The sequence below is a fragment of the Eptatretus burgeri genome, chromosome 14, assembly GCF_056783735.1.
Source record: "Eptatretus burgeri isolate ZD-2024b chromosome 14, Ebu_testis_v1, whole genome shotgun sequence".
Classification (NCBI taxonomy): Eukaryota; Metazoa; Chordata; class Myxini; order Myxiniformes; family Myxinidae; genus Eptatretus; species Eptatretus burgeri.
In genome coordinates this window covers 64,560,234-64,675,459 of record NC_140974.1, presented here as the reverse complement: position 1 = coordinate 64,675,459, position 115,226 = coordinate 64,560,234, and the positions used below count along the sequence as shown (strand labels likewise).

The 115,226-nt window shown below is 45.7% G+C and overlaps 1 protein-coding gene across 2 annotated transcripts; it reads left to right on the top strand.

Moving 5' to 3' along the window:
- Nucleotides 1–8,131: 8,131 nt before the first annotated feature.
- Nucleotides 8,132–100,600, top strand: LOC147013429 (branched-chain-amino-acid aminotransferase, mitochondrial-like). Of its 2 annotated transcripts, XM_085855256.1 has the most exons (11): nucleotides 8,134–8,406; nucleotides 38,841–38,897; nucleotides 58,023–58,220; nucleotides 68,000–68,110; nucleotides 69,621–69,740; nucleotides 77,272–77,435; nucleotides 77,536–77,678; nucleotides 95,499–95,584; nucleotides 98,977–99,117; nucleotides 99,231–99,305; nucleotides 99,943–100,600. In XM_085855256.1, the coding sequence occupies exons 1-11, from the start codon at nucleotides 8,338–8,340 to the stop codon at nucleotides 99,979–99,981; spliced, it is 1,203 nt and encodes a 400-aa protein (XP_085711382.1). In that variant the 5' UTR covers nucleotides 8,134–8,337; the 3' UTR covers nucleotides 99,982–100,600. The 2 variants fall into 2 exon arrangements, with proteins under 2 accessions (XP_085711383.1, XP_085711382.1); XM_085855257.1 differs by lacking the exon at nucleotides 38,841–38,897 and having other exon boundaries at nucleotides 8,132–8,406.
- The last annotated feature ends 14,626 nt before the right edge of the window (nucleotides 100,601–115,226 follow it).

Sequence of the window (115,226 nt, the reverse complement as noted above, 5' to 3'; positions counted from 1 at the left end):
CTCCTTTTTGATAGGGTAAAGCGTGCAAAAGAACGTAACCCAGCAATGGCAAGAAAAGAGTTTGACCAATACACATCGGTAAATGCCTCTGTTGTGAAGATGGTGGTTCTTCTTCAGTCGGTAGCTGTATTTGTATTTGGGGTGACGGAGGGGTTGTTGAATGATGATGCACCACTCAAACCTTCAGATGAGATGTGATATGTTCTTGGTTCTTGGTATATTCATTATTACTCCTCGTGCTATTGGAAGAGTATTATTGGAAGAGGAAAGTGGGAGGAAGATGACATATAAATTGCTTTGTGACAGGGGTGAGGATGGCAAAGGCATTGAGGGGGAAAGGGAGGGTGGGTGGGTGCCCTGGTGTTTAATGGTTAGGGTGGTGGTCCTGGGCCCCTTGGGTCCTGAGTGGGCTGCTGAATTAATACCAGGTGGGGTTGAATCAGCCTGTCATCCTTCCGAGGTTGGCAAAATGACTACCAGCTTGTTGGAATGATTGAGCCATTTGAGTATCCTGTGTCGGAGTGGCGAACTGTCCAGGATTGTGCCCAACAGCTCAGGAGACTGCTTAGGCAGCACCAACACTCTGCAGAGTATGGTCCCAATGGATGGGGTGGGTGGTGATTCAGGATGGTGGCAGGAGGCTAGTGACAGAGAGGGGGGCAGTATTGAAGGTGTGGGAACGATATTTCAAAGAGCTGTTGAACCAGGAAGGAAGCAGCAGTGAGCTGGAGCTACCATATTTTGTAGAGGGGAAAGTGGAGTTGGTGGAGATCACAGAGGAGGAAGTGCGGATGGCATTGAAGAGAATGAAGAAGGGAAGAGCGCCAGGCATTGATGAGGTGTGTACAGAAATGATAATTGCAGGGGAAGAAGTCTGAGTCAGTTCAACGAAGAGGCTGTTGAATATATTGTTATGGTCCAGGGTTCGGAGCTCACCACGAGGGGAAGTCCTCAGGTTCCTTCCAAACACCCCATCCTGAGGCCACCAGCCGTGGATAACTCTGCCGTCTGGCGGGTTGCTAAGCAACCAGGAATGTCAATTAACCTTGTCAACTCTAACATGGTTATCCATTGAACTCCGTTTACCTGAGGAGGTGACTAAATTTACCGGGTTTTGTGCCCTCAGTGCATACTCGGGTTACTGCCTCACGATACACTCAGTGTATGCTGGCTAACGAGCAAATCAGGTGGGGTACAACTTCCCATCTAACTATGCTTGCACACTGTCGGACCAATGAAGGAAAGGACAACCAAGACAGATTTTAAATAACAACCAACAACTATTTATTTACTCACATACAAGCAAGCAATCATTTAAAAGCGAGTATTTACAGGCAAAAGGCACAGAAGAGTAGATTTAACCCAAACATGTATTCTTATACAATCTTATTTACACAAAAGAAACGTGGCCATCTTTCACTCCGGGGAGAAAAAGAAGACAAGAATAACTGAGAAGAAAAGTACAAAGGACGACCGACCGGCTGCGGAGTTGAAGGTAAGACTGATGGGGTGAAGGAGAAGTTATTGAATTGATCGGGGGGGGGGGGGATAAGCCGATGGGGTGAAGGAGGGATTGTTAAATTGAGGTTTGGTGAAGGGGATTATTGGTGGACTGAGAAAAGCAGAGGGGGGAACTGTTGGAACATACTGATGGGGGTATTGAAAGGACGATTGAAAGTAGCAGAGGGTTTGCAATGGACTGATGGGGTACTGAAAGTAGAGGGGGGGGGGAGAGAAGACATCATGCTAGGGAAACACAAACTGACCTCAACACATACACCCCCCCACCCCCTAGACCCTGAGACAAGGATCAAAGATCTACCTACACATAGACAATTGCAATAACTCATCCTCGGGTCACCTATGTGTCCATATACACTCTCCCCCTGGGGTACGTTTCCAAAACCGTCACAATATAATATGTATGAGAGAGGGTTCAATTTCGGAGGAGTGGAAGGCAGTTCGGTAATTGTGCCGATATGTAAGGAGAAGGGCGATGCTCAAGATCCGGGGAAGTACATGGGCATTACACTCCCAAGTCATGTCATAAAGGTGCTGGAGAGGATTCTGGATAGGAGGATAAGGAAGAGTGTGGAGATGGAGATCGGAGAAGAGCAGCAGGGGTTTAGAAAGGGTAGGGGATGACGGATGGGATGTTCGCTCTGACAGCTGGTGGAGAAGAGGTTGCAGATGCAAAGTGAGATGGCATTGTGATTTATGGACCTGGAGAAGGCCGACGACACTGTCCCGAGAGAGGTGGTGATGGTGACACTTAGATGGATAGGAGTGCCGGAAGCAAAAGTTAGGTTGGTGGAAGGGATGTACAAGGGAACGAAGGGAAGAGTTTTGGTTGGTCCTGGAATGTCTGAGGAGTTCGGCATGAATTGAGGCAGGGAAGCATTCTCAGCCCACTAATATTTATCATGGTGATGGAGCTGGTAAGCGGGAAGGTGAGCTTGAAGGGTCATATGGGGAGGATGCTGCATGCTGACAATCTGGCTGTTGTGGTGGAGAGTGGGCAGGAGATGTAGGAAGTACTGGGGGAGTGAAAGGAGGCATTTTGGAAGCATGAGCTGAAGATGCGTATGGAGAAGACTGAGGTCGTGAGGTGATGTGGGTCGGGCAGCAGAGAAAAGAAATGAATATCAGGTTAAAGGCGAAGGAGATCAGGCAGGGAAATAGGTTTGAGTATCTGGGAGGAACAGTGACCAGAGATGGTAAGTCCAATGCAGAGGTGCAGATGAGGATTCAGGTGGGTGTGAATGCATGGAGGAGGGTGGAGGGAGTAATAGGAGATTGGGATAATACTCTGTGCAGAGCTTTGGTGCTGCTTAAACAGTCTCCTTGGCTAATGGGCACAATCCTGGATGGGTCGCCACTCCGACACAGTATACGAGCACTCGTTTTGCCGACCTCGGAAGGATGACAGGCTGAGTTAACCCCACCTGGTATTAATGACAGGCCGAGTTAACCCCACCGAGCTGAGCGGTATTTGAACTCAGGATCCTCGGATCCAAAGCCCACTGCCATAACCATTAAGCCAACACCAGGCATGGAAGGAGTAATGGCAGACAGAAAGATATCAAGAAAATGGAAGGGGAAGGTTCTGACGTCATGTGTAACGCGGCCCACCTTTATGGCCTGGGGATGATGGCACTGACAGAGAGACAACACCAGAAGGCTGCGGGTTTGCGAGAACAACTGGGTCAGGAGGGTTGCGGGAATGAAGAGGGTGGAGAGAATGAGGATAGATGAACTGAGAGAGGAGATTGGTGTGCAGATGAGTTTGACGGGGAGATTGGTGAAATGCCGGCTGAGATGGGCTGGACACTTGGTGCGGATGGGGGAAGACAGAATGGCAAAGAGAGTGGATAGATTGAGGGAGCAAGGTAGACCATGGAATAAAAGAGGTAGACCATGGTTGAGAGGGGAGGATTGTGTGAGGAGGGATATCTGTGAGGTAGGTGTGGTTGGAGAGTGGAGAGAGTTGGCTGAGGACAGAGGGAGGTGGAGAAGTATTGTTACGGATTTGGAAGCCATTTACATACAAACAGACAGCAGTCCCCGTAGCTTAGTTATTTCGATAAGTATGTGTTTATAGTTAGAATCCCTCCTTCTGTCTAATGGGATTTTCGTGTGTGCGCTACGAGTTATTTTTTATTTAGGTTTTTATACAACAACAACAACGACACCACCCTCACTCATCCGGGTAGCCATTGCCCACGTGTTTTGGCTGAAGGCATGGGCGGAGCCTCCATTGCCTCAGATCCGACTCCGCCCCAGAAAGGTGGGAGTTGCCCCGCATACCATGGGCCTGTCCAATGAGGGACGGCCAGCGGATCGTGCGATGGGACCGTCCAATCAGGAGGCGAGTGGCGAGGAAAGAAACCGCTCCCACCTCAAGAGAGTAGAGGAGTGATTGTGGTGATTGGCTGGGTCTGCGGTCGTGATTTGAGCGGTCTGCGGTCCTTTGCGGTGGCTCACCGTGGTGGTGGTGACCGAAGAGCAGTGATCGTGGCGACTGCTGAGCGTCTGCGGTCATGGTGGCTTGGTCTCGGTCGTCGTCTGCGGGCCTTTGCGGTGGATTCTCGTGGTGGTGGCGGCCGAGCTGCCGGGGTCATGGGCCGTGGACTTCGGGTCATGGGTTCGAGTCCCACCGTGGTGGTTCGGAGTCGGTGTGACCGCACGAGGCGGGAAGGTACTCCGGCCCGGCTCTACCGAATAAAGATCCACGGGGTCCAGTTTCGTGTGTGTGTGTGTGTGTGTGTGTGTGTGTGTGTGTGTGTGTGTGTGTGTGTGTGTGTGTGTGTGTGTGTGTGTGTGTCTGTGGGCCCCGTCTAAGTAGAATCGTTAAGTGCCTTGTTAATTGTACTTTACATTTCTTTATTCGTGATAACTCTGCTCTGTGTCTCCCACCCGATTAATGTAAAATAAAACCCCTGTTAAATGTACCAGCTCGGTTTCTGTGCTTTCTCCCATTGGCCTAGCAAGGTGAGTATTGAGAAATAGAAAAGCCGTTCGTGCCGTAAATTGTTCATTTGGTCCGGTGCAGCTTTGGTAACTTCTGCTCGGTTACGCCGGATCCGAGTCGGTGATAGCGACTCAATTCGGACAAAGTCGGCCGAGGGTGTGGTTTCCCCGGTAGTTGGATGGTGTGCGTACTTAGGTAAATTGGAATGAGACAAGTGGACCCTACCTCACGCCGTCGAAATATTGGTGACCACGGTCCTCAAAGTGACCTGTGACCTTTCGGAGTTGTCCGAGAGTCACGACCTAAATTCCGGGTGTTCGGTGGGAGACGACTCCACTGCTCCACCCTCGTGGTCGTTTATCACCACCGAACCCCGGCCCACAACAGTATCATGGTCAAGGCAGAGCAGAAGCTTGGTGCCATTGGACCTCATATCAACCCATTATAAAGGAAAGAGGAGGAGAAGAAGAAGAAAAAAGTGCGTGAAGCAAAAGGTGGGGTTAAGCAATTGGTTGAGTTAGGTAGTCGATCTAGTCGAAAAAAAAAATCTCAATTTTTTTTTTCAGATTTTGTTTTCTACCCTTATTATCAGTATTTAAAATGGCGATTTCGATGAAACTTGGCTGGTAGGTTCGTTCATACCATGACCTGGTTGTGTACAAATGAGAACCGTTGCTATGGACACCACCGTTGCCTAGCAACGGGTCTGAAATTTTTGAAAAATCATAAACAATTAATTTTTTCGAAAATCAAAAATCGGGCCACGAGCGACTGTGGGCAGTACATTCAACCATATTGTCAAAAATTTCCAGCCGGATCCTATGAAAACTGTTGGAGAAGATAGACTTTGAATGAACCCTGGTCGAAAACAATAAAAAAACGAAGTTCGTTATATCTCAGAGAGTATGAGTCAGATATACGTGAAACTGGTATGGTAGGTTCATAGTATGTCCGAGTTATGTGTGAGAAAGAACCGTTGCTATGGACCCCTCCGTTGCCTAGCAACGGCCGAAAAACCTCTAAATGTGGGGGTATTTTAACGAAAAAACAATCTGCAGCATTAACCCTTGAAGCTAGAATCATGAATTTCATTGTGCTTAATCCTCAGGTCATCCCCCATCGAACGGGCCCATCGCGTCAGGTTCTATAGGGTAGTCGACTACCCATGTCCGCCGACCGGCTTGTTTCTCTGTCTGTCTGTCCAGAAACGTCAGTTTATGATGGAGTGACAACTTAATGTCAATTGAACGTTATATTTTGAACATGAATCAGAAAACAAAACCTGTAGTTTGATGGAACATTGGCTTCAAATTCTTTCCGATCGCGCGCACGCAGAACCAAAATCGAATCGACTTGTTCGTGTCATCTGCAAAAAGTCATCCACCAAGTTTTGTCATAATCCGTCCACAACTTTCTGACATAAAATGCTTTGTCATCTACAAAAAGTCATTCACCAAGTTTTGTCATAATCCGTTCCCAACCTTCTGACATTAAAATGCTTTCCAGTATCTATCATTTTTTGCCCAATCTCTTAATGGTGAAGAATCACTTTTAAAAAAAAACCCAATTTATCGTATCGGGATTCGGATCTTCTCCCAAAATCGAATCAACTCGTCCTTATCACCAGTGCTGGATAAACCATTAGGCAGACAAGGCACGTGCCTTAGGGCCAGCCAAAAATTCGGGCCAAAAATTCGGGCCAAAAATTATTTTCACTTGAAATATTTGTCTTTTTTTTTGTATTAAATATTTTGTTCTTGAATCAGTTCATCTTTTGTCTGGGGTCCATTTCCATGAGCCCAAGATCTAATTTAAATTTTTCAGGCCATTCTCTAAAATTTCAAAATGTGCCTTTAGGGCCAGCCGCGGCTTAATCCGGCACTGCTTATCACACACGTCCAACCTGTCCACCAAGTTTCATCCAAATCCATCCACAACTTTTTTACATTTCGTGCTCAGTGCTCACAGATGGGGGTGGGGGGGGGGGGGAAAAACCGAACCCAGCCCTCCAGAAATGTGAGACTACTATGCCGTCAGATAAATCTCACCTTTCACCCATATCGTCAGGGGGGCTACGTGACACCATGGAAAATGAACAAATTGGCAACAGTGCATGTGATGGTTGACTGCTGGGGGGTGTTGGGAGATTTGTGGAGGGGGTGTTGGGAGATTTGTGGGGGGGGGTGTTGGGAGATTTGTGGGGGGGTGTTGGGAGATTTGTGGGGGGGGGGTATTGGGAGATTTGTGGGGGGTGTTGGGAGATTTGTGGGGGGTGTTGGGAGATTTTGGGGGGGGGGGTGTTGGGAGATTTGTGGGGGGTGTTGGGAGATTTGTGGGGGGTGTTGGAAGATTTGTGGGGGGTGTTGGGAGATTTGTGAGGGGGTGTTGGGAGATTTGTGAGGGGGTGTTGGGAGATTTGTGGGGGGGGGTGTTGGGAGATTTGTGGGGGGTGTTGGGAGATTTGTGGGGGGTGTTGGGAGATTTGTGGGGGGGTTGGGAGATTTGTGGGGGGTGTTGGGAGATTTGTGGGGGGTTTGGGAGATTTGTGGGGGGGTGTTGGGAGATTTGTGGGGGAGGGTGTTGGGAGATTTGTGGGGGGGTGTTGGGAGATTTGTGGGGGGGGGGTGTTGGGAGATTTGTGGGGGGGGGTGTTGGGAGATTTGTGGGGGGTGTTGGGAGATTTGTGGGGGGTGTTGGGAGATTTGTGGGGGGGGGTTGGGAGATTTGTGGGGGGTGTTGGGAGATTTGTGGGGGGTTTGGGAGATTTGTGGGGGGTGTTGGGAGATTTGTGGGGGAGGGTGTTGGGAGATTTGTGGGGGGTGTTGGGAGATTTGTGGGGGGGGGTGTTGGGAGATTTGTGGGGGGTGTTGGGAGATTTGTGGGGGGTGTTGGGAGATTTGTGGGGGGGTTGGGAGATTTGTGGGGGGTGTTGGGAGATTTGTCGGGGGTTGGGAGATTTGTGGGGGGTGTTGGGAGATTTGTGGGGGAGGGTGTTGGGACATTTGTGGGGGGGGTGTTGGGAGATTTGTGGAGGGGGGTGTTGGGAGATTTGTGGGGGGGGGTGAGTGTAGGGAAATCCCTGATAAGAGTACACAATGGTGGGTACATCATAGTCCATGGTTGCCGGCGGTAACCCCTTCTCTGAGTAAAGGATACCGAGCTTATACCAGGAGACGGGACATGCAGTTCAACCTCAACCTGAAGGACCGGCGCACACCGATGCTTCGCCAACCTGCAGAACACCAGGATGGCAGGTTATAGGTGGACCGAGATTCGAACCCAGGGATGCTAACTTCGAGGCGAGTGTACATACCTTAAGGCTTAAACCCTGTCAGCCCACCTCAGTACCCGTGAGATTTTTTTTGGCGGAAACGATCGCCGGACTGAGTAAAATACACAACAGGGTAATTAATGTCGCACAAATTGGAACTAAATCGATATCGCTTTTCCACATGAACGGCGATGAGGTCTTATTCTCAAATTCTGATATCGTCGAGTTGGCTCCGCACTCGATTGACGTCACGTTTTGCAAATGTGTTGGAAAGCGTTACCATGGGAACGGCCGAGCCTCCCTCACGCCCCGTCGTCTCTCGCCTTCCATTGGAGAATGGGAGAATAAAAAATGCAAGTTAAAATAACGTACTTTTTCCGCATTCAGGTTTTATAAGACGCAGCGATACAAATTGGAAAAGATCACAACGATGCCTGCGTCGAAGTTCCTTGTGTGGAAACCCTGCTGGCGAAGCACTGACTGTCCCCATGTGTTCTGAACGACCTCAAACGTCAGAGGAATTTAAGTGTGTCAATGCGCATGCGCAACCGGCTTTCTCTGGCGGGAAGTGGCGAGTTGCAAGCAGCGTGAGGTGATGGCGACAAGATTTTTCTCCACGCAGGTCGTTTTTGGCGTCAGGGTGGCTGCAGTCAAATTCCCGCCGGTATGTTTTACTCATTGATCGAGTGTTTATAAAAAGGGGGAATATTTCCCATTGAAAGTTTTCCCATATTATTGATATTGGTGCTTTGACACGTGTGTCGTCATTGTGACGTACATCTATGTGATTGTTCGTTAAAAAGTGGTTTGTTCTTTCCTCCCCCAAAAATCTCCCTGCCCCCCCCTCCACCCCCCAATAAATAAACGACAAAAAGAGAAAAAGTTAGAAGCTATTTTGTAATTCGAAATCATAAAAAATAATTCAAATGAATAAATAAAACGATATATACGTATATACAGTATGTAAGTGTTGGCTGACAGGATATCCATATGTCCCGACTCGGGTATAATGTGTCATCCTGATGTTTCACAGGCAGAACGTGATTCATCAATGTGTGTGCCGTCCCTCAGATGGACGTTAAACGAACATCCCGTCTGTCAGCATTAGTTGGTGGACGTTAAAGATCCCATGGTGTCTTTCGTGAAAATGAAGCGAACTATCGCCGGCACCCTGCACAAATTCCTGCCGTGACTTCTGCTGGGAAGGCAATAGCAAAAAACCCAAAACAAAACAAAACAAAAAATCAGTGTAATCCTTGCCATGATGATCTACTCCTACTCCTACCTGTCTCTGTCTCTCTATCACCCCCCACTCCTCTTACGCCCACCCTCCCCCCAATCCTCTTACGCCCACCCTCCCCCCACTCCTCTTACGCCCACCCTCCCCCCACTCCTCTTACTCCCACCCTCCCCCCCCCCAAACTCCTCTTACTCCCACCCTCCCCCCAAACTCCTCTTACTCCCACCCTCCCCCTCCACTCTTCTTACTCCCACCCTCCCCCTCCACTCTTCTTACTCCCACCCTCCCCCCACTCCTCTTACTCCCACTCCTATAACTGCGACTCCTCTTCCCCCCCCACTCCTCTTACTCTCACCCTCCCCCCACTCCTCTTACTCCCACCCTCCCCCACTCCTCTTACTCTCACCCTCCCCCCACTCCTCTTACTCCCACCCTCCCCCCCACTCCTTTTACTCCCACCCTCCCCCAAACTCCTCTTACTCCCACCCTCCCCCCACTCTTCTTACTCCCACCCTCCCCCCCCACTCCTCTTACTCCCACCCTCCCCCCACTCCTCTTACTCCCACCCTCCCCCACTCCTCTTACTCTCACCCTCCCCTCCACTCTTCTTACTCCCACCCTCCCCCCCACTCCTCTTACTCCCACTCCTCTAACTGCCACTCCTCTTCCCCCCACTCCTCTTACTCCCACCCTCCCCCAAACACTCCTTTTACTTCCACCCTCCCCCCACTCCTCTTCCTCCCATCCTCCCCCCAGTTATTCCCACCCTACACCCCTTATTTCCACCCTACCCCCCCCCCCCATTCCTCTGACTCCTCTGACTCACACCCTCCCTCCTCCCCACTCCTCCTACTCCCACCCTACCCTCCCCACTCCTCTTACTCCCACCCTACCCTCCCCACTCCTCTTATTCCTCTTACTCCCACCCTCCCCTCCTCCCCACTCCTCTTACTCCCACCCTACCCTCCCCACTCCTCTTACTCCCACCCTACCCTCCCCACTCCTCTTACTCCCACCCTACCCTCCCCACTCCTCTTACTCCCACCCTACCCTCCCCACTCCTCTTATTCCCACCCTACCCTCCCCACTCCTCTTATTCCTCTTACTCCCACCCTACCCACCCCCCACTCTTCTTACTCCCACTCCTCTCCCCCCCCCTGCCACGCTTCTTACTCTCACCTTCCTCCACTTCTCCACACCACCTCTCCTCCCTACCCCATCCTCTCCCCCATGGTGAATTTAATTCTACTAGAAGCACCTGCTCCCTATGTGAGGCGTCAAGGGAGTCATTTTATTATATTTATGCCTATTTTACTCCAAGGGGTCCCAGGATTACACACCCAAACTAGAGGGGGAGCACTCGGGAGAGTGCAAAACCTCCGCCGCCAATACTGCTGGGTCACTCAAGTGAACCTTATATCTTATTCATTAAATATGATGTCAACAGTGCTGACAGTTGTTCTTTTCTCCAACATTTTTTTTTGGAGGGGGGGGGTTGGAAATCACTTAAAACATGTAGAAATGCAAAAAAAAAAAATTTCTCGAAATTTTTTTTTGGGGGGGGGGGGTTGGAAATCACTGAAAACATGTAGAAATGCAAAAAAAAAAATTTTTCTCTAACAAATTTTTTTGGGGGGGGGTAACATTTTTTTTGGGGGGGGGTTGGAAATCACTTAACACATGTAGAAATGCAAAAAAAAAATTTCTCTAACAATTTTTTTTTGGGGGAAGGGGACCAAGTCCAAAATCTAATGGCATGATCCTTGGACCATACCTCACCCCCCCCCCCCCCACCAAGTTTCGTCGAAATCCGTCGATGAGTTTTTCCGAAATACTTTTCACAAACAAACAAACAAACAGAAAGGGGTGAAAACAGTAACCTCCGATCTTCGATGGCAGAGGTTAAAAATGGCTGCGATTGGTTCAGCCGTTTTTGCGGTACCTGGGAACAGACAGACGGACGGACGATGAATTACCGCAAGATAATCTGATCGATTGAATTCATGTGGTGTTGATGTCATGCAAACTTGATGGGCCACGCGGCTTCTTGCATCAAAGTTGCTTGTTTGTGTATCCTTTGGTCCACATCCAATTGTCAGGACATGCACCATGATTGGTCTATGGAATGGGTGTGGTTATACCCACCTGTTTCAGTTTTTTTGTTAAGAATATTTCTTCCAATAAATATTTAAAGGAAAGAATGTTTGCCTTCTCCACACTTATAACAAAATCCCATGAACTTGCCATAAAACCAGATTAAGAAACCCGTTTTGACATTTAAATTCACTGTTTCATAATTTAATAGTTTAAAATTTGTTTTTTAGTGAGTCTTATTATCTTGTAGGAAAGTATATCGGTACAACGGAAGGAGAATGTACTCGAATTGGTAGTTGGACGACCGAGCATGTTGCGTTGTACGAGGGGCAGTCAATAAGTAACCTTAAAATGGTGATATAAATTCGAGAATGTAACGTGTGTAGTTGTGGACGACGTATGTTATATTTATGGGTAAGAGTCATGTTTTTTTTTTTCTGTTTTAGATCTAGCAATATTGACTATTGAGCGCATGATGTCAGTAGAGCAGTTCCAAGAAGGCGGCTCCCTGAGAAGCATACACCAAGGAGGAGCAACGTTCTGTCATCCGTTTCTTGGGAAGTGAGGGTGTGAATCTCAGTGAACTCCATGGCAGAATGAAAATCCAATATGGTGATGCATCTTTATTGCTGCAGCAGGTGTATGACTGGGACAGGAAGTTTAAAAGTGGAGTGTCCAGTGTGGCAGACGCTGCTCGCTCAGGCCGGCCTCACACAGCCGACACACCAGAAATGGTTGCAGTAGTTGAGCGCGTGCTAAGGGGAAACCATCACATTACGCTGGATGACGTGATCTCCAAATTGAACATTAGCCATGGTTCAGCACACCATATCATTCACAACGTGCTGGGGTTCCACAAAGTGTCTGCAAGGTGGGTGCCAAGATAACTCGCACCCAAATAAGATAAGAACTCTACCTTTAAACTTCCTGTCCCAGTCGTACACCCGCTGCAGCGATTAACATGTGTCACCATATTGCATTTTCATTCTGCGATGGATTCATACCCTCACTTCCCAAGAAACGGATGACAGAACGTTGCTCCTCCCTGGTGCATGCTTCTATGGGAGCCGTCATCTTGGAACTGCTCTACTGACGTCATACGCTCAATGTTGCTAGATCTAAAACAGAAAAAAATATGACTCTTACCCATAGATATAACATATGTCGTCCACAACTACACGCATTACATTCTCAACTTTATATCGCCATTTTAAGGTTACTTATTGACTGCCCCTCGTACATTGTTCATGTAAATACTTTTGAGCCTTTTGGGGTAGTAGTTACAGCTCTAATGAACAAGGGAGATAGGTTAGCCTGTTTGGTAATATCATCTGAGAAGTTTGCTCACAATACTGATCCCGTGATTGTTCAAATTCCATATAATGTGTCCATTTGTCCGTTGTCTTCTAATGTCATTGTAAGATCATGTGAAAAATAATCATCGATGATATTCTTGTCCTCTGTGATACGGAATATATGTAGAAACTCTTCCATGAGCTTTCGATGCAGAATACAACAACTACTTATTTAGCGGCCCCAATTATCCCACGTGGGGTTGAGAGTGGGAAAGTGTTTGAGCCCAATCCGGCTGATTTGGCCAGATGTTTGATTAACGTGACTTGGGCAGGAATTCGACATTTGTTTTGGGGTGCCAGTTATAACTCTCTTACTCTTCACGAACGACACGGTGGGATCTTTAATACCCATCAACGAATTGTTTTAAAAGTACTTTTTTGGGACGTCCGGCTTAATGTCCATCCGAGGGATAATGTGCTTTGTCATGTAATGCCCTGCCGGCAAAGCACCCATTCATTCGGTTTATTGTCAGGTGGGAAATCGAACCCAGACCAGATAGCTCAAAGGTAAATGCATAATCTCAGCACTAACCCAAATCTGATCACCTGGGACCAGGTTGGTCAGGTCATTTGGTTAAGATTCGATTGAGATGTGCCATTTACGTGAGTACTGTGTTGGTCTCTTCGAATTACACCGTTACACATTACAGATAACATCATTCATTTGAATGCATGTTTGGTGATAACATCATTCATTTGAATGCATGTTTGGTGATAACATCATTCATTTTAATTCACATGTACAGTCACATAATCACAGTACATGTCAAGGCTTGGTGTTGGCTTAGTGGCTGACTTGGGTTCCTAGGGTCCCGAGTTCGATTCCCGTTTGCCGCTGAATTAATACCAGGTGGGGTTGGCTCAGCCTGTCATCCTTCCGAGGTCAGCAAAATGAGTACCAGTTTACTGGTAATCGGGACACTGCATCAGTGGCATAGCTGCGTCCCTAACCAATGATGCAACCAGCAGCCAGAAGGCTGCACTCGAAAGAGGGAGCGAGTACATGTTAATCAATAGTTGTCTTAAATTGCGTGATTTGTTCAGTATATAATCAGTTGTTCATTTGTTCAGTTCAGTATATACAAAGTATAATCAAGATAATTTAAAAATAAATACAAAACAAAAGTACCAGAACAGCATTTAACAAGAACGGCACTCGGTGGAGCACGGATACCTCCTCCATGCTGAACAGTTTACATTTTGTATCCCACTGATGGGCCGGATCTGGATCCGGACCTGAACCAAAATCGAATCAGGTTGTTCTTGTCACCTAACCAACTCATCCACCATGCTTTGTCATAGCTTGTCCACATTTTTTTGAGATATCGTGCTTTATATCGTTTTTGGGTCGCATCTCTTAATGGTGAAGAATCACTTAAAAATTGTAGTTTCCAGATTCTGATTCGGATCTTCACCAAAATCGAATCGATTTGTTCGTGTTGCACACTCAACCTGTCGAAATTTTGTCCGAATCCGTCCATAACTTTTTGATATGTAGTTCTATGCATTGGTTTTAGCCCTATCACTTAAGAAATTCCAGTATCCGAATCTTCACCAAAATCAAATCATTTTGTCCTTGTCACACACCCAATCACTCCACCAAATTTTGTCTGAACGCATCCACAACTTTTTGAGATATCCTGTTCACAGACAGAAACAAACGAACAAACAAACAGACGGACAGACAGGGGTGAAAACATAACCTCCACCCACCTGAGGTGGCTGAGGAAACAAATTACTGACCTACAAACCCCAATTCTCCGGATCCATGTCACTGGAACAAACCCTTTTAAAAAAAGTTTCTTTATTTTCCATTCACCCCTAACTTGTCACTGCAGTAAAGTGTCACGTAGACGTTACACTGTAACGCACCTCATTTCCCCAACACGCACCATTTTATTCAAAGTTGCAATTAAGATGCGTCCGGGTGAACGAGTAACGGTTACACGTTCACCCGTACGCATCTTAATTGCAACTTTGGGGGAAACAATCATCACAGGGGTCCTGAAAAAAACGATTGAACAAACTGACATTTCCTCTGTTTTTATTTTATAACATTTTATTACAAAGCCAACGTTATAACATTTCACAAGAAAAGGCAGAAGACTCGGGTCATCAATTATGGACCCGATAGAATCCAACCGTGAAACACTCGCTTTCCGATGTCAAACATCCCGTAGTTTCTTTTGGAAAAAGTACATTTCCTTTTTTGTACATTTCTTTATCGATACAATTATTCATTTTGTCTTTCGCAACTGCATTCTCGACACACTCCAGTCCTATAGAGAGTGGAGAGTATCACAGTTGTAAAGTTTTGATTACGTGACAGATTGACTCGGCACAACCTTTATAATGACTCGTGCTATCCTCTGAACCATAAATCGACAAAGTGATGGAATCCATAATTTCATGAGATCCATAAGTGTATGGTTTTGCACCAGGATGCTGATAATTAATTTGGCCTCTACCCTAGACACTCAACATCTGACATGTTCTTACTGATGCAAAACTGAGCAGAGGCTCTGGCCTGCATTATGAAGTCGTCACCATTTTATTATTTATTTTACCTCCGCCAACCAAGGACAACGGAGGTTGTGTTTGCACCACTGTGTGTCTGTCTGTCTGTCTGTCTGTCTGTCTGTGAACAGACTATCTCAAAAAGTTACGGTCTGATTTGTATGAGATTTGAACAGGTTGGGTGTTTGACAAGGACAAATTGATGAGATTTTGGTGAAGATTTGGATCTGGATCCGGGACCTAGAATTTTAATATGATTCTTCACCATTGAGTGATACGGCCAAAAACTATATATTGTTGCGGGCCGGGTATCGGTTGCGAGCACAACCGCTAGGTGGAGCAGTAGGATCGACTCTACCGAACACCCGGAATCTAGATCGTCACCCTCGGATAACTCCGAGGGTACGGGTCCCTTCCTGGACCGTAAATAGTCAATAAATTAACCACGTGGTACAGGGTTATTTGCCAAACTTCAAAATACCGAGAGGCCCACATGGTGAACTACCGAGTATTCATACCCTCGACGGAACGCGAACGGGACGAGTCGTTTCAGTGCTCGACCCGTGCGTAACCCGAGCGGATGGTTACCGAGGTCCCGTCGGTCCAAATGCACACAACTACGGCAACAACGGCCTTCTTTAATTCCCCAACACGCACCGACCGTGTTAAACCAATGAAGAAAACACAGAAATGAGCTGATACATTTAACAGGGGATTTATTTACAATAGGGAAAGGGGTGACACAGAGCAGAATTAACACCGAATATAGTCATGCAATGTACAAAGAGCAAGCACTTAACAATTTATACTTCCAGACGGGCCCACAGACAGACAGACACACACCCAAAAGAAACGAAAGGGACCTGCCCGCCTCGTGCGGTCTTCGACGAGACGAGCGAACCAGATCGGTGTCGAGATGCGACCAGCACAGCGTCGACGAGGTGCGACCCTCGTTCCAGCAGACCAGACACGCTCGAGCTGACAGAGAACCAGACTCCAGCGACAGGACGAGATGAGAGCAGACGCCGGCGACAGGACGAGATCAATATCCCCCATTCGTCCCAAAAATCCCCAACCTTTCTCTCCAGGAGGGAGGGCCTCTTTCCCTGACCAGTCGCCTCTTGATTGGCCGGAACCATCGCGCGATTCCCTGGCCGCCCTCCATTGGACAGACGCACGATAGGCTGGGCAACTCCCACCCTTCTGGGCGGAGTCCCGAGCGGAGGCGTTTGTGGCTCCGCCCACCTCCTCACCTCTGGCCACGTGCTTAATGGTGATCGTGTTGAGCCGGAAACGGGGAGGGTGAGACGCCCGCTCCTTGCCGATTGGCTAAGGAGGGACGCCATGCCTACGTTAGACTCCGCCCACGCGCGCACTTTCTGGCGAGTGCGCGAAGAATGCCGCGAGCAGAGTGTTGTTGCTGTGAGAGCGAAGATGGTGTGGATGTAAAAATCCTAACTATAAAAATAACTTGGCGCATGTATGTAATTCCCATTAGACACAGGTAGGGGGCCCTAACTAGAAGCATACACTTATCAAAATAACTAAGCGATGGGGACGGCTGTCTGTCTGTGTGCACAAGGCTTCCAGATTCGTAACATTATTATAGCACGATATCTCAAAAATTAATGACAGATTCAGACAAAACTCGGTGGATATGTTAGGAAGGTGACGAGAATGAATCTATTCCATTTTAGTGAAGTTCCACTTCCAGCCTGTCAGTTGGATACAAAAGGTAAACTGTTCAGCCTGGCAGAAGTATGCGCTCTACCGATTGCTGTTCTACTTTTTCTATGAGGTATCGAGACTCATAGAGTGAGATGGAGTATAAAGAAGATTTCTGGAGTGAGTTAGATGAAGTGGTGGAGAGTGTATCCAAGGATGAAAGAGTGGTGATTGGAGCAGATTTCAATGGGCATGTTGGGGAAGGGAATAAAGAGGATGAGGAGGTGATGGGTAGGTACGGTCTCAACAAGAGAAATGTGGAAGGGCAAATGGTGGTAGAGTTTGCAAAAAGAATGGAAATGGCAGTGGTAAATACGTATTTCAAGAAGAAGGAGGAACACAAGGTGACATGCAAGAGTGGAGGAAAGTGCACACAGGTGGATTACATCTTGAGCAGGAGATGCAACCTGAAAGAGATTAGAGACTTAAGGTGGTGGCAGGGGAGAGTGCAGCTTGACAGCATCAATTGGTGGTCTATAGGATGATTTTGGAGGTGAGGTTGAGGAAGAGAGTGAGGGCTGAACCAAGGACCAGATGGTGGAAGCTGAAGGAGGAAGACTGTTGCGTGGAATTTAGGGAGGAGGCGAGACAGGTGTTGTATGGTGGTAAAGATGGGTGGGATGATTGGGCAACTTCAGCAGAAGTGGTGAGGGAGATAGCTAGGAAGGCACTTGGTGTGACATCTGAACAGAGGAAGGAAGATAAGGAGACTTGGTGGTGGAACGAGGAAGTACAGGAAAGTATAAGGAAGAAGGGGTTGGCGAAAAAGAAGTGGGATAGTCAGAGAGATGAAGAAAGTAGGCAGGAGTACAAGGAGTGGCGGCGAAAGGCAAAGAGAGAGGTGGCAAAGGCTAAGAAAAAGGCATAAGACGAGTTGTATGAGAAGTTGGATACAAAGGAAGGAGAAAACGATTTATACCGATTGGCAAGACAGAGGGACCGAGCTGGGAAGGATGTGCTGCAGGTTAGGGTGATAAAGGACGCAAGTGGGAATGTGCTGACGAGCGAGGAGAGTGTGTTGAGAAGGTGGATGGAGTACTTTGATGAGCTGATGAATGAATGAATGAATGAAGAGAGAGAGAGAGAGAGAGAGAGAGAGAGAGAGAGAGAGAGAGAGATATATATATATATATATATATATATATATATATATATATATATATATATATATATATATATATATATATATATATATATATATATATATATATATATATATATATGGAAGAGGTGGAGATTGTGAATCAGGAAGTGGGGTGGATCAGTGAGGATGAAGAGTGGAAAGGCGGTTGGCCCAGATGGTATACCAGTGGAGGCATGGAAGTGCTTCGGAGAGATGGCAGTGGGGTTGTTAACCAGATTGTTTAATAAAATCTTGGATGTGAGATAATAGTGATGTGAATAAAAGTGAGAGAATGCCGGAGGAGTGAAGATTAAGTGTGCTGGTTCCGATTTTCAATAACAAGGGTGATGTGCAGAGCTGTGGAAATTACAGAGGGATAAAGTTGTTAAGCCACACCATGAAGTTGTGGGAAAGAGTAGTGGAAGCTAGGTTGAGAGGAGAGGTGACGATTTGTGAGCATCAATATGGGTTTATGCCAGGAAAGAGCACCACTAATGCGATGTTTGTTTTGAGAATGTTGATGGAGAAGTATAGGGAAGGCCAGAAGGAGTTACATTGTGTGTTTGTGGATTTAGAGAAAGCTTATGATAGGGTGCCAAGAGAGGAGTTGTGGCATTGTATGAGGAAGTCGGGAGTGGTGGAGAAGTATGTGAGGATCGTGCAGGATATGTATGAGGACAGTGTGACAGCGGTGAGGTGTGTGGTAGGAATGACTGACCAGTTTAAGGTTAAAGTGGGATTGCACCAAGGATCAACTCTGAGCCCTTTCCTGTTTGCAATTGTGATGGACAGGTTGACGGACGAGATCAGACTGGAGTCTCCATGGACTATGATGTTCGTGGATGACATCATGATCTGTAGAGAGAGTAGAGACCTCATGATCTCATGCAGGCTGAGGTGAGCCTCGAGAGGTGGAGGTACGCACTGGAGAGAAGGGGAATGATAGTCAGTAGGAGTAAGATGGAGTACATGTGCGTAAATGAGAGGGAGGGTGGTGGTATGGTGTGGTTGCAAGGAGTTCAGGTGGGGAAGGTGGATGGGTTTAAATACTTGGGATCAACTGTCAATAGTAACGGAGAGTGTGGTAGAGAAGTGAAAAAGATAGTGCAGGCAGGATGGAGTGGGTGGAGAAGATTTGCAGGAGTGATTTGTGACAGAAGGGTAGCTGCAAGAGTGAAGGGGAAAGTATATAAGACGGTAGTGAGACCAGCTATGTTGTATGGTTTGGAGGTGGTGGCGCTAACAAAAAGACAGGAAGCGGAGCTGGAGGTGGCAGAGTTAAAGATGCTGCGATTCTCGTTGGGAGTGATGAGGATGGACAGGATAAGGAATGAGTATATTAGAGGGACAGCGCAGGTAGGATGGTTTGGAGACAAAGTGAGAGGCGAGATTGAGATGGTTTGGTCATGTGCACAGGAGGGAAGCGGAGTATATCGGGAGAAGGATGCTGAGGATGGAGCCGCCAGGCAGGAGGAGAAGAGGAAGGCCAAAGAAGAGGTTCATGGATGCGGTGAGGGCGGACATGCGGGTGGTTGGAGTGTCAATGGAAGATGTGGAGGATAGAGCGAAATGGAGATGGTTGATCCGCTGTGGCGACTCCTAACGGGAGCAGCTGGAAGAAGAAGAAGAAGAAGAAGAAGAAGAAGAAGAAGAAGAAGAAGAGTATCGAGACTCATAGAGGAGCGAGAATACAGAACACATCAGAATGTAAAAGAACAGTACAAAAGGGGGAGGGGGGAGTGAGTTAGAGGGGACACCAACAGCATGGTAGAGTGACAAAATAGGGGGAGACTTGGACACATGAGGGAGAATGAGAGCACGGGATGAATTCTCAATCTTGTAAGTGGAAGCAAAAACTGGAAACCAGGAAAGAAGTGGGCTTGGGGAGAGTTAATGGGTATAGAAATGATCATGGTTGTCGACTTTGGTGAAGAGAATTTTGAAAAAATGTCCCAAACTGCTGTTTATGGACAAACATCGAGGAAATGAACGAACAGGGAGGATGGGAGGAAACTGTATCAAGCAATTAAAATGGTTTGAGGTTAATTCGGAAAGGTTAATTAGACTAATCAATATCATTGGTCAGAATTGGGGATGACAAGAGATGGCAGTGCACTGATTGCTGGAAATCCCAGTCGAAAGAGAGCTTCTGGAAGGTGGTTCCACATACAGAAGAAGCGAGGAACAACATAGTTGAGGTGTGCAGTTAACCTGGATTTTGGAAGTTTAACTGGAAGAACGTGTGCATCCTGCAGTTGCTGGGGAGGGGTGGAGGACTGAGGGAGCAAAGTGAATAATCCTGGGGAATATACAGTGAAACACAGAGAGACCACCAACCTGCCCTGCATTGTGACGACAACAGAGCTTGTGCTTTGGCCTCATTACGGGAGATTGCAATAATGTTCAGAGCTTCAGGTTTCACAGAATCCAGGAGATGTGTGTTGCTGGAGCACCAGCCCATAGTGGAGAGCAGTACTCCACAGCTAATATAGATTGTTCATTCTTAGATGATACTGTGACGTCCACGGGACTTGAACAGTCACGCCAACGTAGAATGAGCCGAAACGATGGAGGCGATTTATTTGTTTATAACCCAAACATGGCGGTTCTAATCGCTCTACCGCAAACGGGACGAGGAAGGTGGCACGAGTCACTTTTCACTGAGTTGATGATGTTTATTCTTTTTTATTATTACCAGAAATAACAAGACTCGGCAAGAATAGGGATCCGGGGCGATTCGACGGGATGGTGTGGGATCGGGCGTGGGGAAAAACACAGACAATTCCAATGAATATACAGTTAGCAATCCCTCTAAGGCGCCAAGCGCGCACACACACACACACACACACACACACACACACACACACACACACACACACACACACACACACACACACACACACACACACACACACACACAACGTAGCTATTTCTGGTGGTCAGGCTGGACCGTGGTGTGGACGCAACTGTCCCTGGATCGGCGTCGGACGAGCCGGCCTTGCTCTCGCCAGGGGGGGCAGGAGAAACCGCGGTGCTGCCGACCTCCTGGTCCTGGCCCAAGTCCGCCCACAGCCGCCAGGGAACCAGCTCCGGCGCCAAGCCGCGAGCAGGAGAGGGAGGCAGGTCCGCCCGCCGCCCGACCCCGCACTCCGAGTCAGCGGACCTCAGAGCCAACCGAGGCGAGGCACGAGGCTCGGCAAGGCTCCCAGACACGATCAAGAGCACGATCGACTCAGCACAGCAACCAGGACGCTCTCTGCCGCCACAGCTTCCACACCAAAAAAACGTGATCGTTCTGGTTGTAATCTTCTTCTTCTTCCTTTTCGACCCCGAACAGAACCTTTTTATCCTTCGTCCTCGTCACTCCCAATCGAGCCGTTTATTGGCCCACCGCCATCGCCTTCCGCCAATCGTGATCACGGGGCGGAGCCATCCGCTGCACTGTCCTGTGACGTCATGGCCAGTCTTCAGAGAATACCAAAAGGGGTTTACGCAGACACCCTTACCCTATCCCGTGTCCCTATCTAATTACGTGACATTTATCATTTCGCCCTTGAAGAAATGAACATTTACTAGACAACTTATCACCACTGAATTGCTACTTATTACATCGAGATCCTGGTAAACTCGAACAGCATGGCATACCTAATTAAACATCCTAATTACCCTTTGAATGCATACCCCCCCCTCAAACGTAACACTGCCCCCTCCTCTGGTACCGCAGCTCCTGCAAGGTATATCACAGGCGCTACCGTACCAGCCTTAACACTTACTGACTCACACCTAATTAACCTAACGAAATAAAGTAGAAGGGGCAATGGGCAGCGAGTCGCAGCTAACTTACCTATCCTGCTTAATGTACTACCCCCTTATGGCCTTATCCTCGCCTAAACAATCATTCGTTTTTTTTTTTTTTTTGTTTTTTTATCACATGAGAGCACTGAGCGAAGTTGCACTCCATCTTCTAGATCATCGCTCTTGCCCAGCACTCTTCCAGTGATCTGGGGAGGGGAAACAAAAGGTTCCACAAAAACACAACACTCATACTTTACATTCCCACTCTAAGCCTTAACGACACTATTCACAGGATATTTACACTTGACCGCCTCCCCCAGTGGATGCTAATAGACCCAGCGTTACCTGGGGAGCCAATTTTCAAATTTGCTTGCCCCAAAATTATGCGGACATCATGCCCTTGCTGCACCTGTCAAGTTGTGCTGGATCAGGTGGGACTCACACATCTTCACAACACTCACACCATGGTCATCATCACATTTCTAGGTCATGGTCCTCATTTTAATCATGCAGGCTGAATCCCGTCATGGCCGTGGGGTGGGTTACCACAAGATGATGGGGGCATCTCAGGTGCAACCATGCCCACAGGTAAGCTTTAGTCTAACCCGGACGCTTCTCCGCCCCGCTCCCTTTGATTCCCTCCCCCCTGGTAGCCATCAGCTCTAATCCCGTACAACACACTGGAAGAGGTCTCACTGGCTCCTCTGGCCTTCCTGGGTCGCCAAGGTCCTACCCACCTTGGTCGCCCAACCAGACCCTCTCCCAGTTGCCTCCAGACACTGTCACCATTAGCCACCAGGTGGTGAATCTCCTTGAAGGGGGTCGCAATTCACGCTCACCGTGAGCTTCAGCAATCCCTGTGGACAAGCACATCATCCCCACCCACAAAACCCACATGACTCCCCCACCCCATTGGCCTTACATGTGACACCTGCATTTCAAACACTTCACCGACCATGACCTTCCCTGTTACCACACCATGCCCAATAAAAAAATCAATGTGTGCACCATACATTTCACTTCTTCACTTAAAACAACTCACACAGCACTTCTCACCCGATCCACGCACCAGCCATTGGACAGCCACTCGTGCCCGCTTTGTTTCCAATTACCCACTGTCCCGATTGTCACTCTAAAACCCAGCAGAACTTACAAACCCATGCCAATTTTCCCACAATTCATTTTTTTTTTCCACTAAAGAAGGCACTTCGCCATAATCTCACCAGCCGTGCATGGCCCTATATGCTCAGCCCAATCTAGTTTTCCCGACCCCCGACAGTGATCTCCAGACCCGACCTATGAAAGGGCATCTCGGATAGACCTGGCGGTTCAGCAGGAGGATTCATCCTCTCCGGGCTTGAAAGTCTATTGGAGGGTCTCTCCATCGCCGGGTACCGGCAATATCGTTGCATGTGTCCTCTTCGCCCGCACCGGAAACAACTCCCCATAAAAGGCCCCCGTGAGTATCAGTGTAATGTCTCTTCCGGTTCCGGACCCCCTCGGCCATAATCGAATTGCTCTATTGGCTGGGCTGGACCCCGCCGCTTTGGCGCACTAACTACCGGATTACCCTTTATCAAACTTGACAGTTTCTGGCAAATTTCCTGAAACATTTGGGTAATGCCAATTTCTCCCAGCCCCCCTCCCTGATCCTGGATCTCCGCCTGTCGGATCATCACCCATGGCCTCTCTGGAACCCGACCCGGCCGACTCCACGAGGCCAGCCTGGCCGCGCACTCGGCCGCTCGGTGAACGGTGGGTGGATCCTGTAACTACACTAGCGCTCGGACCTCAGGGTCAGGAAGAGCAGCTAAAAATTTCTCTAGTGCCAGTCTGTCCCATGCCTCCACTGTAAGGTCCCGATACGCGATCCTGACTGATTGGTAAATGTCCTGTGCCAGCTCCTGCACTGTCTCACCCGGCTTTAATCTGCGGTGCTGGAGCTGGGCCCGCACCAGATCACAGTTTGCCGTGAACCCAAACCGACGGCTCAACCCCTCGCAAATGTGAGAGCTGGTCAACATCCCCTCCGCGATCACGTTTAACACGTCTGCGGCTGGTCCCCGCAACGTTGCCACCAAATTCCCTGTACGTTCCCGCTCATTCAACCCATTTAGTCGGGAAATGCACTCAAATTGCGTCAGAAAAGCTTCAACGCTCCCTGACCCGTCGAAATTTACCAGGGGGATCACTTTTACGGTGGCCCGCTTCTCAGTTTCTCCCTTGTCCGAATCCAGCCCAGGGATCAAACACCCTTGTGGCTGCGTATCCAATTTCGGAGCCCACTGTGGCCAAAGATGTTTTGTGGTGAGGGTCTCATGGGTCAATTTTGCCTCCTGTTCCAAACGTTGAATGGACCGATTCACCTCTTCCCGCAGGATCTTCTGGGCCCGCACAACCTCCTCCAAGGCTCCGTCGCGAGTTTGTAGCTGCTCCTCAACCAACCCGGACACTCCACTTACAAAAGACGGCTCTACCAGGCCTTTATCCAAGACTTCATCTTGGCTCATAATTTTATCTTGTTCGTCCAAACGAGCCTCCAATCCTTTTACCTCCTCCGCCAAATTCATCCCTTGCTTCCTCAGCTCTCCCCACTCTTCAACTTGCAGCTGCATACGAGCATCCACACAGGCACGATGACGTTCCAGGCTTTCATCCACTTTATCAACCCGAATGTTCGTTGCATCAATTTTATCTACCAATTTTTTCCGTATATTTTCCCCCTCCAATGTAATTTCTACCTTTGTTTCCTCCAATCTATCCTCGAATTTACTTTGTATTTCTCCCAATTTAACATCCACACACTCCTGCATCTCAGTTTTCATTTTCTCCATCTTTTCCCCCAATTCATCCCTCATTAAATCAATCCGTGCACCCAACTGTACCCCCATTACCCCCAATTGATCTGTCATTTCTGCCCTCTGTGCCGTCATTTCTGCCCTCTGTGTCACGAATTGATTTTCCATTTGTGCTGCCATTTGTGCCCCGAATTGATTTGCCATTTGTACCATCATGTCCCTTATTAAACGTTCCAACAGTGTCTGGATCGTCATCGCACCGGTTTCCGGCACTGCCGGCCCCGTTACGGGCAATGAAGCACGGTCCACGCTCGGAATGGGGGAGGTTCCAACCCTCCCCCCATCTCTCCCCTCTTCCCCAGACTCGCTGCCAGACACGTGGCCTTCCTCCTCAAACATCTGCACATCCGCCATGGTGCAGAAGTCCTGTTTGCCGCCAATTAATTTAAATTTGAAAAATCCCGCCAAAATTTTCCCGCATTCGCGCGCTTTTCTGTAATAATTTTATATTCCAATTCGTGGCGAGATTTTAATCTTGGTATATTCTCCCGATACCAAATATAATTTCAAGGGGTTCGAACATCCAACACCCTGACACCAATGTGACGTCCACGGGACTTGAACAGTCCCGCCAACGTAGAATGAGCCGAAACGATGGAGGCGATTTATTTGTTTATAACCCAAACATGGCGGTTCTAATCGCTCTACCGCAAACGGGACGAGGAAGGTGGCACGAGTCACTTTTCACTGAGTTGATGATGTTTATTCTTTTTTATTATTACCAGAAATAACAAGACTCGACAAGAAGAGGGATCCGGGGCGATTCGACGGGATGGTGTGGGATCGGGCGTGGGGAAAAACACAGACAATTCCAATGAATATACAGTTCTCAATCCCTCTAAGGCGCCAAGCGCACACACGCGCGCGCACACACACACACACACACACACACACACACACACACACACACACACACACACACACACACACACAAAACGTAGCTATTTCTGGTGGTCAGGCTGGACCGTGGTGTGGACGCAACTGTCCCTGGATCGGCGTCGGACGAGCCAGCCTTGCTCTCGCCAGGGGGGGGGGCAGGAGAAACCGCGGTGCTGCCGACCTAGTCCTGGCCCAAGTCCGCCCACAGCCACCAGGGAACCAGCTCCGGCGCCAAGCCGCGAGCAGGAGAGGGAGGCAGGTCCGCCCACCGCCCGACCCCGCACTCCGAGTCAGCGGACCCCAGAGCCAACCGAGGCGAGGCACGAGGCTCAGCAAGGCTCCCAGACACGATCGACTCAGCACAGCAACCAGGATGCTCTCTGCCACCACAGCTTCCACACCAAAAAAACACGATCGTTCTGGTTGTAATCTTCTTCTTCTTCCTTTTCGACCCCGAACAGAACCTTTTTATCCTTCGTCCTCGTCACTCCCAATCGAGCCGTTTATTTGCCCACCGCCATCGCCTTCCGCCAATCGTGATCACGGGGCGGAGCCATCCGCTGCACTGTCCTGTGACGTCACGGCCAGTCTTCAGAGAATACCAAAAGGGGTTTACGCAGACACCCTTACCCTATCCCGTGTCCCTATCTAATTACGTGACATTTATCATTTCCCCCTTGAAGAAATGAACATTTACTAGACAACTTATCACCACTGAATTGCTACTTATTACATCGAGATCCTGGTAAACTCGAACAGCATGGCGTATCCTAATTAAACATCCTAATTACCCTTTGAATGCATACCCCCCCCCTCAAACGTAACAATACATTAATCTGTACTAGTCAAACCCACGCTCCGCACGAAGTTTCTAAAGTGAGGGTTTGTTAGGACGTCAATATATCTAGTGTTCACAATGTGACTTATAGAATTTGTTTATGTACAATGTTTCTTGTTACATTTTTTTTGTGTCAAATGCACCTTCTGAGGAAGTCAGCATATGCAGAAGAGGGTTTTACATTGCAGACGCTGTTTTCTTGGAGTGGCATTACACCTCTCAGTGGTGACGGTCTGTCGACGACAGACGTAGTGATGTCAGCGAATGACCGATGATGCCATGACCTCATTACGCCTCTCAGCGGTGACGTCACATGTCGCCATGCAAACGAATGTAAAAATTAGAAAATTGCCAAAAATTCCTAAATCTGTCCGTCTGGTGTGATCTCACATAGCCTATGCTGTACATTAGACCACAGAGAACCCGCATGCCGAAAGCGGCGACAATCCGTCCGGCAGTTTCGGAGGAAATACGTCCACAAAATATGGCGTAGTGTATTAATATAATAATACCCCAGGAAGGCTTTATTGTTCTTGTTCATATTTGAAAAGTAATTATTTGATTCATGCATGCGCTCTTTTTGAACCATTGATTACATAAAAACAAAAGTTTAGATCTCAATGGGTTCTTCAAGCTTTTTTTGACTTTAAATCTTCCATAAAATGCATCGAAAGAAGTGCTACATCTATTTCTCCAGTTTAAAATTATGCACAAGGAATTTCTAATGTGTTGTATTAAAATGATTATAAATAGATATCTGCGATCACAAGGCAATCGTCAAGCACAAAGGTAAGCCTCCCACGGCACCTGTAATACAATGATGGCCATATTATTTTCAGACCGCGATATGACTTTGACATTCAACATTTAGGGGTAGTGTAAATTAAGAAAATGTGTCCCCATCTACAGTCTATCCAAAAAAACTCAACATCATGAAAATCGGAGGGAAATTATTCATGTTGTGATTAAAAAGGTGTTTTTGTTCATTAGATTACAAGCCCCAAAAAGTAGGTCAAGGACACAAATCAAATAGCAAGTGCACGACTTCAGTGCAGGTACACTTATGATGCAAAAACATCGGGAGAATATATATAAACAAAAAACAAACGGAGAGAAGGAGAGAAGATTCTGTACAGTGGTTGTATTTAAAACTGGTGACTGTGGGTCGCTAATGCAAGCTGCTGGATAGTTAAAATAAATAAACAAACAAATAGATAAATAAATAAGCTAAATGTTGGTGCACAGGCCAATCAGAAATTATCTGGGCTTTTCATTTTAATTTTAACCTGTTTCTAAGATTAATTTCTTGAAGCCAAAATGATGAGTGAAGAGCCAAATAAGTCCAAGAAGAGGGCAAAAACCTGCAATTTCAAGGGGAAAATTAATTTCCTTTTTCAAACACTGTCGGACCCCGCTATTCGCAGACAACGCTATTCGCGGACCCCACATATTCACAGGTCATAAAGTGTGACCTGCTTCTACATTCACATATTCACAGGGTTTTTTTTTCCTTTTATTAATGTTATTTAATTATTTTTTCCACACTTCAGGATTGGTCGGTCTCATATCCACCTGGGAAATTGGAAATAAGCCACCATCACAACATTTGGTGCAAAAACAGATCCCATGAACTCCAGATCAATTAGCTTGCTGTACTTCCAATCATCAGCAAGGTCATGGAATCCATCATTACAGTTGACATAAAATTATTCCTTTTCTTCAACATCCTCATTTCAGATTCAGACCTGGTCACTCTACTTTGGACTTGCTGTTTCTACTCTCCCAATAATGGATGGAGGCCTTCAATATTAGACATGAGATTTGGGCCGTCTCGCTGGACATATCTTGAGCTTTCAACGCAATCTGGCATCCGACCTTGCTATCCAAACTGCTTGCCAATGGAATCCAAGGTCAACCCCACTCTCGTATTATTGACTTCCTCCACTCTCATAATCAGCGTGTGGCTCTCAACCATACTATCCCCTTTCATCTCCCTTTGATGTCCTCTCAATGTAACCCTGTCAAGGCTGGGGTACCCCAAGGCAGTGTTCTCAGCCCCATATTACTCCTAATCTTCATCGATGATCTCACTGACGACTCTGGAAAATCCTCTTTATCTCTTTGCTGATGACTCCACTCTCTGCCGTGACATCTTTCATCCTGCTGACAGACAGGCAGCATCCTCTTCCTTCTCCTCAGACCATGACAAAATCACAAACTGGTCAAACACAATTTTGCTTATGTATCCATATTGTCCACCCTTTGCGTTCTTCCTTACCCATCATTACCTGCATCCCTTGTTTGTCCATCTCTGTCTACTGTCTTCCTCCACCTTGCTGTTGGTGTTTCTCATTTCTCCTGTTGTTCCCTTCGTTATGCTGTGTTCTGTGTAAACACTCTTCCATGAGCCGAGACCATGTTAAAAAAAATAAACCGATGCCCCGACATTCGCGGCATTTTTCAGGAACGTATGCCCTGCGAATAGCGGGGACTGATAGTATCAAAGAAAAGAGCATCTGTCTCATTTGCCACCAAAGTGTAGCCTTCAGTAAAAGAGGTAATCACAAGACAATGCATGCAAAATTTCAAGAAAATTTTCCTTTAAATGGCATGATTCGGCCAAATAAAGTTTGGGAGTTAAAGGGAATTTTGAAAGCTCAACAGTCATTCTTTTGGAAACCTGTGGCTAAAGGCAAAGCTAGCACAGAGGCATCTTTTCACATTAGCCATCTGCTGGCGAAACACAAGAAACCATTCACTGATGGTGAAGTTGTCAAGGAGGCTATGACGGTTGCTACTGGCACCTTGTTCAAAGACTTGAAAAACAAAGATGAAATTACAACAGCCATCAAGGGCATGCCACTTGGTGCTTCAACAGTAGCCAGAAGGGTGGAATCGTTGTGTGAGGACGTGTCTCAGAAAATACACCAAGACTTATCAGACTGAATGTTTCTCACTGCAGTTTGATGAATCGGTAGACATGATGGATATGGCCCAGCTGATTGTTTTGGTTCACGTGGCATTCAAAGACTCAACAACAAAGGAGGACTTTCTCACATCTTTTGCCACTTAGAGAGGACAAGAGGCAAGGATGTCGACAACGAATTCAAAAGGTATGTGATTGAGAAAAATATTCTGATCAAGAAACTGGTTTCAATCACAACCGATGGTGCACCAGCAATGCTGGCTGTCAATGCAGGCTTTATTGCACTTTGCATAATTTACTGCTGAAGTCCCTTCCTTTGTCAGTTAACACTGTGCTATCCACCAAGCACTAGCGAGAAAGGTTATTGACTTTTCTCATGTAATGACAGTTGTCAAGATCGTCAACTACGATTCATGCCAGAGCTCTGCAACACCGCTCGTTCAAATCGTTACTTGATGACCTTTGCCACCTATGGTGAGCAAATTCTTAATGAAAATGTGAGGTGATTAGGTCAAGGAAAAGTCCACCAGAGATTTCTAGATCTGATCCCTGAAATTTTCACCTTTCTCAAATCAAGAAACGAGTGCACAGTGAGCTGTTAGATAATGTGTGGTTGCTCGACTTGGGGTTTCTTTCAGACATAATGGCAAAATTAAACGAGCTGAATTGCGAACTGCAGGGGAGGGAGGGACAGAGACGCGTCACGCATTATCAGTGCAGTGAAACGCATTCAAGTTGAAATTGGACCTGTGCTCCCTCCGGTTAGAAAACAACGTGATGGAGCATTTCCCAAATCTGGAGAAAATCCGGCAAAATGTCAGAGAGGGTTCCATCCCTCAAAAAATATTCTGTGACCACCTGGACAGATTGCAAAAGGAATTCAACAGACGGCATCAGGAGGTAGACAAGATGGAACAAATCGTCGTTTGTCTCAAATCATTTTCTTCAAGTAGACATTGGCGAACTGACGGCAAACTTTCATCAGGTGTTTGAACAAATAAGTGGACTTGACATGGAGATAATCACCATGCAAAATGACAGCTGAAATCTAGGTCAAGGGACAAAGACTTTTGGGGACTTGTAAACAGAGAGAAGTACCCTCTTCTGACATCCTGCACACTCAAGGTAAAGGCTGACTTTGGTTCCACATACCTCTATGAGATGGCTTTTTTCCAGATGAAAATCATCAAGTCCAAGTATCACACTAATCTCACAGATGCCCATCAAATGGGCTGTACGAGGTTGGACATCTCAAACTACGACCCAAACTTCAAATCACTCACAAATAGTGTGCGAGCACAGGTGTCACACCAAGAATAGGTAAGTATTTTGCATAGCGTACATTTTTTGCGGTTTTAATAAAGTATAATTTTTGAGGTCGATCTTGTGTTGCATTTAGATTCTAAAAGTGATCTTGTGTTTAAAACGGTTGGAGACCTCTGCTTTAGGATATCCAGAGGGCAATTTCATTCCACTTGGACAAACATTAGTTGAGTTGTGGTATAAAAAAAATTCTCATTAGGTGATGACCTTAAAAATTAGGTCAGGATCAAAAAAATGTTAGTCCCACATACTTTTTATTCCCATTATTGATGTAAAATTTCATTCCGAAAGTCCCAGCCGGATCCGAGATACAGCTCAGACATTGAGAGGAAAAAAATAAGAATAAAAAAATCTAAATGGTGGTTTAGTACTTCTAGTGGTTTGATAAACTCTGAGGAACTATTAGAAATTGGGGGTACTAATTGTAGAAACAAACCCGACAAGAGCTATAACCAGGGGTTCACATAACTGGTGCGCAGGTCCTCATGTGTGGTTAAAAAAAACTAAATGCATGTTTCAACGATGTTCCAAAAGCTTAAAAGCGTACGAGCACAACAGAGGCTTTTGGTGGAAGGTTTTCTCAGCTAGTGTAGGTAAGATTCTTCTGTGATAAATACTGTTCTGTGATTTCAAAATTTAATTGAACAAAATTAAGTTTATAAATGATAACATTATAATTTGTTTCTTATAACTTATAAGATTAAAAAAAAAAGATCTAAGGAGAACACAATGAGCGAAGAGGAAGAAGAGGAGGTTTTCTCAGCTCGTGTCGGTGAGATTGTTCCGTTATAATTCTGATTATTGATACACTGATTTAAAAATTAAGTTTAGAAATGATAACATAATTTGTTATATTGTAGATTTATAACTCGTGAGATTAAAAAAAATAGATCTAAGGAGAACACACGAGCAGGGAGGAAGAAGAGAAGGTTCAGGAGCGTCCAGAACGAAAAAAAAAAAAAAAAAAAAACTGCGGCTTGCAAGTGTCTCGTCTGGAGCGGACGTTCTGAAAGAGCGCGTACAGAGGAGTAAGATTCATCCAAAGCTAAGAGGTGCGTTAAAAATCGGAGTGGCGCTTGGGAAAGCAGACGAGCACGCTCAAAGCTGACTTTTTTTTTTCGTGAGTACCAAACCATTTCTGTTGGTACTCATTGGAGAACCAGATTTAAAAAATTGTGTGAAACCCTGGTTATAATCCTTCCCCTATACTATAGATGGATAAGGGAAGCGTTACAGCTGTTGGTTTCACAATCGACACAAAGGTTTCAATATAAAGGTTTCACAATCCCCACGGGGCTGCACTCAGTGCAAGTCGTTATCGCGTGATCCTGTACGACCTCAAACTAAGAAATAAGGCCATTTTGGCCCATCGTTGATGTGTTGCTGGGTAAATTTTTGCTACAGCTCCAAACATCAATAATTAACTTCCGCCATCGAAGATGGACGGAGGTTACTGTTTTCACCCCTGTCTGTTTGTTTGTTTGTTTGTTTGTTTGTTTGTGAACAGTATTACGGAAAAACTCCTCGACGGATTTTGACGAAACTTGGTGGGGGATTAGGTATGGTCCAAGGAAAATGCCATTAGATTTTGGACTTGGTCCAAAGTCCAATATGGCCGCTATGGTGGCCATTTTGAAAAAATATTTGATTTTTTTTGTTGTTTGCATTTCTGCATGTTTTAAGTGATTTCCAACCCCCAAAAAAATTGTTAAAGAAAATAAACCAAAATTTTGCAACTTTTTTTTTTTTTTTTGCATTTCTACATGTTATAAATGATTTCCAACAAAAAACATGCCAAAATTATAATTGCGGCTGATTTTGGAACTTCAGGTGGATATACCCACGTAAAATCAATTTCTGTCTCAAGGAATCTAGTTATGACCAATTAATTGAGTATGTAAAAGGGAAAGTTGCAAACTATAACTATGTGAGCACTGTTGACGTCAAATTGAATGAATAGGATATAAAGTTCACTTGAGTGACCTAGCAGTATTGGCGGCGGAGGTTTTGCACTCTACCGAGTGCTCCCCCTCTAGTTCTTCATGTTTTTGCGAAAGTCTAAATAACCCAATTTTATCGAATGACCCAACTTGTATAAAAGTTGGCAATTCTCTGTATCTTGTACATCTGATTTTATAGAATAAAACTAGAAGGGCACTTGGTAAAGCGCATACCTCCGCCACGTAATGCCTGATCCACGAGAACATATCAGGGGCGTTCCATGTCAAGTGTACACATTTTTCAGTGAAATTTTGACACATCGTCTCAGATTTCACTTTTTTTGTGCAAGTGTTTGTATCCACGGTAAAATATTGTGTCAATTTTCAGACCTGGGGGCCCATTGGGACCCATTTTAGGGCCGCCCAAATTTGGGCACCCCCAGTTGACACACAATCTTCCAGTGGCCATATCACAGGTTGTAGTGGTGCAATTTGAATGATCTTGGTATAAAAATGCTCGTAAAAGCGAGATCTTTCGAATCGCGTAAAGTAAATCACTCCGAAACAGTAATTCAAAAAGTTATAGTTTGGGGCGCCCTTTGACCTTGGGCCCCCGCCCCCCAGCCAAACCGATGATCCCGATTTTTTTTTTTTTTTCGTGTGAGAATACCCCTTCATATACTCCAACACCTGAGCATAAATGAAAATGGGATCTCAATGGGTTCAAGTGTGATGATGGTTTTATTGTTCGGAGTCCACATATCACTAATTCTTGATTCGACATTGGGCGACGTTTGCCGTCATCGTTCCAATGACGTCACCTGCTGGCAGGCGACTTTATGTCTGAAATTGACAATCATCATCTCTGGACTATTATATATATATATATATATATATATATATATATATATATATATATATATATATATATATATATATATATATATATATATATATATATATACAGTGCTCCCTCACCTATCGCGGTTAATGCTTTGCAGACCCACCCGCGATAGGTGAAAATCCGTGAAGTAGAAACCACATATTTATTTAAGTATATTTAAACACATTTTAAACCATTATACAGCATCCACACACTCTTATTAAACTTCTCCACACACATTTAATCAGTTATTTTTTTTAAAAATTAAAAAAAATTTCATCGGAAATGCGACTTCATGGGGCTGCAAAGCCTAAGACCAAAAATAATTTAAAAAATACTATATTGTACTATAAAACATAAATAAACCATCAGAGATGGGGAATCCCCCGCCATTGAAAAATAATTGAAATCAGATAAGCGTTTTTCCATTTATTACAAAAAAACTTTTTTCAAGATGGCCGCCCCAGTCGGCCATCTTTGATCCGGCCACGCCCAAAATCAATAGGGTTCTTCCTTTTCAGGTGGTACATGTGTGACTCAAATTTCAAATCGATATGGCGAAAAAACATTTTTTTCAAGATGGCCGCCCCAGTCGGCCATCTTGGATCTGGCTGCACCCAAAATCAATAGGGTTCTTCCTTTTCAGGTGGTACATGTGTGACCCAAATTTCAAATCGATATGGCAAACAGTTTATGAGTTATCGCACTCACAGCTATAAATGTTAACGCCATAAATGTTGACGCCCAGCCAGCCAGCCGGATGACCGTCCCAGTTGGCCATCTTGGATCCGGCCACGCCCAAAATAAATAGGGATCTTCCTTTTCAGGTGGTACATGTGTGACCCAAATTTCAAATCGATATGCCGAAAAAACATTTTTTTTCAAGATGGCCGCTCCAGTCGGCCATCTTGGATCTGGCCACGCCCAAAATCAATAGGATTCTTCCTTTTCAGGTGGTACATGTGTGACACAAATTTCAAATCGATATGGCGAACAGTTTATGAGTTATCGCACTCACAGCTATAAATGTTGACGCCCAGCCAGCCAGCCAGACGACCGCCCCAGTCGGCCATCTTGGATCCGGCCACACCCAAAATAAATAGGGATCTTCCTTTTCAAGTGGTACATGTGTGACCCAAATATCAAATCGATATGGCGAAAAGTTTGAGTTATCGCACTCACAGCTATAAATGTTGACGCCCAGCCAGCCAGCCGGACGGACAGCCGAACGGACGACCCGGGTGATAACAATATCCCCCTTCCGCCACGCGGCGGGGGATAAAAAAAACGTATTATGGGTAATGACCTATGAAGATATGATGATGATGATGATAGCTGTGCAGTACTGATGACTATGAAGATGATGATGATGAGATGAATACTGCACAGCCAAGAAGAGCATTACTCTTCTACTGGAGGCGCCTCTTCATTTGAAAACCCGTGATGTAGTGAAGCCGCGAAAAGTGAACCGCGATATAGAGCGAGGGAGCACTATATATATATATATATATATATATATATATATATATATATATATATATATATATATATATATATATATATATATATATATATATATATATATATATATATATATATATATTGCATCATTTGCGAAAAATTATTCTGCCTATTGTGTCTATTGATTTTTTTAAGTGTACATTTTTTGTATAACCATCATCGAATTAAGTTAGAAATGGGCTAATCTCAGTTTTTGCATATTTTGCAGTAAGCATGGCGACTGAAGATCGAAAGGAATTCCGAAAATGCTGTTGCGATCCGTTCAGCTGCCATAAAACGAAACAACGAAAAGATCTTCGCAATGTGTCAAATGCTTTGTTGATGAAATTTTCTTCAAAGGTGAAAAAAGATGACAGACTTTGTACTTCGTGCAGAAAAAAACTTTCTCAGTTGTCACCAGAGTGTATTGAAGAATCATCTTCGACCAGTTCGAAATTATCATCAGAAGGTACTATCGAAGGCATTGCAGAATCTATTTCGACAGATGAGGACGATGAGGTTTTTAAGCGAGAAGCAGAAGTTGACCTATTAAACCAGTCGTTATCGATGATAGGCGAAATCCCATTAGACAAACGAAAGGCGGAAAGGAACCCAGGGTACGTTCCTGAAAAGTGAAGTAAAGTGGAAGATTCTGTGCGAAAGAAATTAGAACTAGTTGCTGGACCAAGCACTGCGGAGAAAACACAAAATACAGCGTCAAAATGTGATGAAAACTGCATGCCAGAGGTGATCAAAAGCCTGAAAAAAAATACGTTGTTTCGAGCCGTTCAGAGCAAATACGTATACTGACAATATTTGCTAGGAATATGAGCATCAGAGGGATGATGAGTGAATTCAGTTGCTCCCAAAGAATGGCTGTGCAAGCCAAAAATTTAGAGAAAGAAAATGGTATGCTATCGTCTCCAAATCCCAAACAGGGTAAAATATTGCCTGACGAAGTGAAATCCGCCGTAACCGAATTTTACCGAAGTGATGAAGTCAGCCGAATAATGCCGGGAAAAAAGGACTGTGTGGTGGTCAGGAATGAACATGGAAAAGACAAAATTCAAAAGCAACTGGTACTAAACAATCTCAAGGAATTGTTTCAGAAATTCAAAGAGAAGAACCCTGGCTTGAAAGTTGGATTCGCGAAGTTCGCCATGCTCCGTCCCTCGGAGTGTGTCCTGGCCGGTTCAGGCGGTACACACAGTGTATGTGTCTGTACGATACATCAAAATGTGAAACTCATGATGTTTGGTTCCAAAATGCCACAGATAGCCGAACTTCCTAGCTATCATCATGTGATAGCACGCATTGTTTGTAACGCAGCACAACTGGCATGTTATTTCAGAACTTGTGAAAGTTGCCCATCAATTGAAGACTTCAAAACCGAGCTACTGAGTGCTTATGAACTAGAGGATATTGATGAAATTCAGTTTAAACGGTGGACATCCACTGACAGATCTGAACTGAGCTCGATGGTCCTGCCTTTGGAAGAATTCGTTAATCAATTCTGTGAACGTGCAGTGAAATTAGTGAGACGACTTCATTGCCAAGGCCCAATCTCAGTTTCTGAAAAATAAGAAAGACAAAATCGGTGAAGGAGAATTTGTCATTATTGGAGACTTCTCAGAGAACTATTCGTTTGTCGTACAGGATGCGGCCCAAGGATTCCATTGGAACTGCTCTCAAGCGACAATTCACCCCTGGGTTTACTATTTCAAATCGGACGATGGCAAATTAAACCACGATTCGTTCACGATTATATCAGAATGCAATACTCACGACGTCTCAGTCCACCTCTTCCAAAGAATGCTCATTGAACACTTGAAATCTAGCTTTGGAAATGTAAAGAAACTTTACTATCTCTCAGACGGTTGCGCTGGCCAATATAACAATTGCAAAGCCTTCATAAACCTATGTCGTCACAAATCGGAGTATTGTATTGACGCAGAATAGCATTTTTTTGCCACAAGTCATGGCGAGGGCCCTTCAGATGGCGTGGGAGGTACAGTCAAATGAGAAGCAACACGTGAGAGCCTGTGTAGATCTTACAACAGTTAAATTATTTCTCCAAAATATCTTTTCGCCTTTGCCGAAAATGGTTTGAATGAAATGAAGTTCGGTTACGGGATCCACGAGGCGTATAACGAGGAAGAACGAAATCTGGAAGAAAAGATAAAAACGGCCAAAACCATAGCTGGAACTCAAAAACTTCATGCTTTCATCGCTATTTCTGAAACTGCTCTTCAAGTACGTGAATTCGGCCTTAGCGAGGAACACCGTATCGAGTCAGCTATTTCACAATCTACACCAACTTTTAACGGGAAACTCTCAGGTTATGTCACAGTGCACTATGATGGAAAATTGTGGCTTGCCTGCATCATCGAAGCCTTTCAGGACACTCATGAAGTGAAAGTGAATTTTCTTCATCCAAACGGGCCCGCAAATAGTTTATTTTTTCCTGACATTGAAGATCACTGCATTTTAGACATTTCTGATATACTTCTTTCTGTAGAACCAAAAACTGCTACAGGTAGAACCTACACAATCAGTAAAAAAGAAACACAGCTGTCAAATAAAACATTGGTTGGCAAAAAATCTTGACTATAATATGCTGGGAAAAACTCTCATACTAGTATCGCTTCCAGTTCCTGCATGTGCATGTGGAAAATTTATGTACAATATACTGATATAGTGTATTGGAAATCTTGTGTTCAAATATTGTGCTCTGTATTGTGGCGTATTGTGTGTCCAGCACCCGAGTCGCAGAACAATAAAACCATCATCACACTTGAACCCATTGAGATCCCATTTTCATTTATGCTGAGGTGTTGGAGTATATTAAGGGGTATTCTCACACAAAAAATCGGGACCATCGGTTTGGCTGGGGAGCGGGGGCCCAAGGTCAAAGGGCACCCCAAACTATAACTTTTTGAATTACTGTTTCGAGTTATTTTACTTTACGCGATTCGAAAGATCTCGCTTTTACGAGCAATTTGATACCAAGATCATCCAAATCGGACCACTACAACCTGTGATATGGCCTCTCAAAGATTATGGGGCAGCCGGGGGCACCAAATTTGGGGGGGGGGGGCCCTAAATGGGCCCCGATGGGCCCACAGGTCTAAAAGTTGGTAATTTGAGTTTTTTCACCCAAGTGAATAAATGACCAACATATGGGGAGAAAATGAGGTGTTGTGTTGGGAGGGTGTGTACACGTGACATGGAATGCCCCATCAGCCCCAATACATTTTTGAAATATCATGCTGTAAAGTACTATATCGTATTTGGCCCGATCTCTCAATGGTGAATAATCACTTTAAAAATTAAATAATTCTTTTATCCAGATCCGGATCTTCACCAAAATCTAATCAGTTAGTCCTTGACGCACACCCAACCTGTCCACCAAATTTCATCCGGATACGTCCACAACTTTTTCAGATAGCCTGCATACAAACAGACAGACAAATAGGGGTGAAACCATAACCTCCTTCACCAGCTAACTCTGGTGGTGGAGGTAAAAATGGCTGGGCCTATCTGGAAAGAAGATTTGCAATTTTTGTCTGTACATGTAGGAAAGTGCAAGCGTTTGTTCCCTGATCATTTCACTGCTCCCTGCCTAGGGGAGGGCGTATTGACACCATGTTTTGTTCCCGGAGGGAGCGGGTATTTCTGGGTTGATAAATGTGTGGATACTGATCTTGTACACCAGATGTGCAGCAAACGACTAAAATTGAAAAAGCAATTCAACAATCTTCACACTTTTAATCAATATTTTAATTAAACTATTGATCATACACTACTCGTGAGGAACATTAGCTGAGATTTTCAATTTTTTTCGGACTATTTTTGACTGTTCTAGTGAGAGTTTATTTAAAGGAAAACGATATTATTATTCAAGATGACATGTAATAAGAACAAGTGGAAGAAACATTTTATGATCATTTCATGGGGTTTATGATCATTTCATTCTTTAGAACTCCCAGCTTTCTATCCCTCCCCACCCCCCCCACCTCCCCCATTTTACATACCTGAATTGAGGTACCAGGGCAGTGTTTCAAATGTAATGTCCTCAGATTGTGTTGCTGTGTATCAACAGGCACGAAGTGCATCTCCTCTCGGCCATGGAATTCGGCACTGCAGCTCAATGTTCAAGGTGTGTGTTACCTGGCATTTATAATAAATCAAAACTACATCGATTTAAGAGATGTAGGATCGAGACCAAGTCAAGAAAAGGGAAACCATTGTCGAAGAATAAGTTACAGATTTGGTTGTAGAAATACTGAAATCTGAGAGTGTGATTATATTTGCAAAAAAAATTTCCAAGTCTAAATGCTTACCTTTTGTGTAACTCCAGCTTCAATGATTCAGGTCAGGTATGGGAGCATGTGCCAGAACAGCGCGTCGCTGCGTCCACTTTCCGCCGGTACTCCAGGGGCCTCCGTCTGGCCATCCCCCAGGCAGATGCCAGGCCCATCCCCATCTCCTTGAGATGATGGTCAACCTGCTGCAACCATGAGGCACGTGGTCGGCCCACTGGCCTCCTCCACTCATGAGACTCCCTCGCTGAGAGAATCTGGTGAGCAGGATCAGCGTCAGGAAAACGAGCCACATGTCCATACAGCCGCAGCTGACGCTCACGGACTATGCAGGTAACAAATCTCATCCGAGTCTCTCTCAGCAACCGCTCGTTGGACACAAAATCCGACCAGCGATAGCCAAGGATTCTCCGAAGAGACCTGGTACCAAAGGAATTAAGTCTCCGTCTCAGATCCTTGGTCAAAGTCCAAGTCTCGCACCCATAGAGCAAGACTGGAAGTACCAAGGACCTGAAGACTCGGACTTTCGTCCTCCCGCACAGGTACCGGCAGCGCCACACCCCATGATCCAGTGAATCCATGACTCCCCAGGCCCGACCCAGACGTCTATTGACCTCCGGCTCACAACCTGCGGAGACATGAATATCACTGCCAAGGTAAGTGAATCTATCCACGACCTCAACATCCTCACCACAAACAGACACAGACAGGACAGCAGCATCCAAGATGTCACCGAAAGCCTGGATCTTTGTTTTGACCCAAGAAATCCGTAATCCCAACGGCTCCGACTCCTCATTCAGCACCTCGAGGGCCCCCAAGAGGATGTCTAAAGTCTCCGCAAAGATGACTGCATCATCTGCAAAATCAAGGTCCGAGATCTTGACATTGCCAAACGATGCACCGCAACTTGATCTCTCCGACATCCTCCCAAAAATCCAGTCCATACAAGTGTTGAAAAGTGTGGGGGCAAGTACACATCCCTGACGAACTCCAGTAACAACTGGAAATAAGTCAGAGGCGGTACCACCACACTTCACAGCACTCTCAGTACCAGAGTAGAGTTCAGACATCAGATCGATCAGTTTCGGTGGCACCCCACGAAGACCAAGAATCCTCCAGAGGACATCCCGATTCACTGAATCGAACGCTTTACAGAGATCAACATAGGCTGCAAGCAGCCCCTGCCGAAACTCTCGTCTGCGTTCAGTGAGGACACGAAGAGCAAGGATACGGTCAATCGTTGACCTCTTTGGTGTAAAGCCTGACTGCTCTGGACGCTGGTGCTCAAGCAGATGGTGGCGAACCCTATCAAGAATTATCCGAGCAAAGACCTTGCCCGGCACTGAGAGCAGCGTCACCCCTCGGTAGTTGTTGCAGTCTTGGCGATCACCCTTCCCTTTCCAGAGAGGGACAACAAGGCCCCTCTTCCAGTCAGTTGGGATGATGCCTGTGTTCCAGGCAGAGCACAAAACTGCATGCAACGACGCGAGTGCAGCATTTCCACCAGCCTTGAGAAGTTCAGCATGGATGCCACAGATCCCTGGAGCTTTGCCCCGTTTCAACTGGTTCACCGCAGCCCGTGTTTCCACAAGCGATGGTGGACCACAGTTGATTCGATGGTCAGCAACAGGGATTGTAACACCCTTGACGTCCAACTCGACAGCTGGGGGATCAGCCTGGTACAACCGCTCAAAGTAACCGGCCCAGCGGGCCTTCACTTCAGACTCCTCTGTCAAGAGCCTACCACTCTCTGCTCGAACTGCAGTGCTCCGAGGGATGGGCTTGGATGAACGTAATGCGCGAATTCCCTTGTAAGCGGGACGAGAATCACCTGTCCACAGGTGATGCTCTACCCCCTCACAGATTCCTCGCACATAGGCCTCCTTGTCCACCCTCAGTGCACGTACAGTTTTACGCCTCAGCTCCCTGAACAGCTCAGCTCTGCCATTCAGCCTGGCCCTGCGACTCTGGTCAATGGTATCCAGTGTCCCTTGAGAGACAAAATTCTTCTTTGCCCTGCGGTGAACTCCAAGGCATCCACCGGCAACATCAAGGACGGTGGTCTTGAAGGTGCTCCACAACTCTTCAGGACCCCCCAAAGCACCCAGACCCCCAAGTGTCCACTCAGCCTGTTCGCAAACTCCTCAGCTACTCTCTCATCCCTGAGCTTGGCAACATCCAGCCTAGGCTGGGATGGTACCATTCTCCAGGATTTAAGGTGCAGCTTTAGAGTTGCTACAACAAGCCTGTGGTCAGTATTGAGGAACTGAGCACTCCGGTAGACCCTGCAGTTCTGGATCATCCTCCAACGACCGTCAATGAGGACATGGTCAATCTCCTTTGCCACACCGCCAGCGTTGGAATACCAAGTCCAGCGATGAGCTTGCGGGCGCTGAAACCATGAACCAGCCACCCTAAGTCCATGACTTCTTGCAAAGTCAAGGAACTTAGTGCTATTCTGGTTCATAGTTCCTGACCCATGGGGACCAACACACACCTCATAACCATCCCTATCAGTTCCAGTCGATGCATTGAAATCCCCCAAGACTAGAAGTGTATCTCGTCTGGGGCACTGATCAACCACAGACTCGAGTGTGGCGTAGAATGCATCCTTCACGGTAAGATCACTCGCCTCAGTCGGAGCATAAATAGAGACCAGGGAAATGACACCTAAGGAGTGACGAATCCTTAATCTCATAATACGCTCGTTGACCGGTGTTACCTCAATTATCATTGGGGTCAGCTTATTGGACACAGCTACAGCAACTCCTTGGGTATGGTAACCATCAGAGCGACCAGACCAATAGTAGGTGTAACCACCCACCATTATCTCGCCGCAATCCGGTCTCCGAACCTCAGAGAGAGCTGCAATCCCGATGTCCAAACGCTTGAGCTCAGATGATAACAGAGACAGGTGATCATCCTCTCTTAGGGATAGGACATTCCAGGCACCCACCCGAAGGGACCGCCTCAGGTTAACCCAAGGAGACCGCCGTCTGGTGGACGACACCTCAGCACCACTCCGACACACTCTCCCGCAATCTGACCCAGGGATGTTACCCCGTGGTTTCCCTCCTATCAAAGATTGGGGGTCCCGAAGGCTTTGCCCCAATCCCATCATCCGGTGAGCTGCCCTGCGAAGGGAAGCTGCACAGGAGGTACTCCCACGGAGTGGGTTTTCAGATTTTTTTGCGTTTTTGCGTTTTGCGGAATGAAGCGTTTTACGGTGGCTGGAGTGCAAATCCTGCCACCAACCTCCTAATAAGAAGTAACCCAACTGCAGGAGGACGTCCGCAGACACAGTTGGGCGATTCAGCTGCTCTTCATTGATGATTCAGACACAATGATTCAGCTGCTCTTCATTGTCTTTAAAGTCAGGGTTCAGAACTTAACTATTGCTGTGAAACGAGGGCTGTACACCTTGCACTTTAAAAATGCACCTGTGTGTGGCAAAGCTCCCTTTTTATGGGCTATGTAAATTGAACCGGCTTTAATGATCCATTACCAGTTTGGCACATCATGTCCTAAATCTCCAGCCAGCACTTGGCCATACACAATACATATGAGGACAAGTGTGGAGATAAGCTGACATGGCAATACATCACTTTGGGCTTCCCTTTAAAACAAACTGAGTTACTAAGTTGGACAGCGAAACAATTGTTTCAGAGAATGCGAGTCCTGGCAACTGTTTTTGCTCTCCTGCATTTGCTTTTAAATGAAGTACAGTGGTTGCTTTTCTTTCGTATCCTTACGTACTTGGTTCATACTTGTAATGAAAAGTGGATTTGTTGTTGAAAGAATTGTGTCCATTTGAGGGAAATCAATGTTGACATGTGTATATATGTTTATGGTTAGTTTATAGTCAAATCCTTTTTGTTCTTTTTTTTGTTAAAGCTCCTATCCACTCTTTTCTCCCGTTATTATTCTTTTATTATTTAATCCTTTTGTTAAATTCAACTTTATATATTTTCATAATATATATATATATATATATATATATATATATATATAAAAAATATATATTGTTTTTACTAAACACTGGTCCAACACGGGGGTTAGGTTCCTGGAAAATGGCACCTTCGGTAAAACTGTATTGCGCAAGCTTGAGACTTTATGTGGATAGGGGAACGAGCACAATACTTGATGTATGGGTTTTTTTTTGTTAATGAAAACCTCGGATGGAACACTTATACATGTACGTAAATTTGTCGGGTGAGGGGGGGGGGAATTGGTTGAGGCAGGGGGTTCATCATTGCCATTGGGCGTGTTGCAGCACGAAAGGTTTGCATTTAGGCGTCAGATGCATTTCCACAAAAAAGTGCAAGACAAGACTTAAACCAACTTTAACATCTCTGAAAGATCGGTGGTCTCGGTCTTCTTCCACCTCCTTTTTGGTCTTGCACCCTCTGCCCTCTCCATGCATTGTCCCTGCTCCAGGTATCTGCAGTATGCACACGGTCCACCAGCATCCCCCTCCTCGTGAAACTCCCAAAATCCAGGATCACTGCTCAACTCCACTCATCTGTTCCTCTTTCTTTTCTCACCTGTCGAATCAACTTCCACCTACACTTCAATCTCATTCTTCCCTCCAAGTCTTCAAGACAGCTGTTCACCACAATCTCAAATCATTCCCCATCCAAAACCAAAATATTTTCTACCCGTTAAAGCAGGATGCTGGATAATTGAACTCCACCTTCTCCTAACCCTCCTCCATACTTTCTTTGCTTCTGTATCCGACCTTGTCCACCGCTTGCGTTCTCCCCTACCCCCCTTCGTTGCTCGCATCTCTTGTTTGTCCGTCTCCATTTATTTTCTCCCTCCGCCCTGCTGTTGGCATTCCCCCCTTCTTCTTCTGCTGTTCCGTTTGTTATGTTGTGTCCTGATCCATTCTGTGTTCTCGCTTTCTGCTCCTTGGAAATGTACATCCTCTTACCAATTTTGTTGTAGAAAAAGCTCCGTTTTGTCAGTGTTGAACTTCTGTTCAGGGGAATATCATTTTCTGTTATTAACTCCAGGAAGTCTGGCTTTAACAAATGGTGCATATCGTGAACCCGTTCACATGATACACATGGCTCACCGACACTGCACTCATCCCATCCCGCAACTTGTCTAAAATCATGATTTTCTCTGCCAATGTCAAACCCTTTTGGGATTTCTTCACTCCACTATTTCATAAAAGTGGAAGAATGGGTAGCTCCTCCATTGCGACAATGCACCTTGCCACACGTTGCTCTGTATCCAACAATTTTTGGCGGCAAAAAACATTCCTGTTGTCCCGCATCCGCCCTATTTGCCCAACTTGCACCGTGCGACTTCTGGCTGTTCCCCAAATTGAAACAAACTATGAAAGGGAAGCGATTTGACACGATCGAAGCCATCAACTCCAACATGACAGACCTGAAGGCGATTAAGAAAGAGGACTTCTAGAAATATTTCCGACAGTGGCAGGAATTTGTGGAATAAGTGTGTGCATGCGGAAGTGGAGTACTTCAAAGGGGATTAATAATGTAAGCGTTTAATGTTCAATAAAATTATTTTATTCCAACATTCACCAAACTTTTTGGTGTGTGTGTGTGTGTTTAATGATTTTTTTTCTGTTAAACTTTCTTTTACAATGTAATTCCTGTGAAATTTGACATGCTTTTGCTATTCCTGCAATGGAATAAGATTTCATATTCGTCCTTGTTATAATTATTATTAATTTTAAAATCATTTTGCAGACCATAACTTGAATGAGAAGCATCTGATGATGTCTGTCCTCTGTCCTCTGTCCTCTTGTCCTCTGTCTCCTCTCTCGACTTTAACTCTAATCCTACTGTTGTGGGCCGGGGGTCGGTGGCGAGAACGACCGCTAGGTGGGGAAGTTTACGCTGTCTCCCACCGGTCTCCCCGGAATTATAGGCCGTCACTAAAGATAACTCCGAAGCCGGCCGGTCGATTAATCAACTGTGTAACGCCAATATCTCGACTGCGTGGCATAGGATTAATTGTCTATATCCCAATATACCTAAATAACCACGCAGTCTTGGCTACCGGGAATTCACACCCTCGGCACTTCTCTCTCGAACCGGGTCAATCTACCGACTGTGGTAGAGCTCCGACTACCAACTCCGGTTCGGCTGCAGCCGAGCGGAAACTGCCAAAGCCGTGCCGGCTAGGATTAACGGATTATCGGGGACGAAACCCCATCTGAACTCAGACCCAGACCATGCTGGACCAAATAAAGAAAGGACGGAAACGAGCTGGGAACATTTCTAACAATTTATTTACAATAAAATCAAAAGACAGAAGAGGCGAGACTTATCGTGAATATGCAATGCAGTATTTACAATGATGAAATGAACACTTAAACAATTCTACTTATCGATGGGCCCACACGCAGTCACACACACAAAAAGAAAAGAAACCCCGAAGTTTTTATTGGACGCTCCAGCCGATGAGAGAGACGAGCTGGGGGTCAGAGTTCGGATGGGCACCTGTGGGTCGTCGAAGGTCCCAGCCACACATGTGGAACTCGTGGCTCGTGGCAGCAGCCTCGTGGAGCAATCGGAGTTCCGGGGCGGAGATCAGGGTCGCGGATGGGACCCACCAAGGCTCCACGAACAGGCTGGTTCACTCACTCTCCAGCCCAACCACCGTCAACCAACTTGTCACCACTCAAGTACTCGAGATCTCCCAGTGCCAACGCCACCGACAACAACAAACGAGTTTACTCGGGGAAATATTGTTACGAATCTGGAAGCCTTGTGCACACAGACAGACAGCAGTCCCAAAGCTGAGTTATTTCGATAAGTGTGTGTTTATAGTTAGGGCCCCCTACCCGTGTCTAATGGGAATTACATGTGTGCGCTGCGAATTACTTTTTTAGTCAGGGTTTTTGCAATACAAATCGAGCCTCCAGCCAACCGAAACCATTACTCCTTCACTTCGCACATCGTGCCGTTACACACGCGTATCCAGCCACGTACGTGGGTGGAGATTTCCATTGCCTCAGACCGGGACTCTGCCCAGGAAGGCAGGGGCGTGCCCCTTGTCCAATCAGGCCACAGAGTTCGACTTTCCCACGACACGCCGGCCAATGAGGGTGGAGGCTGCCTCAGAGGGTGATTTTCCCATGACACGCCGGCCAATGAGGGTGGAGGCCACCACAGAGAGCGATTTTCCCATGACACGCCGGCCAATGAGGGTGGAGGCCACCTCAGAGGGCGATTTTCCCATGACACGCCGGCCAATGAGGGTGGAGGCTGCCTCAGAGGTCGATTTCCTGACCCCGGACAAGAAGGAAATATAAAGGAATGCCAGGCTGGGAGGTTGGTTGGTTGATCGTCTTGGTTGTCACCTGGTTGTCGTCTTGGGGTCGTGGTGGTCACCATCATCGTGTTGCGGGTTCGAGTCCCGCCGAGATGGATCATCGTCGCCTCTGATCTTCTCCTTGGCCGTGGTCGATTGGTGCGTGGCCGGTTGGAGAGCGCGGTGCTTGGAGCGGCGTCGTGTTGTGGGTTCGAGTCCCGTCGAGCCGGATCGTCGAATACCACACGAGGTGGACAGGTCCAAGCGCAGGCTCTGGTCTCCAGCTCCCTTTCTTCGAGCTGGAAGACTTCAATAAAGACCATTGGGGTCCATTTCTGTGTGTGTGTCTGTGTGTGGGCCCATCTTTGAGTAGCAACTGGATAAGTGCTTTTGCTTGTACATTGACTGCATTTCTTGTAGTCGGATAACTCTGCTCCTTGTGTGTTCCCTTTCCCCCCATTATAAATAAATCCCCTGTTAAATGTTTTAGCTCGTTTCTATGTTTTCTTCATTGGTTTAACACGGTGCGTGTTGTGGAATTAAAAAAGGCCGTTGTTGCCGTAGTTGTGTGCATTTGGACCGATGAGACCTCGGTAACCATCCGCTCGAGTTACGCAAGGGTCGAGCAATGAAACGACTCATCCCGTTCAAGCTCCTTCGAGGGTGTGAATACTCGGTAGTTCGCCACGTGGGCCTCTAGGTATTTTGAAGTTTGGCAAATAACCCTGTGCCCACGTGGTTGATTTATTGACGATTCACGGTCCTGTAAGGCAGTGGTTCTCAACCTTTTGGAGCCGCGACCCCCCCCAAAAAATTTAAGTTGGGGTTCGCGACCCCCCTCCCGACTCACACTTGAAACACACTGCAGTGACTTCACAGAGCGCATAAAAAAATCCACAGTGCCTGGAGCACATTGGTCAACGCCTAGGTCTTAGTTTTTCAAACCCGGGGGTGGGACCCCATGTGGGATCACCGAGCAAATTTCATGGGGTCGCGGGCGTCCGCTTGCAGCGAAAAAAAATTGTCTATTTTCGATCGGTGTTCGCTTTTACGGGATGTAATATAAACGATTCGTTCAAAATATGGGAACCGGCGCAACATGACGCTTGGAATGGGATCCAGCCGATGCGCGGGCTCGCTGAAGGGCGGTTCATTTTGGCGGGAAATTAGTGGTTTTATCCACGGCCTCTCAGACTCAGACTCTGACTCTATCATTAACGTCTATTCACGTCTCCACATACGACTCGAGACCTTATTTGTGATGGCAGCACCGGCCACCAGCAAATCTCGAGAACGTTGTTTCCAGGATAAATTTCTGGACCTTGGATTTTACTACGTGGTGGATAAAAGTGGGGCACAGAGGCCTCAGTGTGTGATTTGTTTTGAAGTGCTTTCTACGGAGTCTATGAAACAAAATAAGTTGCAGAGGCATTGGACTACAAAACATGCGCCTTATCAGGATAAGGAGAGAGCGTTCTTTGAGAGGAAACTTCTTGCACTCAAGAATACGCGTCTTGACAGAGAGGGTACATGCCATCAGACCAATTCTCGGGCATTAGAGGCCTCGTATCGAGTGTCGCTCCATGTTGCGAAGACTAAAAAGCCTCAATCCATTGTGGAAGAACTTGTGCTGCCATGTGCAAAGGACATGGTATATCTGATGGTTGGGGAAGAAGCGGCGAAGAAACTGGCAGTTATACCCCTCTCTGACAACACCATCAAACACAGAATTGAAGATACGAGTCTGGACGTAATGGCTCAGGTCGTACAGAAGATCAAGGAATCACCGTGGCACGCCATACAGTTGGACGAGTCCACTGATATCGCATTGTACGAGCAACTCATCATCTGGGTCCGCTTCATCAAGGCTGATAACTTTGTCGATGAGCCTCTGCTCATCAAACCATTGGAGGCCACCACCAAAGGCGAGGACATTTTTGGGAAATTAGAGCAGTTTTATCATTACCATGATCTGGACTTCGGAAAGTTGCTCGGTACTACAACAGATGGCGTGCCAGCAATGTTAGGAGTGCGTTCTGGATTCAAGGCTAAATTGCTTGAGGTGCCTCTTCAGACCTCCATGGTACACTGCATGATTCACCGAGAAGCGCTCGCCTCTCATACTTTGCCAGAAACCTTGCAGAGCGTGCTCTCAGAAGTCGTAAAAATGGTGAATTACATCAAATCGAGCGCCCTCAACACTAGGTTATTCAGGCTATTCTGCCAGGAGATGGACGCCGACCATAAGAATTACTATTCTACACTCAAGTCAGATGGTTATCTCAAGGAAACCTTCTGCGCGTTTACGAGCTCAAAGATGAACTGAAGGGGTTCCTACGCACACAAGGGAAAACGGCATGGGTAGCGTTGCTTGAGTCGGACTCTTGGCTGTCAGAACTGTGCTATCTCGTTGTCATCTTTGAACGTCTCAATGTCCTCAACCACTCCCTCCAAGGCAAAGACGCCAACCTCGTGATTTTTCACAACAAAATGAGCGGATTTCTGGCGACTCTAAAATTACTGGCAGACAAAGCAGCTGTTAAGTGCTTCAGCCTTCCCCCCCACCCCCCCCCCCCCGTCTGGTGGAGCATCTAACGACCTGTCAGTATGATGATACTGAGCTCAGCAGTCTTTCTGGGGAGATAGCACGTCACCTTCCGTCGCTCATTGAACAGTTCGAGCACTATTTCCCTGAGCTGGATGTGCAGTCCTTTTCTGTGGTTCGGGACCCTTTCACGGCTCCACTGGACTCGATTGCTGATGAAGATGATACAGCACAGGAAGAGCTTGTACAGCTCGAGCAGGATTCAGGAGTGCAGGCTCTTGCGTGGACGAATTCGTTGGCGACATTCTGGTGCAAAATGCTGCCATCGTACCCGACCCTGTCACGGCGTGCCATTAAGGTTCTCATGCCATATCCTTCATCATACTTTTGTGAGCAGTCTTTCTCCACCATGGTGGTGATTAAAACAAAGTACAGAAATCGCTTAGAAATGGAGCATGATATGATCCTGGCATTGTCATCTACTTCTCCAAGAATAGAGAAGTTGGTTTCTGAAAAACAGGCTCATCCTTCTCACTGATATATCTAAACTAGCGATACCCATGCACATGCATGGGATAGCAGTACAACATGGCTGGTAGCAGACGACAGACCGTACACGGGGAATGACAAAAATACGCATTGTGCAAAATGCAAGTGGTATTATGGAACGCCAAGACTTCCTAAACATTGTCGGCATGTCCACTAAGTGCCACATCATTTCATAGGGATCGTGTGACGGCGAGCCGAGTTTTAGTGTGCAAGCTTGGTATTATAATAGAGATGTCATTCGGACTAAACTTCTGAAACATTCAACTGTACTATTTGGATACTGTTGGCTATTCTCCGTTAACTCGTCGATGAAAACATGACGATGGTGAATAAAGTAAACAGTAAATGTTCTTGTGTCATATGAAATCTTATCTTGTATATTATGAATTGGGTTTTGAATCTTTTGGGTCGCGCGATGTCGAGAGGTTCTGAAATTGGGTCGCCACTAAAAAAAGTTTGAAAACCACTGGCCTAGGTACTGCCAGTTGTTAAAACTAAACAGAACTAAACTAAACTGGCATCACAAATTAATAATTTACACTCTGATGTATAATACAGTAAAAACAGCCAGCCACATTCATAAAAAAGGCTTCTGTAATTGCAAAGAGCGGTATGTAGCCTATTTATGCATGGGACACAGACTGGAAGATTGAGCGACCCTCTTTTGCAGACAGAGGTTACTATCACATGACAGCTACCAGACATACACAAACCTTGCATTACTAACCAAAAATATACAAAAAACAAAACAACAAAACAAAAACTACCAAAACTACCACTTCCAAAACTAGCTTTCAGACCCCTTCTTGTCCCCTGCATGGCACCAGCTCCATCTGTACACACAGAGATGCAATTTTCCCAACTTAGCCCCTCCTCGCGCATTTTACTGTCCAGTTTGTTAAAAATGTCACGACCAGTGCAAGTTCCTTCAAGTGTCGAGCAAAACAACATATCCTCGTACATTTTCCCCTCGTAGCTGTATATTGCAAAAACAAGTAACTGTGCATCACTGGAAACATTCGTTGTTTCGTCAATTTGGAGGGAAAATCTTCCACTTTTCTTCACTCGTTCAATGAGCTGCTCTTTAATGTCGTTGGCCATTTCACCAATGCGCCTCGCCATTGTGTTATTAGATAGTGGAATAGTCTCAAGTGTGCTAGCTATTTTTTTCACCATGCATAGCTCTGGTCATTGCAATCGCTGTTGGGCGGATCAGGCTCTCTGCAATAGTATGGGGCTTTTTGGATTGAGCAACCAGGTATGCCACTTCATATGAAGCCAACAGGGCTTTGACAGGGATTGTAGAGTGCTCACATACAGTCGTCTTTTGGCTCTGTAGTTCTCCCTCCTTACGACGAAAAAAATCTAATGGTTTGTCAATGTAGGATGGGTGTTTGGTTTGTAAATGTCTCTTCAATTTCACTGGTTTCAAGCTTTTGTGAGCAAGCACTTCTGAACACAGAACACACTGTGGATATTCCACTTCATTTTTGGCTAGGCATGTGAATCCGTACTGCAGAAAGTCAGTCTGATATTTCCGACGCTTGTTGGAGGCCAAATCTGCCGCCGGCACCTTACGTTTTTCAGTTGAACTTGTAACAGTTGGCCCACCTTCACATGTGTCGTCTTGGTCCGCATCTTGAGCTGGCAGACGTTTTTTAACAAGCCACCGATCCATATTCAGCCACCCTGCAGTAGGTAGTTAGCGCTAACATTGACTTTCAGCACCCGCCACTATGCTGCACACGCGCTCTCGCTCTCTCTCTCTCTCTCTCTCTCTCACACACACACACACACACACACACACACACACACACACACACACACACACACACACACACACACACACACACACACACACACACACACACACACACACACACACACTTGCTGCTAACACACTAATTTCACTTGCTGCTCAAATCTGTTTCATAATCACTACATTATAACATTGATATGGGACATTTAATTGAAAAATCATTTTCAAAAAATATTTATGAATTTCTTTATTATATATTTGTTTGTTTATTTGTTTTGACAACCTTCCCGCGACCACCGAAAACAATCTCGCAACCCCCAGGTTGAGAACCATAGCTGTAAGGGACCCGTACTTTCGGAGTTATCCGAGGGTAACGATCTGAATTCCGGGTGTTCGGTGGAGTCGACTCTGCAGCTCCATCTAGCGGTCGCGCTCGTCGCCGATATCTGGCCTACAACAATATATCTCCTCCCACACGGGGAGGGGCCTTGGCAAGAATCATCTCGCTGTCCGTCCCTCATTGGCCTACGGCCGCACCCTACCGGGGCGGAGCCGTGGGCCCTGTTCGGAGACCCCATATTCTCCATGTGGCCTCGCTCGCGCAGAGCAAGAGTAACAGGGTCAACACTGAAAAAGCCATACAAGAATTACGAACCGAGGACTGGAACCTCGAGGCCCTCTCTCGGCAAGTCAAGGTACGAGCAGCCAACGGGTGGTGATAGCGCGTGATGGGCAGGTTGGGTCATGCAGATGGGATGGTTGTTGGTTGTTAGATGGCTTGTTGGAGGGATCGTTTGATGGAAAACCTAACTAAAAGAAGTCGCAACGCACGTTTTTGATTCTCCCACTAGACTAAAGGAAAGGGAACCTGTCTCACATGTACTTAACGAGATAACTGACTTTTGGGACCTGTATGTTGAATGCAAATGGTTTCCAGATCCGTAACACTACCAACAGGACTCTTTTTGTAACCCAGGCTGACATTTTAATTGGATTCACTATATATGCTAGATATCCCTTATTGTCGGGTTTTGTGTGTGTGTGTGTGTGTGTGTGTGTGTGTGTGTGTGTGTGTGTGTGTGTGTGTGTGTGTGTGTGTGTCTGCAACTCGAGGCTCCACAGCACAAACCAGCAAACCGATAATTGGATTCGCTATATATGCTAGATATCCCTTATTGTCGGGTTTTCTGTGTGTGTGTGTGTGTGTGTGTGTGTGTGTGTGTGTGTGTGTGTGTGTGTGTGTGTGTGTGTGTGTGTGTGTGTCTGCTACGCGAGGCCACACAGCACAAACCAGCGAACCAATTTCGATGAAACTTTGCCAACATGTGCAGTATTTGTTGGGAATGTGCGCGTTTGAATTTCGTTGCCGAGCAACCACCCGTTGCTGTGCAGCGACCGCGTACAGTATTTTCAATACTTGTCCTTCAGTTTTGAATGTAGAGAAGCGAGACTTTGGAATTAAATACTTCGAGATATTTAGAAAATTTTACTCGAGCAGATTTTTGATTGAGGTTTTACTTTTCAAATGGTAGTCCTTCAAAAATCGGGTGTCTATTCACCGTCATTTTTTTATGAGGGGCTTTGGAAAGTGGGCGGAGCTTAGGGAAAGTGGACGTGGTTGATGAAAAGTGGGAGTGGCGTAGGAAAGTCGGCGTGGCTTATGGGAAGTGGGTGTGGCTTATGAAAAATATTGTGTGGCTTAGGAGGTGTGGTCAAACAAGAGCATTGAGAGAAGTTTATCGGGTTTTCCGTGTGTGTGTGTGTGTGTGTGTGTGTGTGTGTGTGTGTGTGTGTGTGTGTGTGTGTGTGTGTGTGTGTGTGTCTGCAACGCGAGTCTCCACAGCACAAACCAGCAAACCGATAATTTATTTATTTACCGAAAACGATTCCCCACCCACACACCACCTCCAATTATTTATTTATTTACCGCAAAGGATTCCCCACCCACACACCACCTCCAATTATTTATTTATTTACCGAAAATGATTCCTCGATCCACACACCACCTTTAATCATTTATTTATTTACCGAAAACAATTCCCCACCCACACACCACCTCCAAGTATTTATTTATTTACCAAAAACGATTCCACAATCCACACACCACCTTTAATTATTTATTTATTTCCCGAAAACGATTCCACCACCTCCAATTATTTATTTATTTACCGTAAATGATTCCACAATCCACACACCACCTTTAATTATTTATTTATTTCCCGAAAACGATTCCACCACCTCCAATTATTTATTTATTGACCGTAAACGATTCTCCACCCACACACCACCTCCAATTATTTATTTATTTACCGAAAACGATTCCATGACCCACACACCACCTTATTTATTTATTTAGTTACCGTAAACAATTCCACGACCCACAGACCACCTTTAATTATTTATTTACCAAAACGATTCCCCACCCACACACCACCTTTTAATTATTTATTTATTTTCCGTAAACTATTCCACGACCCACACACCACCTTTAATTATTTATTTATTTACCGAAAACGATTCCACGACCCACACACTACCTCCAATTATTGGATTCGCTATATATGCTAGATATCCCTTATTGTCGGGTTTTTCCTCTGTTGGATTAGCAATATATGCTAGATATCCCTGTGTGTGTGTGTGTGTGTGTGTGTGTGTGTGTGTGTGTGTGTGTGTGTGTGTGTGTGTGTGTGTCTGCAACGCGAAGCTCCACAGCACGAACCAGCGAACCGATTTCGATGAAACTTTGCCAACATGTGCAATATGTGCTGGGAATGTGCGCGTTTGAATTTCGTTGCCTAGCAACCACCCGTTGCTGTGCAGCGGCCGAAAAACCGCGTACAGTATTTTCAATACTTGTCCTTCGGTTTTGAATGTAGAGAAACGAGACTTCGGAATTAAACACTTCGAGATATTTAGAAGATTTTACTCGAGCCGATTTTTGATTTAGGTTTTATTTTTCAAATGGTAGTCCTTCAAAAATAAGGTGTCTATTTACCGTCATTTTTTATGAGTGCCAGTTGGCAAAATACGCAATAGGAAAAATCTTGCCAGGCAGAGGAACAATTGTATGTGAACCAATACGTCTTGGCAATGAATCTTCGTCGGTAGATCGGTCAGAATGAAAAGCATCGTATCCAGTGCTTCGATCCTAGCGAATCCCTCATCGCCTACCGGCTTGTGTGTTTTTTTCTCTATCATCTCATAATATAATGGGCGTAAGCCTGGAACTTCGAACACACTTTTCTCCAAACATATTCTGTTCATACTTCCGAAATCTTCAAATTATGTATTCCATGTATTTACGCAGGTGATAGCGGATTCAAAAAATCGAATGTCATAATCATAATATCAATATAATCATAATCCTCTTGGTAAATGTGTATCGTGTAGCACCACCTCCAGGTGGGGGAGGGTATTACAAGTCTCCACCATTTACAGTTCAGTATTCCTGTCCCCACATATTCTAGTGCAGTGAGGTGTTTTGAATTATAGGCGGTAGGTATGTTTTTGCGTCATCATCAGAAGATAATTAATCATAATCATCATAATATAATGGGCGTAAGCCTGGAACTTCAAACACACTTTTCTCCGAACATGTTCTGTTCATACTTCCGAAATCTTCACATTATGCGTTCCATGTATTTATGCAGGTGATAGCGGATTCAAAAAATCGAATATAGATAGATTTTCAAAGAGGGAATCGATGACAGCACAATCAGCAGCGTTCGGCCGCAAGCCGAAGGCCGGATCCCAGACGACGTGCTTTACTTAACCAAGTACATGAGTTCAGGACGTTTGTTCAACTCAGCATTTACGACTTTTATCCTGCCACGGTGTTAATCTGTTGATGGAGGTAATATAGAAACGATGAATATGTCAAATCATTCATCTTACTCATCCGGCACTATGTGTCAAGGCCAACAATCTAAAACGACCGGTCTCAAACGCTACCATGGGCACCCAGACACGCCACCAATATGAACTCAGCTGTTGAATGTGGCGCAAAACATCCAAAGAAACTACCGTAACTGAGGATTGTGATCCGTCCTGTCCCCCATACCCATCGTTGACGTGTATCTGCAAGTTCGTTTCACAATGCATTTCATGTTTTATTACTTAGCCAAAAAATGTTTTTTTTGACAAGTACGTTGATTGCCTCTGTTTGTTTGTGTGTGTTTGTTTGTCTGTCCGCTCGTTCTAAAATTTTCAGAGATTAATGTCAGGGACCCTGCGACGGTCCAGCATTGGAGTTTTGTAAAATTTGGTCAACCAAACTCATCACACATAATCATCACTAAACTCGTCACACAAGTCAACCAAATAGGTCCAACATCGGCCAAAAGGCCAATTTGAGCCAAATTTTCTAAAATCCTCAAATTTCATCCGATTGACTTGAAATTTGAACAGGATTTGCAAATCAGGTCAGTGAATTCAACGACTTTACTTTTGAGGTTATCATAGGTCAAAAGGTTAACATAGGCCAAATTTTTTAATTGTTCCTAAAATTGTCAATTTTCATCTGATTGACTTGAAATGTGAAGATCATTTGCACATCAGGTCGCTGAACTCAACCACATATAAATTTTGAGATCAACATTGGCCAAAAGGCCGAATTGGGCCAAATTTTCTAAAATCCTCAATTTTCATCTGATTGACTTAAAATTTGAAGACCATTTGCATATGAGATCACTGAACTCAATCACATATTAATTTTGAGGTCAACATAAGCCAAAAGGTCAACACAGGCCAAATTTATAAAATCCTCAATTTTAATCCAATTAACTTGAAATTTGAAGAGCATTTGCATATCAGGTCAAATAATTCAACCACCAACTAATTTTAAGTAAACATTGGCCAATCGGCCAATTTGGACCAATTTTTTTTTTTAATCCTCATTTTTCATCCGACTGACTTGAAATTTGAAGAACATTTTCACGTCAGGTCGTTGAATTCAAACACCTATTAATTTTGAGGTAAACAAGGCCTAAAAGGTAATAAAAGACCAATTTGGGCCAAATTTTCTAAAATATTCAATTTACATCTGATTGACTTGAAATTTGAAGAGCATTTTCATGTCAGGTCACTGAATTCAACTTCCAATTAATTTTAAGGTCAAAAGGTCAGCACAGGCCTAATTTCTAAAATTGATAGATAGGGCCAAATACTAAATATATCACTATATCTCAAAAAGTTGTGGATGAGTTGAATAGGTGACAAGAACAAGCGGATTGGATTTTAGTTCTAATCCAGCACATCAGTGGGATACTAAACGTAAACTGTTCCACTTGACAGAGGTACTGTATGTGCTTTTCCGAATGCCGTTCTACTTTGTGCTGTTTTGCCAAGTTGTCACTCTAGGAGTGATTTTTTTTTCATTAGTTTGTTTCCCCTATGTGCTGTTAATATATATATATATATATATATATATATATATATATATATATATATATATATATATATATATATATATATATATATATATATATATGATGTTTTAAGATCCCACCTTGCTGCACTGAGTTACAAGCGAATCCTTTCTGGGGTCCAAAAAGACCCCAGTTGTTTCTGTTCTTTTTTTTGCATATGTGATTACTTCACATGGTATTTGTATCGAGAAAGTCCTCGAAAATTTTTTATGCTAATGTTTGTTTACTTTATCACTAAAACATCCAATCAAAATGTTTCCTCATTGATGTGAAATTGTAGCAGATTGAATGAAATTTAGTGCTTCTGAGTTAGGGTCATAAAAGTCCCCAGTTGGAAGGTTAATTTTATATTTTATATTTATTTTTCCCTTTTTAAAAAAAAAAAAGATGTTACTTGACTTTATAAATAAAACACCATGTTTCGTCATTGATGTGAAACTCTGGCAGATTGAATGAAATTGAATGGTTTTAAGTTGGAGTCCGAAAAGACCCCATTTGGTGTAAGATTAGGTTGTAAACTATGTTGGCAGGGTTAATTTTTTGTGTGACCTTTAATTGAGATCAAACGTAACAGTGGGTTGACATCTCACGTGGGAAGAGTCATATCCATTGAAGCATTTGTGTCAAATAATTTCTTCTTCTTCTTCATATTTTTCTTATTATTATTATCTATCTATAATTCCAGCAATCTCTGTGTGTCTGTCTGTCTGTATGTGTGTGTGTGTCTGCGACCGCCGTTTCTCGACAACCCCTGGTCCGATCTAATTGAAACTTGCCAGGAATATCGCTGAGGACCCGAGGATGCCTTTTAAAGGTTTGATATTAATCGGACAAGCGGATCCCAAGTTACGGCCATTTATTTATCAACCAATGACAGGACACTGTGCTATGACGTCACTATTGACGTCACAATTAAAAAAAATTTGCACGCACGGCCACGCACATACGGGCACGCACCTATAGGCCCGCATTAGTCTATCTATAATTCCAGCAATCTCTGTGTGTCTGTCTGTATGTGTGTCTGCGACCGCCGTTTCTCGACAACCCCTGGTCTGATCTAATTGAAACTTGCCAGGAATATCGCTGGGGACCCGAGGATGTGCCTTTTTAAGGTTTGATGTTAATCAGACAAGCGGATCCCAAGTTACGGCCATTTATTTATCAACCAATGACAGGACACGGTGCTACGACGTCACTATTGACGTCACAAAGAATTTTTTTTTTTGCACGTACGGCCACGCACGTACGGGCACGCACATATGGGCCCGCACGTACGGCCATGTACTAATTAATAACAATAATAATAATATCATCATTATATTATAATCTTTTCTTCGGGAGGGCTGCTGACTGTGGCTTGTGCAATAAACTATTCTACATTTCCATCCCACAGGCTAATGACCTGCAAGTGACGATGACCACCTCACCACGAACCCCTCTTCCTCCAGATAAGTTGGTGTTTGGAAAGACCTTTACAGACCATATGCTGTCAGTCTCTTTCTCAGAAGAGAGATGGGGAAAGCCATCCATTTCTCCGTTACGCAACCTCTCGTTACACCCAGCCGTCCCAGCTCTCAACTACTCCATGCAGGTTACTGTTTCTCGATTCCCATGCACGTTCTCTCAGCGAATGTATTGAACAGTGTTTTATTCCATACTTCTCTCTGCTGTGGCGGAAACTGCATTTGAGGTGTTTTAAATAAAATTTTGGCATTTTGCACTCGTTTTGAGATTAAATTTTGGCACTCGTTTTGAGATTAAAAAAAAATTGTTCATTGCTGTTGCTTTAAAAATTATTTATTTAAATTCAATGAATCAAATTGTTTAATCAACCACTTTAGTTTTTAACTAGTTTATTATTCATCATTTCATGCGCTTGGAAACTTAAAGGGAAGTGGGTGCAAATTTTGAATAAAGTGTTCCGTTTTTAAGTTTACCAGCTGAATTGCATTTCCTGCTCCTGGCGTTCTGGACTTGGCTTCCTTTTTATTCCTGCCATGAGGTTTGAATTAAAATTTATGACATGGGGAATGCAGTATGTTTAATGCATTGGCTGCCAAATGAAGGCAGGGCATTTGTTGCTTTTGGGGGTTTTTTTTCTCAAATCCCTCAGGTTTGCATAGGCAAAGCCGAGATCTTGGTGAAGGAAAAACATCACCGAGTAAGATTTGAGAATGAGAAAGTGCTTGGCTGAAGGAATTGAAGAAAGGTCCCATTTGATACCAAAACCTGTCACTTGCATTCGCCTGAGCAAGCAGAAATAACTAATCCAAAATTCTACAATCTAAGTTGCAAATGATTGTCGTCATGGGTGAATGGAAAATTACCACGGAATAAGATGTGGATCTCTTACATGCTGAGCAGCAATGGCATAATTGTTGTTAGCAACAAATCATCTACTTATGGAACCCAAAAAAGAGAATACAACATTTTCATTGAGCTGTACACCACATGTGATCCCATATGTATATATATATATATATATATATATATATATATATATATATATATATATATATATATATATATATATATATATATATAAATATATATATATAATCCTCTTACAATCCTGGTTAACTTGAACCCCCACCCCTTCGAGTGGAAACGCCTCATTGGCTGAAACTGCAGCTCAAAAAAAGCACAACTTGATTTTCTAAGTTTTGCTTCCAAAAGTGTGTGTGTGTGTGTGTGTGTGTGTGTGTGTGTGTGTGTGTGTGTGTGTGTGTGTAAATAAATAAAGATCCACCCACATCTCTCACCTGTGAATGTAGAGAATAGCCAAATCAACTCTCACCTAATAGACTACACCCAGGTGACTCGGATTATATAAATGATTGACCCCTCCCATACTTTGGCTGGAGGAGTGTGGGAGGGGTCAATTTTTATATATATATATCTGAGTTTGGGTCTGTCTGTCTGTCGGTCAGAAGCGCCACTCATTCTACAGGCCATGCCCTCCAGACGTCCAGAAATTACCACCAACTTTTTCTCTCCATGTAGCTCAGATTGTTTTAAAGGCCTCATGTACATTTGAAGACTGAACAACGCATCTTCCATCCTTACATGAAGATACCATCTTGAGGGAAAAAAGTAACATTTTGGTTACAACTTAAATGAGGTAATACATGTTTTGTCCGCAGTGACAGCTCTCCAATATACACCGCCCAATGAAGGTACTGTTACGTTTGAGGGGGGGGGTATGCATTCAAAGGGTAATTAGGATGTTTAATTAGGTATGCCATGCTGTTCGAGTTTACCAGGATCTCGATGTAATAAGTAGCAATTCAGTGGTGATAAGTTGTCTAGTAAATGTTCATTTCTTCAAGGGGGAAATGATAATTGTCACGTAATTAGATAGGGACACGGGATAGGGTAAGGGTGTCTGCGTAAACCCCTTTTAGTAGTCCCTGGAGGCTGGCCGTGACGTCACAGGACAGGGCTGCGGATGGCTCCGCCCCGTGATCACGATTGTCGGAAGGCGACGGCGGTGGGCCAATAAAACGGCTCGATTGGAAGTGACGAGGACGGGAGGATAAAAAGGTTCTGTTCGGGGTCAAAAAGGAAGAGGAAGAAGATCGGGACAAAAAGATCGTGGTTTTTTTGGTGTGGAGGCTGTTGCGCGGAGAGCGTGCTTGTTGTGCTGATTCGATCGTGTTCTTCATCGTGTCTTGGAGCCTTGCTGAGCCTCGTGCCTCACCTTGGTTGGCTCTGGGGTTCTGCTGACTCGGAGTACGGGGTCGAACGGCGGGTGGACCTGCCTCCCTCTCCTGCTCGCAACTTGGCGCCAGAACTGGTTCCCTGGCGGCTGTGAACGGACTTGGGTCAAGACCAGGAGGTCGACAGCACCACGGTTTCTCCTGCCCCCCTGACGAGAGCAAGGCCAGCTCGTCCGACGCCGATCCAGGGACAGTTGCGTCCACACCACGGTCCAGCCTGACCACCAGAAATAGCTACGTTTTGTGTGTGTGTGTGTGTGCTTGGCGCCTTAGAGGGTCTGAGATCTGTATATTCATTGGAATTGTCTGTGTTTTCCCCACGCCCGATTCCACACCATCCCGTCGAATCACCCCGGATCCCTCTTCTTGCCGAGTCTTGTTATTTCTGGTAATAATAAAAACAAATAAACATCATCAACTCAGTGAAAAGTGACTCGTGCCACCTTCCTCGTCCTGTTTGCGGTAGAGCGATTAGAACCGCCATGTTTGGGTTCTAAATAAATAAGCCGCCTCCATCGTTTCGGCTCATTCTACGTTGGCGGGACTGTTCAAGTCCCGTGGACGTCACATTGGTGTCAGGGTGTTGGATGTTCAAACCTCTCTAAATTATATTTGGTATCGGGAGAATATACCAAGATTAAAATCTCGCCACGAATTGGAATATAAAATTACTACAGGAAAGCGCGCGAGCGCGGGAAATTTTTGGCGGGATTTTTCAAATTTAAATTAATTGGCGGCAAACGGGACTTCTGCACCATGGTGGATGTGCAGATGTTTGAGGAGGAAGGCCACGTGTCTGGCAGCGAGTCGGGGGAAGAAGGGAGAGACGGGGGTAGGGTTGGAACCTCCCCCATTCCGAGCGTGGACCGTGCTTCATTGCCCGTAACGGGGCCGGCAGCGCCGGAAACCGGTGCGATGACGATCCAGACACTGTTGGAACGTTTAATAGGGGACATGACTGTACAAATGGCAAATCAATTCGTGACACAGAGGGCAGAAATGACAGATCAATTGGGGGTAATGGGGGTACAGTTGGGTGCACGGATTGATTTAATGAGGGATGAATTGGGGGAAAAGATGGAGAAAATGAAAACTGAGATGCAGGAGTGTGTGGATGTTAAATTGGGGGAAATACAAAGTAAATTCGAGGATAGATTGGAGGAAACAAAGGTAGAAATTACATTGGAGGGGGAAAATATACGGAAAAAATTGGTAGATAAAATTGATGCAACGAACATTCGGATTGATAAAGTGGATGAAAGCCTGGAACGTCATCGTGCCTGTGTGGATGCTCGTATGCAGCTGCAAGTTGAAGAGTGGGGAGAGTTGAGGAAGCAAGGGATGAATTTGGCTGAGGAGGTAAAAGGATTGGAGGCTCGTTTGGACGAACAAGATAAAATTATGAGCCAAGATGAAGTCTTGGATAAAGGCCTGGTAGAGCCGTCTTTTGTAAGTAGAGTGTCCGGGTTGGTTGAGGAGCAGCTACAAACTCGCGACGGAGCCTTGGAGGAGGTTGTGCGGGCCCAGAAGATCCTGCGGGAAGAGGTGAATCGGTCCATTCAACGTTTGGAACAGGAGGCAAAATTGACCCATGAGACCCTCACCACAAAACATCTTTGGCCACAGTGGGCTCCGAAATTGGATACGCAGCCACAAGGGTGTTTGATCCCTGGGCTGGATTCGGACAAGGGAGAAACTGAGAAGCGGGCCACCGTAAAAGTGATCCCCCTGGTAAATTTCGACGGGCCAGGGAGCGTTGAAGCTTTTCTGACGCAATTTGAGTGTATTTCCCGACTAAACGGGTGGAATGAGCGGGAACGTACAGGGAATCTGGTGGCAACGTTGCGGGGACCAGCCGCAGATGTGTTAAACGTGATCGCGGAGGGGATGTTGACCAGCTCCCACATTTGCGAGGCGTTGAGCCGTCGGTTTGGGTTCGCGGCAAACTGTGATCTGGTGCGGGCCCAGCTCCAGCACCGCAGATTAAAGCCGGGTGAGACAGTGCAGGAGCTGGCACAGGACATTTACCAATCAGTCAGGATCGTGTATCGGGACCTTACAGTGGAGGCATGGGACAGACTGGCACTAGAGAAATTTTTAGCTGCTCTTCCTGACCCTGAGGTCCGAGCGCTAGTGGAGTTACAGGATCACCCACCGTTCACCGAGCGGCCGAGTGCGCGGCCAGGCTGGCCTCGTGGAGTCGGCCGGGTCGGGTTCCAGAGAGGCCATCGGTGACGATCCGACAGGCGGAGATCCAGGATCAGGGAGGGGGGCTGGAAGAGATATTGGCATTACCCAAATGTTTCAGGAAATTTGCCAGAAACTGTTAAGTTTGATAAGGGGTAATTCGGTAGTTGGTGCGCCAAAGCGGCGGGGTCCAGCCCAGCCAATAGAGCAATTCGATTATGGCCGAGGGGGTCCGGAACCGGAAGAGACATTTCACCGATACTCACGGGGCCTTTTATGGGGAGTTGTTTCCGGTGCGGGCGAAGAGGACACGTGCAACGATATTGCCGGTACCCGGCGATGGAGGGACCCTCCAATAGACTTTTAGACTCGGAGAGGGTGAATCCTCCTGCTGAACCGCCAGGTCTATCCGAGATGCCCTTTCATAGGTCGGGTCTGGAGATCACTGTCGGGGGTCGGGGAGACTAGATTGGGCTGAGCATATACGGCCATGCTCGGCTGCTGAGATTGTGGCGAAGTGCCCTCCTTTGGTGGAAAAAAATGAATTGTGGGAAAATTGGCATGGGTTTGTAAGTCCTGCTGGGTTTTAGAGTGACAATCGGGACAGTGGGTAATTGGTAACAAAGCGGGCACAAGTGGCTGTCCAATGGCTGGTGCGTGGATCGGGTGAGAAGTGCTGTGTGAGTTGTTTTGAGTTAAGAAGTGAAATGTATGGTGTACACATTGATTTTTTATTGGACATGGTGTGGTAACAGGGAAGGTCATGGTCGGTGAAGTGTTAGAAATGCAGGTGTCACATGTAAGGCCGATGGGGTGGGGGAGTCATGTGGGTTTTGTGGGTGGGGATGATGTGCTTGTCCTCAGGGATTGCTGAAGCTCACGGTGAGCGGGAATTGCGACCCCCTTCAAGGAGATTCACCCCTGGTGGCTAATGGTGACAGTGTCTGGAGGCAACTGGGAGAGGGTCTGGTTGGGCGACCAAGGCGGGTAGGACCTTGGCGACCCAGGAAGGCCAGAGGAGCCAGTGAGACCCCTTCCAGTGTGTTGTACGGGATTAGAGCTGATGGCTACCGGGGGGGGGGGGTGGGAATCAAAGGGAGCGGGGCGGAGAAACGTCCGGGTGGACTAAAGCTTACCTGTGGGCATGGTTGCACCTGAGATGCCCCCATCATCTTGTGGTAACCCACCCCACGGCCACGACGGGATTCAGCCTGCATGAGTAAAATGAGGACCATGACCTAGAAATGTGATGATGACCATGGTGTGAGTGTTGTGAAGATGTATGAGTCCCACTCGATCCCGCACAACTTGACATGTGCAGCAAGGGCATGATGTCCGCATAATTTTGGGGCAAGCAAATTTGAAAATTGGCTCCCCAGGTAACGCTGGGTCTATTAGCATCTACTGGGGGAGGCGGTCAAGTGTAAATATCCTGTGAATAGTGTCGTTAAGGCTTAGAGTAGGAATGTAAAGTATAAGTGTTGTGTTTTTGTGGAACCTTTTGTTTCCCCTCCCCAGATCACTGGAAGAGTGTTGGGCAAGAGCGATGATCCAGAAGATGGAGTGCAACTTCGCTCAGTGCTCTCATGTGATAAAATAAAATAAAAAATAAAAAACGAATGATTGTTTAGGCGAGGATAAGGCCATAACGGGGTAGTACATTAAGCAGGATAGGTAAGTTAGCTGCGACTCGCTGCCCATTGCCCCTCCTACTTTATTTCGTTAGGTTAATTAGGTGTGAGTCAGTAAGTGTTAAGGCTGGTACGGTAGGGCCTGTGATATACCTTGCAGGAGCTGCGGTACCAGAGGAGGGGGCAGTGTTACGTTTGAGGGGGGGGGTATGCATTCAAAGGGTAATTAGGATGTTTAATTAGGTATGCCATGCTGTTCGAGTTTACCAGGATCTCGATGTAATAAGTAGCAATTCAGTGGTGATAAGTTGTCTGGTAAATGTTCATTTCTTCAAGGGGGAAATGATAATTGTCACGTAATTAGATAGGGACACGGGATAGGGTAAGGGTGTCTGCGTAAACCCCTTTTAGTAGTCCCTGGAGGCTGGCCGTGACGTCACAGGACAGGGCTGCGGATGGCTCCGCCCCATGATCACGATTGGCGGAAGGCGACGGCGGTGGGCCAATAAAACGGCTCGATTGGAAGTGACGAGGATGGGAGGATAAAAAGGTTCTGTTCAGGGTCAAAAAGGAAGAGGAAGAAGATCGGGACAAAAAGATCGTGTTTTTTTTGGTGTGGAGGCTGTTGCGCGGAGAGCGTGCTTGTTGTTGTGCTGATTCGATCGTGTTCTTCATCGTGTCTTGGAGCCTTGCTGAGCCTCGTGCCTCACCTTGGTTGGCTCTGGGGTTCTGCTGACTCGGAGTACGGGGTCGAACGGCGGGCGGACCTGCCTCCCTCTCCTGCTCGCAACTTGACGCCAGAACTGGTTCCCTGGTGGCTGTGAGCGGACTTGGGCCAAGACCAGGAGGTCGACAGCACCACGGTTTCTCCTGCCCCCCTGACGAGAGCAAGGCCAGCTCGTCCGACGCCGATCCAGGGACAGTTGCGTCCACATCACAGTTCAGCCTGACCACAAGAAATAGCTACGTTTTGTGTGTGTGTGTGTGTGTGTGTGTGTGTGTGTGTGTGTGTGTGTGTGTGTGTGTGTGTGTGTGTGTGTGTGTGTGTGTGTGTGTGTGTGTGTGTGTATGTGTGTGTGTGTATATGTGTGTGTGTGTGTGTGTGTGTGTGTGTGTGCTTGGTGCCTTAGAGGGTCTGAGATCTGTATATTCATTGGAATTGTCTGTGTTTTTCCCCACGCCCGATCCCACACCATCCCGTCGAATCTCCCCGGATCCTTTTTCTTGCCGAGTCTTGTTATTTCTGGTTAATAGTAAAAACAAATAAACATCATCAACTCGGTGAAAAGTGACTCGTGCCACCTTCCTCGTCCTGTTTGCGGTAGAGCGATTAGAACCGCCATGTTTGGGTTATAAATAAATAAACCGCCTCCATCGTTTCGGCTCATTCTACGTTGGCGGACGTCACAGTACGTTCATTCTCATATTATGCAGAGGAAAGAAAATAGTGATATTTCATTAAAAAATAAAAATAAATAAAACTTTATGGGATGTCAAACGCAGTTGGTCTGTCTGCGAGACAGTGATGTGTCGCTTATATTTATAATTCGGTGTTTGCGAACCAGAATTTACAATGACTGTTGCAAGCAAAATATCCTGTGTTTGCTTCCTTGCAAAGTATGATAAAAGAAGTCCAGACACACGACATAATCACACAGCGATGTCTACAATAACAGGAATGCACTAATTATAATTGGTATGGAGCCTTTTTTTATAACATCCTAAAACTCATGGAAAAATGATATGACAGAGGACAGAAGGTTCATTTTCTGTTTACTTTGAGAAGGAGAAGAAGAAGAAGAAGAAGAAGAAGAAGAAGAGGAGTAGGAAATATCCTGAAACATGGCAGTTTCATGCGAGGTGTCTTACTGTCACCTAATCCAATATACAAAGTTGAGTTTGTGTCTGTGGGTGGATGTGTGAGACTGAACAATGTACATTTTCATTACAACGAAAATACTCATGATTGATTTTTTTAAATTCCCTTTTGTTGGTGTTATGTATGTACTGTATGCTGATAAGATGTCCAGTGGTGTGTTCAGTTACCAAGCAGCTAGGAGCGCTTGCCAAGCCAGCCATTCCTGATCAATGGCTTCTAATAGAGTGCTTGATTGAGTGCTTAAGCCACTTGGCAAGCTCTCTACAATTAAGTGGCAACTTAACACACCCCAGATTCATGATATGGTGATGATGATAAACATCTATATACCGTATCAATGAATTCACCCCTCAAGGGATGGGGTGGGAGAAGACAGGGGAAGGGGTGGGGTGGGAAGAGGGACCCGACGTTGCCCGGCAAGGCAACGCCATGTACCCTTGCCAGTATTATATATATATACATTGATGAGCCAAAACATTATGACCACCTGCCTAATATGCTGTTGGTTCTCTGTGTGCCACCAAAACTGCACCGATCCGCCGAGGCATGGACTCCACAAGACCCCTGAAGGTGTCCTGTTGTATGTGGCAACAAAACATTAGCAGCAGATCCTTCAAGTTCTGTAAGTTACGAGGTGGAGCCGCCGTGGATTGGACTTGTCGGTCTAGCACATCCCACAGATGCTCAATCGGATTGAGATCTGGAGAATTTGGAGGCCAGGGCAACACCGTGAACACTTCATCATGTTCCTCAAACCATTCCCGAACAATGTGTGCAGTGTAGCAGGGCGCATTATCCTGCTGAAAGAGGCCAATGCCATCAGGGAATAACATTGCCATGAAGGGGTGTACCTGGTCTGCAACGATGTTTAGGTAGGTGACGCGTGTCAAACTGACGTCCACATGAATGGCCGGACCCAGGGTTTCCCAGCAGAACATTGCTCAGAGCATCACACTCCCTCCACTGGCTTGTCGTCTTCCTACAGTGCATCCTGGTGCCATCACTTCCCCAGGTAAACGATGCACACGCACACGGCCATCCACGTGATCTAAAAGAAAACGGGACTCATCGGACCATGCGACCTTCTTCCACTGCTCCAAGGTCCAGTTCCGACGCTCGCGTGCCCATTGGAGGCACTTTCGACGGTGGACAGGGGTCATCATGGGCACTATGACCGGTCTGCGGCTGCACAGCCCCATACGTGGCAGGGTGCGATGTACTGTGGATTGTGACACATTCCTCCCGTGACCACCATTAAAATTTTCTGTGACTTGTGCCACAGTAGACCTGTCGGTTCGGACCAGACGGGATAGTCTTCGTTGCCCTTGCGCATCGATGAGCCTTGGGCACCAAACACCCTGTCGCCGGTTTGTGGTTTGTCCCTCCTCGGACCACTGTCGGTAGGTACTCACCACTGCTGACTGGAAGCACCCCACAAGCCTTGTCGTTTCAGAGATGCTCTGACTCAGTCATCTGGCCATAATAATTTGGCCCTTGTCAAAGTCGCTCAGGTCTTTACTCCTGTCTATTTCTCCTGCATCCAACAAATAAACTTCAAGAACTAACTGTTCACTTGCTGCCTAATATATCCCATCCCTTGACAGGTGCCATTGTCACAAGATAATCAATGTTATTCACTTCACCTCTCAGTGGTCATAATGTTTTGGCTCATCAGTGTATATACGTGTGTGTATGTATAATATATATATATATATATATATATATATATATATACATACACACACACACACACACACACACACACACACACACACACACACACACACACACACACACACACACACACACACACACACACGTAAATAATCTTGGCCGTGAACCGAGAAATCCACAGATTATTGAATTTACTTTATGGGTGGTGGCCCGGCAGAGATCTGCCTCGTATTGATTTTCTTCTCACTCACTTCTCTTCTCCCTCTTTCTTTTTCTGCAGCTCTTTGAGGGAATGAAAGCTTTCTATGGGGAAGATGGAAATATCCGTATGTTTCGCCCACAGCTAAACATGTCACGCATGAGACGCACTGCCATGCGTGCCTGTCTCCCGGTAAGTGAGTCAAGCTAAGTTACCCTGCCTACTTGGTTGGTTTTTATCAACTTTACTCCACAAATTGAATGCCCATCTTAACTAAGAGTACCCAGTCTTGAGTACAGTACTGTGGGTTCAATGCCCATCTTTGGTGTTCACTACCTCCTTTGCCTTCACACCTCACTACCTCCTTTAGTCCGGGTTCCACCCATTGGTTGGACAGTTTTCCTGACTCCACCCACAATTTCTATACTACGGCTGCCATTTTATTGCTAACTGCAAGGTGAAATCAAAGACTCGTTAATGTTGTCAAATTCACAATTGCCTTGCCCTTCCTATAAGTTTTTCCTTCGGTGTAAAATGAACAAAGCAACAGTTAAAAGGATTTTGAGCTGAAAGGCATCACGGGCCTTGTGAAGATAGGCGTCAACGATCAAGGCAGCGTTCTGCTGTTTATATACCACCCAAATAACTGGCATTCTCTCGCGTAGAGATTTTACTGCAGAGGTTATGAAGGTCCTTGCTATTATTTCCGACTATTTTCTCTTACAATTGCGAGTTGGACAGGTGACAATGACTGGTTTCTGTAAAGTCGGTGATAGCATAATTGGGGAGCAGAAAGCGTTGAATATTCCACTTTTTTGATGTAGGAATTCCCGTTTGCTTTTATGAGCGGGAGGAGGGGGTTGGACAGGGAGGGTAAACATGGAGCAGATTTGGAACGGGGAGGTTGAGGATTTGGGTGTGGGGGGGGGGTTGAGAATTTTGTTTGGGATGTGGACTAAGGATTTGCAGGGAGAGGATTGATGCGCTCAGGTCGCAAGGGGAAGGGGAAGAGGACTTTGGGTTGGGGGGGGGGAGGGATGGGAGAGCAACGATGGGACAGAGTTGGGAGGGGGAAGTTGTCACTCCTCGGGGGGAGGGGTGGGGGAGGTGTCACAATTACCCTATGGCTATGTGCTGGTAATGTTTAAATTTAAATCAAGATTGTAGTAAACCAAATGTAGCACAAAAAGGTTCTATTTTTTAACAACGTGGACCACTTCAATCCCTTTGGACATCCAAACAAAACAATCCAAAGCTTCCACATTAACTTAATATTTGTATCCAATGGGCTGTCTGTTCCTATCAGATGCTCAAAATTCCTTCCTCCTCAAATGCCACAGATGGTCAACATATGGTCAGAGAGCTGAACGTATGATACGCTGAGGTCCCTCCCGCACAGTAACGTTTTTGTGCCACCCTTGAACCCTATGACTGCTGGACATTTTCACTGAAATTAATAGGATAAGTTCCAATATCACAGAGGTTTCAAGAATGGCAAGCCTGTGTTTTTACTGTCCGATGTCCGATATACTGTCCGATTTTACTGCCTTATACATACATTGCAATTCATTCCATGGTGTGTTTTTTTAAGTACGTACTGCATCACAAAGACTCAGCCTTTGGAAAATAATTTAGCTTGCTTTCATAGAGGTTATGCTTTCCCGAAGATCAATGCATGTGATTGGCTTGTTCTTCTCCCTAGGATTTTTCTGAGGTGGAGCTGCTGGAGTGTGTGAGACGGCTTGTGGAGCTCGAGAAAAAATGGGTGCCTAAATCGAATATCAGCAGCCTGTACATCCGTCCTGTGTACATCGGTACCGAGGTGCAATTCCGGTGTTTATCACTTCGACTGGAATTGTTATAAGCATTTGCTCAATTAGATTTTTAAAAGTCTGTCTTAGGCTTAAGGTGTGATTTTTCCCCACCCTTACAAAGTGATTATTCCTTTTATTTTTGTTTTCGTGCAGTGTTCACATAATAGGGGAGAAGTGAAAGCGAAAATAATACCCTGGTTTATGTCATTTCGCAAATATGTCGCCACGTTATTATACCACTACTCAATATTTGCAGTCTCAACTCACACTTGCGTCGTTTTAAAAGTCATACCTTTGATTCTCGAACGTTTTCAGAACTTACAAGACTAATAAAGACGCCAGAATACATCGCTAAAGTACCAAACCAGGAGATCACAAAATCGCCAAAATTAAACTAATGTACTTTGCTTTGCACATAAAGAAATGAATTGCAGTCTACTTTGGCCAAGAGGCATTGTAAAATTGTTACTTTAGGAGTTATTCATCCAAGCGAGGCTGGTGAATGTGCCCTTGATGTTGCCAGGTTTAGTCTTGCCCAGAAAGAGATGCGAGACTATTGCAGTGTGTGCGTGCATGCATGTGTGTATGGCTATATATTTCGCTTTAAAAATGCTTTTCTCTGCAACCGTTTGTCTGATTGATGCAAAACTTTAAACAAAGGAGGGACTCCCCATGGAGAATATTTTGTTGCTAACTCTGATGTTGTAAGTCACACAGTATGGCAGCCACATTAGATTAAAGGGAAAATTTTGGACATAATTTTCTCTGAAACTGCTCAACAATAAAAATTGAAACTTGTCATATGTCATGAACTCCCCATGGGTTATATAGGATGATAATGATGACCGGTGAAGTGGTGATCCAGCCATAATTGGTTGACTTGAAAGCCTTATCCGAAAAATCTGAAGCTTCATATATCTGATCTATGACCCGATGTGAGTGAAGAATGAAAATTTAAGATGTTCATAACCTATCCCAAGAAACTATGTGACATGATACGGGTAAATGGGCTATAATTGCAATGGGCCGTAATAGTAGCTTGTTCAGGATTAACGTGCGAGGCGAGACTATGTGCTCTAGGAGTGCCGTTCTGGTTAACTTTTCCTTCGATTGATATATACGCCCACATTCATTGAAGGAGGAAGAAGAAGAAGAAGAAGAACACTTAATGCCAACTTCAACCGCTTCCGGAAGAAGTTTATTTTTAGCTCACCTGGAACATAGTTCTGGGGAGCTTATGGGATGGCGCGTCCGTCCGTCCATCCATTTGTCCGTCCACAAATAACAAATACTTGCAACTTCTTCTCTGAAATTACAAATACAATTTCGATGAACTTTACCATAATCTTTATCACCCTGCATGTACCAAAGTTTGTTCATAGCATTTATAAATATTTTTTAAATGGGCCACAAGGGAGTCTACAGGGGTTGCCCCCCAGAATATGTATTTGCTTTCTTCTTCGAAACCACACACACATACAGTTTCGATGAAACTTGTCCACAACCTTCATCACCCGTGATGTACCAATGTTTGTTCACGCTGTTTAAAAATTAAAAAAAAATCGGGGTCGAAGGGGATTTGCGGGGAACGCGAGAGGGGTTGCCCCCCCCCCCCAAAAAAAAATAGGTATTTGCTATAACATAAGTTCCGTCAGGTACATTTTGCTGATGCCATCTCACATTGACTTACTCCTCAGTATCATTATTCTACCAGGTCAGCACCCAGGGGTATTGTTATTCAAATATGACTGGTAATTGTTTTTTAATTGATTTATATGTAAGTACTTGAATATCACTGTCATCAATCAACCAAAGGGAAATACGGTAATCCCTTGCTTTATGGAAGGGTTACGTTCTGCAAATTCCTTCTTTTGGTGAATTCCGTAAATCCAAACCAATTTTCCCATATACTCCCATTACATAAGTGGAGATAGGTTTCTACAGAACAAAATATTAACTCTTGGACATAAATACATTTAATAAGGCAACAAATTTTACTGCAATACTCTTTATATTACTTGAAACTCTTAATTATTACTGTAATACTGTGGATGTGTATTGTAATGGAGATCAAATAATAATACAAGTGATGTGTAACCGCGATAACTCACTTCTATGCCGCTATAACTTTTAGCACTTCGAGTTGTTAGGGTTAGGGAGTGAAATCCAAACTGCGGAAGTTCCCTCCGGGAGCGAGCAGAAGGGGATGTGAGTGGGGTGGGAATGGTGAGTAGGGGTGGTGGGGGTGCTCTACATAAACCATCCATACATCAGTTTATAGCTAGGACACCCATGCATCTGATAACATTTAAGAGTGTGATAAAGCAAAACTTTGGTGTTGGCAAACTTTGATCCTGGTGTTGGCGCAGTGGTTAGAGCAGTGGCTTGGGATCCAAAAGGTCCTGAGTTCAAGCCCCGTTGGGCCACTGAATTAATACACCAGGGGGTTGACTCAGCCTGTCATCCTTCTGAGGTCGGCGAAATGAGTACCAGTATACTGGGCCGGTGTATACCCCGGTTAAAATAGGTGTACTATATCCCGGTGTCGTAAGAGACGACCAGGGTTGCGTCAGGAAGGGCATCCGGCGTAAAACATGTGCCAAATCACGATGCGGATGATACGGATGATCCGCTGTGGCGACCCCTAACTGGAGCAGCCGAAAGAAGAAGAAGAAGATAAAGCGAAACTTTAAAACTATTTACTTTGTGGATCATAACGTTTATTTAGTTGATTATTAATTGTAGAGAGAATTGTTAATACTTTAAAATTTTTCTCAGATGGTGACATAATTTGTTGAAGCATGAGTTCTCATCGTCAAATATTATATCAAATGTTGAAAATTCACACCGTAATACGAATATAGTACATATGTACATCTCGCCTCCAAAGGTTTACATACAGTACTAACTTGTTGTAGAATATGACCTGAGGGCACATATAATAAGCAAGTTGACTGAAAGTGCAACGAAGCTTTTGCGCTCAGGTCGTGTGGTGCATATCAAACTTATTAAGAGGGAGGGGGGAAAAAAACTTGTTTTTAGACTCAAATTTCCGTTGTAGTGAATTTTGCTTTCCGTTGTATGAATTTTAGTCACTACTTCTTCGTTTCCATGACAGCAAATTTCCGTAAGGGGAATTTCCATAACGTGGGGGATTGCTGTTTAAGTATAATACGTGACTTGGCGACGTTATGAACGCATTCCCCGCCTGTTTCATTAATTCTTATGAGAAAACTTATTTGATTTTCATCATTTTGATGTTCGTCACACATTTCAGGAACATATCCATGACATAAACCAGAGTCTGACAGTAGTTTGGTTTAGGTTTTGAAGATAAAGGCATAAAACTTGTTCGCGATGAGCATTACGAATTAGAGTTGACATTTGGGTCCGCTTGTCTGTCTGTCTGTCTGTCTGTTTCTTTGTTTGTCCGCACAGAACTTTCTTGTTTTTCTCCGCAAACGCTTGTCGGATTGAGACGAAATATTCACCATTGGTGCGACTACTCATGCAGAATGTTTAAATGATAATTATGACGTCGTAGGTCACGTGGTGTGGTAGCCAAATTGGAAAAACGGAAAAACTTTGGACCTCTGTATCTCTGAAACCGCTTCATGGAAAAATTGAAACTTGGCACATGTGAAGTATTCCCCATGGGAATCAAGTGTGACCATTTTTTTGACGATGTCGTCGGTGGCTTCGTTATGATGTCATCATCTTCTTCTTGCGTATGGCAGCTTAGTTGCCGGGTCGCTATCATTTTGGTGGGGCGAGACTATGCAGCTGATGCTATGCCACTGTACCAGTACACTGGTACTCATTTCACCAACCTCAAAAGAATGACAGCCTGAGTCAATCCCACCTGGTATTAATGCAACAGCAAAGTAATATTTGAACTCAGGACCCTAGGATCCCAAGCCCACCACCATAACCATTAACCCAACACCAGGCTTTTGTTATGACGTCATAATTGCATATGTCAAACACTTTATCTGATCAGTATGAAAATTAAGGGTCATCTCGGGCTAAATTGTATGGGGGTGAAAAAAATTGATGACATCATCGGTCACCTGTTTTGGCAACCATATTGTTCTTAACATGAAAACCTTCAAAAATCTTCTCTGAAACAGCTGAACAGATAGAGGTGAAACTTCACCCCATGTTCCCCAAGTCTTGGGGATACCAGGGTGTTCACAAATAATTAATAGATGATATGGTCTGGCAGCCATATTGGATTGAACAAAAATCTTTTAAAAAATCATTTCTTTTGAACCGCCTCGTCAATTGACGTGAAACGTCAGCTATGATCTAGAAGTCATTGGGAATATATGTTTTAAATTTCAACCTGATCGGACGCATGGTCTGGCAACCAGAATTATTTAATATTTTGAATCTGGGTTCAGGGATTTAAATCGAACTTGGTTCAAGTATGTATAATCTAAAATATAAAACACAATGTGTGTTTGTTTGTATGATGTTTGTTCCCCTTCAAAAGGACGATTCAAAAGGGGTTTTAAAGGCCAATCTTTTAACACGACTCTGTTCACTGCAGTCTATTTTTTTCCAGGATTAAAAAAAACTCAAAAAAACATTTTCCGTTGAAGAGTAATTAAGTCTTTTCTTTTGGAAATGTAGACGGTGACTTGCAACCGGGCCTCAATGGGTGATGTGTAATGTGCGCAGAGTAAAACGAGTGTTCATTTACATACGTACTATGTCTCATAAATAAAGAAGATATAAGCACATCTGAATCTAGGCCGAGGCTTCAGGCTTTGGTACACTCACGAGACTGTACCCTCAAAATGAAAGTTTCCAGAAGATAAAGAAAATAGAGTAACATTTATTCATGCAGTGTTTTAAAATAATGCTTTTTCTTGCTACAGAACATCATATCTTCCAGTCTGAATATTTTGAATAAAAAGATTCCAACCCGTCATTTTGACGGGCTTTTATACTAGTGATGTAATAATGTGGATGGAGGCATAACTGGCAACATCGCAACGTCGAAGAGTACCCTTCTAGTTTTTGCTTGTGTTAATGGCTATAAGGTTAAGGGTGCTTATACGTACTGCTCTCGTTAAAATGAATTTGATGATGAAAATGCCTGTAAAGAGGATTTATCAAGTCCGAGCAACTGAGTACAGCATTTTCCACTTAGATAATTATTATCAGCATATCCTCACCTGACTATTAATTCTTTGTTCAGTTTCCTCTTAATAATTCACTTATTGGTTTAGCCAGTCATCCTCTGTGTACTACAACCTGACTGTCTATTCCTTTCTTTGCTTTATTTAAAACTAGCAAAAACAACCCATCGCTTCACTGACAGGAATATTAAGAGAGGGGAGCGAGGAGAGGAAGGGTGGGAGGAAGATGTGACTCGAACTGCGGCTGCCACCCTGTTTACCGGCTCTAGAACTGGATCTCACACACTGCCCGGAGTGCCAAAGAATGCACGAACTGGAAACACGAACACCCCTCCAGTGGCCAGACCCACCACCAAGCCCAACCCCACAGTCCAAACCCCGAAACCCGGCTCAGGCCAAGAGACTTTTGAGCCCATCACACCTGAGCTGCAATGCTTGTAAATGCCTGGAGATGCCAGTGTTTCGTGCCTTTATTTAATTTCAGCCCACATTTTACAATCAAAATGTGATAAGCCCCAGAATCTCTCAACCTGAGGAGGAATCGAACCCAAAAGCAGCTCCAACCACCAAAAAAGTGCCCATCCACCAAACTCGCATACTCCCTGACAATCTGGGCTCAAAACACAACACAAACATCACTGCACAACATAACATAACCACCTCCAAATCACAACATAACCACCTCCAAATCACAACATATCCACCTGTGGGAACTTATCACATCCACCCATTTTTTATCATTCATGAAAGTTGGAAAAGAGGGGTGAGGGGGGAGAGAGAGGAAGGAGGGGTGGGGGAGCGAAGAGAAACAGAGATGGAGGGAAGGATGGGATGGAAAGTTGATTCACAGCAAGTTCCACAGTTGTTCTTAAACACACGATACTCCAATCTCACAGAGTGAACATGAGGTGTCAGGAATGAATGATGAATGAATGAATTTCCACCTGCTGTTCCTTCATCTGTCATTACATTCCTTGTAGCATCTGCAATGAGCTTGGGTTTTGGAAACAACTCTCCCTTAATAACCACTAAGGTACTCCATCGGAGTGTGCGTCTCCGGGCATCTCAGGGCGGTGCTCAGCATGACCAATCCGAGGTGAAGGTTACATTTTAAACTTTTGTCAGATTTAATTAAGACATCGGAACACGCATTTATATATGTACTTCATTTACATTGTCACCTAACATTGTCTTGAATGTCAATTTGTAATTTTATTTTCAAAAACGACAACAGCTGTGATTAAAAACAGTCATTTACACTGCCGTCTACTGTTTCGCCATGGCTTAAAAACATCGGTTTGGTCCATCCATCCCTTCTATCCATCCATTCCTTCCCTCAATCCCATCCATCCATTCCTTCCATCCACCCTTCCCTCCATCCATCCGTTGATAAGGAACGGCAGGCTTGGCACCGCACCACACCACGTGGCACAACACAGGCAGGTGGTCGATCGACGTATTTTTGATTGTGTGCATCAGACAGATAGTGCAGAGTGACACTGCAGGTACTTTTGCTGTGTATCACAGTGCTTGCAAACGAACATCCAAGCAGCTTGTGGGGCGCTTGCCAAGTGTCTTAAGCACTCAAGTGAGCACTCCAGCGAAACAGTTGATAAGGAACGGCAGGCTTGGCAAGCGATTAGCGATCGCCAATCGGTCATATTAAACACCTCCTGGAGATGCCCAGAATGTCAAACCATGTCAGAATTGGACAAATAAACACCTTTTTTTCTTTTTTTTAGCAGTCATAACTGCTTCCAAGGTCATTTCGGCAGTTTAAATTTTCAAACTTGGCTCAGGGTAAGAGATTCGAGAGGTTATCGCATGTGTGGACATGAAATAAAGCCATGAATACTGGAATATGGGCATTCAGAAGCATTGCAATGTAACCAGAGATTTGTAGGTATGAGAATGAGGCATTCGATGATATGAGTAAGGAAAGTGGAAAAACAAAACTGTTGTTAAGAAACCGTTGCGACCTGTTCCACGTCAAGGCATTGTTGAGCAGGCCAAAACAAATGGCGAACTAAGACCCCAATGAGGTGACCGAGGGTGTGCCTGATAAAGGATATAATTAAAAAGGCCATTAATTATTTTCAAAATTAGTGTTTAAATTAACCTAAGCACCCAATTTTCATTTATGCACTACTTTGGAGTTCCCTTAGTCTGCTTTCAAAGTTTCAGGCTGATAGGTTTTGGAGTTATGGAGGAGAGACACTGACACGCATGCACGCACACACACATGAGTATAGACCGGGCCTTAGAGGATTAAAAATTTAAAAGAATTCTATATCACGACAAGCAAGCATTTTCGTTAAGATGAATGGATCAAGGAAGGTCTACTGTTCCAAAACATAATCTTAAACCTTATCCCTTTATCCTTTCACCCAAGACCAGCCTTGGTGTGGCCCCTACCAGCCGAGCCCTGCTGTACGTCATCCTAAGCCCTGTCGGACCATATTTTCCTCAAGGGGGCTTTCAGCCAGTTTCCCTTCTTGCTGACCCCAAATTTGTACGTTCCTGGCATGGTGGTGTCGGAGACTTCAAAATGGGAGGGTAAGAAATGTCTGTTTAAATTTCCTTTTCTATACATATTCCTCATTTTGTATCCTGTAGTAATCAGGTCTATTCAAGTTTATCTTCTTTCCATTTTCAGAAATTACAATCCAACCATCTTAGTCCAAAATGAGGCACAGCGCAAGGGATGCCAGCAGGTCCTGTGGCTGCATGGTCCTCGACAAAATCTCACTGAGGCTGGAACGATGAACATCTTTATCTACTGGACAAATGCCAGTGGTGGTGGGCTATGCACAGCTTGTTTAAAATAATCTCTTGTCTGACAAATTATTTTTCTTCTGATCATCCTTTCTTCTTTTGTTTTTTTTCTCAATGATCCATTTTTTCTTATTCCTTTAAAAAAAAAGAATCAATATATACGAGTATGACAATACCAAAGCATGCCGGCTGCCAGGTTTGTATGGCCTTCTCAGAGATGTGCTTTGTTCGGTCATTTCTGTAGACTCGCTGGCTTCCTTGCAGCTTGCTCTTTTGTATTGGAGTACTGCTTATTTTTAGCTCACCTGGAACGTAGTTCTGGGTAGCTTATGGGATGGCGTGTCGTCCGTCCATCCATCCACCCATAAACACTTGCTACTTATTCTCTGAAACCACACACATGATTTTGATGAAACTTGACTACAACCTTCATCACCTGGTATGCACCAAAGTTTTTTCATGGCATTAAAAATAGATAAATAAATCGGCCCTGAAGGGGTCTACTAGAGGGGGTGAGTGGGGGGGGGAGGTTGCCCCCCAAAATAGGTATTTGCTGTAACATTGGTTCATTGGTACATTTTGCTGATTCCCTCCCACATTGACTTCCTCCTCATTGTCATTATTTTACCAGGTGAGCACCCAGGAGCATTGCCCCATTTTTCCAACCTTGATTTGTGTATGTATCCAAAATTAATCCCTTAGAGCAGGAGAACACCGTCACAGAGGTAGGTACACCAGGCAATGCCTCATTGGAAGATAGGGTGTTAGCTTTGACATTATTGTGCATGGTTGGCAATTTTACTTACTTTTTGTGGAAATGTTCAGGTCAGGCCAGAAAAGAAATGTTATTGTCAGGTCAGGTTAAATTAGATCTGTGACTTGCTACAGGTAGCTTGTAAACATGTACTAACCTGTTCCATGGTTGGGTTTTTGATGACTAAATCATCTCCTCCACCAAGTTTCCTCGTGAAGATGGATATGGACACCCAGCAGGATTAAAAACAAAACCTGTCAAAGGGTGGGGGAGCTCTTTATGAGCCAACAGCCATCCATATCTAGTGCCCAACTGTGTCTGCGGACGTCCTCCTGCAGTTGCGTTACTTTTTTAGGAGGTTGGTGGCAGGATGTGCACTCCTGCCACCATAAACACTTCATTCCGCAAAACCCACAAATGCAAAGAAAACTGAAAACCCACTCCGTGAGAACACCTTCTGTGCTGCTGCTCTTCGCAGGGCAGCTCACCAGATGACGAGATTGGGGCAAAGCCTTCGGGACCCCCATTCCTTGATGATGAGAGGAAAAGCACGGGATAAATTTCCTGGGTCAGATTGCGGTGGTGGGTGGCGGAGTGGTGCTGAAGTGTTGTCCACCAGATGGCGGTCTCCTCGGGTTAACCTGAGGCAGTCCCTTCGGGTGGGAACTTGGAATGTCCTATCCTGAAGAGAGGATGATCACCTGTCTGCTATTCCCTGAGCTCAAACATTTGAACATTGGTATTGCAGACTTTCTGAGGTTCAGAGACCGGATAGTGGCGAGATCATGGCAGGTGGTTGCATCTACTATTGCTGTGATCACTCTGATGGTTATCACACCCAAGGAGTTGCTGTAGCTGTGTCCAATAAGCTGACTCCAATGATAATTGAGGTAACACCAGTCAACGAGTGCATTATGATGTGAAGGATTTGTCACTCCTTGGGTGTCATTTCCCTGGTCTCTGTATATGCTCCGACTGAGGCGAGTGATCTCACCGTAAAGGACGCATTCTCTGCCGCACTCGAGTCTGTGGTTGATCAATGCCTTAGGCGAGATACTCTTCTCGTCTTGGGGGATTTCAATGCATCGACTGGAATTGATAGGGATGGTTATGAGACATGTATTGGTTTCCATGGGTCTGGAACTGTGAACCAGAATAGCACTAAATTTCTTGACTTTGCAAGAAGTTGTGGACTTGTATTGGGGTGGCTGGTTCATGATTTCAACACCCACAGGCTCATCGCTGGACTTCGTATTCCAATGCTGGTGATGTGGCAAAGGATATTGACCATGTGCTCCTTGATGGTCGCTGGAGGATGATCCAGAACTGCAGAGTCTACAGGCATGCTCAGTTCCTCAATACCGACCACAGGCTTGTTGTAGCAACTCTGAAATTGTATCTTAAATCTGGGAGAATGGTACCATCTCAGCCAAGGTTGGATGTTGGCAAGCTCAAGGATGAGAGGGTAGCTGAGGAATTTGGGAACAGGCTGAGTGGGGATTTTAGGGGTCTGGGTGCTTTGGGAAATCCTGAAGAGTTGTGGAGTGCCTTGAAGACTACCATCCTTGATGTTGCCGTTGGATGTCTTGGAACTCACCGCAGGGTGAAGAAGATTTTTGTCTCTCAAGGGACACTGGATACCATTGACGAGAAGCGCAGGGCCAGGCTTAATAGCAGAGCTCAGCTGCTCAGGGAGTTGAGGCATAAATTTATGTGCGCTGAGAGTGGACAAGGAGGCCAGTTTGCGAGGAATCTGAGGGGGTAGAGTATCACCTGTGGTCAAGTGATTCTCATCTTGCTTTCAGGGGAATTCGCGCATTGCGTTCCTCCAAGCCCATCCCTCAGTGTACTGCAGTTAGAGCAGAGGGTGTTGGGCTCTTGACAGAGAGTCTGAAGTGAAGGCCCGCTGGGCCAGTTACTTTGAGCTGCTGTACCATGCTGATCTCCCAGCTCTCGAGTTGGATGTCAGGGGTGTTACTCTCCCTATTGCTGACCCTCCAATCAACTGTGATCCACTTTTGTTTGTGGAAACATAGGCTGTGGTGAACTAGTTTTAATGGGTAAAGCTCCTGGATTCTGTGGAATCTATGCTGAACCTCTCAAGGCTGATGGAAATGCTGTACTCGTGTCGTTGCATGCTCTGTGCTCTGCCTGGAACACGGGCATCATCCTGTGTTCTGTGCTCTGCCTGGAACACGGGCATCATCCCAACTGACTGGAAGAGGGGCCTTGTTGTCCCTCTCTGGAAAGGGAAGGGTGATTGCCAGGACTGCAACAACTACTGAGGGGTGACACTGCTCTCAGTGCCGGGCAAGATCTTTGCTCTAATAATTTTTGATTTGGTTCACCACCATCTTCTTGCGCACCAGCAGAGCAGTCAGGCTTTACATCAAATAAGTCATCGATTGACCATATCCTTGCTCTTCGGGTCCGTCCTCACTGAATGCAGACGAGAGTTTTGGCAAGAGCTGCTTGCAACCTATGCTGATCTCTGCAAAGCATTCGATTCAGTGAATCGGGATGTCCTCTGGAGGATTCTTAGTCTTCATGGGGTGCCACCAAAACTGATCAATCTGATGTCTGAACTATACTCTGGTACTGAGAGTGCTGTGAGATGTGGTGATACCATCTCTGACTTATTTACAGTTGTTACTGTTACTGTACTGCCCCCCACACTTTTCAGCACTTGTATGGACTGGATTCTGGGGAGGATGTCAGAGAGATCAAGCTGTGGTGCATTATTTGGGAATGTCAAGATCTCTGACCTTGATTTCGCAGACGATGTAGTCATCTTTGCGGAGACTTTGGATATCCTTTTGGGGGCCCTCAAGGTGCTGAATGAGGAGTCGGAGCCGCTGGGATTACGGGTTTCTTGGGTCAAAAATAAGATCCAGGCTTTCATTGACATCTTGGATGCTGCTATCTTTTCTGTACCCACTTGTGGTGAGGATGTTGATGTCGTGGAGATTTAATTACCTTGGCAGTGATATTCATGTCTCTGCTGGCTGTGAGCCAGAGGTCAAAAGACATCTGGCTTGGGCCTGGGAAATCATGAATTCACTGGATCATGGAGTGTGGAGCTGCCAGTATCTGTGCGGGAGGACGAAAGTCCGAGTCTTCAGGTCCTTGGTGCTTCCAGTCTGGCTCTATGGATGTGAGACTTGGACTCTGACCAGGAATCTAAGATGGAGACCTGATTCCTTTCGTTCCAGGTCTCTTCAGAAAGTCCTCGGCGATCGCTGGTCGGACTTTGTGTCCAATGAGCGATTGTTGTGAGAGACTCAAATGAGATTTGTTAGCTGTATAGTCTGTGAGCATCAGCTGCAGCTGTATGGACATTTAGCTCGTTTTCCTGACGCTGATCCTGCTCACCATATTCTCTCAGCGAGTGAGCCTCGTGAGTGGAGAAGGTCAATGGGCCGACCACGTGCCTCGTGGTTGCAGCAGGTTGATTGGCATCTCAAGGAGATGGGGATGGGCCAGGCATCTGTCTGGGGGATGGCCAGATGGATGCCCCTGGAGTACTGACGGAAAGTGGACACAGCGGCGCACTGTTCCGGTGCATGCTCCCATACCTGACCTGACCTGTTGAACAAAAAACGTTTTTCTGTCACTTGAGTCAAATTTGTGTTTGTACATATGTGAAAACTGCGCTAGAAACTGATCGGATTACTGTAGAAGTGGAAATTTTGTAAATGAGTGACATGAAAATGTGAGTGTGAGATGTCACCCTTGGCCACGGAAGACTTGGGGTAAACAGGAGACATGAGAGTGGATGGATTGATGACTATGCAAAAAGGCCATGGAAAACAGGTTGCAAGAATCTGGGCCACGCCTCAGAGGAATCTCTCAGGGTTATCCAGCTGCAGTCACTCTTCACCAGCGGTGCCCTCCGTTGTTGTGTGGCTTGCCTTTCCGGTGGCGACACCATTACTCTGTCGTCTCTCACTTGCTGGATCTTTTGTCAGTGCCTGTATAGTGACAGTTGGCCCGAGACGTTACCACAGGTCGTGAAGTGGAGGTTCTCTGTCTTGCGAACTTCCTGCAGTTTATGTTCTGCTGCTGTGGACATATTTTGTGGATTTCTTCCCTGCCAGTATCTGTGCGGGAGGACGAAAGTCTGAGTCTTCAGGTCCTTGGTGCTTCCAGTCTGGCTCTATGGATGTGAGACTTGGACTCTGACCAGGAATCTGAAATGGAGACCTGATTCCTTTCGTTCGAGGTCTCTTCAGAAAGTCCTCGGCGATTGCTGGTCGGACTTTGTGTCCAATGAGCGATTGTTGTGAGAGACTCAAATGAGATTTGTTACCTGTATAGTCTATGAGCATCAGTTGCGGCTGTATGGACATGTAGCTCGTTTTCCTGATGCTGATCCTGCTGACGCTGGTTTTCCTGATGCTGATCAAGGTGACATTCGAGGATTGTGATGTTGGATTAAAAGATCTTAGATTTTCCTCAATAACTGCTTAACATTAATTGTCTGGTGACTGGTAACCTCATGCACTGTTACCCGTTGTTATAGATCATATCCCGAGATCCGCTAACTTGTTTTTGTTTCATTAATTAATTGGGATCAATTGGTTTTATACCTGGTATTTCTTGCCAATCGTGTTTGACTTATTACTCAAAGTGATTTGCTTTAACTGTTGGGAGATTAGAATTGAGGACTTTTAAAACGTGTGGCTGGGTAACCTCTTTCTATACACTTCGTATTTTCGACCGCAACAACTGCCTCTCCTCCAGTATAGCTTCCTCTGTCCTCTTACCTTTCCAACTCTCCCAGCAACTACAGGATGCATGTGCATTCTCCCATTGACATCCTTGTTAAAGTCACAAAATCCAAGCTTCCTGCTCACTCTCTCTTTTTTCTCATGTGTGAAACTGCTGGCGATAGCTCACCTACTCTTTGTGAAGGACCATTAACCAAACTTAACCCAACTATCTTACTTGTAGATTCCTGTGTTTCTCCCCTCCTCTCATTTTCCTATTCGTTCATTTTCTTGCTTTTGTTCAACTGTTGGTTCATTGCTTTTTTTGCCCTCAATCACCCCACTCTGCCATTTTTATTTTTTATATTTTTTTTTGGTGGACAAAATTGAGGCTCATGAACGGATCAGGATCTTCTTCTTCTTTCGGCTCGCTCCCGTTAGGGGTCGCCACAGCGGATCAACCGTCTCCATTTCGCTCTATCCTCCACATCTTCCATTGACACTCCAACCACCCGCATATCCGCCCTCACCGTATCCATGAACCTCTTCTTTGGCCTTCCTCTTCTCCTCCTGCCTGGCGGCTCCATCTTCAACATCCTTCTCCTGATATACTCCGCTTCCCTCCTGAGCACATGTCCAAACCATCTCAATCTTGCCTCTCTCACTTTGTCTCCAAACCGTCCTACCTGCGCTGTCCGTCTAATATACTCATTCCTTATCCTGTCCATCCTCGTTACTCCCAACGAGAATCGCAGCATCTTTAATTCTGCCATCTCCAGCTCCGCTTCCTGTCTTTTTGTTAGTGCCACCGCCTCTAAACCATACAACATAGCTGGTCTCACTACCGTCTTATATACTTTCCCCTTCACTCTTGCAGCTACCCTTCTGTCACACATCACTCCTGCAACTCTTCTCCACCCACTGCATCCTGCCTGCACTCTCTTTTTCACTTCTCTCCCACACTCTCTGTTACTTTGGACAGTTGATCCCAAGTATTTAAACCCATCCACCTTCCCCACCTCAACTCCTTGCAACCGCACCATACCACCACCCTCCCTCTCATTTACGCACATGTACTCCATCTTACTCCGACTGACTATCATTCCCCTTCTCTCCAGTGCATACCTCCACCTCTCGAGGCTCACCTCAGCCTGCTCCCTACTCTCCCTACAGATCATGATGTCATCCGCGAACATCATAGTCCATGGGGACTCCAGTCTGATCTCGTCCGTCAACCTGTCCATCACCATTGAAACAGGAAAGGGCTCAGAGTCGATCCTTGGTGCAATCCCACTTTTTCCTTAAACCGGTCCGTCATTCCTACCGCACACCTCACCGCTGTCACACTGTCCTCGTACATATCCTGCACGATCCTCACATACTTCTCCACCACTCCTGACTTCCTCATACAATGCCACAACTCCTCTCTTGGTACCCTATCATAAGCTTTCTCTAAATCCACAAACACACAATGTAACTCCTTCTAGCCTTCCCTATACTTCTCCATCAACAGGATATAACCAAACAAAAGGAACAGCAGAAGGAGAGGATGGAAGCACACCAACAGTAGGATTGAGGGACAAAATAAGGGGGAGACTGAAAGAAATGAGGGCAAGAGAGGATATTTGGGGTGGACAAGATGGATGGATACAGAAGCAAACTTTCAGGAAGGAAAATAGGTGGGCTTGGGGAGGGGTGGGGGGGGGGTTAGTGAGGATAGAAAAGATCATGGTGGATGGTTTGAGATGGTGGGGGATGATCTGACACGATGATGAATAGCTGTCTAGAAGACATGGAGGGAAGAATGAGATTGAAGAGAATGTGGAAGTTGGTTCCATAGGTAGGGGGGGGAGAAGATTGAATTAGTGTCGATGAGAAGAAAGCATGGGTTCATGAACTGATTGCAAAGCATTGAAAATAATTAAAAGCTGTAGGTAAAGCAAACAGGGTTTTCGGTTGTATTCGTATGGGGATAAATTAATTATAAATCAAAAGATTTAGTTTAAACAATGTGCAGGAATTTAGTCATGATTCATCTAGAATAGTGTCGTGAACCGAGATCCTCTTTATTTAGATTATAATATTACGAATTTGGAAGCCTTGTGCACACAGACAGACAGCCATCCCCGAAGCTTAGTTATTTCGATAAGTGTGTGTTTCTAGTTAGGGCCCCCTACCTGTGTCTAATGGGAATTACATACATGCGCTGCGAAGTTATTTTGATAGTTAGGGTTTTCTTTTACATTTTTACACCCCGTATCACAACAACACCTTCGTTCCATCCTGACGCCATAACGCTCGCGGCATTCTTCGCGCGCTTGCTGGTGAGTGGGCGGAGCCTAACATAGGCATGGCGTCCCTCTAAGCCAATCGGCAAGGAGCGGGTGTCTCACCCACCCCCTTTCCGACTCAGCACCATCGCCATTAGGCACGTGGCCAGAGGTGAGGAGGTGGGCGGAGCCACAAACGCCTCCGCTCAGGACTCCGCCCAGAGGGGTGGGAGTTGCCCCACCTACCGCGGGCCTGTCCATTGGAGGACAGCCAGGAAATCGCGCGATGGGTCCGACCAATCGGGAGGCGAGTGGTCGGGAGAAGAAGCCCCTCCCTCCTGAAAAAAAGAAGTGTGGTGGTTGTCGGGACGAGGGCGGAGGAGGCAGGCGATCAGAGAGGACGGGGAAGCAGCTTGTAGCGAGGAGGAGGATTGCGCCACGTCTGCTCTCATCTTGCTGGCGCTGATCTCGTCTCATCTCGCTGGCACTGATCTCATCTCATCTCGCTGCCGCTGATGTCGTCTCATCTCGAGGTTGGTCTGGTCGCATCTCGACGCTGGTCTGGTCTCATCTCGACGCGGCTGGTCTCATCCTGGTTCACTCGTCTCGGCCAAACCGCACGAGGCGGGAAGGTCCATTTCTTTTCTTTTGGGTGTGCATCTGTCTGTGGGCCCGTCTTTAAGTTGGAACTGTTAAGTGCTTTTGCTTGTACATTGATTTCATTTCTTATAAGTCGGTTTAACTGTGTCCTTCCGTGTTCCTTCCCCCGATTATTGTAAATAAATACCGCCCCCCCCCCCGTTAAATGTTTCAGCTCGTCTTTGTCCTTTCCTTCATTAGTTTAGCACAGTGCGTGTTGGGTGATTAAAAAGGCCATTGCTGCTGTGGATGTGCATTTGGACTGACGCTCGGGTTACGCATGGGTCGAGCACGGAAACGACTCGTCCCGTTCGAGCCCCGTCGAGGGTGTGAATCCCTCGGTAGCTCACCATGTGGGCCTCCACGTATTTTGAAGTTTGGCAAATAACCCTGTACCACGCGGTTGAATTATTGACGATGCACGGTCCTATAAGGGACCCGTACCTTCGGAGTTATCCGAGGGTAACGATCTGAATTCCGGGTGTTCGGTGGAGTTGACTCTGCTGCTCCACCTAGCGGTTGTGCTCGCCACTGATACCCGGCCCACAACAAATTGGTGTCAGTTTTGGAGATACGAACCCCTCCGCCTCCATTAACAAAATTTACAGCTTCAAATCCACAACAAATTGTTCGTCAGGAGTGCGATTCGGCCCCTCGGCCTCAGTCGAGAAATCCATGGGATTCGGATCAGGGGTGCAGCCAGCAACCCCCCCCCCCCCCCGTGTAGGCCAAATTGCGAGCGACATTTAATTTAATTTCCAACACGCGACATGGCTTACCAAGACGAGCTGAAGCAGGTGGGTAGTAGTGCAGGTGTAGTAGAACCTATGGCCCAGGACACCACCCCCATGCAAGAACTTTCCCCGCAACCGAACCCAGAGGTCACATTGGGAGGGGCGGCGGCATATGACACCCCCTCCCCCCCGTAAAAATCCCCCCCCCCCGGTCCGTGGCGAATCGGCCTCGTCAGGACCAACTGACTTCGACCGGATTATGGAGGGAATGAAACAATTGATGCAAGAAATGAAGGGGGATTTGGAAAACAAAATGTATGTGAGCACGCAAAGCATGGAGCGCAGAATGGAAGCGAATGTGCAAAGCATGGAAAACTGACTGAGGGGCGACATGCAAACGCTAAAGGGTGATATGCAAACCCAGAGAGGGGAAATGCAGAACATGGGGTTGAACCTGCAGGCGGGCATAAGAGGCATAATGGCGGCACCATGTGGCGGAGCGACCAAACCGACCAGAGGGAGTGCAAATTGTGTTCCACCCGCGATGGAGACGGGTAAGGTCGAGGGGACGAGCGACGCCACCACAATTGATGGGGAGACGTGTAGGACGAGACATGAGGGGATGACGGAAAAATTAAAAGAGGGGATGGAGACGCAGAAAATCACGGAGACACAAAGGGAGACGCAGGAAACAAAGGAGGGAACACCAGAGACGTGGGAGGTAGAACAGGAAAAGGTGAACGGAATACGGGGAAACAAAGATAAAGAACACACACACACACATAGAGTTAGTGAGGGACGATGGGGTTGAGCATGGGGAATGTTTCGTGAACCTGTGCGAGCAGCAGGATGGCCCCCTTAAGGAACAGAGGGAGAAAGTATGCTCCCTTGAAGCAGATCGCGACGAGGTGGGTCCGGTCGAGCCGTGCGAGGTTGAGGGGATGTCTGATGTGAACGGGTACACGCGGAGCTTGGGGGGTATGGAAACCCTGGTATTTCTTGTGGTAACGCGAACCCCCGATGTGATTGTCCCGGAGTGTGTGCTGAAATGTGTGCCAGAAGGTGAGTATGGTGTGAGTAAAATAGCACGCCTGAGTGCGTGCGTGGAAATGGACGGACCGATTCAGACGGGAGATGGGTGTGGTGAGCCTTCTGCGCCATGTAAAGTTATTTTGGTAACCGCGCCGGTCCCGCGAGACGCCGCGTACGAGGCCCGTTCGGCATTTCACGAACAGCCCTCGTGCGCGCGACTACGTGGAGGGACTACGTGGTGTGGGAACGTCTCGCGTTTCGAAAGATACCGTCGCGCGGATGGTTAAAATGGCGGCGAGGGTTGTTTGAATTCGGCAAACAGGGGTCCCCATGTGAGCGCGTGTGCGAGGCATCACGTGCTGCGCATTGCTTGTTCCGTTCGCGGAACGCGTGGAGCGAGTTCCCAAGACGACACGCTCGAGCGGGCCTGCACAGGAAACTGCGCAGGTTCCGTGGGTGAGTGATGTCACCGGGGATTTCCCAGCGCGAGTTGCGGGTGAGCTGCACACGTTGGCACGCGTGGGGAATCCCTCGGAAGAGAGCGCTCGGTGCGATTAGCAGGGTGACATCATGGCTGCACGTATCGCCCGATAGAAGGGACGAATGGGCAAGCTGTCGACCACCGCCTTGGCGGTGCAAGAAAAAAAAAGCCTCGCTCCAAGTACACAGCCCAGTGTTTGGGCATAGGAGCATTAGTTATCGCGATGGGTTTAGCTTTGTTAGACTGGCCTCATGGGGGCATGAGCTGTCCTCCATTGGGCCCGTGGACTAGTTAGTAGGAATTTAGGTTAGATTTAGAATGGGAAATGGATTTTGGGAGACATGGACAGACATGGAATGTGAGGTGGGGGCATAGCGTAGCTACGTAGATTAAATGGAATGTGCTTTAGGATAAGGGACAACGAGGGAGCACGAGATAGTTAGAGGAACATAGGTAGAGTGTGGAGTGAATTGGAAAAGAAGAGTGAAAATGTACAATGAGTGAGTATGGGTCAGCATGCCCGAGTGAGTGAGTGGAGTGAATGTGGAATGCATGGTGCAAATTAATGAGGAGGGGGAGGAGTGAATCCCACCCAAATGACCCCGGGGTCAGTGTAATGTTAGTTAGTGGGTTAGTTAAATTTACCAAATGGAGGTCGTTCTGTTGTTGGTGGTGTATGAAGGCACAAAACCCATTTGGAGGGGTGCAGGAGTCCATGGACCGGCTGTGAGCGTGGCTGTTGAAAGGTGAGTATCGAGTAGAGGGCACCCCGGGCACCTGACAGTCGGCCAGAGTAGGCCAAGGATCCAAGGGACCGGGATAGTGTAGTGGCCACGGGCAACCCTCGGAAAGGGACCCGCAGCGCCAAAATGCAGCGTGGGCATCGGAGGGGGGCATTGCCAGGGAGGGCAACCCCCCACGTTCATAGGGAGCAGGTAGGCTCGGAGATGGCCTCAGGGCCCGGGGGTGCCATAGTTAGAGTTCGGCAGGAGGGAAATCCCTGCCAAATGAGCCACGCTGCCCAGCCATGAAATTGTGCAAGGGCACGAGTGAAAATTTGTGGGCAGGGCCCTAATTAATAATGGACACCAACACAGGCGACGGGAATCATGGTTTTTAGAACCTATAGTTTAAAGTGACAGGCGTTTGAAAAGCCCCGGGGTAGTTTAAGGTTTAATAAAGGATAGTATAGTTAGGAAATGTACCCCTTCGCACCATCCATCCCTTCGCTCTCTGTAGGCCGCTGGACCCACCTTGGTAAGATGGCTGAAATCTGAAGGAGGCTATTCTGAGGCTTCATTGGGCCTCAAGACAGTACGCTAGCCTCTTCCCTATTCCCCTCCAAAAAAAAGGAACTTAGGGGTTGGGAGTAGGCTAGGTTGACAGGATAGGTTAGCTGGACAAAGACAGAAAGGGGGTTAGAGAGACAAAATTATAAGAAAAAATAAATAAATAAGAAGGGGTCTAAATTTGTTTGGTTGTTGCACACTAAGGGAGTGGCTATGGACAGAGACAGGCAAAGGCGATAGGTTAGGGGGAGACCGTAGGTTAGGTCCGAGCCCGTTGCCAGAGCGGCCGGCACCACCGCACTCCCTCCACAAACCTCACGGAACGAGACCAGAGGCCGGCCAGCTTCGCATGCCGGCCTGTGTTGTGCTACATGTCCTGGTCCGCATTTGCCATGCCTTGTTTGCCTGCCTCTGCCATGGCCCCATGCCTGCTGCCCTTTTTGAATTTGCCCCTGTGTCACAATCTTAACCATGTGCGCCAGGACCATCCATATCTTCTGTGTGTTTGCAAGGACTGCCCTGCAGGCAGCCACATCACAGAGATTGCATTGTGCAGCCTGTGCATTTTTGTGTTTTGCATCCATTTCCATGTCCATGAGCCAGAGACTGCATTGAGCAGCCTGGCCACCTCTTCTTGCATAAAGGCCACTCCACTGTGGGACGGCGCATGGCCTGCCGTGTTAGGGTGAGTTGCCTCCAGCAGCTGAAAACTGAAAAAAAGAGAAGGTTCAGTGACAAAAGAGGGACCGACCTTTTGAGCAGGCCCTGAAGACGTCTGACCTTCCAGCTGCTGAGCACTCACCCACACAAACTGTTGATATTATTGTGCTTTCTTTCCCACAGATCACAGGTCCTGGGCCATGGTGAGTGTTGATATTAGTTAAGATTGTAAATAAGTTTAACCCACCTGTTGTCTGTCTTTGCGCCGGCAATTTTGGTTAAGTCGTCTGTGCGAGTCTGTTAGTTACACAGCGCATTGGGTTATTTATTTTTGGGACATGTATGAAAAAAATGTCGCACTCAGGGATCCGTAGGTAAATTGTACGAGGGGAAAACTTACACATGCTGGTCACATGCAAATTTGACGACTCGGGACGAGTCTGTAAAAATGGGAGGGGGTAGTGTTACGAATTTGGAAGCCTTGTGCACACAGACAGACAGCCGTCCCTGTAGCTTAGTTATTTCGATAAGTGTGTGTTCCAGTTAGGGCCCCCTACCTGTGTCTAATGGGAATTACATACATGCGCTGCAAAGTTATTTTGATAGTGAGGGTTTTCTTTTACATTTTTACACCCCGTATCACAACAACAACATCTTCGCTCCATCGTGACGCCATAATGCTCGCGGCATTCTTCGCGTGCTCGCCAGCAAGCAAGCGCGTGGGCGGAGCCTAACATAGGCATGGCGTCCCTCTAAGCCAATCGGCAAGGAGCGGGCATCTCACGCTCCCCATTTCCGACTCAGCACCATCGCCATTAGGCACGTGGCCAGAGGTGAGGAGGTGGGCGCAGCCACAAACGCCTCCGCTTGGGACTCCGCCCAGAGGGGTAGGAGTTTCCCCGCCTACCGCGGGCCTGTCCAATGGAGGACGGCCAGGGAATCGCGTGATGGGTCGGACCAATCGGGAGGCGAGTGGTCGGGAGAAGAAGCCCCTCCCTCCTGAAAAAGAAGTGTGGTGGTTGTCGGGACGAGGGCGTAGGAGGCAGGCGATCAGAGAGGACGGGGAAGCAGCTTGTAGCGAGGAGGAGGATTGCGCCCCATCTGCTCTCATCTCGCTGGCGCTGATATCGTCTCATCTCGAGGCTGGTCTGGTCTCATCTTGACGTGGCTGGTCTCATTCTGGTTCACTCGTCTCGGCCAAACGGCATGAGGCGGGAAGGTCCATTTCATTTCTTTTGGGTGTGTCTGTCTGTTTGCCCGTCTTTAAGTAGGAACTGTTAAGTGTTTTTGCTTGTACATTGATTTCATTTCTTATAATTGGTTTAACTCTGCCCTTCCGTGTTCCTTCCCCCGATTATTGTAAATAAATACCCCCCCCCACCCCACCCCTGTTAAATGTTTCAGCTCGTCTTTGTCCTTTCCTTCATTGGTTTAGCACGGTGTGTGTTGGCTGATTAAAAAGGCCGTTGCTGCTGTAGATGTACATTTGGACTGACGGGACCTCAGTAACCATCCGCTCGTGTTATGCATGGGTCGAGCACGGAAACGACTCCCCCGTTCGAGCCCCGTTGAGGATGTGAATCCCTCGGTAGCTCGTCACGTGGGCCTCCAGGTATTTTGAAGTTTGGCAAATAAGCCTGTACCACGTGGTTGAATTATTGACAATTCACGGTCCTGTAAGGGACCCGTACCTTCGGAGTTATCCGAGGGTAACTATCTGAATTCCAGGTGTTCGGTGGAGTTAACTCTGCTGCTCCAACTAGCGATCGTACTCGCAGCCGATACCCGGCCCACAACAATAACACGTTAAGGGATCAGCTTTTTGTGTGCTTATCTTCTTTGGCACGAAGTTGTTTGTGATCTCATTGGCTTTGTGACAACTTTTCTTTTTCTCTTGCCATCGACAGTTTTGAAGCTTCCCCAAATTGATTTTGGAACGTTTGTAAGGCAACATCTGTCCGTTTTGTGTGTACAGTAATCAGTTTCCCTTTCATTCACGGGTCCCAACTACTTTGAACATATTTCTCTGCTGTTCTCAAGCAATGGTATGCATTTGTATATTTGCTCATTATCCATCCTTTTGCTTTGCCATCACAGTTTTGTTTTTTTTCCAAAAGGGAAGTTAACAAATAACGCACCACACGTACAATTTCAATACTTATAATCTGTTGTTTTATTTTTAATGCTCTTACAAGTGTTTAGTTGTTCCATTTAGAAGTCTTTTCTCAATTTACCAACAGGTGATTGAAGTCCAATTCAATTCTACAGAATAACTTCAAGCATAGTGTCAGTTAAAGTATCACACCTCATTTTCGTTCCCGTTCTGTCTTTTTATGAGGTACTAGTAGGGGTACCCGGCATTGCCGGGCAACGTCGGGTCCCTCTTCCCACCCCACCCCTTCCCCTGCCTCCTCCCACCCATCCCTTCCCCTGCCTCCTCCCACCCCATCCATTCCCCTGCCTCCTCCCACCCCATCCCTTCCCCTGCCTCCTCCCACCCCATCCCTTCCCCTGCCTCCTCCCACCCCACCCCTTGAGGGACAAATTCATCAATATGGCTGAAATAATGATGCTATAGATGTTTTTATCCTCAGCCATGTCATGAATATTGGATGTGTTCAGTTCCAAAGTTTCCTGTAGAGCGCTTGCCAAGTAGCTTAAGCACTCAAGTAAGTACTCCATTCGAAACTGTTGATAAGGAACGGCTGGTTAGCTGCTTGGTAACAACACCATTGGACATCTCAACAGCATACAGTACATGAGTATTTCCATTGTAATGAAAACGTACCTTATTCAGACCCACACATCCACCCACAGACACGAACTCAGCTTTATATATTAGATTAGGCGACAGTGAGACACCTCGCAAGAAACTGCCATGTTTGCATATTTCCTACTCGTTAATCTATTCTTCTTCTTCTCCCTCTCATAGGAATCAGCATATAAACTTTCTATCCTCTATCATATCATTTTCCCATGAGTTTTAGTATGATACTAGATGACCCGTGAACCCGTTGGGTCCCATTGTGACAGCGGTTGATGAAAAAAAAAATCATTTCCAGAAAAAAAAAAGATAGCTCCAGCAAACGATACCGCTAAGGTTGTTTGCATTGATCAAATTCTCCCGGAGTACTTGACTGAATCGGGAATTGATTTTTTAATAATTTTTTTCATTGCCCGATTTTAACGAAACTTGATACTGCACACCACAGGCAAATGGTAAATAAGGTGGCCCTAAAAATTTTGCGCTATCGTGTACCGTTTTGGCTATATTTCTGGAACATACATACATACCATACAAGATGAGAGTTTTAGTAATATACCAGATGACCCGTGAACCCATTGGGTTCCTGTTGTGACAGCGGTTGATAAAATAATTTCGAAAAAAAAAGAAGAAGATAGCTCCAGCGAACTATACCGCTGAGGTTATTTGCATTGATCAAATTCTCCTGAAGAGTACTTGACTGAATCGGGAATTGATTTTTACTTACGAAATCTAAAGATTTTGTAAGTATATTGATGACTTCAGTCATCTGTTTGTGTGTTTGTTACTTAGATTTAGTAAGTATATTGATGACTTCCGTCATCTGTTTGTGTGTTTGTTTGTTTGGAGGCACAATAACTCGAGAACGAAAGAAGCTACCAATGTCAAATTACACCACGTGATTCAGGAGAGTGATGGCTAGTGCTGATTAGATTTTGGTCAAAATCGGTCAAAGGTCAAAGTCACAGTGAGGTCAAACATTAGATTTTTGATGGTTTGTTACAGAATCATCGTAGAAACTTCTGGTTTGCGTCGTGACCTTCTCTAGAGACAGCTTTTATTAGCCAAGGTCAGAGGTCAAGTTGACGATTTCGTAAGTACCAGTCTATGACTGCTTGTTTAATAATTTTTTTGTTGCCCGATTTCAATGAAACTTGATACTGCATGCCGCAGGCGAATGGTGAGTAAGGTGGGCCAAATTTTTTTGCGCTATTGTGTACCGTTTTGGCTGTATTTCGGGAACATACATACATACATATATACAAGATGAGAGTTTTAGTAATATACTAGGTGAATGCACCCGGCGCTGCCTGGGTTCTTTTTGAATGAATTTAATCTTCTATACATATGTCTGACACGAGCACAGTATCAGTTCCCTATGGGGCCATGGCAGTCATAGGCTAAGGGGGTTGGTGAGGGGGAGACACACACCCCCTCCCCCCGGCCGCGGGGCCTTGCCACATAGCCTATAACCTTCCCGGGGCACATCCCGACATTTTTTGTTTCAGTGGTTAGTTCGTATCCTTCACCTTTCAGGAGATTAGCGTGTGCAGACAAACAAACAAACAAACAGACAAACAAAAACTTAAAATCATATGTTAGATATGTTGTATATGGCATTGGCCCCATGTCAATCGGCTGAACTTGAAAAATTAACGTTACGAAATCAGGTGATGACGTCATAATTCGGAAGTCGGAAGTACAATTATTTTACATCGGGACACTCCCGAGTATATGTTCTGTCAGCATGTGAAGTTTGGTGAGGATCAGTCCAGTACTTTTCGCGTGCATAGGTCACAGACAAACACACTTTCAACTATATATATATATATATATATATATATATATATATATATATATATATATATATATATATATATATATATATATATATATATATATATATTTTTTTTTTTTTAAAGGCTCCAATTATTAGTGCATTCCTACTATTGCAGACATCACTGCGTGATTATGTCATGCGGAGGGACGTCTTTTTTCATACTTCTCATGGAAGCAAATGCAGGATATTCATTGCCAGTTCTGGAAAGCAACATGTCACTATCTCGCAGACAGAAAGTAACTGTGTTTGATGTCCCACAAAGTTATTATTATTATTTTTTTAAATGAAATATCACTACATGTATTTTCTTTCTTCTGCATAATATGAGAATGAACGTACCTTCATTGGGCGGTGTATATTAGACAGCTGCCGTGATCGCTGCGGACAAAACATGTATTACCTCGTTTGAGTTGTAACCAAAATGTTACTTTTTTTCCTCAAACCGGTATCTTCATGTTGTGATACATGCGTTGTTCAGTCTTCAAATGTACATGAGGCCTTTAAAACAATCTGAGCTACGTGGAAAGAAAAATATGGTGGTGATGACTGGACGGCTGGAGGACGTGGCCTGTAGAATGGGCAGTGCTGATGACCCACAGACACAAACTCAGCTTTATATAATAGATTGTACCATTTCTCAGCCTAACCCAATACTTTTTGTTCATTCCACAGAAGAGGAATTGGTTACTCCTCCACTTGATGGACTTATACTGCCTGGTGTTATTAGACAAAGCCTTGTGGAGCTGGTTAAACGACAGGTACGTGAATTTTTTTTGTATACGTAGTCAAGGCTTGTGGAAGAGCTAATACAGTGAACGAATCAGCATGTAACAGACAAAAACAGGATGCAAAACATGCATCGGGTGGACAAAATAGATACAGAAGAAAACTCCAAGGAGGGAAAATTGTGAGGAGGAATTTGGGTAGGGTTAACGAGGGTCGAAAAGATCATGGTTTACGATTGGGGATGATCTGAAGTGACAGGGACAAGCTGTCTTGAAGACCTGGAGGATAGAATGAGAGTGAAGAGGATGTGGAAATTGAAAAGATGCACGAATGAGTGGAGGTGAGCGGTGATCCTGGATTTAGGTAGCTTCACCAGAAGGGGTTTGATGGTGGACCATGTGAGCTCTGCACAAAACTGGAGGGGACAAAGCACAGAAAGAGCAGAGGGTGAAAAACCAGAAAGGAGGCAGTTGAAGACAGAGAGACCACTGATCTGTCTGTGATGGCGAAGTGTTAGACCCATAGACTAAGCTTCAGCATGGGAGATTCCAATCTTGATGGCCTTGGTTTCTATGGCATCAAGCTGAGCAAGATGTGAGGCAGGGGAGCCAGCCTACAGAGTAGAGCAGTCCTCTATCAAGCTGCAGATATAGACCTTGTAGATCAGTGATCTTCAGTATTGTTCTAGAAGGGGGCCACTTTTGCCGAGAAGACATCAGTGTTAGAGCCACCACACCGCCTGCAGGACTCCGTAATGGCTACCATTAGGCCCCGCATCCACATACTGTTCTCTGTTGTGGTTAAATGGGCTGCAAGCATAATTGTTTGTTTACTGCAACCAAATCCTGATATGTTACTTTTATGCTTCATGTTTGAACACTAATTTGAAACCACTGGGTCAATTTGATAGCATTTATGGCAGATCACTGAGCAACAAAAAAAACCTTTTTGTCTGCTACTGAAGGAAATGCAGGTGTTCTTAGCTAAATCTGAACTGCTGATTTCAAATCTGTAGTCACAATTTAGCCAGCACGTCAGGTTTCCAAAATATGTATATGTATTAATGATACCCTGCATGCGACATTAGATACTTTATTATTGCAAATCACCACATTGTACATCTAAATCAGTGCTTCGTAATTACTTTCACATCATATTTAGATAACAATGATTGATCTCCATGTATAATGTATAGTGTACAAACCAAGAACATAAACAACTTGCAAAAAAAGAGGTTGATAAAACATTAGAACATGGTAATCTTAGGAAGGGTGTAAACTTGATAGGGAAATCTGCGCCACTGTGAGTGATTCAGAAACAACACTTCAAATTTCCACTCTTCCTTTCAATATAGTCAGTGTAGGCACTGTTCAGACGTGTTCAGAAGTGTGTGAGACCCTTGCTCTTGCACTTGTGTGGAATTGGTCTCCCATTGTAGGAACCAGCAGTAATCACCCATCATGTTGGGGTTGAACTGGCCTTGATACCTCGTTTCCATGACCGAACTGTCTTGGTGGAACCTTTTGCCATGCTCATCGCTTACCTCACCCAGATTAGGTGGGAAGAAATCAAGATGAGAATGCAAGAAGTGCATTTTAAGAGACGTCCTTCAGCCCATTCGCTGGTTGGCCTTCAGCATGTTGTCCACTAATTCTGCATACTGTTCAGCTCGATGTTTCCCAAGAAAGTTCTGCACAATCAACACAAATGCTTCCCATGCTGCAAACTCAAGTGGGTTTAGTATATGTTTGAACTGGGGATCACACATCAGTTCTCAGATCTGGGGCCCGACAAAAATGCCTGCTTTGAGTTTAACATCAGTTTTCTCTGTGACAAACTTCTCTCTGAGTTATTGGAAGCCATTACCATCGTGATCCAATGCCTTTACAAAGTTTTTCATAAGGGTGAGGGTTAGTTAATAATTGTAATGCCACGTGGAAAATTTTACTTAAAAATTCATAGCTTGGTCAGTTTCCATTCATTTTTAATAATTTAAAGTGCATTCTAAAGCTCTTTTTATGAGAAATATTCTTCAACAGTTTTATTGCTATAATTGAAACCAAAAATACAACAAAAATTTTTTTTATGATCACTCAAAATCACCCACCAGGGCAAGCTTACAGTAAATGGATCATATGTATATAACTCAAAATCCTGACATGCTGAGAAAATCTGACCAGATTCAGCGTCCTCGATTTAGTCTATAAAATATGTTTCCACCCTGCTAGCAAAATCTTTGTTGTCCAGTGTTATGATGGTGTGTTTTCACATGTGTATTATCGGCCACACGCCGGGGCCACACTTTAGGCAACTGGGGGCTGCGTGAAGAACAGGGTTAAATGTGGATAGGAGCTCAGGTGTGCCAAGGAAGGACTTTGTATGACTGAGGATGTGCAGTCAGTGGCTGGCTTTGGAGGCCAACTTTGAAATGTGGCTTGCCCCAGAAGGATCATGGCTGATGGTGAGGCCCAGGAATTTGAATGACTGAACTTCCTCAAGAGTATTGTCAAGAAAGTATATAGGAGGATTTGCCAGACGGGCGTGATACCAGACGATAGTGATAGTGAGAGTGTGAGATTTATGAGGATTCAGACCTATTTCAAGTGTTTGACCAGCTTGTGAGTTTTTTAATGTCTGGAGAGAGGGAAGAGGCTGCAGCCTGCCTGTCTGAAGGATGAGAGATGTCATGGCAGAGGATGGATTAATCAGAAAATCGATAGAGGATTTTCCAGAGTCAGAGAGGTCATTGATGAAGATCAGGAAAAGGACTGGGACCAGAATACTGCCTCAGAGCACTCCAGCCTTGACAGGGAGAGGAGACAGCTGAGTGCCACACATTGGCTACGAGAGTAGAGGAAGTCAGTAAAGCCTGTGTGGAGTTGGCCTTATATGTCATAGGCAGACAGTTTGGAGAGCCAGGCAGGATGCCAGACTGTATTAAATTGTCTAGTGAGACGGCCCTGATCTCATGTCTGACATTGAGTGCCTCCATCCATTGTTGGGAGAGTATAAGCACCATGCCGAAGGTGGAGTGGCTTGGTCTAAAACGAAATTGGTGATCTGAGATGAGGTTGGATAAAATTAATTACCTTTGTTATGCATCATGATTGTGCTGTCTCTAGATTGATAAGCATCCTGGTAAAGGCTTGAGGTATGGAATGATCCATGCACAATATGTTGACTGTTTTCCATTCAAGAATCCTGACAATAATGAGGAATTGAATGGAGATGAGTACATTATTGTTATGAATGAGTAAGGTCTCAAAACTTATGTTCATCACATGCCATCCACTTATTATAGATGCACATGTAACCATAAGAGTGTTTTGAGTTCGGAAATCAATACGCCACTTCAAAAGGCTGAAGTTGAATCCTTTAAAAAGATATCGTGTTTGTCAATTACATTGTTTGCTTGACTGCACAGGGCAAGATCAAAATGAGTGAGAGGGAAGTGAGTATGGAAGAGTTTATGGCGGCGATGAGTGAAGACCGAGTAAAGGAGATGTTTGGTTCTGGGACAGCCTGCGTCGTTTGCCCCATCTCGAAAATTGTATACAACGGAAAGGTAAGACCCTCTGAGAATTTCAAAAAGCTCTTCATGCAGAGGAAATGGCCGATTGTCCTATATCCGTCGAGATCCGGAGTCGATGTGAGTTGTTGTGCCATTTGGCATTTCAGGATCTCCACATACCCACGATGAAGCATGGAGCTCCACTCGCCTCTAGTTTCCTCAAAGAACTCAACGACATTCAGGTAACATCTCGGCACACACATTCGATGCCACTGCCGACTCTACTGGTGATTGCTGTCATCAATTTACACCTCAATTATCCCCACACTTTTTGAAGAAAAAAAAAAGATGTAGGGATATTATAATAGGCTGTCTGTCCATCTGTCTGTCTGTCCATCATGCAATCTCCTTGTAAACGTTTGGGCAGAAACTCAAACTTGTTAGTTATGATCACCACATGGCAAGAAGGTTCAAGAGTAGTATTATTTTGGCCCCACTCCCTGTGGCTCTGGGCAGGGTCAAAAGGTCAAATACCCCCCAAAAATGCAATTACGGGCACATTTTAAATATTTTTCATGAAACTTTGTGTACGAAATCAACATTGTGGGGAGACGCATGAATTATGTAACTATTTTTGGGGGATTTGACCCCTGGTTCATGCCTCAGGGGGTTGGGACTTCGGAGAGTCACGGAGCAAAATGGGGAAAAAAAATTTTTTTAACTGAAAAATGTGTTATTGGGTCATTCCTGGCACAACTTTTTGCCATCCTTCAACTTTGCTTTAGGTGGGAAGCATGGGGATTTGTGATGGCAAGCCATTTGACTTCACTGTAGTTTCCTTATTTTGCTTGTTCTGTTCCTTCATCTTTTCATTTGCAGTACGGAAGAACTCAGAGCGACTGGACCTACGTTGTATGAAAAGCCCAGAGCTGGAGCACTTTTGTTTTGAACCGGTCACGCCAGCAAAATCTCTCAGTCCTTCTGTTTGGGTCAATAAATAAAACTCGGTCAAAGTCACAGCTTTACTTGAAAAATATCAGCGCTTAACAAGCGACAGAAATATAATAATGGGCTGATTGAAATGCTGTAACTGAGCCAGTGCGATTGTCACTTTCGTTTTACCCTCTTAAACTGACATACAGTACATGCACTTGACCCTCAACCTTTTATATAAACCTATTGTTGTTGAGGCAAAGGAATTACTTGTATTTACAAGGTGACAAGACAAAATAATAACTCTAACAATGCAATCATTCAATTGACAGACATGCGTACCCTGGGCCATACCACTGAAATATATTTTAATCACGATTTGATTTTTGTTTATGGGTAATATTTTTGGTTGCATCACTAATGTTTTTTTCAGCTGTTTTTCCAACTTTGTCATGGGAAGCGTTTGGGTGTTGAGGATTTTCTTTTTTTTTTCGTTTTGTTTGAATCTAGCATTGTAAAATGAAACGTTTTTCACCTTTTTGCTTCTTCATCTTCTTCTTCTTTCACATTGATAGAGACATTAAAAGTGGAGACTAAACCATCACCTAATCTTGTGGGTATTATTGCAAGTTTACCATCACCTCTCTGACTCTCTGGGAAAATCCTCTATCTCTGTGCTGATGACTTCACTCCCTGTCATCCCTCAGATCGGCAAGCAGCAGCTTCTTCACTTTCTGCAGATCTGGATAAAATCACAAGCTGGTCCAACGTGTGGAACATGTCTTTCAATCCTGACAAATCTCACACACTCACAATGTCTCTCCGAAAGGACGGTCTGGACCCCCCCCCCCCGATCTACTTTCTCAACAATCCTCTTGAAGAAGTCCTTTCATTCAAGCTTCTGTGTCTCACGATCTGCCATGATCTTTCCTAGGAAAGCCACATTTCCAAGCTGGCCTCCAAAGCCAGTCGCCGACAGGGCATCCTCCGTCGTGCAAAATCTTTCCTTGGAACACCTGAGCTCCTGACCATATACAAAGCTTCCATCCGCAGCCTAATGGAGTACTGCTCCCCCCTCTGGGCTGGTGCTCCCACCTCTCACCTTTATCGGCTTCACGCTGTGGAAACCAACGCATTTAGAATCATTGGTATCCCATGATAAGGCTGAGTCTTTGGGTCTCTCACCGCAGGCAGGTCGCTGGTCTTTCTGTCTTCTACCTTCTCCTCTCTGGCCTCGCCGCCCTGCTCTGCCTGAGATATGCCCCCCCCCCTCCCATATTTCCGCAAGGAGCTCAAGGTCCACCAACAACTTCCTTCTGGTAAAACTACTAAAATTAAGAATCACTGCTCACCTTCACCCTTTTGTTCCTCTTTTTTCCCCACCTTTGGAACAAACTCCCACACTCTCTTCAATCCCACTCTTCCCTCCAGGTCTTCAAAACAGCTGTTCACTATCTCTTATTTTCCCCCCATACAAAACCAAGATCTTTTCTACCCCTGCTAATCCACCCCAAACCCACCTCCTTCAAGTTCCCTGTCGTGTAAGGACCTGAAAGTCCCTGTAGTGTCCATCTTGTTTACCCTGTGGTACCCCACCCCATCCCTCCCTTCCACAGATCTCATGTCTCTCTTCCCCACTTTTTTTTTCCCCTTCCCTCTAGCATCCCTCTTGACTCCTGCTCCCCTTGTTGTACGTTCTGTGTATTACCTCTCATACAAGCTTTGACGGTGTATACAAAAAAAAATGGTTTCATCAACTCATGTTCTCTAACAATGGATGAAATCGATAGGACATTCATTGACATCTGCTAACCACCGTGGGAAGCGAGGAGAAGTTGACGTTTCAGACGTTAACACTTTGTCCAAAAGATCTTGAAGGTTCCGGCAAAGGGTGAACATACAAAACGTCAGCTTGTCCTTTCTTCCCACAGTGGTTAATTAGCATACTCGATCGACGTCATGTTATTCCATCCACTGTTCTACCTGTCTGCCAACACAGATAGACACTAGCCTTCATCTGCAAGACGAGTTCTTCAGGCAACCCAACAAATTGCCAAAAAAAAAGCTGCATTTTATCTTATTAGATTTCATTCACTTCAACCAGTATAAAAACTAGACCAATACCATCATATATGTACTCATGTGCAAAATTCCCTCCCCATCCTAAAAAAAAATGTCGAATCCTCTGAAAAAGCTGTTCCTTTGGAGGAGGAAGAATGTTACAGGTTTTATAGCATTACAACATGACGAGTCGAGAGGAGTCTGAAAAAGTGGAACTCTTCATTTTGATATTTATTGTTCCTCCTCAGGAATCCAGAATGTGGTGTTTAATTGGATGTTTGTCTATTTTAAATGTTTTCTTTTGCGTGGTAAAAGACTCATTTCTTTCATTGGCACGTATGGGTTTCATTTACATGGTTGCTAAGCTTGGTTTTGGCTTAATAGTTATGGTGGCTGGCTCAAGATGTTAGGATCTTGAATTTGAGCCCCTGTCGTTCTGTTAAAGGCCCAGTCACACCTTGACGTTTTAGCCAGCAATGGCAACGTATTAAAATGTATGTAAAACGCTGGCTTACGTTGAACTTTTGATTTTTTTTTTAAAGATTCGGACGTATTCATAACGACTTGGTCTTATGCATAACGTATTAGTAACGGACACAGAACGTTTCATTGTGTTATAGATAACTTATACCAACAAATGCTGAACCTGTTGTCGGCCTTCACAACCTATGCCCAACGATAGTCTAACTTATGCATAGCGCACTGCACGCATCGCCGACGATGACGTGGCGGAGGTTATGAAAAGGCTGCCGCACAACGATTCAAATCATAACCGCCGCAGAAATGTAAGTGTCAACATCACAGTCACACCTTGGCGATCTTGCCAGCATATGCCGACCTCTGAAAAATGCATCTAAAACGCTGGCGCACGTCGAATACGATAAGGGTAAGTTTGGTATGCGTGAATAGAATGCTAAAGTACGCTATCATACGTCGTATTAAGTGGAGTACGTCTTGTAATTTTAAACATGTTGAAAATTTTACGACATACTTGCCGTATGACACACGCTCCGCATGCGATGGGAATAAGTTGTACGCACGATATGCGATCGTTGACACACATCGACACACGTTACTTGTAAGGTGCTCACAAGTCGAAACACGTCAAGGTAATGGTTGGCGTCAGTGTTCCAGACTCCCGTTTTTTTTTTTCTTCGGTGTGTGTGTGTGTGTGTGTGTGTGTGTGTGTGTGTGTGTGTGTGTGTGTGTGGTATGACGGTGTTCAGTGTACAGTGTGGTTATTATTTAAATCGTTGAGCGGCAGCCTATTAATTATATTATATTGTTACGGATTCGCGCCCGCCGGCGTGCTGACGGCCACGTAACTCGAATCGCGGCACGTCGCCCACCGGACGGACAATCCAGTCGTGACCCTCTCGGACTAACGCCGGGAACCAGTCACGGGTGGACCTTTCGGTCTCACCGCGATCGAGCCAATCGGCCCCCGCGTGGGATAGGGTTGCTCGCCAAATTCGACCTACCTAAGTACCCACACGGAGGGTAGACCGGGCGATCGCACCTCGCCGCAGGTCGACTTCGGACACGGGCCACTTAAGCGACCCGTTCCGTACTATCGGGATAACCGAGCGGTGTTATCGTCGGCCTCGACGGTTCGATTAATTATCGGGCGTATTCAGCCCACTACCAACCCTTTACGTGAAGCAAGATGAGGATTCAATGAAAGAAATGACGAAATGAAGCGGGAAACAGTTCAACACAAAGCACATTTATTCACGATGAACGGAAAGCACACATATTCAATTCCACCAAAAGCACATAGAAAAGGAAAAGAAACACAATGCAATTTTACACAAAAAGCAAATGTAAAAGCGGAGACACAATGCAGAGCTAATACCGACTACCGAGCACACGGCAACACTTATACAATTCTACTTCACAGACGGCGCCGACAACACATACCCAAAACCAAGAAAAAGAACACCCTCAAGGATGAGGCGGGCCTGAGGCCGAGACCGGGTCGGGCCTACCCGTCTGGTGATGAGACGCGGAGCGGCGATGGTGCCTCAACTCCGCGGGCCTCGCGGACAGTGTCTGGTAGGGGGTGGGAAAAGGGGCCCCTTGGTCGCACTATCTCAGCGCGGGGGGAAACAGGAGGGGGTTGCTGATGCTCGGGGAAAGGAGGATTTTTACTCTGTCTCGAGTCCCGCGACGAGCGTCTCCACCTCGACCAGGTCGCGCCGTCGGCCTCCCTGGTGTGCAGCTCCCGGCACGACGCGAGCACCCCCTCGTCTGCCTTCGCCGCCTCTCCACAGCTCCGTCCTCTTCGCTCCGACTCCAACGCACACGACGACGACGACGACCAACAACCCTTTTCTGACGAACGCAGCCGCTTATATAAGCCCCGTGGCTTCGCCTTTGACCCCCTGCCTTCGACCTTTCACCTCGCTCCCCATTGGCCCGAGAAAAAGTGGGCGTGAATGCATTTTGATCCATGAATTTGCATATAGCGACCGCCCTCCAACGCCCTGGAGGCGGGGCCAAATCGCCCCTCGCTCACCGATTGGACGGAACAAAAGTGGGCGTGTGTAGTTTTTGATCCGTTTTTGGAGCGGAAAATCCGTGGTTTTGTACACGCTGTTCGGCGCGCGCCCTGCACGAGTCCAACACCGGTACCCACAAGCGGCGCAAGAACGGTGGCGATGCGACGGTTGCGAGGTGTGACGTGAAGCGGCGCCGCGGTGGGTGGTTGATGTTGTGGTTGGTGGTGGTAACAATGGCGGTTGGTCCAAAATAAAGATAGCAAAAGAAAAACGGCTATCCTGAAGAGTCGCAGCACGCATGAATGACATTTATTCCCTCTAGACAACGGGTTTGGGCCTAACTACACATATACTTACGGAGATATCTCACCTAAGGGACCTGAATGGTGGTTTGCGAATTTGGTAACCACAACAATATTATAACCGCACTAGAAATCGAAGTGTCAAAATCACCATCATTCCGAAGGAAGGAAGAAAAAAAAAACAAAAAAAAAAAAACAGGGAGTCTGGAACACTGACGCTAACCATTACCTTGATGTGTTTCGACTTATGAGCACCTTACAAGTAACGTGTGTCGATGTGTGTCACCGATCGCGTAACGTGAGTACAACACGTAACTCATAGGTTAGAAATAGGTTTCGGGTATGCTAAACATTACCTCGACGTGTTTCGACTTATGAGTAACTCACAAGTAACGTGTGTCAACGATCGCATGACGTGCCTACAACTGATGGCCAGCGTTATGCGGAACGTGTGAGTCATACGCTGGCACAAGTCTTAAAATTTCAAGCATGGAAAATTTGAGGACAACCGAAAAGTATAACGTTTAAAGCCAGCGTACAACGACATATGGTAGTGTTTTTCAGCGTGCTCTCAATGTTATCAAAACTTACCTATAACGTATTCAACGTGTACCAGCGTGTTAGACAAATTTTTCAAAAATCGGCATAAGCTGGCTAAAACGTCAAGGTGTGACTGGGCCTTAAATAACACCAGGTTGGTTGACTCAATACCTGGTGTTGGCTTAATGGTTAGGGTGGTGGGTTTGGGATCCTTGCATCCTGAGTTCAAATCCCACTCTGCTGTTGAATTAATACCAGGTGGGGTTGACTCTGCCTGTCAGCCTTCTGAAGTCAGCAAAATGAGTGCCAGCTTGCTGGTATCCTATTATATGTTGGAGTGGCAACCCAAACAGGATTGTGTCCAATAGCCAAGGAGATTGCTTAGGCAGCACCAATGCTCTGCACAGAGTATGGCCCCAATGTATGGATGGATGGGTTGACTCAGCCTGTCATCCTTCTGAGGTCGGCAAAATGAGTACCAGCTTACTGGAAACGGGGCACTGCATTGGTGGATGTGCTCCTAGCAGCCTCAGGCTAGATATGGAATAACAACAATAATAATAACAATCCATACTAATAAAAGGCAATGTGTGTGTCTCCTCCATAACTCCAAAACTATGACACCTAGCAGCCTGAAACTTTGCATGCATACTAAGAAAACTCCAAGAAAGTGCAAGAGTGAAAATTTGGTGTTTGGGTTAATTAAAACACCCCTTTTGAAGATAATTAAGGGCCTTATTTAATTATATCCTTCAGCAGGCGATCCTCAGCCACCTCGCTGTCTGGGCTCTTTAGGTGTTTCCTGGGTAACCTCGCTGGGGTCTGAAACTGCCATGTTTTCTGGCCTGCTCAACCACGTCTTGACTTGGAACAGGCTGCAATGATTTCTTTACGATAAAGTTTATTTTTCACTTTCCTCACTCATTATCGAATGTCTGTTCCTCATAGCTATGAATCATTGTGTATATCACTTTTATAAGTACTATAGTTTTCAAATTAGGAGCTTGGAACAATTTCATGATACGATTTTCCACGATCTACTTTCACAGACTAACTAAAGTGTATCATTAAAATATTATTTCGCTTTTTAGGATCGGATATTGTCCGGACTAATAAGTGTCAAAAGTGTTGGTCCTGGAATCGTTTACAGTAAATAAATAAATAATTGGAGGCGGTGTGTCGGTCCTGGAATCATTTAAGGTAAATCTACACTAATAAAAGTGTGTGTGTGTGTGTGTGTGTGTGTGTGTGTGTGTGTGTGTGTGTGTGTGTGTGTGTGTGTGTGTGTGTGTGTGTGTGTGTGTGTGTGTGTGTGTGTGTGTGTGTGTGTGTGTGTGTGTGTGTGTGTGTGTGTGTGTCTTATTGTTCAGTTTTCCCAGAACCAAAATGCGTGTCAAGAGGCAAAGAGAAACACCAGTTACCAGAACGCCGCCATTGTCCAACAAGCTTTTAATCCGACCATCGCACACCAGGCCTGTCCATGCATGCACAGACGCAACATAATAATACATCACACATCCTCCTCCTCAGACAATTAACAACCTTTTAAACCCTCCCCAAAGAACAATTATAATCCTACATTCTCAAGAAATGTCCACGGTTTACATTACATACTCATGTAGTACACAATATGTCAATGAGAGCAATGAATACTTCAGTCTTTGTACATTGCATGCTTGGCCTGCAATTATTTTTACAGCCACAACAATCTGGTTGTTTTGGTTTTCGATCTCTTTGTGGGTAACACATCCTGACGGGCTCCAGAACAATGTCGACCTTGGGGCCTTCAATGTCAAACACTGCAACGTTGCTCCTCTCAGGTACCTGTGTGGCGTCACTGATGTTCAGGAACTTCCGCCGCTTCTGCTGAATAATCAACATCACTGATGACTTTCGATGACAACGTCGAAGCTCGGTGTCTGATCTGGTCGGAATGTCACTTCCACATCTGCTGCATGCCTCCAGTTAACACTTACACAGTGTATGAAACAGGACCTGTTTGCTTGGCAATGTAACCGGGTACCCACTTGTCGCCCAAGCTGTAATTTTGAATTGAAACATATTGTCCAATTTCAAACTCCTGAATTGTCCACCAATCATGAGCTAATTTGTGACGGCTGTTTATGCTCAACCGTGGTGTTGATGTTGGGGACAACCGTGTTTATATGTGTACGGAGTTTCCTGTTCATGAGCATCTCTGCCGGTATTTGTGTCGTTGTGAACTGCGGTGTTGTGTGATAACTCAAGAGAAATCTTGACGCACGAGTGTGCAAGGGACCACTCATTTTACGCAGTGCCGATTTCACAGTTTGCACCGCACGTTCCACCAACCCGTTTGTCACTGTATGGTATGGAGCACTCCTGACATGGCGAACTCCGTTCATTTTCACGAACTTTGCAAATTCCTCGCTTGTGAAACACGGCCCATTGTCCGACACAAGAGTTTGAGGTATGCCGTGTGCAGCAAACGCTTCTCGCAATGTGTCAATCGTGACTTCACTCGTCATTTTTAAAGTGAAATATACTTCAATCCACTTTGAGCATGCATCGACCAGAATGAAGAGCATCTTCTCTTCGACTGGACCCACATAATCTACATGTATGCGCGACAATGGTTGACTGGGGTACTCCTAAGGATGTAGCGGTGCATTGGAAGAAAGTTACTGGAATGCCTGATATTCTTTAACTCTTTGCTCCAAGTCAATATCCAATCGTGGCCACCACATATAGCTTCGTGCCAAAGCCTTCAATCCTTACAATACCTGGGTGGCCCTCGTGCAACATGTCAACCATCTGATGTCGGTATTGGGGTGGCAGTACAACCTGTGCTCCCATAGCACACAACCTACATGAACACTCAGTTCCTGCTTATGACTAGCGAATGGTTTGAACTCTTCCTGTGGCAATGTGCCTGGCCAACCCCCCCTGATGATGTACTCACGAACACGTGAAAGCAGAGGGTCCCCTGCCTGTCATTAGCCATACATGCATTGGGGTGATTGGTGAACACTCCATAGTGTGCATCAAGAGAGTCACTTCTCCCGGAATTGGAGCATCCGGCCGTCAGTGCATGTGGAAGACGGCTCAGCGTATTGGCATTGGCCATGCCAGGTTTGTATACAATATGATCATCGTCGGCTGCAAAGGTTAATGCCCAACGCTGAACTTGAGGTGATGCCATTGTTGGAATAGCCCACGTATTAAATAACCTTAGCAAGGGCTTGTGGTGTGCATTTATTTAAAATGCATGACCATACAGATAGATGTGGAATTTCTTATCTCCAAAAATGACTGTGAGGTCGTCCTTATTGACCTGCGAGTATCTGCGCTCTGCATTATTCAACGTGCGCGAAGCATACCTGATCGGTCTCTCTGTCCCACCTGGCATTATGTGTGCCTGCACTACTCCAACACCATATGGATTGGCATCACATGGCACCACGAGTTTCTTGCGATAATCATAATGAGTCAGGACATGTGTGGATTTCAGCAAGCACTTTGCTTTTTGGAATGCTTATTATTTATCCTTCTTCCATTGCCACCACACCTCCTTCCGTAGTAGGTGATGTAGAGGCTCAAGTGCAGATGCTAAATCTGGCAAAACTTACCATAGTAGTTCAGTAGCCCTCAGGAGGACTTCGGTTCTTTTACATTCTTTGGTGCAGGTGCCTCTGTGATCGCTCTGACAATCTCATCTGTCTGCTGTATCCCGTTCATGGTTAACTTGTGGCCGAGGTATGTGACTTCAGCAGCGACAAATACGCATTTATGTCATTGTAATTGCAATCCCGCATCTTACAAATTCAAGACACTCCTGAGGTTGCAAAGATGGTCGCTAATGGAATTTCCTGTTACTAACAAATTATCAAGGTAGACCACGACTCCTGGAATCCCCACCAACAAATTTTCCATTGTGTGTTGGAACACAGATGGTGCCGTTGACATGCCAAATGGTAAGTGTGTATATCTGAACCATCCCCTATGTGTTTATTGTGACAAATTCACATGAAGTTTTCCACAAAACTAACTGCTGGTAGGTGTGGCTCAAGTCTAGCTTTGTGAAGAGTTTCCCTCCAGAAAGTTTTGTGAACAACTTATCAATGCACGAAATGGGGTAAGTGTCTGGGCTGCCAGATTGACTGTAACCTTGTAGTCTCCACATATCCGAACCGAGCAATCTCCTTTCATAACCGGGACGATCGGAGCTGCTCAACGAGAAAATTGTACAGGTTCTATTATCCCAGCCATTAGCAACCAATCAAACTCCTGATCTGCCTTCCCTCTCAGCAAAAATGGTACCGGGTGGGCTTTCACAAACTTTGCAATTGCATTTGGGTCAATATCTAGCTCAACCTCCGTTCCTTTCAGTTTTCCCAGCTCCAATGTGAAAAGGTCTCCACAGTCCTGAAAGAGTTTCCTCAACTGATCACTGACATTTAGGTTATTCACCACCTGCCAATTCCACCGGATTGCTCGGAGCCAATCCCGTCCCAGCAGACTGGACCCTGAACCTCTCACCACCATTAAGATCAACTATGCTTTTGTGCGCCATACCTCACAGCAACTTTGGATGCTCCCACAATATCCATAGGTTCACCAGTATATGTGCGTCGTATGGTCTGTCTGGGATGACTGCCCTCAACTTCTACTGGAACATAGCCTCACTAATCAATGATACCGAAGACCCGGTATCTATTTGCATCTATACTTCTCTGCCTTGTACCTCCAACCTGGTTTGGATTTTGCTTGGTTGCTTGATTTATAAAAAAGGACTGTACATGTCCTCTTCATTTTCCCCCAAACTGATATGTCTTGTGTTGAGACCTTTTGCTCGTTCCCTGTGGAGAGCTGTTCTTGCTCCGAGGAATGCTTTGGGTTTTGGGTTTTGAACGACAGACTCTTGCAAAGTGACCCTTTTTTCCACATATATAGCAGTCCACATTTCTGGCTGAACACTCGCTCGTTTGATTATGAGCAGTCCGTCCACAGTGATCACATTTTACTGTGGACCTCTCTTCAAAAGATAAAGCGCGGGGGGTCTGGCGGCTATTCAAACTCGTCATCTTATTTACTGTTCCCTGATCATCCCAAATGTGGCCATGACTTCAGGAAGAGAGAATAAGGCAGTCTCCAAGGAAAAACAGTTTATCCTCGTCACCAGATGTTCAGTTCTCCCAGAACTGAAATGCGTGTCAAGAGGCAAAGAAAAACACGGGTTACCAGAACGCCACCATTGTCCACCAAGCTTTTAACCCGACCATCACACACCAGGCCTGTCCACGCATACGCAGACGCAACATAACAATACATCACAGTCATCTCCATGTGCGGGTTTCAGAAGGTGCAACGGATCCCTCCCAGGTCTCAAAGTATCCACCTGTGTGTGTGCGTGTGCGTGTGTGTGTGTGTGTGTGTGTGTGTGTGTGTGTGTGTGTGTGTGTGTGTGTGTGTGTGTGTGTGTGTGTGTGTGTACATATGGGGTTTCAAAATATGGAATAGAGCCCTCCCAAGGTGGGTTCAAAGTATCCACATTCTTTCCGGTGAGGCATCACGATTCATGGACCAAGCTGTGAAGTTTTCTGTTCTCAAAGTTTTGTGCCGAGGGCTCTCTTCAGGATCGTTACGTGCCCAGGACAGCTTCCAACTGTAGTTTGTTTCAAGTGATATCCCCAAGGATGGTTTTTAATATCTCTGTGAGGTTCTTCATCATCATTCCCATGAGGTTCTTCATCATCATTGGTACAACTTTGAAGTGAAAAGATCCTGGAAGCTAAAGAATGCCATTCTTGAGGTCTTGGTATTTGGTCATTTTCTTGATTTCTGCATCGTTTAGTCCAAAATCACTGGTATAAACACCTCAATCAGCAATACCTTCTTTTTTTTTTTTTTGCATCCAAGTATGATATATTGTTACGAATCTGGAAGCTATGAGCACTCAACATACAGGTCCTATAGAGCAGTTATATCGGTAAGTATGTGTTTCTTTAGTTAGGGTCCCCGTCCTTTGTTTAATGGGTGAATAAATGTACATGCGCTGTGAGTTATTTTGAGAGTTAGGATTTTTACATCACTCACAACAACTACAGCTACTACATCTACAAATACAACAACAACGCCATCTTCGCTCTCACAGCACCAACCCTCTGCTCCCGGCATTCTACGCACGCTCGCTGGTATGCGGGCGTGTTCAGAATTCGTTCGGGGATGGAATTCCATTCCCAAATATGGACATGAACCGGTTCGCTTGGCAGCGCGCCAAATAAGGGAATGCGTCGTGTCCCGCCCACTGAGGACGGGCCACGCCTGAGCGGACCGCACCCGAGAGCGATAAAAGGAACGGAAAGCAAATAATCGGGTGGATCTGCTCGAGCGGGTAGGAAAGGATCTGCGCCCCGTCTTCACAAGTGCATGTTCTGGTTCCCGGGTCATCTCGTCACTGGAGGATCTGCTCGAGCGCGGAGAGGAAGAATTCGGGCCCGTTCAAAACGCATCTCTCGAGGCTGGGCGAAAGGCATCTCGTCGCTGGCGTGCTCTGGTTCTTGGCTCATCTCGTGGCTGGCGTGGTCTGCGTCTGGCTGCCCTGGTCCGTTCTTGGCCGAGTGGTGCTCAGGGAAGGTGCGGACGTCGAGCTGCACGCTCGCGGCCAGGTAGCCTGCCACTTTCTCGTCCCTCAGCTTGACTTCGCTTCGAGCTGAAGGGATAATAAAGACCATTTTGGGTGTGCGTCTGTGTGTGGGCCCGTCTGTAAGTAGGAATTGTTTAAGTGCGTGTGTAAATTTGCATTCTCTACTAGTCGTGATAACTCTGCTCTTACGTGCTTCCCTCGTTTCCCCGATTTAATACTGTGAATAAATACCCCATTTGTTAAATGTATCAGTTCGTTTCTGTGTTTCTTCCATTGGCTTAGCATGGCGCGTGTTGGTGAATTACAAAGGCTGTTGCCGCTGTAAATGTACATTTGGACCGACGGGACTTCGGCAACCATCCGCTCGGGTTGTGCACGGGTCGGGCACGCTAACGGCTCGACCCGTTTGAGTGCCGTGTATTCACACCCTCACAGCAGAAGAGGGTGTGAATACTCGATAACTCACCATGCGGATCTCTAGGTATTTTGAAGATTGGCAAATAACCCTGTACCACATGGTGGAATTATTGACGATTCACGGTCCGGTAAGGGACCCGTACACTCGGAGCTTTCCGAAAGGTACGATCTAGATTCTGGGTGTTCGGTAGAGTCGACCCTACTGCTCCACGTAGCGGTCGTGCTCGCAGCCGATACCCGGCTCCACAACAATATGGTCGCAACGCTCTGTTTTCGATGTTCACGCCCGATGGGATCATTAGGTCATGCGTGAGCGGAACTTCAATGTTTTCAGTGATTGCTTTTGGTTCATTTTTCCCACGAATTTTCTGGAACTGGAATATCAAAGTTTTTGCAGATGTGCCAGCAGATTACTTTACAAACTCTGTTGTGTCATTGTGTGTGCAGTTGTTCTGACTTTTTTTTTTCGCGTTCGGTCATTGATCGTCATATCATTCTCTTTGCTAACCCCACCTCCACCCCTCACCTGTCTTGTCCTCCTCTCCCCCAGCTTTTCTCTCACTCTGTCCCCTCCTCACTCCCCCCCTTCATAAAATGCAGCACTCTCCTCCCACACATCTGTCTGTCTCTTTACATTTGGTGAGGTGTCGCCCACCCCACCTCCCTCCTAACTCCCTTATTGCCCTCTCACCCTACACCTGCCTCCTCTCTCTCTCCCTCCCTCACCCCACTTTATTGACCCATCAGCGAAGCGATGAGTTGTATTTGCTCGTAATAATAATAATAATAATAATACATTATTTTATGTTTTTAATCACTTTCATTCATCTATCTATAATTCCAGCAGTGTGTGTGTATGTGTATGTGTATGTGTATGTGTATGTGTGTGTGTGTGTGTGTGTGTGTGTGTGTGTGTGTGTGTGTGTGTGTGTGTGTGTGTGTGTATGTGTATGTGTATGTGTATGTGTGTGTGTGTGTGTGTGTCCGCTGTTTCTCGACAACCACTGGTCCGATCTAATTGAAACTTGCCAGGTATATTGCTGGGGACCTGAGTATGTGCCTTTCCAAGGTTTGATATTAATCGGACAATTGTTTCCCAAGTTATGGCCATTTATTTACCAACCAATGAAAGGACACGTTGCTGTGTGGGCATGGCTGCGTAGGCCGGTGCGCGGCCGGCCGACGATGACGTCACGTGCCGTGCCGGTTACGATGGGGATCGGTGCCTTAGTTACCGTGGCGTAGGAGTGGCAATGGTCAATGGCAGCGAATGTCATGGCAAGCAAAGACAGGGAGGAAAACTTGATTTTAATTAACTCTGTGTGTGCAAGTATCACAGCAGTTGTTACTTCAATGCAAGCGATAAATCGTGGAATGCATGTGAACATTCTGTACAGGCACACACCACTTCCGCATAGTGATGACTTCGTGTATTCAAATAATTTCTCGATTTCTTATGCGCATTTATAGATAAACACAATGCCCCAATCCAGTCGTCGTTTACGAGAGCGAAGGAATGGCCTGTGTGTTTGTTTGAAAGTTTTTTGGGGAGGTGGGGTCTGCACGTACGGGCACGCACGTACGGGCAAGCGAGAGCGAAGGAACGGCCTGTGTGGTTGTTTCTGGCTAGTGGTTAAAAAAAAAAAAATTTGGGGGGGGGGGGGTTGCACGTACGGCCACGCACGTACGGCACGCACTTATGGCCATGCATGTACGGGCACGAGAGAGCGAAGGAACGGCATGTGTGGTTGTTGTTTCTGTCTCGCGGTTTGAATATTTTTATTTTTTGGTTTGCACGTACGGGCACGCGAGAGCGAAGGAACGGCATGTGTGGTTGTTGTTTCTGTCTTGCGGTTTGAATATTTTTATTTTTTGGTTTGCACGTACGGCCATGCACGTACGGGCACGCGAGAGCGAAGGAACGGCCTGTGTGGTTGTTGTTTCTGGCTCACGGTTTGAAAGATTTTTTTAACGTACGGGCACGCACGTACGGGCACGCACAATGAAAATAAATAGCACAAAAACAATGCACAAACATGTTATTTAAATATACCGTTTGGACTAATTTTAAAGCTGAAGTCCCGAACCCCATTTTCCCCATTACCCCCCTAAGTTTGCAGATGTGCAGTTCGCAGGGATTTTCAAGAACGTAACCCCCGCGAATGGCAAGGCCCTCCTGTTTCGATTGGAACACCGTGCTGGGTCTCATGTTCTATGAACTATCCAATTACCTCCACCACCGAAGGTGAAGGAGGTTATGTTTTCATCCCTCCATGTCTGCTTGCCTGTTTGTTTGTCTGTGTGCACGATATCTCAAAAAGTTGTGCACGGATCCGGATTAAATTTTGTAGACATGTTCGGTGTGTGACAAAGACTAATTGATTCGATTTTGGTGGAGATCTGGATCCGACTCCTATAATTTTTTTAGTGATTCTTCACCCTTGAGAGATAGGGCTAAACTGATATCTCAAAAAGTTGTGCACGGATTTGGATGAAACATGGTGTACATGTTGGGTGTGTGAGAAGGAAGAATTGATTCAATTTTGGTGAAGATCCAAATCTGGATCTGGATACGATAATTATTTAATTCATAAAGGGATTCTTCACCATTGAGACATAAGGCCAAAAACGATATATAGCATGATATTAAAAAAAATGTATTGGGCCCAATATGTTCTCGTGGATCAGGCATTACGTGGTGGAGATGCGTTCTACTGAGTTCCCTTCTAGTTATTATTATTATTTTTAGTTTATCATTGTTTTGTTTAAAGATTAATCATTGTA

Coding starts and splice junctions, on each gene's coding strand:
- LOC147013429 (XM_085855256.1), top strand. CDS start 8,338: ATGGCGACAAGATTTTTCTCCACGCAGGTCGTTTTTGGCGTCAGGGTG. Junction 68,111..69,620: donor CCATGCGTGCCTGTCTCCCG/GTAAGTGAGTCA, acceptor TCTTCTCCCTAG/GATTTTTCTGAGGTGGAGCT. Junction 69,741..77,271: donor CTGTGTACATCGGTACCGAG/GTGCAATTCCGG, acceptor CTTTCACCCAAG/ACCAGCCTTGGTGTGGCCCC.